The 121,896-nt window shown below is 42.1% G+C and overlaps 8 protein-coding genes and 1 long non-coding RNA gene across 11 annotated transcripts; 4 read left to right on the plus strand and 5 right to left on the minus strand.

The window, feature by feature from the left end:
• The first annotated feature begins 5,059 nt into the window (after positions 1-5,059).
• Positions 5,060-26,726, plus strand: ccnd2a (cyclin D2, a). The gene is made up of 5 exons (XM_068603158.1): positions 5,060-5,432; positions 6,809-7,024; positions 10,091-10,250; positions 16,951-17,099; positions 22,467-26,726. Exons 1-5 carry the CDS (start codon positions 5,241-5,243, stop codon positions 22,638-22,640), a joined length of 891 nt encoding a protein of 296 aa, XP_068459259.1. The 5' UTR covers positions 5,060-5,240; the 3' UTR covers positions 22,641-26,726.
• Positions 26,727-29,025: 2,299 nt separating this feature from the next.
• On the plus strand, positions 29,026-32,352 carry tigara (TP53 induced glycolysis regulatory phosphatase a). Its single transcript, XM_068603447.1, has 6 exons — positions 29,026-29,115; positions 29,829-29,866; positions 29,944-30,065; positions 30,354-30,431; positions 30,531-30,641; positions 31,410-32,352. The coding sequence occupies exons 1-6, from the start codon at positions 29,078-29,080 to the stop codon at positions 31,797-31,799; spliced, it is 777 nt and encodes a 258-aa protein (XP_068459548.1). The 5' UTR covers positions 29,026-29,077; the 3' UTR covers positions 31,800-32,352.
• Positions 32,353-33,716: 1,364 nt separating this feature from the next.
• LOC137803669 (fibroblast growth factor 23-like) lies at positions 33,717-35,081 on the minus strand. Its single transcript, XM_068602371.1, has 3 exons — positions 34,868-35,081; positions 34,248-34,348; positions 33,717-34,145 (listed from the first exon to the last, which is right to left on the minus strand). The coding sequence occupies exons 1-3, from the start codon at positions 35,079-35,081 to the stop codon at positions 33,717-33,719; spliced, it is 744 nt and encodes a 247-aa protein (XP_068458472.1).
• A 5,369-nt stretch (positions 35,082-40,450) lies between these two features.
• On the minus strand, positions 40,451-49,392 carry LOC137804545 (fibroblast growth factor 6-like). Its single transcript, XM_068603841.1, has 3 exons — positions 48,616-49,392; positions 47,842-47,945; positions 40,451-44,653 (listed from the first exon to the last, which is right to left on the minus strand). Exons 1-3 carry the CDS (start codon positions 48,959-48,961, stop codon positions 44,477-44,479), a joined length of 627 nt encoding a protein of 208 aa, XP_068459942.1. The 5' UTR covers positions 48,962-49,392; the 3' UTR covers positions 40,451-44,476.
• A 1,222-nt stretch (positions 49,393-50,614) lies between these two features.
• zgc:77158 (solute carrier family 45 member 3) lies at positions 50,615-79,269 on the minus strand. 2 transcript variants are annotated; one of them, XM_068603346.1, is made up of 6 exons: positions 79,165-79,269; positions 63,194-63,523; positions 58,255-58,445; positions 57,491-58,154; positions 54,185-54,450; positions 50,615-54,094 (listed from the first exon to the last, which is right to left on the minus strand). In XM_068603346.1, exons 2-6 carry the CDS (start codon positions 63,339-63,341, stop codon positions 53,675-53,677), a joined length of 1,689 nt encoding a protein of 562 aa, XP_068459447.1. In that variant the 5' UTR covers positions 63,342-63,523; positions 79,165-79,269; the 3' UTR covers positions 50,615-53,674. The 2 variants fall into 2 exon arrangements, with proteins under 2 accessions (XP_068459447.1, XP_068459448.1); XM_068603347.1 differs by lacking the exon at positions 79,165-79,269 and adding an exon at positions 69,017-69,042.
• A 2,856-nt stretch (positions 79,270-82,125) lies between these two features.
• ferry3 (FERRY endosomal RAB5 effector complex subunit 3) lies at positions 82,126-92,271 on the minus strand. Its single transcript, XM_068603348.1, has 14 exons — positions 92,195-92,271; positions 91,588-91,776; positions 90,801-90,946; positions 89,297-89,478; positions 88,855-88,954; positions 88,507-88,628; positions 87,044-87,150; positions 86,679-86,876; positions 86,332-86,460; positions 85,609-85,677; positions 85,269-85,471; positions 83,654-83,711; positions 83,435-83,502; positions 82,126-82,278 (listed from the first exon to the last, which is right to left on the minus strand). The coding sequence occupies exons 2-14, from the start codon at positions 91,766-91,768 to the stop codon at positions 82,186-82,188; spliced, it is 1,656 nt and encodes a 551-aa protein (XP_068459449.1). The 5' UTR covers positions 91,769-91,776; positions 92,195-92,271; the 3' UTR covers positions 82,126-82,185.
• A 1,684-nt stretch (positions 92,272-93,955) lies between these two features.
• e2f4 (E2F transcription factor 4) lies at positions 93,956-102,189 on the plus strand. 2 transcript variants are annotated; one of them, XR_011080135.1, is made up of 12 exons: positions 93,956-94,366; positions 95,829-95,938; positions 97,262-97,422; positions 98,090-98,134; positions 98,234-98,298; positions 98,389-98,580; positions 98,894-98,981; positions 99,145-99,291; positions 100,053-100,100; positions 100,217-100,261; positions 100,423-100,628; positions 101,844-102,189. XR_011080135.1 is itself a non-coding variant. In XM_068603772.1 (11 exons), the coding sequence occupies exons 1-11, from the start codon at positions 94,199-94,201 to the stop codon at positions 100,536-100,538; spliced, it is 1,185 nt and encodes a 394-aa protein (XP_068459873.1). In that variant the 5' UTR covers positions 93,956-94,198; the 3' UTR covers positions 100,539-102,189. The 2 variants fall into 2 exon arrangements, 1 of the variants encoding a protein (XP_068459873.1); XM_068603772.1 differs by having other exon boundaries at positions 100,423-102,189.
• Positions 102,190-103,542: 1,353 nt separating this feature from the next.
• On the plus strand, positions 103,543-121,595 carry elmo3 (engulfment and cell motility 3). Its single transcript, XM_068602860.1, has 21 exons — positions 103,543-103,752; positions 107,542-107,650; positions 109,865-109,905; positions 110,028-110,100; positions 111,160-111,210; positions 111,464-111,633; positions 111,947-112,046; positions 112,186-112,337; positions 112,900-112,978; positions 113,616-113,666; positions 113,824-113,946; positions 114,148-114,270; positions 114,394-114,498; positions 114,842-114,950; positions 115,075-115,211; positions 119,102-119,265; positions 119,572-119,684; positions 119,770-119,874; positions 119,990-120,069; positions 120,223-120,303; positions 120,414-121,595. Exons 2-21 carry the CDS (start codon positions 107,573-107,575, stop codon positions 120,624-120,626), a joined length of 2,148 nt encoding a protein of 715 aa, XP_068458961.1. The 5' UTR covers positions 103,543-103,752; positions 107,542-107,572; the 3' UTR covers positions 120,627-121,595.
• LOC137803964 (uncharacterized) lies at positions 111,403-113,122 on the minus strand. Its single transcript, XR_011080107.1, has 3 exons — positions 113,003-113,122; positions 112,138-112,284; positions 111,403-111,601 (listed from the first exon to the last, which is right to left on the minus strand). It is a non-coding gene; the product is annotated as an uncharacterized lncRNA (long non-coding RNA).
• Positions 121,596-121,896: the final 301 nt, after the last annotated feature.

Here is a 121,896-nt window from a genome sequence, read left to right on the forward strand (position 1 = left end):
CGATAAACAAATTGTGTGTACGGGATAGTGATGTTTTCTCGTGAGTCACATTGTGGCGTTAGCCGTCACGCAGTGCTGCTCGAGATCAGTTTGTGAGCACGAAGAGCATCCCAAAACTCTTTTCTCGTCATAAATTTGTATTCCATGTTATAGCGCTTGAGCTAAAGAAATAATGGCCCTTGTTACAGTTGTCGGTTGTCTCTGAGATGTCTCCATGCTCCTCTGTGACCTGCAGGAGGTGACCTGAGGGTTCAGTTGGCAGATGAATCCCCCAAAAAATGTCAGGCGAAGCAGAAAGAGAGGGGAGGCTGCTGGATGTTTATTTGAGGGCTGCAGTGCACATCTCACCTGCTGTTTGGTAGTTGAATGAAATGTTTTCTTGTTAAAATGCTGCATTTTGTTCCAGTCTGAACACCTCTGTTGTGTAAACATGAAGGCATATTTTAAAACAATTCCAAAAAATCAAACAAAAAAATCTGCTTTTAGCCTTTGTAAAGGTTACTCCCTGTGTTTAGTTCAAAAAGCAATATATGTTGTACGTTCATATAATCTAAACTAAATCGAAATCAAGCAGATTTGTTAGCCAGAAAATTAAGAAATGATCACGCTTGAATTTTAAGCATGAAATGTAAAATGTTATTTGTGTCGTTTTCTCACAAATAATTAAATCTCTGAATTATTTTCAGTAAATTAGTCAGTTCTCTAACCTTTCAAAAATAATCTAGTTAAATTGTTAATAGCTTTATCAAAAAATCTTACAAAAATAAACCTTAAGATTAATCATGACACAATTAGGGGTAATATATATAAACAGTTGAAACAAAGACATAAGAAGAATTATTACAGAATTCAAACTGAAAAGACTTCGGTGTAATTTCACATAAATCCACCAATGTTTCTTTATTACATGACATTTATTGCATATTTTTGTTTCTTTGAAGGCTTAAAAGAAACGTGGTGAATAGTTGATCATATAAGTTTACAATAAAACAGCATGAATCTTTTGATTTAATTCCATGAAGAGTTGTATTTCCTGCATGGCAGTTGCTGACCTGCTGCTGCAGGTGTGTTGCTTTTTTATTGTGTTCGAGGTATTTCATTTACACATAACTGAAGAGATCTTATCTATTTGCTGCAGTTTGTGAAGACGTTGGTAAAATAATCCTAGTCTAGTATTGTTTATTGTAGTTTCACTTTGACATTGATGAACATAGCCTAAAAAAACAGGGATTCTGTCCTACATGATGATGGCTCTCTTGATTATTTAGAGTTGAGCATATGATGTGTGAATATGTTACATGAAATGCACTATGTGTGCATTATTTTTTGCAAGAAAAATAATGTGAAATTAATGCCCCCTCTGTTTCAAATTGCCCTGAGAGCAAAACCTGTAAGGTGCCTTACGAATTCATTCACTCGCTCTCTCTCTCTCTCTCTCTCTCTCTCTCTCTCTCTCTCTCTCTCTCTCTCTCTCTCTCTCTCTCTCTCTGCTGCTGTCATCTCACAACTGTCTCTGCCTCAAGAGGAGGCTGCCAAATTCCCCTCCGACACTGTTTTTTTTTTGTTTTTTTTTGTCTCATGGGACATTTTTTCTGAGCGTCATTGTTCCTATTTTGATGTTGGTAAAATAATAAAACAAGAAAAAGACAAATAACACCGAGCGACGCTCATCATGCAGGCACCCCGGGGTGCTGTCTGCTTCTCTCTGCGAGCTGTAACGGATTTAAACTGGGAAAGGTGGTGATGAGTCACTGGTCGGACATCGCTGCAAAAAGTGTCACTCTCACTCTGCTATTCACTTGTTTAAGGCTTATTTGTAATCAAACCCTCGCGGGGTGGAACATCCGCACGCAGGGGTTAATAATCCTTCATGTTTCTAATTTGGTTTTATTAATCTGGAGTTTTTCTGGAATTATCTGCCAATGAAACAAAGCATGAAGGCAGATGCTTTCATGGTTTCCAGGAAATAGCAGCATTTGATAAAACCGCTCTGAAGTGGGCTTGACTCCGCTCCACTCTACTTGGTTTGATTGAACCTTTATTAGATACATTTATTAGAGAAATTAATGTTTTAAAACCCGAAACTGCGGAAAATAATTGGACTCTTTGAGGATATTTCTTGCAGTGTGCAGCAACTTTTCAAACTTCAGTTTGTGTTGACTGCTCCCCTCCCGGCGTACAAATGCATTTTGTGTGTCGCAACTTGTAGTGTTTCGTGTGTTCCGATTTTATTCTGATATGGTAATTGAAAGCTTCCGGACACACAATGCGCTGCTGAGAGCCGCTGACGTCACTGCTGTGCAGCAGGAGCCGGCGGAAGAAAAGAAAACGTTTTAACGTGTGTTCATGGCTTCATTATTATGTTTTCAAATCTTTGATAAAAGTGAATGCACCTCTTTTTAATATTGTTATTTTTTTACTATTATTATTAGCCTTATTTGAAGATTTTACGTGATGAAAAAAACACATTCAAACTGTGAATTTACTGTTTGAACAAGTCGGCATTTAACTCATCTCTACTCAGTGATTTTTCCTTTTTAGGAGGAAGTCATATTTTAGGATTGATTAGGTCCAGATGGGCTATTTGCAGTGCATGCTGGTGATGTTGAAGGGACATGCTGTATATTATCAGGGGTTTTCTTCTTCTTCTTTACATTATATTATTGTATTGTTTGTGACAAACCAAACGTGAGCATTACTGACATCAGCCTGTGGTGAAATGCTGGAAAGGTTGACTCTGAGATGCGTAATTGCGCAGTTTGGGGAGCTGGAGCCAGGCAGCTGCTGGTGCTGGATGTGAGGATTTGGAGCACCTGCCTCTCCACCTCAGAACCCTGTCCAGACACATTGGATTTGATTTGGCTTCTTTAAACTCTGAAGCAGTCAATTCAGCCAGAAATAGCACATCTTTCGATTAATTCCGAATATTTTCTTCTTCTTTTTTCTCATCTTCTGCATTTAAGTAGAAACACGACAATTTCAAGTGTGTTCTGGCCAAGGGAGGATTTCAGGTTGTGGTGCTGAAATTGAACTGGAAAACGTTCAATTTTGAAGATGAATTTAATCAGTTGCACAGTGTAGAAGTTATTTTATTTTCAACGGAAAGTCCCTGCCATCAAGGATGCAATCATTTCGATTTTTCTTTTCATACTCAATTCGAATTGTCATACATGTTTCTTGAACTGGGGAGTCATTTTGTGAAGTGATTGCATTCTTCCTCGTTTCAACATACAGACTCTTGTTTCTGGAAATGTCATCAACTACCCAGGATGCACTGCAGAGGAGATGTGTCACTCAGGTCGCAAAGTTTCTCTCCTCTTCTGATGTTTAGACAAACTAAATTATTAAATCATTTCTGACTAAATGTGAAATTATTTAACCTCAATCAGGACACAATGGTGCGCGTGCTTAAGCAGCAGCGACATCCTTTATTGGGTGAGAGAGAGAGAGAGAGAGAGAGAGAGAGAGAGAGAGAGAGAGAGAGAGAGAGAGAGAGAGAGAGAGAGAGAGAGAGAGAGAGAGAGAGAGAGAAAGAGAGAGAGAGAGAGAGAGAGAGAGAGAGAGAGAGAGAGAGAGAGAGAGAGGGGAAGAAGTCTGCCCAGTAACAATCACACAGCCTCGGTCGAGCGCTGAGGAACCATTGGCTATGCAAATAGACACACAGGGAGGAGGAAACAACTTAGAGTGGAAAAAAACTTTAAAGAGACATTTCCCCCACTTTTCTCACAAGCATTGCTATATAGCAAACAAGCGTTGGATGGAAATTAACAACTCTAAAGCTCTGAGGACTTACAGTCCCCAGTCTTGTCCTGATGCACTGAAGTCTCGTTTCATTCAAGGCTCAGTCTTTGAAGTTGACTAAGAATAGGAGGGGGATTACCATATTTACCCATGCAGATTCCCTTTGTGACTGTACGTGAGGCTAAATCATTTGGCAGTCATTTTTTTAATTATCACGCTCAATGACTTACACTCTCAGCTTCGAATCCACCTGCTTGCTTTTCCATAAATTAGCAAAGAAGTCTGAATTTTAAAAAAAAAAAGTGATTTATAGCAGGAATTGATGAGTATGAATGATCTTATTTGGGTTGAGCAAAGTCAAGGGTCTTTGGTTTAGGGACAAAGGTCTTTGTGTTATCTTTAACAGGACATATAAAAAAAAACTGCATCACGTTTCCTAGAAAGCCATCTCAGAAACCACAAGCAGTTGGTGGCTGCAATGAATTAAATAGTTCAAGACTGCGTGTGTGTGCGCACGCGCGTGTCAGAGTGCGTGGGTGGGTGGCTCTATGCCGTGCGTGTGTCCGTGCTGTAAGTGAATATGTTTAAGGACACATGCATACAGTGTGGACATGCGTCATGCTCCGCGAGGTTCACTGAGTCCGTTTGAAAAAGCTGACATGTGAAGGAGATAGCGGTATTAACAAGACACTTGTCGGAGTTGTTATTCTTTTTAATCTAAACTGGTATTCTAATAAGGAGTCACTTAAAGAAAAGCCTATAAAGTTGCTTTCCTGGAAGTGTATGCGCTGAAAATAAACGTGAGAATAATAATAATCCAACAATTGGAAAAATTGACTCGTGCATCATGTCACGAGGAGATCAAGCACCAACATAAAGAAATACGTCCGTTAAAGCATTAAGAAAGTGTATTGTGCTATAACTGAACGCTGAACCTTGTGATGAAACATCCACCAGTCACAAACTTTAATGTAGCCACAGAAATGATAGAATTGGTTCATCTCAAGCTAAAATTGTCTGAAGAAATCTCTTTAAAGTCGAGTTTAGATTCATCCTGCAGCTTTCACTGCAGAGTGCGGATCTACTTTTGGTGAAAATGTCCAACATATACACATACATATATGTTTGAATGAAACACTTTGGCTGAAAGATGTCGTGCCTGCCAGAGAAGAAGAAAGAGGGACAGAGAGCAGCATGCTGCTTCTGCTCTGTGCAGAGGTAATGAAGTGAATTGCGTCAGTGGCGCATGCAGGGCAGGCTTGAAATGCGCCTGATCTGGCCAGGCGGATGAAAGTAGAAGCGCGCTGTGGGGAGAGAGGAAAAAGTTCTCAACAAGGAGAGGCAGGACTACTCTTACGGAGCCCTGCAGTCTCGCTTTGTATGCCTCTAAAAGACTTTCCCTGCCATCCTTTTGCATTTTTTGCTCTGCAACGCCGCGCTTATACGCTTCCGTGAGAGAAATACTACTTTTTTTCTACTTTAGTGAAAGCACCAGCACCATGGAGCTGCTCTGCCTCGAAATGGACACCATCCGAGCTCGTCCCGATCCAAACCTCCTGTGCGATGAAAGAGTCCTGCAGAGCTTGTTGACCATAGAGGAGAGGTTTCTACCCCAATATTCATATTTCAAAGGCGTCCAGAAAGATATTCAGCCGTTTATGAGGAGGATGGTCGCCACTTGGATGTTGGAGGTATACCGAAACACCGACAAGTCTCATTATTTCCGTGCTCGACTTTAAAGCCTCTTGATTTGTTTTCTGGCTGCTTTTCTGGCCGCTGTTTGCAACTGTCGCGCAGTAGATCCGAGTTCTAGCTCTCGATTCCGACTGCTTTATTCCTCATATTCATCCAATGTGTCGCTTTCTGTCATTTCTTGCCTTTTTTTTTTTTTAAGCCGCGAAGACGTTGTTCGTGAAACTTTCGAGCTGCGATCTGAGACACCAAAGGATCTCTTTGCTGTTCCTCACGTGTTGCCTTTACGAGCTTTCCCCGTTGATTCTTTATTGTTATTTTTTACATAGCCTGATTATTTCCATGCACACGTATGCACTCCCCAGCGCAGTGCTGCCCTGTGTTCTATCGCCATGTTGTTTTTTTTACAGGAGCGCTCGTGCTTTTAACAGGACTTTACAGTGTCATAAACGCAATAACAGCGACTCCAAGCCGTCGGCAATGACAGATGACGGTCTTTGGTGTCCACTCAATATAGAAACCATCTCAGAAAGCGTTGCAAACATGTTATGTATCTATTCTAAATGTCGGAAGGGGCGCGGGCCTTATCTGTCCTCTGGGTCTTCCCCCCGACGCGTTGCCTCACTCTGGAATTATGTTCCATTTTTGACACTTCGTCCAATATTTGTGGTCAACATCCATCTATAAACAATCTCGAGGCTTTGCGCTTTATTTTCATTTAAATATTGTCACGGTCCGACGCACTGGAGATTTTAAATTAATTTTTGAAATAAATATATCGGGTCGCCGGTGACGCACATCAGACCAACCTCTCGCTACTTGTCTTCTATCTTGACGTTTTATTCACATTTACCGCCCGCGGATTTGGAAATGTATTGTCGGGTATGATACAGAAGACCCGGCTGAACATTATGATGCGAAGGAAATCGGTCCAGACAATTTTTCTATATTTTTAATTATTTTATGAAAATATGACGAATGAAAAAAAAAAGTGTGTTTCCGTGTGCTGCGCTGTCGGGGTGTTTTTTGGCTCGACTGATTGTGACTTTGAATTCATTTCTTGGCGAACTACATGAATGCGACTCTATTGACAGTATGTGTCTGAGACCTATTTCCTTCTTTGTCAAATATTCTAATAATTAATTTATGATGTCGCAACCGATTAGGGCTGGGCGCAAATTCTTGGCCGGGCCCCAACTATGTGTGTCATTGGATTTATATATGTGCTCTTTATGTGATTTAGACGTTTGTTTCGTTTTCTCCTAAAAGTGTAACTTACATTTAAAGTGCTGGACAATACGTCTGGTCTCTGCAGGGTGGGTTGCTGATTCCAAACGCTGAACATTGCTGCATTGTCTGCTGTCTCGTTCTTTAGGTTTGTGAGGAGGAGAAGTGCGAGGAAGAAGTTTTTCCCTTGGCCATGAACTACTTAGACAGATTTTTAGCAGTGGTACCCACCAAAAAGTGCAACCTGCAGCTGCTGGGAGCAGTGTGCATGTTTCTTGCATCCAAATTGAAAGAGACTCGTCCATTAACTGCAGAGAAGCTTTGCATCTACACAGATAACTCCATCAGACCACAAGAGCTGCTGGTAAGCAACAGTTGGTTCAACACATTTCACTCAATTCACTGTCACACCTCTGAGGGTCATGCTGTCATCACCAGCTGAGCCAGACTTTATGATATATGTGTTCATAATATATGTGTGCTGTGTTTGTTTTCAGAAAAGGGGGGTGGGGGGGTATTTAGTTTGCTTTAAGGTATTAATTCACTCAAAATGTGTTTTTTGTTTTAATAATTTAGCTCAAAACATGACATACCAAAATCCAGGGTTGTTCTCATTCCCATGATTCTGTTGTCTGTCGCCATCATCAAAAGGTGCTTGAAAAGCGAAAGCCTGGCTGAGAATTGTTCCACAATGACTCTCTTCACTGTACAAGACCCTCTGGGCTTTTACAGTATCCAACGTGTCTGTGCAGTGGTCTCCATCGCCATCTAGTGGCAAATATTTGCACAGAGCAACGAGGTCAGCTTGAACTGCAGCCAAAGTACTGACTCTGTTCCTGTCAGCCAGAGTGGGAGAGACACACACAGAGAAACACAAGTTTGCCTTTTACAGTGTAGCTTTCATCTCAAAATAACCATTGATGCAAACAGTTCTGATATTATGTCATGCTGCGCTATTTTTTGATCCCGACACATCTTTCACCAATGAAATGTAGCTCATAGGCACGGTGAAGCCTCCAAGTGATGGTGCAGGTGGAGACTAAAAGGTTGTGCGCGACGAGGCGTCTTTGGCCCGATGGCACCGGATGCCTTCGCCAATTAATTGACTTAGTTTCACACCAGATGAGTGTTTTTACCCACTGCGCTGTGGTGCTACATCAACATTCCTCAGTGAAAAACATCTTATCCCACCCATGTTGTGAGAGAGGCCACATATTATGATTCAGATGAGGCTGATGGTGGAAAGGCCTCGCTGATTGCTGCGGTAGGTTCAAGTTCCTGACGAGCTGCTGTTGGTTTTGTTGAGTTTTGGTCATTTTCTGGATTGTATTTCTGCCTGAGAATATGGTGTGCGATTTAAATTGTCCCTCTCTTTCGGGGAAGGGTGCAATGGTCAGCATATTTTCTAGTTGTAGAGGTTATAGGAAAACCAACATTAAAATGAAAATGAAATTGAGAAAGGGCTGTGGCGTCAGACGGGGTGGACTTCTAAAAAACACTATGTCGTGCTGCACTTCACAATAAAGCGTCCTACCTTCATGTTCAGCCTGAAGACCAAGCCTTCAGTCCCTGAACTGGTTTGCTGGGGCCTCTTCTCAGTGTTTCTGTATAAGGCAGTATTTTGGCTGACATGCAGATACAGGAAACAGAGATCAGCTGCTCGGGGCATGTGATCGTTTTTTGTTTTTTTTTGTCCTCGTCTTTGGTAACAATTTCTTGTAAAGAGAACCGCAATGTTACAAAGATGGTGTGACCAGAGGAAGGTAGTAGAAGAAGGAAGTGGGTGCCTGCTTGCCTGCCACCCTTGTCAGTGGCAGGGTTCGTTGCCTGTGTTGCAAGGTTCCTCGTAGCCCTCGCCGGAGGCCTGAATCTTGCTTTACTGGCACTGATGGGAAGAGGCTTTTGAGAGCAGGAGGCAGCCATGTTGCAAACATTAGGGCTGACGCAATCAACAGACCACTGTTGGGCTATGATTTGCATATGATCAAATAATGTAATCTTTGATATGACGTTACACACCTCCAAGCAAGCAGAGGAAGATGCCTTTAAGGTTGAGGTGCCTTTAAATGATCACTTCCTCCCACATGAGTATCTGTGGGCATAAACAAAATCTCAGTTTTTAAAACCCTTTCCTCTCCTCTATCCATGCCCGTGGCATCACAGAGTTCAGGAAACATTACATGGCTGAAAAATGTCACTTTGATTAGAGAAATGCAGCTAGTAGCATGCGGGGTCAGCGGCAGCCATGTTGAGGTGTCTCATGACTGAGTCCATGTGGTCTCTCGCTCGCTGAAAGGGAAAATGAGCATCCGAGGTCACAAGGCTGCAGTCCTGAACCAAACCACGAAATGTTTTCCCAAATTAGTCACCACCTTCCGTTAATCACCTCCTGCCCTAGGAAGTGAAAGTAACGATCCACACTTAGAGACGAGAACACCACGCCTATTGTCCCTACACATTTTGCCAAGAGACAGAGACAGAGAAGTTAAATCTCTAGAGTCTGATGATACAGAAAAGGTGTTGAGTAATGTGTGACTCAGAGCTGTTCACTTCAAATGCTGCCAGAGGTTTCTGTTTCCTGGGAAGTCTTTTAACTATACGTGGCACTTAACATTGTTGATATGAAGATAATGTGTGCTGAAAGAGTGAATTTATGAATAAGCACCAAAGAGCTCCAACAGAATTGGCAGAAAAATGCATGAAAAAAAAAAAATCGCATTTCCTGTAGATACAATGTACGCTTTTTTTTTTAACACAGTTTAAATAAGGAATGGAAGGAGATAAGATGAAATAATGACACACTGGTGGACTTTATAACATAACACATATTTATTGCTGGTGCTGCTTAACAAGTACAGTCGTCCTATCCATTTTTACTCTGCATTCACACACACACACACGCACACACACACACACACACACACACACACACACACACACACACACACACACACACACACACACACACACACACACACACACACACACACACACAGTAGAACCTCTGGTGGGCCTCTTTAGGAAAGTCCCCAGATGCCAGACAGACAGACGGGGAGGGAGACAGTGTTGTGAGGTCACCTGGGTTGGTGGCTCTGCTGGTGGCTCTGCTGGTGTTTCTCTGTCGCAGGCCGGCCAGGCAGAGACTAACGTAATAACAATAATGCTTAACCTCCACACATACTAATGTAACTGATGTGGCTGCAGTATAGTGCAGTATAAACTGTTTCAGTATGTAAATATGTGGTTGCACATTGTGTCACCTAACCTTTCTCATTTTTGGTTATCTCTCCTTGCTCTCTCTTCTCTCCATATCTCTCTCTCTCTCTCTCTCTCTCTCTCTCTCTCTCTCTCTCTCTCTCTCTCTCTCTCTCTCTCTCTCTCTCTCTTTCTCTCTGTGTGTATGTCACCCTCTTGCTCGCCCTCTCTCCAGGAATGGGAACTGGTGGTGTTGGGGAAATTGAAGTGGAACTTGGCAGCAGTGACACCGAACGACTTCATTGAGCACATTGTGAGGAGGCTGCCGCTGCCCGAGGATAAGCTGGCACTTATACGCAAACATGTCCAAACCTTCATCGCCCTCTGTGCCACAGGTAGGACACAATGGGAGCTCACGCGTTCAATGTGGTTCACAGGTGTTTGTCCAAACCAATTGTGCTATTTAATAGCAACAAAAACGACCTTAAAGATAGCCATGCAGAGTGTGACATCATCTCAATAGCACATCTTTCTCTCATTTCTTCTCTTTTTCTTTGTGGTGTTGCAAGTGACACTGATCATAGACACACTGCCAAGATGAACCAAGCAGTAATGGCTTGCATCAACATACTTTCTTGTGTTGTAAAATATCTTTATCTGCACATTCTTCTTCCAGTACTGTATCAAAGCCCTCTTCTCTCGATAACATGCGGCAACAGCTCTGTTCAGAGGTGTGCCGTGGGCCAGTCCCGGCCCGCCGTGACTTAAGTGAGATGCATTACCTCCAACGGGAAAATATTCTTCCGAAGAAAAGCATGTGTCATGGAAGACATTAAGAATTGAACTCTTAGGTCTGACGTCCATCTTTGTCTTCTCCCGGGCTGGTATGTGGTCATGTTTTAGAAGCGTATCAGTGGCTTCCGGAGCATCCAGTAACACTTCAAAGCAGATTACGCTCGGTTGAGGGGCATTCCCATGTCGCACAGGGTCGAGAAGAGGAATGGACAGGGGTGGAGGCAGGCAGGCCATTGTCTTTCTGCTCTTGAGCTGAATTGTTCTCTCCAGATCAAACATCCAGCGAGTCGTGGGAGGGAAAGCCTTTAACATGATCTGAAGAGACGGAGAAGATGCGAGAGGGAACAGGGGAGTTAGGGAAAGCCAGAGGAGTGTATTGTTTTTGCATAGCCAATTCTAAGGCATGTCGTGTTTTCATATCTCTTTCCCCTGCCACCTTCCTTCCCTGTTTCTCTCCTCCCCCACCCCACCTAACTTCTCACGGCTCCCCGCCTACAGCTGGAGGACATGATAGCTTTCCCATGTTGAGATTCACTTTAGGGCTGGTTTCTCCTATTTGCGTCCCCCCTAACTTCACATGCAAAGCTTGCAAGGCACGAGGTGGGAAACTACCATGCTCACTTGTCTTAAACAAGGATTTATGTCTTACATTAATGTGGAAAATTGCAAAATACTCTCACAATAAGGCTGTTTGGCACTCCTTTGTTACTCACTTTCTGGGTGACCCCCACCAGCAGCAGCAGCTTCCTTTTCTGCAGGCCTCATACAGGAATGCTAACTACACCCCCTCATGGGAAACGGCTCCTTGTGCTGATATCATTCAGAGGAGTGTGTGCATAGCTCCATGAATATACAAGGGAGGTGACAGGTATTTGCAACATAAAGGGATGGAATCACCTGCACGGATGTGTATTGGATCATGATAGAGTAGGAAAAGTTTTAAAGAAGAAACGCCTGTTTCCTCGCTTTCTCTGCGTCTCCCTGTCCTTCACTCTTTCCTACGACCTCTTCATCTCCCGGTCTCACCCCACATCGCTCACCCCTTATTCTGTGCCAGCGGATTAATGAGTGGAATGACAGCGCGTCAGTGATCGGACCGATTCACAAAGCAACATTGTGAAAGACTCAGCATGCACTTTGTCCTTAATTGTTTCAATGAGGCAGTGGAAATAAATTTACGAGCCTCGTGGAGTCGTCCTCCCAACATTGTGTTTTAGGAGAGAGACTTTCTGGAGATAGCTCCAGATTTAGCAACAGGCCATTTATCTGCGTATGCTCTCCTAAGACTTGTACCCAGGCCAACACAGAGTCAGGGCAAGACAGAGAAAGAGAGGGCGCAAGTGAGTCAACAATTTGGTGGATCTGAAGATCTCCGGGAATTTAAAACCCCATTTGTGGATCGTTTTCCGGCCGTAAATCTTTTGGTTTTCGGCTGAGAATCCTCCATCTTCTGAGCATAGCTGAGTAGATGACAACACGGCAGAAGGAGAAGATCTCTCAGGAGGATTTATGTTTGCAAGACAGTTGACAACGGGTCACCTGTGGCCTTCCAATTTCATACAGTCTCAATCAACCCACCGCCACCCCCACCACTGCTGCCCCTTTACTGAAAAAGAAAACATGCATAAAACCGCAGCTCTCTGTTTGCAAGGGAACAAGAGAGAGAAGAGGAGAAGTGGAGAATAAGGCCTCTCATGCCTAATGGCTCCTCTCTTTTGATGAAACAGTTCCGTTCGGGCCACTCGGTGGGATTTTGTCAGGTGGCGCAGGCTGGCTCTGTATTAATTAATAACATTGGCTGGTCCATTCAGGACTATGCAAATGGCTCAGGAGCTCAGCTAGAGGCTGGGAGAAAGGAGACAAAAGGCCTGGTCCTTACATTTCATATGTAGAGCCATGCGAGGGTCAGCACTGCGGGGCCACTTGATAGGAAACACCAGCGTTTCCCTCAGGCAGGCGGCCGGATAATAGCCCAGAAACAAGCTCATTAAGGGAGATTATGAACCTCCATTCCTACACACAGACACCAAGCACTCCTAGCTTCCTCTTCTATTCTTATTCAATTGCGGTAAAGTGGGAGAATGGACGGGGTGCATGGGGCAGACAGATGCACCCCAACCTGTCTGCTGCGGTTATTGAGCTCCGTCTTCTCGCCATATTGGCAGGGATTATGGTCTATTTTTTTCTAGCCCGACTCCAATAGCCCTCTCTGTAATGCAATGCATGGAATGGTGACAATAGTTATAGAAGTTGATCAAAAGAAAATTCTGGATTAGGGCCAACTCTGCTGTCTAAGAGAGAGTCAATTGTCCTGAAGGACACAATGAAGATTTTGCTACAAGTTGGGATAAAAAATAACAAGCGATTAAAGTAAGTGAGTACTTGCTCTTTTATCTAGAATAGTATTGGATTACTTCTTGGTTTTCTTTTGGTGGACGTCTCTTCGGACTGTGTAAAGTAACATGATGGTTATTAACTGGTTCGTAAATGTTTCGTAATGGAGCGTGAACTTAACATATACTTTAGTACTAGATTTGTGCCTAAATCCATAGCCTACAGTGTGTTTGCAGAACAGCGTTGAACCCTTCAGACAGTCCCTTGTACAGAGGCCGCATGTTTCCTGTAGTTGCCTCTCCAAGTGGCTGCTGCTTGGAGAATCCCCTCCAGACTCGGCTGCTCATTCTGGAGAGGAATGATTCATCTCAGATGTGGTCAATGAAATGGTCTTTGCTGGTGTTTGTTTACATACAACCCTCCTTCATGTTTGATGACTCAGAACCCTAACAAATTAGCTACGTCCTCCAACAAATTATCATCTCTCTGCACGCTCCACTGATGTGAGGAGTTGTGTCCGGTCCAGTTGCATCGTCATCACATGGAGCAGGAAGAAGCTTCCGGACAGTTTGCTCCCAAAAATGTGACCCACAGAGTGAATCATCGAGTGGCATGTCTTGATCCCCTCCCCTCACCATGTTGGTGTAATCAGTATCACACTGTAAATACTGTGGCCAGCTGAGTCACACCAGAAACACAAAGAAAGCTATTTGTTTCGTTTCGGAGGCTGCAATCGTCGCTTCAATAAAGTTTAAGAAAACAAAATGTTTTTAAACTTACATGTTTTCCTTGGAGGTCACGTTAACCAAAAAGACTAATATTTGTAAATGTCAGTGGCATGACATCAGAGTCTTTCTCTGCTTTCTTTTTTGATAGGAGAGTTTTTATCCGAATCACATCAGCTACAGACATAGACGGGGAGAGTTTTGGATTATTTCACCTTTTTGATGGGATCTGAATCTGTATGCTCCTCATCGCTGACTAACAAATCCTCAAGGCTCAGCTGTTACAGAGGAGGTGATGGTGGAAGGCTGAAGAAAGCTGTCACGGGGCGCAACAATTTAGGAGGAATTCTGTTTTCTGGCAAATGAGTGGAAATCAGTTTGAGCAGCGTGCTAGACTTTGATTCTCCCAAGTTTAGTTTTTCATTTGACTCCAGAGTGACAGTCTGGAACTAAAAGCTAATGGAATAGGACAGAAAGTTGAATATAGGTATTGTTTCTTGATCAGAGATTTCTCCCCCGTCGCCTAGTTGTGAAGTTGTTGCCATTTGTGTCTTTCCAGGAACTACACTATACCGTCCGAGAAGCCCTTTACAGACCTTGTTTTGACTACCATTCTGTGTTGCATTAGCAGTGAAGCACACTGTCATGCCAATCCCAAAATGATGTTTGTTTTTGGCCTTAATCAGTCAACAGGCCCAGGGTCCTCGTAATGCTCCTTCTTTAATAAACAAGGTCAATAAGTGCTTACATGTATAGAATACAAGACCCTGATTTATTGCCATGGAAAGAGAGGAGAGGGTGAGAAGGAGAGTGTTTGTTTCTTTCTTCTTTTGGCGTTTTTTCAACTTTCCAACTTTAATTAATTTACAAGTTTAATGTGCATACTGTGCATTGCAGCCACCCAAGAGGAGTGGGCCATGTAGGGCAGCAGTTTGTGTGACCAGAAGCCCGAGGATGAAGTTTCAGGGGGGTAGGAACATGGAGGAATGGAGATGAGGGGGCACACGGAGGAGAAAGGGCCATTGAAGGGGGTGAGAGGCGTGCAGGCCAAGGCCAGCCAGCCGCTGCTCACAGGGAGCTTTCCATCGCAGGCGTCCCCACTCAGCTACATACACTGTTTATCCTCAACATGAATATCAATGAGGGCCTCCTAAAATACGGCCATTCTTCCCCCCACATGCAGCAGCCACCAGGCCGGAGTGTCAGCCTGCATCGGCTGCACGCGCGCGTCCTTGTTCTGCTACAGACCTGTCTTGTCTTGAGTGCGAAAAATCAGCTTGCTGCCCACTGTCCGCCACTCAGCTCTCCCACAAACCAGCGTCTGTGTGTGTGTGTGTGTGTGTGTGTGTGTGTGTGTGTGTGTGTGTGTCTGTCTGTCTGTGTGTGTGTGTGTGTGTGTGTGTGTGTGTGTGTGTCTCTGCATCTTAAAGCATGCAGGCATCAGTGCATTGTTTCTTGTCCGTGTCTCTTAGGTGTCCGCCTCCCTGCCTGTCAGTCCGCGCTCACTACACACGTACAGTAAATCCGTGTATGCCTTTGTCTCCTTACCCCGCTATAGAAAGTTGTGCTCTTACAGCAGTGATGTAATGCTGAGGGGCTTTGTGTGCTCTTTCCTCTTGGCTCGAGGTAGCCTTTAATAAATCGCCCCTTGGCAGAGGCCCAGCGGCTAACACAGGGGTGTATAATAAGTTCATTTATTTGTCAACACTGAGCCCACAAGATGAGAAAGCGCCTGGCTGTGCATGTTAAAAAGGCAGTGAGGGGCTGCCTTTACAGCTATCAAAGGGCCTACCTCTTTGATTCCAGATTAAAAAAAAAAAAAAAGAAGGAAGAAGAAAAATCTCCTTCATGGCCATCGCACACAGTTTGCTTTGCAATTGAATATGGCAATATGTTAATGTGCAGGCTGCTGCTATGCCCCCACTGCCCACTCCTCTAGCCCATAGGTGGCCAAGGAACAGAGGAATACTTGTGGGGGGGTAGATGGGAGGCAGGAGGTGAGGGTCGCTGGAGGGCAACTCTTTTCTTCTTCCAAAACCTCACAAGAGTCTGGACAGAGACTTAAGAGTGATGTGCATTGGAGTCGTCTACCCCCTCCCCTCCCAGCAAGCCCACCACCGTCCCTTCTTTTCTCCTTGTTGCCTTGTCGCCATTCGGTCCATCCCTCCTTCTTCATCCCCCCCACCCCCAACCCCCGCCAACCCCCTGTCCCCCGTGTCTCTCAATTGGGTGAAATGAGGTGATGACTCTAGACAATGGAGTCACACTCTTCTGCCTTCCCTCTCGCAGGCCAGCCACTCTATTAATATGCTAAAAGATAGGAGGGCCGCCAATGCAAACCGCTGCCTGTTGTAGCAACAAAGACTGAGGCATGTGTGCCATTCACTGGCCCCGTCTAAGCAGGCCATGTGTTGTCCCGAAAGAAAGGTAGAAGTTGAGCAAGACATAAAGAGAGAATAGAGAGAGGTGTGTGTGTGTGTGTGTGTGTGTGTGTGTGTGTGTGCGTGTGCGTGTGTGTGTGTGAAGAAAAAAACTTTCTCTCTCACTGTCTGTCTGTCTCCCTCTCCCTGTAGGCCAGTTGCCTTGCCTTTTCGGGCTTCTGGCCCGTTCACAAGCTGTCTCATTTGCATTATGAATGACAGTGAGGGGAGCTAACAAGGTTATTGGTCTTTGAGACGCACGCCTGTGACCACACGTGGAAAAAGGACCTACAGCAGTGAGCATTGGCAGAGGCACTGAGCCTCTTTATTCCTCCCTTTCCAAGCGCTATGGGGCTTTTTTCAGCGAGCACACGATTTACTCAGGAGATGGAAGAAAAGGGGCCGGGCTGGGGAAAGGGGGACCGGGGTGGGGAGCGAGTGAGGGTGGTTGCTTTTCAGCTCCTTTACAAGCCAAGTGAACCCTCATTATCCAGGCCCCCTGGTCATTAGTGAGCGCTGCGTTCAGACCCGCTGCAATAGAGGGATTATTTATTAGCTGACTGCTGGATTACCAAATCATATTGTCTCTTGGAGGGATGTATGTGTACCTTTTTTTGTGGAGCAAATTAATTGAAATGTGTAATTTTCAAAACCGCACCAGATGAATAATGAATCCAGTGCAAATGTACGCTTTTTGTCATTTCCTGATCTAAAGATTTTTAGCGCCTTGCCTAATGTAACAGTAAAAACCCCTTTGTATCGTTTCCAAACTCACAGCACGGGAGATTCATTGAACTCAATTGTTATTCTTCTGCTAACAGATTTTGGATTCGCCATGTATCCTCCCTCCATGATTGCCACAGGAAGTGTGGGAGCAGCGATCTGCGGCCTACAGCTGGATTCAGCTGACCAGTCACAGTGGGGGGACAGTCTGACAGACCTGCTGGCCAAAATCACAAACACAGAAGTGGTGAGTTTGTTTTGTACTTTTCTGTCACATCCACAACACTCATTGCAGCTTGACCAGCGTCGTAAACTGAGTTTACGACAATGGATTCTGATCAGGGTTTAGCTACGTTTCTACCGACACCAGTTTGGTGTTCGCTGTTATTTATCCAAGTACATGGCTGACTCCAACTCTTAGAAAACTGAATTCCCATTAAAACATGTTATTTCCATGTCTCCATGCCGCATGTCTGTTGAAGTTGTGTGTTTGCAACAGACAGAAGTAGAATTGGCTTCTTAACTGGATTTTAGCTTTCCATAAACCCCTTTGTTTTGGATTTTTGTGCCAATATTTGTCATGACAAGCAAAAAATGTGCTGAGCATCAAATTAAGTTCAACAATGTCTTCATTAACAGAAGTCCTGAACTGCATCAGTTTATATCATGCCGTCTTTTCTGACCGACACATACTGGACTTTGAGGACGCATGTGGCAGGTTTCTTTTCCTCTCCATCAGTCGGTCAGGCTGCTCAGGGCCCCCTCATATAAAGAATCCTCTAAAGCCAGGTTGAGAGCATATACAGTATGCTCTGTCGCTGACAGGAATGCTGGCCAGGCCGTTGTGTGGCTGTCTGGGTACAGTGAATGTTGCGGTGGTGGGTGAGTTGAGTCCAAACACAGGCAGGGCCTCCACTGACTCTGAGATGCCTGGCTTTTATCACACAGATGGGAAAGGACTTCAGCTTGCTATAGCTTACTGTAAGGGTGAGTAGGTGGGCAAATCTACAGAGGGAAAGATGAGTGAGACAGGGAGGTGATGTGTTCAGTTATTCTTTATTAGTCTGTTTGGGGAAATAAGTCTTCTCTCTATTCAAGAGCCGGGGGAAGCCTCAGCACGGTGCCTGGAGACCGGCACCAGGTCTGAGGCCTCCTATTACCAAACATGACGAAAAGGGCCTTTACTTAGTTATTATTTAAACATGAACATTTTAAAACCACGTGTGCCCACTGCACAGGCAGCAGATCAAAGAGTGTGACACTGAATCCCTGGTATGTTTAATTCTGTCCCAAAAGGAGGAAAGGTTGGAGGAGGAGGTGGAAGAAAGCTGTTGAAGTGTGAAAAGGACACTGGGGGTGGAAAAGGGGGAGGAGAGGTAAGGGGAGGGAGTTGTGGGGGGCTCCCTCACGCCTCCCTCGCGACAATCAGCCCTCTCTCGCCTCTTCCTATGGTCCATAATGCAGCACTGCTGGATAGCATGGCTCCCTCTGGTGCGAGTTGTGTGAAGTCTCGCTCAGCAGCTGAGGAAAAACAAATAGCTGACCTCAGCAGCACAGGGCCTCAGTGTGTTTAGGCTGCAAGGTCTCAGACTTGAGGGAATTAAGTCGCTCTGTGTCTCTGTGATCAACTCCTCACATTCCTGGATTCAGACAAGCCATGGCTCGCAGTAAACACAGCAGGCAAAGCAGAGGGCACCCTTCCTAATTCAACATATATGAGAGGCTTCAGTATAAACTGCTAAGAAGCCAGCCAACAAAAAACACGTAGAGTGTATATTGGTTTGTAGTCGTGTGCACCGCTTAACGTAAAAAAAAAAAAAAGCTCAACCGAATAAAGGATGCCCAGAAGTAGTTGGCAGCATTAATAAGATCACTAATTTGGCTTTCATGCTTTCAAACACAAAAAGAGAGGAGATGGTGAAGAGGAGATGGTGAACATTGACTGTGTCATTTGAACACGTACCCTACCTTCTTTTCTCAAAGCGAAACCGCTATATTCGTCAATTCAATAGCCAAGGCTCACCTCAGCTTCAGTTTGAACTGCAGTCATCGGGGAGGTGGTTTGAACCTGAGTCTAAATGTGGACACTTAACATACTGTATTTAGTTTTGGCAGGCAGTGCAGAGGGCAGAGCAGAGTATCGTAACCAGCCGGTCGAAGGGCCAGGCAAAATATGAAGGCAAAGCAAGTTTCGCCAACCTCTGCAGCTGCTGCTGCCAACAGCATCATAGCCATCGCCACCCCCCTGGTTCCCCGCTGGCATGTTTGGTATCCAGAAGCTGTGGTTTTCCAATGGAAATGTGATAGGGCCAAGTCACCATCTAAGGCCGCTGGAAGAATGTGCGTAGCCTCACAAACACCTGGTGTGGCCAAGAGGGGCTCCCGGTTAGGGACAGCAGACGGGTCTGTGGGCCTGAGAGCCAAGTCATTAATGTACTGAGAAAAAAAAATGAAATTTGTGAGAATGTGGTGAGTTTCCAGTGGGAAACAGATCAGTTGTGACTCCATTAAACTGCTCAGGTCATCTGTAGTGTCAGTAAGAAATACACGCTACAACACAAGATTTTGACAAATGGTTAGTACATAAAGGTCAAGCGTGTAGAGTTTCCTTTTCGTTATGGAATGATAAAGAAGGAAATAGAGGTTAGATAAGTGCAAGAGTTTAAGACCACTTCCTAGATTTTGTTGTTTGTGTCAACTTCTCTCAGTCCCTCATTCTTTTTTTTCAGTGATGGTCACACACACACCAAGACACCAGAAACACATTTTCCCATTCTGCCTTTATTTTATTTTTTTAATTACTCTGATTTACATTGTGGTCAAAATCTCGCACGAGTTGGGTGATGAATAGATGTTAAATTGAAATGTGATTTTTCTCTGGGGGAGGAATTCAACAGCAGTGTGTCAGAGCCAGAAAGCTTGCAACAAAGATGCATTTATTAAGAAGGATTATCTCTATTAACGCAGCCTGTGGCGTCACCGCTTGTGGTGTTTCGGCATGCAGGCCGAAGAAAGGGAACGGTCACATTTCCTTTTGTAACTTGTGGAAACTCAAGTCATGCGGTGACTCCTTACTTCCAGTGTCAGCCTTCGGATATTTTGTTTTAGGATTCCCTGAGATGTGTAGTGTGTGTGTGTGTCTGCCTGTGTGTTTGGTACAGCTGTCTGACCACCAAGTCCTCCCAGAGCAGCTAACACGGTCTTGTGTGGTACAGTCAGCAGTTAAAACACATTCCATGGCTTCACACATTTCTTCCTTTTGGTTTTGTCTGTCTGCACAACTTCCCCTCTAACCCCCCACCGCCAGTGTCACAAAGGCCGCCCAGGGATAATGCGCATGCTTTGATTTGTCAGGAGGACAGAGTGTCGCAGTATAACGTATGATTGAGGTTGGGCAGATGGAGGCCGTAAACGACGAGGGAGGATCTAAGCTCGGTTGTGTTTTTTCCGGGTTGAGGCTACAAAATAAGATGCATTGGTATAGCGCTACCACCCATGGCCAACCTATTCTGTGCCATTGTCCCTCACAGTATCCAAATACCCAGCGTTTCACTGAAAACATAATTTGTGTTTTCAGTAGTCGCACATTGAAGTCATTAAAGTTTTTCAAATGAAGCCTATGGGGCTTGGCATGGGATCCGACTGAAACTGTGGAGAATGTCTTTTAAGAAGCGAACCCGTGCATTCTTGTGGTAAGACACAGCCAGTTCCTTTACATGTTCGTTCGCTTTACTTAAGTCTCTCATAGGAATTGGGATTTTATGAGCAGTGGGGCACATGTTGGTGGGAATATTCTGTGTGTGCGAGTGTGCACGCGCCCATGTTAGCAGCAGACCTCTGGAGGAGATTAAGGGACAGGCGCTGGTCGGGTTTCCTCCACGTTAGACCTATTCCTACCCCAGCCCAGATCAGTCCAACCTGATCAACATCAAATCATTCCTCATGGTTTGTGACCCCAACAAACTCTCTCAAGCTAATCATATGTAGTGTCTGGAGAACTCAAAATGGAAGGGGCGTCAAGACAGGGATTACCTCATGCAAACTTCAGCTGAACCCCTCTCGGCCCAGGTCCATTTCATCAAAGATTGTGCAATTTTATTGTTTTCTTATTATAAGTCTTCTTTTAGAGAGATTCCACTCGTATCGACCTTTTCCAGAAGATTGTCCCCATGGATTGCAACAAATCACCAGTCTTGCTAGTTGGGTTAGACATCAAAAACACATGTAGCTTCCCTTCGACAACACGGTGCATGCCTCACACCGTTATGCATCATGCTGTTTGACCTTTGACACTGTGACCTTTTGCCACTCACCCGTGTGCAGCTCCCGAAGAGCAATTCAGATGTGAGTGAGGCCTCTGTTCTCATTTCATCAAGGCCCAGCGGCACCAGAGGCTGTAACACAGGCTCAAACTGTGGCCCATCAGGTTTTAATTAGCTCTAAATTTCTCAAGAATGTTTCCTCGCTCCACAAGCAGCAGACGTTCACCCATCCCTCCGGCCGTGGGGCGCTCTTAGTCATGTATAGCACAGGCACACGGCGCTTTAAGGCCGGGGGTTATTTATGAGCGTGCGTGTGTAGAGCGGAAAAGCAGGCAACTCGGCTGCAGTTGTGTTCTGGTACTTTGCCACCAGGGAGCAGTGTCAGGACAGAAACTTTCATACCAGTTTCCTCTGTTGCAGCCGCCTTCTCATACGGAATATTTTTTTTTATCATCGCAGTTCATCACTCAAAAACCTTTTTGACCTTTTCGCTGACGCTCCAGCTAACAACTCATTTATCACCGCTCTCCCCTTTACCCTCCCCTAGTCTACCCTTCCCCAGTGAGTTGCTCTCTCTTCATGCGCTGCGCTGTCCCCTCTGTCAACCCTCCATCAGGGAAGGATATGAGGGCTCAGTGCTGTTGAGAGGCTCCTCTCCCAGGTGGATTCTCAGATTGCCGCCGCAGCCTTTGATGGTGAAAGGCGAGCCGACCAGGTCTCAGAAGGATCCCCTGCAGGCAGGCAGGCACACAGACTGGCTCTCGTTAAAAAAGCACCACCTTTGTGTTCCCACAGGAGGTGGATGTAATTAACATAGCTTTAGTACTACCTGTGTTTCCAGCTGCTGTTGTCAAGGCTACTTCTGTTTGGGGTTTTGTGTTTGGGAATGGGAATGGCGGAGGTGGTGGGATAGGTGGGTGGGTGGTTGGATGGGAGAGGCACTGGTGTGCGCGTGCTAATGCATATGTGCGTCCGAGCACATAAGCACTGTAGGGGTGTTCAATGCACAACCCTGGTGGGCTGATTTAATGCTTCAGTCTGGCCCATGGCTGTGCTCAACCTTGGCAGTAGCTGGAGCAGCTGTAAAGTCGATGGGCATGTAAAATCCCTGGGCCCTCTGCCGCCACATCAGGGGTCCCGGTTTTCCCATTTCTTCTGTTACTAGTGAGAATATAAGAAGCAATGTTGATACTATATCTTTTGATTCAGGCAAACTGAACAACCTCCTGGTTGTGTATGTGTTTGTGAGTGTGTGTGTGTGTATGTATGTATGTATGTATGTATGTATGTATGTATGTATGTATGTATTTGTGTATATTTACAGCTTGTCCTCCCTCTCTTGTGCATTGCAGGACGTTCTCAAAGAGTGCCAGGAGCAGATTGAGCGTGTGTTGGTGAGCAGCCTGCGTGAGGGCCGGCAGCAGCAGCAGCAGACGCAGCAGACACAGAGAGGCCCCAGCGGGAAAGGCCTGGATGAGCTGGATCAATCCTCCACCCCAACAGACGTTCGTGATGTCAACTTGTGAACCACCAGAGGGCGATATTGCACGGGATCTACAAAAAAAAAAAGCATCATGAAAAAAACCTCAATTTTCTTAAATGCAGAAAAAAAGAACAAAAATGTTAAAAACACAAGCCCTTTAAAAGAAAAAGAACAATGCTTGCTAGTTTTTTTTTTGTTGTGTGTGTGTGTAGATTTTCTGTTCTTCAAGTCAAAAACACCTGCCCACGAAATAGATTTTCTATGATCTTCTAGTCCAAAAGCAACAAATTTGATACAAGATGAAGCTCTGTGGTGCCTTGGATATAGAGAAGGGAAGCCAATCATATTTGCATTCTGCCTTTGATTGTATAGTATGATTTTTAAGTTATATTTTAACCATGGTAGAAGTTGTGGAAACTATTCAGAAATTACATGGGATCACGGTGGGGATTAAGTTTTTTTTCTCTGTTTTGTTTTACATGAGTATTATCACTATAACATTCATGGCTGATGTAAGAGAGGACACAAGCTCCTCGATCATCAGAAGGTCCACAAGAGAGAGAGACAGAAGAGGCCGTGAGAACGTTATGCTAAAAGTCGATGGAAGAGACGGATTTATAATAATTATTCGTAGTATTAGTAATTATTATCATTGATATTATTGGATATATTGTGGAAGTGAGTAGTAGAGATCAATAAGCTCCTCTTGTCAGGCTGCTTGTGTGTCAGTTTGGAGGTGCAGTGTGCAAGCGTTCAAATGCAAGTATGCCAGATTGTATGCGTGCGTGGGTGTGTGTGTGTGTGTGTGGTGTGAATGCTTCATGTGAACCTGTATCTATATTTGCAGTGTGCATTCTACGGCGTGAGGCACTCGAGCAAAGTCCAGTCGCAGACTTACAGTAAAAAGACTTTGGAGCAAGAGGAGGCTACACATACTTTGTCCATCAGTATAACAGGGCATCTATGCTATATCACTGCCGTCATGCATTAACAGTGTATCATGGTTCATTGTTGGCCAACAATAAACCCATGCACTATGAGTGAGACAGATTTAAGATTTAGCGAAGGAGGATATGGGCGAAGGGACTTTCTCTTAGAGCCTCTTATCTTTCTACAAGCATTTTTCCTGAGGTGTTGCACCTCTGACTCAGAGGTCATGTGAGGTGTTTGTTGATTACTGCCATTCTGTTAATAATACAGATACTTTCTTTTCACATTGTTACAATATGGTGTTTCCTTAGTTGTGAAAGGCTGCTTTGAGTCTGGACACGGTTGTAATGACCTCCCACGAGTGCAGTGTGTATGGCACATGTGAACGCAGGAGAGGACGATGTCTTGGGGAAAAAAGTAATGCGATGCTTTTTAAGTCTGGAGAACATTGGACTCCTCTGTAATAATTAGCAGGGAGGGAACCGGGTGTGGCTTGGAAAGAATTGGGAAGAGAGGGACAGTTTGCAACTAAGAAGTCCCTGTTGAACTGTGGGAAGCGCATGATCACACAGCACAGGACGGGAGGACAGAGAGGATGTTGGTGGTGCAAGAGCATGCTGCTGTGTGGAGGATTTACATCGAGTGGCCGGAAGATGACAATGAACAAAAGATGCCCAAAGGCCTCACGATAAAACTTAGATTTCTGCATATTTGGCTGGAACCAACATTCATTTCTCAAGATGAATGTCTACAGTGACTCAGCTGAGTGAACAAAAACGTTCTTGGTTTGGAAATGAATAAATGAGGAACTGAGACGCTGCCAGATCATGTGTGGATGAACTTTCATGGAGGGGGAGGGTGGGGTGGGAGGGATTAGAGGAGTACAGGATGATGATTTACTGTCAATGCATCTGGAGTCCCACGTAGGGTTGTTTAAGCTCCCCTATATGATTTCAATGGCAAAGCACTTTGAGAACATGCTCCCCAGGAGATAAGTAAATGAAATGTGTCGGGTCGAGTCGGAGGTGAATGGATGTTTCTCTTTTTTCCTTGTTAGCCTTTTCTTTGGTTTACTTTGTAGGGCTGGTTTCCCAACCGTCAGACATGCCCTTGTCAAGCAAGAGTCAAATTAGAAACTCTTTCCACAACTTGCGACGAGAGGACATTCCAATCGAAAACAAACAAAAAAACATTCCTATTGACGCAAAGTGCAAGTTGGTGGGGAGTCTGATTGTTCAGAGAATTTGAACAACTAGAAAACGCAAATATGATTTGGAAAAATGCCTACACGCAGAGTTCACTGATCCACGGGTTCTGTTTGATTTTATTTTACTTTGTCAAGAAATTAAATATTTGTTTCTACTTGAATTTTTCTTCATATTTATCTGCATCACAGCCACAGATAGTCACACAGAGCAGCAACGAGCTACGAGAGAAGGTGGTCGTAACATCTAATATTTGCACATGTTCTTCAGAAGGCCATGAGGTTTGCATTTTTAAGACGGCAGAACCTTTGTTCAGAGCCACCTTCGCTGATGTGTGTTTCAGTGGTTGGTCAGTTTTCTATGGTGCTGGCTTGTGTATTTCAGGCCGATTGTCTGTCAGTGAACACATCTGTCCCCTGTGAGCTTTGCTGCTTCAAATCATTGGCAAGGGGGTTCATCAGCCAAACGGACACCAGCGCAAGACAAGAGACAGATTTTCTTTGTTTTTGTTTTTGTTTTTAATGGGACACGAGGCTTTGCCACAGAAAGGTGTCGTTGACTTAATGCTTGAGTTTGTTCCTTGACGGTATGTGACTTTGCGAGTGTATGTCCGTCAAACTGAAGATATATGTGGGGATCACGTGTTTAAGTGATGTTTTTCAGTAAAACTGGGCAATTGAATGACATATTTGCTAAAACATCCCCATTTGAATATTTGATATAACCTCTTCATTTTGCCTCTGTTTGCCAGATGTTAGCTCTCTCCCGAACGTAATAGTTGTGATTTTCTTTCCTGCAAATTATTGTTGCATGTGTTATATATTGAGACCATCTTTTCAATTTGTGTTTGATATATTTTATGGGGTGACCAGACCCACAAAAGGGGTTTTCTAAGATTTAGAGATACTGTATTCCAAAGTGAAGAGAGGACAGAGGAGGAGGTGTGAAGACATCAAGAAAAAAGTGTCAATATTTTTATTGAGTTATTGTTGTCTTTTTGCGCTGCTAAAAGCTATGAATTTGTGTCATTTATACAAAAAAATAACATTACTTAGTTGTGATGTGTCACTTGAGTGTGCTGCTATTTTATAAACATGTGTATTATAATATAATTATTTTACTGCTTAAGAGATACATTCAGAAAAAAAAGAAGTAGATGGTGATAGAAGAACATGAAATGACTATTCGACTGGAAATGTTCTTTGTACAGTTTGACAGTTTGCTTAGATAGCATGTCTCCTTTCCCCTTTCTTTTATCTATTTCGCTCTCCTTCAGTCACATTCTACATCAGTGGTATTTCCTATACCTCAGGATTACTGGACAAAATAAAACACAAACAAAACCTTCACCTATACCTCTGCAGTTAGGTCGCCTGGAATGGAGGAGAAAGAGTACAATGGGGGTGGGGAGGAGGCGAGCAACGACAAATTAGCATTTTTGTTTGAGGATTCACACTGTTTTAGTGGGGAAACTACTTGCTCAGTGAGATGGATGTAACGTTTTGGAGGGTGGGGCGGGCGCAACAACATGTCTTTAGGGGGGGAGGGGTCATTTCGTAGTTAGTTCAAGCATGTTCATTTCTGTTCATCTTGGTGCTACATCTGACTTGTTGTGTGCGAGCCTGGGAAAACAGCATTCCTATGATGGCCAAAGTACAGTTCTTGCTTTATACAACCACAATCACTCTGAATGTCAGTAAATATGGATTCTGTATGTAAGAAGGATACATTTTGGTCTGAAATATTAAATGTGTACGCACCATTGTAACGGCCACATATTAATGGGTTGAGCTGGACCTGTTATGTCCAACCATAAATGGGTTCAGCCTCTAGACTTCAGTCCGGGAATGTAACAATCTGATATCTGGAAGTTTCAATGGTGCACATTTCCCTTCTAGTTGCCCCGCCTCCACTATAACTCATATCATGTACCTCAAATGTCTGTTGCACAACCTCTGTTCAATAAACTTCTGCTTTAAAGGGTGTGACACCACATCAGCTCACTATTTCCCATGCCTGTGCTCCTTTTAAGTGGTGTGTCAATTGTTTCAGGATCAATAGACTAGTTAGTGTGTAAGTCAGCAACGATGCCGCGGAGCAAGGTTTAGCTGCACATAATCATTCTACGAGCTACACAAAGCAGTGATGACAAACGTGGGACAATATGAGTTCAGGAACACCAGTTATAAACACTCCCTGAAAAATGTCTACACACAAGAAAAATGGGATGTATTCATATTCAGGCTGAGTCCAATAAATCTGTCTGCCATCCAAAGTTTAGGAAATGTACTGGTAAGAAAAAGGGCTAGGGAACTGAAATGTGAAGGACGTTTATGGACAAGTTAATTTTTAGACAACTACATAGTGCAAAATCAGTGCCATAAAAACACGGCAGGCTGTTGGCCTCCTGCTGCACCCCTCATTCATTGGGGCACATCATGTTGAATGCATGCTTTTGGTAGTCCAGTGAGCATCCATTAGTGTATGTAGCAGTGAAATTGAAGTATGGTTAGGACTCAGGTCCCCAAGTAGGCCTGGCTTGACCAGATAAAGACGTGGTGAAATGTCACAAATAAGGCTGGAAGGCTTGTGTGACAAGAGCACGTTTGTTGTTTGTTATTAATGCCCTCTAGTGGTGGCATTTATTTATGTATTTAGTTCTCACGCATTATTATAAGCATTACTTTATGCGCTTAATGTACTGGAATTGATGTCGACCATAGTTCTGACAGCCAAGGCATTCAGATATAATTTGGTTGTATTTTATTTGAGTTGGTCTTCTGTAAGCAGGTTACCGGCAGTGTGTTGTATTATATCTGTTAATTATTCATCCGTTTGCATAATTAACAGATATAATACATTGGACCAAAATCCAATAAAATTGGATTTTGGTCCGCTTCACATAAAATGATGTATTTGTCTATGGTTAATACACAGTAGTCATGGGTGGACAATTAACATTGATACATTTTTTTTTAAAGAAAGTTACCTTTACTTAATAGTGTTTGCAAAACTATTTACATTACAGAAGCCACAGCACCGAGAGATGGGACTGTGGTGAAAGCAGAAAGTGTCTTTTGGTGGGATTGAGTTTTCTAGTGCCTCTTTGCTGGAGTGCCCAACACATTTTGTCAACAAAGATAATGTTGCATACAAAACATGTAAATAAATACAGGGAATGATTTTTGTATCAGTATAAACGTTTATTTCGCCATTGGAAATTATTACTTTTTATGACCAGAAAATGTATTAACTTCATGCAAAACCTTTCCTGAATTAATAGTATTTCTAAGTCTCTGTTGACTGCAATCATGCACTTTACTTTCGTCACATTTCTCACATTTCGTAATATTGACCAGTAACCATAGCTACAGTTACAGTTCATGTATTGATGGATACCGCACAGCCAACACGACACACTTCAGAGCTCCAGCACAGAGAAAATGTTCTCTCAGTTTCGCTGTATAATGTTCCTTTTCTTCCCAGATAACATCCATTGATGCTGCATTTACAGATGTGTGACAAATAAAAGAACATGCAACACAACTGACAGTGAAAGTCAATATCCGACCTCCGTTAATATTATTATATGTTATATTTATAGTTAGTATTGTTTGTATTACCGACTCATGTAAACTAGATCCTCTTACGGTATATGGCACCAAAAGGTTTGCAGTGCAATCAACCAGAAAATGCAAAGAAGAAATGAACCTGCACGTGCATAATGTTCAGGAAGTGATGAATGGACACAGCTGAAGACTCTGAAGTTCCCAAAGAGAGAGGAAAGACAAATCCGCCTGCAACTGTCTGTACATTGAAAAAAGTTGCATTTATGTCAAGATAAACCATGTTGCACACATTATGCAAAAGTGCATATTCACACAGATAGAACTTTCATTTTATTTGAATTGATTTAGTTGTTTATCAAATTATGTTATGTTAAGTTATTATTACAATCAAGCAAATATAAATGTGTGTTTTTAGTAAACACTAAATTACCCATTTCTGTGACAACGAGGTCTCAAATCTGCCTACAAATAAAGGAATACTAGTCAGAGTTTATGGCAAATTGTATCACCTTAAAAAAAAAAGAGTTGTTAACATTTGTAAATAGTTATAATAGTTGTCGAGAAGACTCGACACTTGTTTCCAACGATGTTCTTGTTATTAGTATCTAGAGGAGAGTCATGGGTGGGACTTTGTTCTCATAGTGTTTAGTTTTTGTTTTACGTAAATGACGCTGTTGTCGCGGTGGTCCACTGATACCGCGCGAGACCCCCACGCTGAGGGTCGTCTTCAACTGCCACACAGTCGATGTGATATCATACTCTTCAGTCTGTGAAGCATGAAAGCGCTGAGGTTTGGGCTCAGCCTCATTCGACAGTAAGTGCAGTTTACATTCATATTCAGTGTTTATGATAAATGTCAAATGTTTGACTCAGGGCTGCTTGTTACTCCTATTAATAGATCGCTTCAGTCTATAATCTCTTCTTCTTCGACCTTTACGACGCCAACTTAGTTTGGAGACATGTGATCGTATGTCTGTGTATATAAAGCTTCCCAACAAGGACAATATCGGAAATATAAATAGCGTGAGCTATGAGTTGCGCCTGTACTTATGAAGATAATAAGTAAAGAACATATCTTCTGGACTCTCACTGTATATCACCTGTAACGGCAGCACATTACAGCTTCATTTCCGTAATTACTTTTCACAATAAAAGCTCCATAGGTATGCCGCATGCATCACCATAAGGGACATAAATAAATTCAGAGCATGTCTCTAAGACTCAAAGATAATTAAAAAAACACAACATTGATGGATTAATTGACGTCTGGCTGCCACTGCAACTGTCAGGAAAATAAGCGCCCAAACCAGAAGGCTTGAGCCTGGATTACAAGGAGCCATGTTTGATCATCTGTCCCTCCTAAAGGTGCTTGAGCAAAACATTATGCAGGGAAAACATATTGATGTTTATATATGGTAAAAAAAAAAATAATTAAAAAACAACAACATTACATTCACGACAGTTAAACAGTAGCTTTATGAGCTTCTTTGACTAATCTGTTCATGATGAATCATTTATTTTCTGCAGTGGGGAAACACGGTACAACAAAGAAGGCCTGCTACAAGGTATAGTATGATTGAAGATATACTATCCTGTGTTTTCTCTGTGTCTTATTCTCATCTTTTCATCTTCCTTCATACAGGCCAGGCTATAAACTCACCCTTGTCTGAGATCGGCCTTCAGCAGGCCGAGGCAGCAGGATGTTACCTGAAAGATGTTGAGTTCAGCAACGTGTTTGTCAGCGATATGCTGCGGGCCCAGCAAGTACGACGCTTTGGCTTTACATTAGTAGCTAGCTTTGGATCCTAATTTGAAAAATAAATCGATGCACTGCAGGATGTATCTATTTCACTATTTCACTGTTTGATCACCTGTGTCTACACAGGTGATCAAACAGCATCAGACCACACTTTTATGGTTTTATTTCAATGTCATGTCTTCAAGTCAAGGGGTTCACATCTGGGAAAGATAGTAGAGAGATCATGACAGTAGGTCACAGTACGTTAGTATGTGATGAGATGATGAGATGATGATGTCTATTATGTCTTCCAGACTGCTGAAACAATAATAAAGCACAACCGTAGTTGTTCTGGTCTACAAATGGTGTGTGACCCTTTACTTAAAGAGAAAGTGAGTGGTGTTTTTAGTGCCGAAAGAATTTCCCTAAGATGTATTTACTAATTAATGAATGAATCTAATTCATCCAGTCAATGCTGTGTTATTTTGCAGAGCTTTGGGATAGCAGAGGGTCGGCCGGTGCAGGAAGTGAGAGAGATGGCTAAGGCCGCCGGTCAGACGTTTCCAGGCTTCACGCCTCCAGAGGGAGAGACTCAGGAGCAGGTGAGGCTGTGGCTGTTGAAGAAGGGTACAGTATCTGGTTCTCTGTTAGTTCAGTATATATATATATGCTATGGATCCGACCTGAATGCAATGTACACATACAACCACTAGGTGGCAGGAAACACTCATCTCCTCCGCCAGATCACTTCCTCTGCATGGGTGTAACCTGCGATCTTGGGGCCTCTCTGCATCCACATGATTGTATGTCTTTTGTATCTGCCAGGGCACCTGTGTGTGAGAGTCAGGAGGATCAAAGTGCATGCCCTTCTTCCACTGTCAAACAACTGCAGAGTGTTCGTCACTGCTCCTGATTAAAAAGTCACCACCTAGCTTTGTGTTGTAGAGGCTGTGTGGGAGGACAGTGTGCGTGTGTGAGGGGGCGTCGGAAAGACGGATGTTCTATTTAAAAAAAATACCACATGCAGGCTTCATTCATTAGATCTTGGCTTGGACGTTAACTGTGGTCCATCCCAGTACGAAACCAGCACGTCATGCTGATGATGTGGATTTGCAAAGATGGTTTTAACGTACACAGCAGGCGCCCCCAACAGTCTCGGCTACATGCCTCCCAGCAGGATGAAACTGAAAAGCTGGCTTGTGTGTTGTCGACAGGAAAGGTTGCACTTATGTTGTGTTGAATATAACAACCTTCAACTTTCCCCCCTGACAGTTGCAGGACGTCACATTTCCATAAGACGTGATGTTTGTGAGGACAGAACATGCAAGAGAAGCACGGCACAGCTCATGACTGATTTTTGCTCCGTTCAGGTGAAAGAGCGGGTCAAAGAATTTTTGGAAAAGATTCTCCAGCAAATTGGGGCTGAACACTGGCATGACAGAGCGGTGGATGAGGTTTCCCTTTCTGCTGCGTCAGAAGCGTCTCCCGTGGAGGGAAAGGCAGACGATGGGGTCAGAGGCGTCCCGGTTCACGCTTTGGTCGTCACCCACGGGGCCTACATGTGCGTGGCTGTGCGCTTCTTTGTGGAAGAGTTGCATTGCTCCTTGCCTCCGGGTTCAGACAAAGCACACATGTTCGCTTTGAGCCCCAACACAGGGCTCTGTCGGTTTTTACTTACCGTGAGCAAAGAGGACGACAGGTTCAAATTGTCAGGGATCCGTTGTGTGTTCGTCCACAGGGGCGACCATGTTAAAAAGTAAGAGCAAAATGAACAGAGGCTTTTGAGAAAGGTAAAAGACAACTGAGCAACTGATACATACAGTATATACATTTTCATGAGGACCTTTATTTCAACTCATATACGGCTTGTGTTGCAGGGACATGTCATCACACGCCTGGCTGTTCATTACTGTAAACGTGGGCAGCTTTGTACTCTAATGAGTCCATGTTTCTAAATTTACTCTCCGGAAGTCCAAAGACACAGAGCAGAACTGTAACAGTGTGGACTTTTGGGAAATCAGTGACTTTTTCATTGTTGGGAATTAACACTTGGGTCAACAAGGGCAAATGCATGCAAGAAGTGCATGCATGCTGTGTGTTGTAGCGTGTGGTTTCTCTACTTTTCAATACACTCCCAGCTGTTGTCCGTGTGATCCTGTCATTGAAAACATTAGGACTGCTGTCAGACTTAATGAAGTTAATATATTTCTCAAATAAGAAAATTGAGCCGCTTCATGTTTCTGTATTGTTTTACGGTATCTGTTGAAACATGCCAACAGTGATTTAAGAGCTTTTCCCAATAAAACTGCCTGAAAAAAAACACACACATTCAGTCTATGCTGGTTCTCATTTTTTTTTGCATAATATAAATCTTTGATTTTACATTTTGATTCATAAACATATCCTAGCCTATAACATTTCCATTTCAGTAAGCATGTTTCATTTGCATCATCGTCAACATTTATTTGATATGCATTACTTCTTTTGGACATTATTTGTCCAAGTCTAATGGTTATGTAACTAGCAAATGCCAGTTACATAACCATTTGGCTGTCTGCATAACCATGTGATTTGTTAGGCTTTGCCCTGGGAAATGATTGGTTGGTGGGCAAAAGTGGTTCTACTAGGTTTTGTGCATGTGTAAACACTTAAAATGTTCAAGTGGCTACTGGTGGTTAGTGCCATCGCCCTAACCAACAACCGACAACTTTGGTCAGGAACTTACTGATATTTTGTTGTTATGGACCCCAATGGAGAGTAAATAACACAATAGCCTCTTTCATTGTTCCTGTTTTTCGTTAATATTCAGGGATTTGCTCGGAAGTAAATTACTTTTGTTAGAATATCTATTGATCTTGGACGCTACAACTGAAAACAGTCTCGTGTAAACAAATCAGAGAGACAATCCGCGTCAGAGTTACCATTTATTTTTTTCACATAAGAAATGACACAACATTACATGTATAAATAATAAAACAGTATAGGCTAAGTAGGAAGTAATTTAACACATTTCAATAAATAAATACCTTTTCATTGCTGTGACTATTGGTGTCCGGCACCTGACATTTAATTTAATTTAATGTATTATCATAGGAAATGGCAGATTTCTTCTTACAGTATGTTCTGGTCTATTTTTGTTTAGTTTGTAAACTCCTTGTATGAAACTTTAATGTCTCAACAAATGTGTGTATAAATATTCATAATTACTTATAGATTACACATTTTGACATGCAAAACAAACATTGCCACATATGACCTAAGGTTTAAAATTTAACTGACGGAGGAGGTCAGCGGGACGCTGGACCAAACTTGCTGTACGTTGCCAAACTTATCCTTCATCTGCTATTCAAACACAAGATCTGTAGAAGCTGCTGTGATGTAACATGGTACATTACCACGCATAATACTACTTTTACAACAAATTCTGGAGATTCAACTATTTTTTTTAATGCTATCTCTTTTTCAGAATTTGTCAAATATATGATGTTTTCCTGTTTTAAGAGACCACCCAAGGTGTCCAGTTTGACTCTCGCAGTCCTTCGCTAGTCATTCTGATACCGCGGTCCAGCAGAGCATCGACTCCCACTATCCATGCAGTCAAACATAAAGTGACTATTCAGAACAAACAAAAAGACTTGCGGCTCGACTTCTCACTTATTAAACTGAGGTTCAGTATCTTAGTCTTGTTCTGCTCGGTCAGCAATATTAGTCTTGACGGGACTGACCGGCCCGTTGGGCTGTAAGACCCGCAGGGGGTCATCGCAAGACGTGATGGTCTCTTTGGACACAGCACCGGCCTGGTCCTGATCGGGCTGCCGGTGATCTGCATCCTTGTGATCCTTGGCCGAAGGAGAGGGATGTGACTGTGACCTTAATGGATCAGAGGGGTTCACCTCCTCGCTCCTCCTCTGTCTCTTTACCAAGGGACCCAGAAACCTCCCCACCAGGGTGGAGGAGGGCTCAGGGGGATTCTGGTGAGCAACTCGCAGCTCAGCTCCCCTCAGTTTGAGCTGCCGGGCCCCTCTTATAAAGTGGAACACGTCACTGGGGTTCGCCACATGTAACCCGATTCGCAGGAAGAGACAATCGTCTGTGTCCTTTTGCCTCTGTTGGGTAGAGAAAAAGCAGACAAATACAAAATGTTACTGTTTTCCTTGCAGTCATTTCCTGACTGCACTCAAATGACATGCATCCAAAAAAATACTCACAGAGTGGTAACGCTGTCCCTTGGAGTCCAGACAGAGGAACCGTTTTCTTCTCAAATCAAATAACGCAAAGTTGCTTGTAGCGGTCTTTACTGGCAAAATAACTGTCAGAAAACCGGTTTAAACATCCCATTATTAGTTATAAATGACACAAAGAAATCCTCATATACTGCATTGTTAAGAATGTGTGGAACATTTCTGGCTGCCAGAAGTATTGTTTAGTTTTTGACGTTGTACATCTACATTACATAATATGTAAGGATGGACAACGCATATATTTGATACTGGATTAACATATAAATATATTATGTTTGTACATTAATCCAGTATCTATTTATTTCCAAACTTTTATCGTGCATAAATGTTTGTATTTTTTGCCCATTACCTTTTACACTTTTGGACATATATATATATATATATATATATATATATATATATATATATATATATATATATATATATATATATATATATATATATAAGCATGCTATTGCACAGAAATGAAATGAAGTAAGATGAACTTGTTGCATCAAAAGGCATTTACTTTTTTAAATTAACAAAACCATCTCTCATTAAACTAATTGTGTGTTGTTGTTTTTTAACACACCCAAAAGGTGACTTACCCAAAAGGTTTCTGTGAATGTTTATTCTCATTGAGCCACTCCGCTCCAAGTAGAAACGACTGGTACCAACTGATGTATCTGCACGTGCTGCTGCCGTAAAGCTGTCCTGCTGCCGCTGTAAGAGGTGCTCTGGGTCTCGGGTCCTCGGTGTGCAGTCCACCGGCACAGACGCATGTATGGCAATCAGGATGAGTGAGAAGAAAGCCGGTGGCATGATCGATGGGGATGCCGTGCTCTCTTCACTCTTAACAGTACAAATGTTCAGGTGGATGTGTGAGCGGCTACTGGAGGAGGAGAAAGTCCAACAGGTCTATTTAAGCAAAGGGTCAATGAACTGGCTAACTTATTGACCAAAATGACCCAAAGCCTACATTTTCCGCAGTTAAGAGTTGTCACAAATTCCTGTAGGCTCAAGCTTTTGGAATACTATTGTATCTGTGTCAGAGAACATTAGTCTAGCACTTTGGATGGAAACATCTCTGTGGGAATATTCAGTCATAGGTGGAACCATATCATCTATTCTTTATTCAAACCTTCAAAACAAATCCAACCGAAGGATTTAGCGTGTAACTGCAGAGGCAGAGCAGAGAATGAAGATGTGAAAGGATGATGGACGGCGATTCAGCTTAAAGTGTGTCTCTGATCAAGAAAAAGAAGGTAAGAATTACACACTTCCCAAACTACTCATATCTACTTATTGTTTGACTTTGTGAAATTCAGACTTTGAATATTATCACCAATACCTAGAAGTTACCTCTCCCTCTATCATTGAGGCAAATTGGGAATTTATAAAGTATTGTTCAATTTCATTCATGAACTAGTGAATTATAACATCAACCTAATCTTAAAATGTTATGACATTTTCCAGTAATATTGTAAAAAAAAAAAAGTGCTCCTCAAAATATAGACTTTTAAGATTTTATGACATTTTCCCATATGATTTCAAGCGTATCTTAAACTATCCTTTTGTTTTCATATTATTGCTATTTTATCTCCAAATGTATAAACTTTACAAAGAATTGCATTTTTGCTCAGAGATGAAGTTCAAATAAACTCAGGGATTTCAGATTTTCAGTCTAACTCATAATTATGCATTTTGGTTAAAAGAGAGCTGTTCGTTCAATGACATAAATCTCTGATAAGCTTCTTGCCTGTGACATCCATTACGTGGGGTAGACAAGTGACAAATCTCAAACACTGCTCAGTAATTCAGGTCCCTGGTATAAAACGTCTCAGGTTTCCTGCGGCTGCCCGGCTGTGGAGCAGCTGTCAGGGAAAGCCGGTCCCTGGACGCACTGCTCCCCTCAGCCAGGTACGGACCCTCCTCCTCTCAGCTGGGCGGGGAGGCCGTCCTCCTCGGTGGGAGGCAGGATGAGGTCCTGGTCGGCCTTCAGACCTCTGGTTGTCTGGCAAAGCCAGGAAGAAAAGTGCCTCAGGGTTGCACAATCAGAGGCCAGTGAATGCAATTATCCTCTTTTTAATGTAATGTTATTTCCCTGAGTGAACTGCAATATGACAAATATGACTTTTACTTAATAATACATGTGTAAACAGTGAAACTTGCCTTTACCTTCATAACACATGCTCACGCTTCATGTAGGAATGTTTGGTTCTAAAAGCACAAATAACAAATATGACAAGTAAACACAGGCTGTATACAAGGTTGCAAAATTAAATATGACCATTAAATATCAGAGAAAATAAACAGCATTAAATACTTTTAAAAAAGAAGTATTAAGTTCATTCATATTTTTTATTACTGAGCTGAAGCCGCAAAATAATGTTGTCAAATCTAGCAGAGTAAAAAAGTACAATATTTCCCTTGGAAATGTAGTGGAGTAGACTAAAGTAGCATAAAATGAAAAGCAACTTAAAATAGTACTAAATATGGTTCTCCAGTAAACATATTGTATGTTATATTACATCACTCAAAACCTGAAATCTATACTTTATTAAAGGCCGTTGTAATCCAGAATGTACAGCATACAACTCCCTCCAACCTTAGTTTTCTGAACATATTAACAAGTATACCTGGCACCTTCCAGAATGATGAGTATGTTCAATATGTGTAAAGGCTTGTTAAGCAATAAGGTACGAGAGACAGCACTGTATTGTATCATCAATAACGTACTGTGTACAAGGGTGATGTCAGGCCAGACGCGTTCCTGACGGAAGAAAAAACACATCATTGTTGTTCTTACAGCATAAAACATACCTATGAGATGACGGGAAGATGGTTCACGATCAGTGCAAGACGTCATGAGAGCTTCTGTGATTGTGTGTTTTATGTATTTAAGAGGTAACGCTCCGCTCACTTGGATATGCAATTAGTAAAGTAACACGCTGCATCACTTGCTCTGCTCCTTCTTTGCAAAGAATAAATGGCCTGATTAATGATTTTATGACTAGTGTTGAGCACATTTTTCCAACACTATGTTTGACCAGGACTCCGTCTGACCATCTGGCAAAAAGACAGCAGAATGTAATTAGGATTTAAATCAAACTCGTCAAAATGCACCTAGAGCCCAGTGAAACACCAGCAGTGGTGCATGTGCTACAGAACGTTTAGATACAGCGGTGTGTTTCATATGCTTTAACCCATTATATGGAGACTATTGCCGCTCCATCATCAATTGAACCTGAGATTGTCTACAATGTTAGACTGTGCATGTAAAGTGACCATTGCTGCAGAAATGTACTACTCTTACAACAACAACAGAAAACTAGAGGACAGCTCATTTAAGGAAAGGGCGTATATCATTCATTTATTTATTTATTGCTAAATTCTATGTTCACAAGTAGAAGTTTACAAGTCAAACACCTTTTTTTTGTTTCTTTTTTACAAAGAGTTTGAAATGTATACAAACACTCTGAAAAGCTGTTCTAAATAAAAGACCATGAGAACAGTATGCGTTGCTTATGATATATGTTTGATTCAATCACAGTTTCTGACAGTGTCCTTATTTTTTATTTATATTTCTTCTCAGCTGCTGCACCCCCCCTCTGGAACATCCTCCCCATCCACATCCGTCAGGCTCCCAGAGTACCATCATACAAACAAGCCCTCAAAACATACCTCATACCTGCTGTCACCTGATAAACCTCTGCACCTGCCCTCCGCTCTGCCCCGCGCAGCCTCTTCTGTTTACTTCTCATTATTTCTTTATTACCTTAAATATTTTGTTGTTTGTTTTTGTTCGCTCTTGTCTGCACGTTCGTGTTCTGTTGCGTCTGTTATTGTCTATTGCGTAAAGCGTTTCGTGTGCTATAAAAAGCGCTATATAAGTTGAAACTATTATATTTTATGCTGTTTCTGTTGTCTTTTCTTTCTCCTCTCCGCGGTTGTTCCCCTTGACGTGTTGGTTTGACTGTATTTCAATGTATTTTGCCGTTATCCAACATTTCTGAATTTGTGCATGTCACTTGTGTAATTGTAAAAAAATAAACTTAGCAACCGGATATCCGGCTTGGGGAAAAATTATTTATTTATAAATACTAATTATAATTAGAATAATATAGGTTTTTTGGGGGGATACTGTGTTCTATAGCATATGTGTGACAATTTAGATTTATTCAGATGAACTGATCTATATTGCACTGCTCTTGACCAGAGTCAGACTAGCTTCTATCCTTGTAGTATACACTGGACGCTGCTGCTTATTCAGGGATATTAGCTGACAAGCTAATATACACAGGGTCACCAAAATGACCATCAATGCTTTCAACACATCTGGGACAGTATATCTGTCCTTCACAACTCTGAACTATACAATAAAAGCTCTGTAAATTCCCATTTGAGTGGACCCCACCCCCTGCTGACACTCAAAGTTTTTCAGTGTAAGGTTAACATTTAAAAGGTGTCAACTGTGATTAAATTGTGTGCAAAGAGAAAGGATTATATATTTCAGAATAAATTCGGATGCTGAATGGTCTGACCTGCAGTTCAAAGCATGTAAAAGGCCCCCGGCCTTCTTCAGGTGATAAAGCACCAACTAAATCTGTATAGTCCTGTATGTTCTGTGAGACACGCAAACATGAAATGAAGAGTACCTCTATCGATATTAAAGGGATTTTTAAAGTGAGAACAATGTTCAACAAAACAATCAATAGGTCCTGTTGATGGTAGTACACTTGAGGTCCTTGGGGGTTGTTCGGCACAGTCAAAGTGAATTCAGTTTTAAACATCTTGATAAGGATGATAAATGATATAAATTGCCAGTTTAGAATGCATATTTACAATATCCATATCCATATTTTCTTGATCCTCCTGTAAAGGACTCGCCCACAGACACACTTTACCTGCATTCTTGCTTTCTTTTCTTTTCAGCTTCTTTCTACTTTCAGCATCTTCTTCTCTTTTCTGCTTCTTTCAACTATTTCCTGCTTCTCTCTTTTCTTTTCTCCTTCTTGTTTCTCTTCTGCCGCTCTTCTCTTCCATCTCTCTGTTCGCTGTCTTTTCAGACAGGAACATAAACCACACAAATGAGAATTTGACTTTAAAAATATATTACATTCTGGTGAAGCTGATATACAATCTAGCACTGTATTACATTGTAGGATTAAACAATATATTTCATCATAAAATGTCAACAAATGTCATTCTCTCTCACTGTTAAACACACACCAACAATATTTGTATAATTGTTTCGTCAGATCATTGTGCATGAATATAGAGAGTTAGGGTTAGGATTAGTTAAAGGCCCAAATCAGAAAATTATAAATTACTGATGCATGTGTATATTTCCAAATTATGGTGTTTGTTTTCTAAATTTTTACCTCATTCGAGAATAGTTTGAAAATGTTTAACTCTTGACCTCACGATCGCTTCCTTCAGTAAGTTTTGATCAACTACTTTCTGCTTTTTGGAAAAACTTTACACCTCTTAGAAAGGTTTGAGGTGGTCCTCAGGAGGGCACTGACAATATTGTTTATTGATGAGGAGAATAAATAGTAACGACAGCATCGAGTGTCACTTTTTCTATCCCGGTTTGTTATCATCCAAACTTTCCTGGAAGGAACTATGTAACTGAGTACTAATAATAGGTGAAATAGAGACGAAGGTCTGAGTTATTTTTAGTTTGCTGTATTGAGTTGCAAAAACAGTTGTTAACTTTAAGAGAAACTTCCTTGAAAAACGGCTTCGTTTAAACCCAAGTAAACATTAATCAACCATTGACTTATATTGGAAACTTTATTCATCTTGTTGTTGACTTTAATGCCTCCTCGAAGACAAGTTGGACATTTGTGTTAATTTAGCATTTCATTCAAATCAATATATTAGAAGTTTACCAATTAAACACATAATTGTGTCCTGGAAACATGTATGAACTCCAGGAAATGATACCGGTAAATAAAGTGCACTAACTCCTTTTTTAGTTTCATATGTTTGCTTTCACATCCCTCTAAATGTGTCCCTTCACCGCAAGAGGGCGCCACATACTGACTCATGGTAATTCATTGACCAGGCCTTTGGCTTGAGGTCACGGGCATTAGCAGCTTCTTCCCCAGTTCAAGTCTGGAGGAGCACAAAGCAAACACGCAACTTTAACACACTGAATCACAACAGCTTTTAAAAAACGTCTTTTATTATCATCTCAGGAATACAGTTGACTGCTGTGCACAGCACATACGTACAAAAATAAAAGGAAAACCATTTGTAATATAGTATTTTACTTACTCATCATCATATTTTTTTCAGAAACAAATGATTGGAGAAGTCTGTTGTCTCAAACTAATTTACAATCATTTCAATAATCGGAACTAAGGCAGAAGGTGAGGTATATGTTAAAAAAGAGGAGGGGACTCAGAGGAAGCACTCTCCCCTCAGTGCAGGAATAGAAAACTGAGAGAGAAACACAAAGGCTGCCGGCACACAGGGACACACTCACACACACACTCAGACACACACATTTACACACTCACACACACACACACACACACACACACACAAGTCTGATCTCAGATCCTAACACAGACCTCCAGTTCCCTGTGAACCAACACATTTTAAAACCAGCTGAACAGGTATGAGAAGCACAATGGATCTTTAATCAAAAGGTGGAACACATACCTAGTTTATTCTCTTTATGCATAATATAGACTTAAGGAATTAAGTGTTCATGTTGAAAGATGGTATACCAGTAACAGGCTTTCTCTCAGCGTTTTCTATATCGTACAACCTCTTGAAACAACGTCATGCAAAGGTTGCGGGACTTGCGGGTCATTTTTCTCAAGCTTTGGGAATCTGACACCCAGCGAAGTTGCTTTTGGTGTACACAACGTATCAGCTGTCCTTTACTACTTTGGGAGCCATTGTAACTTTACAATTCCCATTCAACTCATCACTTGTTGTGCTGACAGTGTCCTCTGAAACATACCATAATAAATTAGAAATGACATCCAGTAATAATCACAAGGTTATCATCAAAAACAAGTGTTTGCAATCTTGCATGTGAGCTTGTTTTGATGAAAGCTCAGCAAGGGGAACTACGCATCTACCCCTGCTCAGTAAATATTACTAAAATGAAAATGCACCTTTAAAAAAAATATTTTGACAAATTAGCCGAAATACTTCTCCAGCCAAATCCTCATTTCCACAAAATCAGTCCAGAAAGAAAAGACAAAAACATCTAATCATTGTGATGTAATAAATAAAGGCTTATCAGTCACAATTTGTATGTAATAAGATGCTGAAGGAAAAATCCCCCAAACACAATTATCAAAGGTGTCAATCCTCAAAAACATTAAACGTGAGATCCTGGGACTCGACAGTTGTTCTCTCGGATCACAGTATTCACCAGACAACTTGTTTCACTCAAGTGTCCCTTTCCTGGAAGCGTTTGATTCTTTTTAAGTGGCCTTTTGCTACATAACCAGCTCAACCCACAGTCGCTGCTTTCTTTTGGCAGACATCCCTCTTGCCTTGTTCCTCTCCTGTGAGGAGAGTTCAGTGCATCAGCTTGCACAGACAGACAATGTCCTGTTATTCCTGACTCAAGGTAAATCGATCTGATGCCATCTCTACTGTCGCTTTGGCAGAAACAGAACATGACAGGACACACACACACACACACACACACACACACACACACACACACACACACACACACTTACAAACACACCAGATACTGCACATGTGTCTCTGCTGGACATAAGCTGGAGCGTAAAGGGCACGTAAACCATAGCTCACAGACATTTTGTCAATGCGTAACAGTAATGTTAGAAAGGGCATGAGGTAAAATATGATAACTATATATCTATAATAGCCTTGATACTTTCCTTTAAGTATATGTCACCAAGCTGGCCTGACTGGTGCTTTGCTACTTGCAGAATATTGCAGGTCAAGTACCAAAATAGAATAACATAATCCAAAATGATTGAACATCTAGCTCAATCGCACCACATTTGAACATTAAATAGATTCCGCTCAGGAGTACGAGAAAGGTGCAGAGTCATTCACATCTTCATTGCACATCACAAGACAACCATTCATGTCTCGAACAGGAAACAACAGGTGCAGAGCTCTGTAAAACGACAGAAGTCGTTGAGATGGACTGGACAACACGCCTGCATCCGTAACACAAAGGGCAGAAAGCCCATGTCTTCGACCTTGGTACAAAAATGGCTCAGATGAATGGGACAAGAATCCCAGGGCCCTGTGCTGACCGTCCAGTCTGACACCAACCGACAAGGGGCCCGCTAGTCTGATGCTCAGGTATTTTACCCCACATTACTCACATCCTCGCCAAGTTAAACAAACAACCAGTGCCACATGCTGAGGGCCATCGAAGTCATATGTACATCATTGCTATCTTCAACTCTGCGTGCTCTTTGTCCTCCTCACCCCCTTTCTTCTCCACAATGGAAAACGACGGTATCTGAAAGAGGAGCGCGAGCAGTTGTTGGATTCAAGTATGGCATGCTGCATAAACAAAGTCAGGGTGGACATCGCGACTATGACCCTTTGGTTCACGGCTTTTTGCAACGTCGCTCGTTCTTTTTTTTTGTTTTCATTCACAAGAACTCATCCTGTGAGTCAGTGGCCAATCTGAATAATGCATATTTAGCTTAGAAATCTGGGACCAATGAGTGCAATCCACATCATCTAAATGTCAGACGGACTGAGTTACCTGAAGTATAGTTCACATATCCCAGGATCATTAACTCTGAAGCAGTTCCAGTTCCCTCCAACCAAACTAGAGTAGCTACACGATTTCAAATGAATGCAGCAGACCGTCACAATTAAAGTGGATTGACCACTCATTGATATCCACAGTCAGAGCACTTGTTTCTTCAAAAACGTCATACTTTAAGTGCTAAATATCATTAAACCTGTGTGAACGTCAAACAGCTTCCATCTCCACTTTTGCTATAAAGTTGACACTTTCAAAACTAATTTTCAAAACTGAAATCAAATAAACTCACAAGGTTGCAGACCAGATGCAACAGATTCTGACGATGAAAACTCAATTTGAACTGAAGGGAAATATACAGCCGACAGAAACGGAGAGGACATTTCATCGTGTCAGGTCTATGATATTCTGTTACACAGACGCCCTCTTGACCTCCAAAGATGAGCCTTTCAAATTGAGAAGCTCTCAAACTGAGCAAGTCCACATATACACTTGAAAGAAAAACATGCCCACATATTTACTACACAGTCGCTCACTCAGTCTGGCCTGATGATCCGGCTACAAAATGTGTGAAAGTAAAACCTGGGATTGTCAAAGCTCCCTTGGACATGATAGGGTGCGGATGAGTGCTGACTCTAAATCTAGCTTTCCGTATTAACAAGAGGCTCCAGTGGGTGCCTGTGCAGCATAGAGTCTCAATTACTTAATTGATCTAATTATGGAAAGAAAATAAAGTGGAGAAACCTCTGGCCCTCTCGGAATTGGGTTAAAGCCTCCCGGTGGTGTCTGAGCGAGTGAAGACTTGCGTCTCATTCCTATTTTTGACTTGAGCACCATGTTTCTCGCATGCAAGGGCAAGGGGGCCGCAAGTAGGAATCCAAGGCACCGCCACCACCTCATGACGAAGCAACAAAAAAACACCGCCATGTTTGCAAGTGTCCTGGTCGCCCTGGCAGTGACAGAGACAATTGAACATATCGAATGGGAAGCGTTCACATCCTCGATGGATGACAACACAAAAAACAGTTTCAGTAAACAGGCATTCTCTGTAGAAATTTCATGCACACATTTCTCTTTATCTTCTTCCCCTTCCCGGGGAAATGGTGCTTTGAGGTATTAACGTATCCATTTCATTTTCACAAGGATGAACTGTCATCCACTGACAGGGCAAGGACTCAGCCAATTCCCTCAAGCACCCATATAAACTGAGGGGATACATGACACCTCGCCATCCCCGTCATATCACAAAATGATGAAAATCATAAAAGCAGCAAAGAATGGCATTTCCATCATTTCTAATACAAAGGAAGCTACCCAAATATACATATAAAGTTTGAATAAATACTATCAGATATAGTGGTATTTCTTTCTTTTACAGTCCATGTTGTCTTTTGTGTTTGTACGTACGTATACGGTATTTATGTTACCTGGGAAATAATCCACATGTGCAAATAAGTTTGTTATTGCCAGTTTTTGCTCATCATATTCGGGGTAGGAAGTGCGTGACAGTCATGGCAGTGGTGGCCTTGTGGCCCCTCTTCACGCGGCCATGCTTGCTGAGTGCTATGTAGGAGCCTCTGTAAACCAGAGACTCGTAGGCATTGTAGTTGTTCGCGAGCAAGCTCTCCTTGAACTTGCACTCGTCATGGAAGACTCTCTGGAGAGGACAAAGAGACAGACAGAGTGCACTTTAATGAACTGCTCAAGAAAGGGTCAGTTACAAAATGGAGGGATGGGGGAACATAAAAAATCGCTTGAAAAAGATTCTGTGAAATGCACAAATTAATAAAGCTAAAGATTAGATTACACACAGCAATGTTAGAGTTATCTTTGAGCAATCTCCTTGCAGTGCTCACAGCTGTTAAAATGTGTATTATTTTAACTTAACACAGGGAACCACATCTATTACTAAATGTGCTGAAATGATGGCGCACTCACAGAAAAGAAAAACTGGGATTAAATTTGACTGAAGTGCAGGATTTAAAAAAAATAGATTAACATTTTGAGAGATTTGCAGAGAGTTAGATGTTGAAATGTAATTGATCACTCTGTTTGGTAAATATGAAGCTGCAACCAGGAGACGCTTAGCTTAGCTTCGGTGAAAGGCTTGAAGCAGGGGGAGGCAGGTAGCCTGGCTGTATCCAAAGATAACTGAAAAGATCACTATTTTTTTTATCAATTGTCCCTGCGTATGAATCCATTTTTTGTCTTAAACAAACAAGATATCAGATGCAGGGAGAAAGAGACAAGCTGTTTTGTCTCATCGTTTCCAGTCTTTATGCTATGCTAAGCGTCTCCTGGATGTATTCAACAGACATAAATCTTAGCAGGAAAGTAAATAAACAGATTTTCCAAAATGTCAAACTATTCCTTTAAAATGAAAACACTAAAATCTTAAAGAAATATCTAAACAATCAAATTAAGCACCATAATCCCGGTCAACTTTGATATAAATTGTAAAATAAACAATATCAGGGCAATAAAGAACAAGAGTAACGATCACGACGTAACTCGTAAAGCCCTGCTGTATGAGATCATCTCTAAATACACATTTATGTCACTGAAGAACAATATGCCGGCTACAGCGCTGACAGTGCTGACAGTGCTGTACAGCTTGTACAGCAGCCGCAGCAGAGCAAACGCTCTCCATCAGAAGTCATGTGGACTAATTCAATCTCTTATCAGATCATCAGCTGCCTCACAAGCTAACGCTTCATCACTCATGACCAGATAACCGACCCACGTTGTGTCAGTCAGATATGTCGGCCACGGCGCGCAAACCAGTGGCCATGTGTCAGCAGGGCTCGGCTGAACACATTGTTTCCTCCCACAGCACCAGCAGCATGTATGTATTAATAGCTGGCAATGCTCCAGAAGCAAACAAACTAGGAAATGGAAATTCACAAACTAATCTTATTTGGGTGGTGAGGATTAAAATGTTCAAGTTGAATTACATTTGAATTTCTAATATGAAAAAGTGGTGTTTGGGGGAAAAAAAAGTTAAAATATAACAATATATAGATACAAAAACATCAGAAAAACTTGCTTATAATAAAAAATAATCTGAGGTTGAATTTAATAAAGTGCATATGTGCTTACATAATGTAAACTGCCAGCAGCATTTCATATTTCAAAACATTCGCCACAATCAGCAGCATAAGAAATATGTTAATCCCTCACTGCTCTAAAAACAATAAAATGCATTATTGTATAGCCACAATATTGTTATTAAGCTGAACTGTAACCAGGATCAGACCAGGGTTTCCTAGTTTCAAATCCATTTGTTTTTTGAGGATGAATAAAAGATACATGAAAAATGTTAACGCTGCTGTGCATACATGCCAAATGTACACACAGCGATATGTTTTGTATTGAGTGTTTTTCAATAACAAGCACAGCAGCATTTTGGTGAGAATAGCTCATGATCATAAAGATATAATGCTGTCCATGAAAGACCTCGTAGGAGACAGACGCTATGTGGAAATTATACATATGTTTCTAGAAACATTTAAACATTTCTTTCCAATATGCGTCTGCGTTTTCTTGCATGAGGGGCCCCATGGGTCAAGGCCCAGCAAGTTGTACAGAAGAAGTTATTTCAGAAACAATAACGACTGTCAATAATACAATTTAGCAATTTTCCCTTCCATTCTGAATGAAATCTCTTATCTAGAAACAGATTGCTTTCTGTGTGTGAATTTGTCTCAAAGATAATTTAACCACAAGTGATTCAAAAGGTCAACTTGGTTAGCATGAAAAACCCTGTTTTGCTTTCCATTTCTTCTTTTCGTAGCGGAAACTGTCTGCACATCAAGTGAATTGAAAGACCACATAAACATCTTTCAGAAAGGTTAATACACAACAGTTGGGCATCGCTTGTGAATAATGCCTTCAAGTTCGGCTTACTGGGACCAACGAGCATTGGCGCTCAGCTTCAGCATGCGTACAGGCGTTGAACATTACAAATGTCACAATGAAGAAAACAGAACTCTAACCTGACTTCCTGCCTGGCTCGTCAAACCCTGGCCGTTGAAGATGCATATTTGGGACTATGTGTGAGGGAGACTGCAGACTAAGGAAGGAACCATTATCATGCTCAACCCTATTTTAAGGACACTTCAGTCATTATTCAAAACACACTTTTGGATTGCTTGTACGATGTGTCCAAGGCTGAGGTTGCTCAACAGATGACACATGACTTTTGTTGCTGATGATGTAGTATTTGACATTGAGAGAGCTTTAACATTGTCCTTTGGCAGTTGTTTGGATTGCATCATCAAATGTTCTTGTGTTGTGTGGCTCCACTGCTAATATGAACCAGAAATTAAAATGCAAGTTTCTGGAGTGTTTTTAGAGGTGTGGGAAGCTGCTGTTGGGTGAGTTGGGATGTGTGTGATGTACACTGGACTGCAAATAAACACTTTGCTGTTAAAATCGATTCTGAGCTCTGCTGACAAGTTTCATTGCATCAGGGGGTTTCCCCTCCTCCTCTTCCTCCTCCTCCTTGTCCTCCTCCTTTTCCTCCTCCTCCTCCTCCTCACACACACACAGGACCACATTACAGGCGTGTGGACTGAACCCTGCATCTGTTAACCTCATCATTATTCACCCATAGGGCACGAGGCCTAGCACTCTTGCTTTAAATAGAGCTTCATAAATTCCTGCTGAAATTAAAATATAGGGATTTCACAACATGTCATGGGCAGCCTCCCTGCTGACAGATTGGGCGGCATATGACTGGCAAACAAAAAGAAGAAAAAAAAAGGGTGGATCTGGCAAGTGCGTATACTAATTCCAGGATCCCATGAACTGCTGGACAATAAATGAAATAGTGTGCATACCTACCGTTCCGTATAACCTTCCACGGCTGTTCATTGCGACAAACAAGTCACTCCTCACCCCATATAGGCTCACCACTCCTCTGTCCACCGTAGAGATCTCTATTAGACCTGATGTAAGACAAAGAATGATTACATTAGTGGGAAAATAAAATGAAATCCTGGCTGATTCACTGTTTAATTTAGCATTGTTCTCTCTCTCTCTCTCTCTCTCTCTCTCTCTCTCTCTCTCTCTCTCTCTCTCTCTCTCTGCGTCTATGGGTGTAACCTTGCAGATTGCTGCGCAGCATGCTGAGCCTTTGTTCTGCATCCTTCATCCTTCACCCCATCAGACATTTCCACACAGGCGCGTGCCAATTAAGCGCATTCGTGTTATTGCAGTAATTGCAGTAATTGCATTGACGTGCACGGCTATTGGCCTGTAGACCGCCCTCACAGGGCTGCGTAAAAATAAGTTGTGTCTAAAAGCGTCCATACATTCATGTCATGGTTGCGCTTGGGGGAGAGGAGGAGGGGGGGGGGGGGGGGGGGGGGGAGAGAGAGAGAGAGAGAGAGAGAGAGGAGGGTGAGGGTGAAGGGGGGGTGCTCAGCACTGATGGATACTAATTTTTAATAGATTTGTATTGTCAAAGCCCCCCCCCCCCCCCTCCCCCCACCGGATGACATATGATCATGCAAATGAATAGAGGGGATAGACTAGCCCGCTCATCGCAGATCCATGCTTATTGACTCTGCCTCTCGTTTATGTCTATTGCATTACATTGGTGGAGGTATAACTCACTGTACTGGTTTTCATTATGTACACCGTTTATCCTGCCGTCGGGGAGGACCTGAAGGTGAAACCCGATGCCCACGTTGCAGTAGAGCCTCCGCACTCTCTTGATGCCCAGCAGATAGTCATTCTCCCAGTTCAGCTCCGGTTTCTCCCCGGAGATCCCCAACACAGAGCGGGAGAAGAGGGTCTCCCATCGTTTCTCCAGTAAAGTTGCATTCGTCCTGCTGCTCGGTAAAGGGTACGCTGACACGATCCCCAGCAGAAAGCCCAGGAGAACCACCGCGGTCAGCGTCCAGTGCGGCGTGCCGGCCTCGCAGGACATACTGACGAGGAGCCTCTGCGCAACAGCCATCCGGTTTACCTTCGGGCCACGTGGTCAAAATTAATGACCCTAAAAATACCGCTCTTCTTGTTTTGCTTCCTTCGGCATGCTGGCTGAGGGTTATTTTTGGAGCGCAGATCAGGGCTTTGGGCATGAAACGCAAGCCCCGGTGCAGAGGAGGAGAGGAGACGGGAGAGTGCGCGGCAGAGCTGGAGGTGATGGTGATGGTGATGGCGAGGTTGGTGGTGGTGATTACCATGTTTTGCAGCTCCTCCGCGCCTCTCTCTCTCTCACACACACTCCTCTCATTCTCTCTCTCTTCCCTCCTCTGTCTCCCTCTCGGCAATAGTTCCGAATAAATCCTCTCACCAAAAACCCAGTTTCAACCTGGTCAGTGCTCTCGTCGCATCCCTGGATGACATCATGCTGACTTCGCCGCTGGGACAATGCAATGGTGGAGAAGGTGCTGACAGCAGGAGAAAATACCAAAGTCTGTGGGGAGTTGAGGGGGAAAAGCCCACTGTCCCTGCTGGACTGGAAAGGGGAGAACGCTCATTGGTGGCGTTCAGCGGCCGTGGGACGCGATGGGGCACACGGGCTGCTCCCAAATTGGGTCGATGGTCATATGTCTGTCAGGCCGCTTCCTTATTTAGAAGGAAGGTGTAAAAACAGGCCCACTTGTCACCGGAGAGCAATGACAGGACTCTTGTGATCCCACTTCTGCTGTGCCGTTCAAGATCCCCCCCCCCCCTGTAAATATGTGTTTTTGCGCACACAATGCTGGACCCGAGAGCCAGCAGGGTGCCCACCAACCCTCGGCCGCTAAGATCGGGGTTCGAGACCCCCGTGTCGGCCAGCAACAACCCTGCTGACGTGTTCTTGAGCAAGACACCCACTTCCCCTGCAGCGGTTGGGTAACAGAGGCCCAGACAGGCATTTCTTTTTTATAAAGTATCATATATACTGTGTGTGCGTGTGTGATATATATATATATATATATATATATATATATATATATATATATATATATATATATATATATATATATATATATACATATATATATATATATATATTACATGTTTTACAGTACAACATAACCCATGCATTACCCATGGTGCACTCGTGAGAACTATGAGGAGCAAACTGGAGAGGCCCGTCATGAAATGGCACACATCGTCAGCATGCCATTCCCTGCAACATGAAAGCCTATCGTCTTTTCCATGTAATAGATAATGCCACCAGCAGCAGCCCATGCGTCAGGGAGGCCGGCGCAGATGCGCAGCAGCGGGCTCTCGTGCACACACCAGTTCCAAAGATTTCCAAAGGATGGCACCATTTCCAAGGTCATGTTCACCACTCAGCTCTTATGATCCGGAAACCAAACCCTGAAGAGATCTTTGTGCTTTTACACTGCACAACATTGATTATATGTTTATGTGATCAAAATACACTTCAGATTACATTACGGTTGTTAAAGAAAGTTAACAGATCCTTTAATATTTTAGGTATATATATATATATATATATATATATATATATATATATATATATATATATATATATATATATATATATATATATATATATATATATATATATATATATATAATGTATAAATATATATATATAATGTATAAAGGAGGGGAATGTGTTATATACAAGTATACTCAGACATCTCTGTAACAATGCAGTTCTTTTATTTTGTATAAAATGTACTTGTTAACTGCATATTTATACACAATCTGATGGATGTATGATGAAAATGAAATACACATTTTTAATATGGTTGACAGCATTTATGATGAAAACACAGGTGAATGAAATCTTGAGACAAAAAAAATTGAAAAAAAAAAAGATTGATTAATCACATCAAAACACAAAGACTTCTGGCCTCAACATAGTCGGACCATTGGCACTTCTTTTGTCTGAAATTAAACGACATTTGGTTGAGAGCTAGAGGGACTGAAAACAACTTCACTCGTCCAGTTCAATATATCTGTAGTGTTTATATGTTAAGTTTCACACAAACACGGCTCCCAGATGAAAATAAAAGTGGTTAAATATGACCCAGCTAAGGCAGTCTTGACAAAATTATGACGCTTCTGATTTGCACTAGGACAGGAATAAAGGTTTCAGCTACTGCAAACTCTGGGACCGCAGGGGGAATTTCTGATCATTTTCAATATTCTGATCTGCAATATGCTTTGAGATGTTAAAACACAGTTACAGGAGAAAGCAGGTAATGATAAAATAAACTACAGTTTGATGCTTCTTTACCACATCTATACAAATAATTTATCTTTTTCACAGAAACAGCCTTTGTCCTTGCACCAATAAAAGAGACGAGGCCAATAGTTTAATATGCACTATTTTGTAATAAAAGCATAATAAATAAATACATATGTACAAAAAAAGCTTGAAAAATGTACAGGCACTTGTAAAACAACCATTTTCTGACACTTCAGCTACTGCTAGACAACACTTTTGTGGATTTCAGGGTGAAAAGGACAATGCAGTCGCTCGAGTGTACTGCAGTGGTGACGACAAGACAACAATCCTCTGCCGTTTTTACTTCCCCGCACACTGAGATCCTTCAGGACTATTTGTATCTGTGGAGACTAACCATCAGCCCTTGAGTGCGATCAGACAACCTGGATATAAAATGATCAAATTAACTCACTTAGCGGTTGCGAAACAAGCACGGTGTTGAGACCAACTGGCTCATTTTAAAAGCTCATCTGAAGGCAATAATATAATGTAACATACAGCATCTCAGTAACCAAAGATTTAGCATTTACTGCATTACTTTGTTGTTGTTGGAGGTCTTTTAGGAATGGTTGCTATGATGCAAGATTCCCCCTGACATCCCCCTACATGTTTCCATACAGCATTATGCAACAAGCTTATCTGCATATCCTAGATTGTCAGTTGAGAATACAGTAAAACATGAAGGTTTAGGCAGCAGGGAACGTTTGTTTTATTTATTTTATCAGTGGCTTAAAGGACAGGATGGGACACTAAATCAATGTACTAACCTGAGATGACTGTCCGGACCACAAGCATAGTTGGACTCAACTAGACTAAATTATTCTCAGTTAGACACAATACCTTTAATGCAATATTTCCAGTTCTAGTTAACAGCTTTATTCTTAAACCACCATAGTCGATTACCTCCCCTCAACAGGTTGCATAACAAAATTCCCATAGGGACATACTCTTAATTTGTATAAAAAATATTTACAGTTAAACTTTTCATTAATTAATAGATGGCACTACATGGGCGAAACGCAGAAGAAGTTTCCTACATAAAAAGTCAGTTGACTTGTCATGCAGAGAACTCCTCAGCATGTGAAGACGGTTGTATAATGTCCTCTGTGGCTCCGGAGGAGCTTTGTAAAGTCTGGGAAAACAACCCTAATGTGTGACGTCATCAGGATGATCTTGAGTTCTGCTCATACTTTTCAAACTGAGAGTTTAAAAAGGTGATCACGCTTAAAGGGTTGTGTGTAAAATTTGGCAGAATCTAGCGGTGTGGTTGCAGATTGCATCAAACTGAAACCCCCCCCTTCGCTCACTCCTCCCTTTCCAGCACTGCGGTAATGCGAGCCACTCTAATCGTTACCACAATAACTAAGTTAGGAGCAACGGAAGTCAAACGGCAGTGCAATCTTCTCAACAGAAGCATGTTGGAGAACTACGGGGGCCTTCAGGTGAACGCAAAAGGCCACCGATTTGCTTGAAATTGTTCATCTGAGAAGCGGCCATTGGAGGAAGTCTGGAAAAAGGGCATTCAGTTTAAAAAACTATTTGGCAGGTGACTGGATGAATCAATCTTCAATCAATCTCTTAGAGAATACCAGTCGGTAGATGGAGGAGAAAACATTGATTTCATCTTTAGGCGCCACCATTCTTTAACGAACAGTTGTGACTCCCACACACTTCACCCCATGAAGACATTAATGTCAGCTCCCATGCAAGGTAACCGAATTGCTACACACTGGCCCTTTAACAAAAAGGTCTGATTAAAGAAATTATAGAGTTGCATTATGAAAGGGGGCGGCAATACTAAATTACAGCATTTCCCCTTTAAGTGTGTTTTTCATCTTGTATGGACAAGTCCAATGGTCCCTCTTGTAATATTTTCTGAACAGGTGAAAACCATGCATAAGTTAAGCCTATTCTTTCGTATTGAGACAGGCCTGTCACAATACAATGATGATGGCCACTGCCGATGAGTTTGTATAAACCAATACTGTCTTTAATATGTTGCTTTGAGTAATAAATAAAAGACTGTACAATTGCAGATAGCTCAGGATATAATCATTAAAAAACCTATTAAAAGTCAAGAAGGTGTGTGTCAATGAGGTTGATGAGTTCTACAGAAAATCTGTTTGTGGTACCTGAGGAAAGAGACAATGGACAGAAAATTAAAAAAAAAAAAGGTTTTAGACAGATTTTAAAGAATTCAATTGCATTCCGGAGAGTTCCACACCTGACCTGAGCACACAGTTGGTGTTGACTCTTTGGGAAAGAGCACCTGCCCCATCACTGAAACGGCTTTCCCTCATGACCTGACACGCACTTCCCAAACGCAGAGCTTTCATAAGTGCAAACACACGGTACTAGAGCAAGGCATTTTGGAAACAGTAGTGCATCGTTGAGTTCCGCCCGTGGAACCTTGATGATTGATTAATTGATTATTTGTGATTCCATTGCTTCCACATCGTTTGCATCCAAGTCTCAGTTTTTGAGGTCCTTTTGGTCAAAGATGATTTGACGGCCCAAGTAGGTGGCGACGGCACCGAAGATGACGGAGCAGGCGATATAGGCAGTGACTGACTGTGCGAACTGAACGATCATGCCCATGAAGAGGGTGGGAAAAACCTGAGAGAGGAGGAAAGTGCTGTCTAAGATGGCAAAGTCCAAACCCACGCCGCGTTTCTCATAGCCAGACTCTAGCTCCTCCTGTTCGGTGCCACCGGAGCTGTGAGATGAGCCATTCTGGCCGAGTGGCGGTCCGAAGAAGACTTGCCCATAAGGAGTCCCTGTTGTGTGGTTCAGTCTGCCCTCCTCTTCCACAGGAGTCAAATACACAGAGTCCCGCTTAGTTGGAATACCGTTTTTATGCACGCTTTGGGTTTTCCTTTTTGGCATATAGACCTGAAATGAGACAAGAGTCAATCATCATCAAATCATACAGATTTTGTCAAAACACTATCAATGTATAAGAGGCATTAACTCGTTACTTACCTCTTTCTCCTTGTGGTACATACAGGTGAGTGTGTAGGGCAGAGTCTGCAGTGTGGCGTATGCATAGCCAGTGAGGGAAGCCATTATAGTGACCAAGACCACACTTTTGGACAGGCAGATGACCAAAGCAGAGACTGTGAAGCTCACCATACTACTCGTGTAGACCCACCGTGAGCCAAAATGGCGAACCAAACGACTCATGACCAGGGAGAAGAAGGTTGAGGTAGCACATTGCAAGAATAGGCCCATACTGCCCATACGAACACCTAAAAGAGAGAAGAGGGAAAAAAAAAGCATTTGAGCCCATAGCACTCATATCTTCTCTCAGACATCCTTCTGCAAGCGACGTAGCTTTAACGATGACAGCCTTGTTATAAACCATTGTCCCATCTTGTTGTCACTACTAACATCTGCATTATCTCTGATCATTTTTATGGCCCATCTAGTGATAGACTTGCAGCATGCTTTGCCAACCTTATGTCAACTTCAAACTGTGATGCATGTACAGCTATTCGGATGAGCTAAAACTTTACAGTTTAGCCCATAAACACAAAGACAATCTGTCTTGGGAGACATTTATGTCACACTGTTTGGGATGACTAGACACGACACACACACACAGGCCGGTCCTTGTTTACTGAGGCAATGTGCACCTTGGCCCCGAGTCCGGCCTCATTTGCCAGCCAAGCAACAAGCATTTGGATGACCCAGGAAAAATTGATCAGTGACATGTTTTACTATTGTAATCTATCATATCCTGCATCGGAAGAATACAATCCCAACCCATAAAAGTATTGAGAGACATAAAATGGGCTAAATTCAATATTCTGAGTGGCTCACAGCTAACAGTGCCAATAACTTTAGCCACCACAACCGGAAGGTGGACATTGAGGCAGCATTGTCAGCTGTAAGCACCGTATAAGCGCAGTGCAGAGCCATTAGCTCGCCAGCGGGGCACACTCTCATGCACCAAGAGACACGAGCAGCCATGTGAACCGTTTACGACAGACACAGAGGGACTTGACACTGCTCAGGTAGATATTACTCCACTCGCATCGCGACATTACATATAGTTGTTCGCTGCAATATTAATATATTAATGCTCTGAATTTTAAATTAACCTTAAAGAAAAGCTTAATGTAAAACAGCCATGACCACTAGAGGTAAAGATGAAATAACAGATTAAAGATGTTCTTCAAATGAATAAAATGAATAAGCTTAATTTTTGTGTTTTTCTCCAATACAGCACAATCATACAAGCATTTGAATTCTCTCTTTGAACTACTCTTGTTTCCAGTAATGACAACATTTTTAAAAACATTCTAGTTGACTATGTGATTTTGTTAGCTGTGGGAAAATCTTTTCATTTTTTAATGATGTTCCCAGAAACCACATTTATTTAACCCCTTAATTAAAGTGTTTTTCATCCTTGGAAGCTGGAGTGACGACATGTCTGGACTGTTATTTATTTCTGCCTGCTATCAACCTGATCTCCCAGCTTGCTCTCTGAGCAGTGTGGGTCAGAAGTTGAGCAGCAGAGCATCGAATCACTTATGTGAAAAGAGAATGCGGCTCATATTACTCTTGGAAAGCAACGCTGCCGAGCCCACTTTACAAACACTACAGAAGCTAACGAGGACCGAAGTTCAAACCCTGCGAGATGTGGGTCCGAGCCAAAATGGTACCAAATCTGTGCACAGAAGTACTGTTGCACTATGGGAAAATGGATGTTTCTGTAGTAGAAGCGTCACAAATAACCGTTTTGCATTGCAACCATTCCCAACTCCAGACAAAGCTGATCACCTTGATGCAGAGGAACATCTGCAGTAGTCTGAGTGATGTGGTCAAATAGCATCTGCTAAGTTTCAGATTAAACAAACGCAAGTCAGACAGACCTCAAAATTGTGTGCTTTGCCTGTCTACAGGACTTGAATAAACATGCTCTTTGTGGGTCGATTCCTTGACAGTAATTCTTTGCGAGTGTGACATTCCTCGTGGTCCAGCAGGCACAGGGGAGGAGAGACAGAGGGAAAGTAAAAATGTAAACAAAGTGGGGAGGGAGATGGAGTTGGAAAAGGAAGGTGGAGAAAATAATGTGGATGTGGGGATAAAATTATCCAGCAACAAAGACAGACAGACAGACAGACAGACAGACAGACAGACAGACAGACAGACAGACAGACAGACAGACAGACAGGTATGAGAGTGAATAGTATGAGAATTAGGGGATGAGAAAACAGGTGGACAGTCTTACAGAAAATATTAATAAAATGAAAAGGGAAGTAGAAAAGTACCTAGTTAAGTATGTGAGATAATGGAAAATGCAAAAGAAGAAAGAGACATATGATGTAAGAGGGTCAGTCTGGCTAGACAATAAACAAAAAAAGACTTAAAACACTTAAGTATGACACAAACCACTGTATTAATACATCTGCAAGTTCTCAACATGGACGAGATGGTCTGTCTCACATCTGTTTACTTCAGTGACATTCTTCCCCTTCACTGTTCTTGCTCAAGGATTGTCTGGCAAAATATACCAAAGACAGAAGTCCCCCTCTTACACTACACACTTGGTTCTGTCTATCTAAGGGGTTATATTTGAGGTAGAACCACACAGCAAAGCATCGGCATAGCAATAAAATATAGCTATACAACTGTCAAAAGGATAAGTGTCAACTCTGTGATTATCTTCTTCTTGTTTATCTTCTCTAAAGTGCAGCGGTGGGAAGAAATACTTGAGATATTTTGGATTGGCTGGACATTGGCCTGAGCACACTTACCCAAATGATTTGTTACTGGTTCAGTGTCATAACGTCATAAAATGTTAACCACCTGGTGTTTAGTTTGGCGTCACAGTGTATGTGTCCTATCCCTTGACAGACGCCAAAGTGAGGGAGAGCGGGAAAGCAGTAGGCCATGCAGGAACACAGGCTCCGTCTCTGTCCTCTACCTGTGCCCGAGGAATGCGAGTGCATCCTGGCCAGCTGTGACTGAGCAGACAGCGCAGCCAGGAAGGACCCTAAGCCTGTTTGCCTTAATGACAAAGGTAGGCGAGGCGGTATGTCTCGAGTCTCCCAAACAAAATGGAAGTTTGTTTCATGCTATAGTATCGCTATTTAGTGATGATATCTTTTTAAAAAAAAATAAAAACAAACAAAAAATAAACTGACAAAATAATGGAAGCCCAATCTCAGAATAGCTAGTGTGTATACCTCAATAGGATAAGAAGAAAACATTTTTTTTTAGACATTTTTGAAATTTCTCACATAACACATGACATTATATTGAATAAAGAGGAAATCTAACCTTCAGTGTATCTTTGCTTGGACACACTTCCTGGTAATGCACGGGGAACGCCCTCGTACAGGCCTTCCCCCACAAAGTCGGTGTAGAAAAGCATAAAAGACATGACAGCTATCCAGCTGCAGAGCTGAGCTAAACACAGCTGCCTCATCACCCGCGGGACGTGGCAGTAACTCCTGTAGATGGCGGGGGTCATGGTCCAGCATGTTCTCAGCAGGCACAGCAAAGGTCCAGACTTCAGCAGCCTCAGTTTGCACTTCAACAGGTAGCAGCATGAGCGTGGCACGCCGCACCGGCCGGCCTCTATCGTACCGGCTCCCGACTCCAGTAAAGATCCAGACCCCGCCAAGCCACTGTTGGCACACAAGGGTTCCTCAGACACCTTCATAGTGATGAGCACACTGGAGATGAAGATGAGGCTGAGTAGGGAGAAGAGGCACTCGGCCTGGCCTCCTAGGTAAGCAGAGAGCAGCCCACGACTCCAGTCCAGTGCTGGGAGCAGATAGCCCACACAGCCCCCCAAGCTGACCATGCAGGAGAACATGGCGAAGGCTTGGTTGTAGTCCTCCTCGTCCCGATACAGGTCCGACAAAAGAGCCTCCAGTGGTGTGAAGCACACTTGTCCGCAAAAGTCAAGTAGTCCCACCCCGAAGATAAGGAAGCCCACCTGAAGCAAACGGCAAAACACATTTTTGTTTGTCTTCTTTGCGCTGTAGGTGGAATTCACCAAAATGACGACGATCACAAACAATGAACAGGTATCTTACCTGGAAGGTGCGGCCTCCCCAGGCAAGGCGTGCAGCCAGTATGTCGGCGTGGGGAATGATGAAAAGTGCCAGAAGAACCCCTAAAGACAGCAGCCAGATGAAAGGCCGTCGTCTGCCATAGCTGCTGTGGCATTGGTCACTAGCAGAGCCAATCAGAGGGATGAATAGGAGACCGAGGACAGGACCAATACCTGTTGAAAGAGCAGGGACACAATGAAGCAGTCAGAGACAACACTAACAGAGAATAGAATATATAGAGGACAAACAGCAACAACAAAGTAGAAAGAAAATCACACATTGCATATCCACTTTTTTACAATATCCCAAGTCAATAACTCAGCTGTCAAGTCTCTCTTCAGCTTTAGTGTCTTACAACAGCTTCTATGACTGGTTGATGCTTCTTTTTTTTTTTTGAAGCCTGGCTTCCTGTCAAGTTCTGCTTGCTGAGCGAACTGCATGTGCTTCTCCTCCATCATTGGAGGAGACTGCTAGCGGGGTTCCTACAGATGGTCTGCTGCCTGAGGGTTTAACCCACCCTCAGCTCATGCTCCACACGTGGTCGGGTCCGGCTAATTAGAACACACCATGGTAAATGTGGCGTTCACATACAAACACACATGGAATATCGAAAACGACCAGGGTCTGACATTTTAAAAAAACCTACCCTGTGGAGTTTTCATTATAGACTGGCACAATGTCGTTTGCATTCACTGGTTCTAGGGCCCTTTGTGCACAGACATTTTCTGAATTCATGTCTGTAACACACGTTGTTACAATAGGAGGACCCCTTTATGAAAACATAGCTCGACAGTACCACTCCTGGTCAAACATGAAGCAACTGAAATGCAACAACATTTGGGTTTCTGATGTCTTGGAGGAACTCCATAACCCCTGGAGTAGCAGAGGGACCCTGAGACTTTGTGTGCAAGCAGAGAAACAGACGCGCACAGACAAAGAGAACGGCAAGCAATGACAGCAAGACAGACAAGTCGACTGCACCTCCACCACATTTCTTCTTACTTCAGCTGTGGAGGCCCATCATCGCAATCCTCCCCATCTACAGCTGTAAGACTTAGAGTTTAGCACACACTTGTTGCCACTCAGTAGCTTATATCTGACACACACACACACACACGCACACACACACACACGCACACACACACACACACAGCTGAATGCAGCGAGCAGCCAGATTGCGCTCATTAGATACGGAGTTACAGCATGGTTTGGCAACTTAACAGTGCACCTGACAAACGGGCCTGCCAGCACAACAGCCTTATTGGTAATATGGAAGAATGACAATGAACACATACAGAGCCTGGACGAGCAGCAAGAAACACGCAACACGCAGAAGCCCCGCCTTGCGGTCGTTTGCCTCTTTCAACCAGGGATGCAACATCACTCAAAACTTTTTCTGCGCTACAGCGACCTCTAACCACCCAAATTCTATCAAATTATCCTTGAGCCCCGGTGGAGGTTGTTCAGATTTGAAGAAACTCTGTGTAGGCGTTCCTGAAATATCGGACAACCAGAAAACCTAATTCCTCCGGCCGGGGCTGTCGTTGCCACACGGGCAAACAATGATTGTGGACTCTTGACATCGCCTCTTCTCTGAATCGGACCACTGCCATTAGGAAAAAGACTTGACTCTATTCGTTTTGAGCTGCTCAACTTTAGTTGCCCATTGCAATAACTACACAAACATTTCAGCGCTTGGCATTTTAATTCTGTAGGTTCCTTTTTTTTTGCCGCCATGTTATCAATGTTTCTTATTTTTAAAGATGTTTGTATATTGAGATGTGATTTAAGTAAAGCACTGTTGTACTAATTTCCCATTAGGGACAATAGAGTTTACTCTACGCGCTCTGCTTCTCTATATACGCACACACAATTAAGCTCATAATAGCAAAAGTAGCACACAACATATTTAAAAGCATGGGGTTCCACTAACAGAGGAAACTAGAGAAAGGAAGTAACAACTGGAAGATGAAGCCGCCAACAAATGGCTATTAGATAAAGTAGAAAGCAGCCATCTGTGAACCTGACACTCGTGCTCGGGAAATTAGCTTTAACCCTCCCAAGACACAACATCGATCTTCATTCAGACAACACTCAGGCACTCCTGTAAAACACAGGGAGATGAGAACTGGGTTGAGTGCCATTGAGTTCCAGACTGGCGTACAGTGCAGGCTGTTTGGGAGGAACTCTACAATGAACTCATTTTTCTTCATATCACCAGCAGCTGTTACAGAAATGGAGGAGTAGAAGTGTATATTGTTCTCCATACTTGAATAGTCACTTCTGTCATCCACGCGGAGAGTTTTGGTTTGGTGGAATTGTATTTATCATCTGCATAGTCACAAGGCAATATCTCAAAGAGGCGCCTTTAGAGAAGACCATGTGTAGGAATTTGGGCTGAAATAATGCAACTATTCACATTGCATGCAAGTAAACCTAGTGACAGTGTGCACATATATACCATATGGGTGATACTAACAGGGTCTTTAGACACACATGCTACTAATTTAGGAGCCCCGAGATGACTACGTTTTTTTTTAGAGTTTTGAAAAAGTATAGAAAAGGTTTAATGCCACAAGTACACAACCAGGAAACTGAATTACATGATAGCCAGACATAATGGATCAGTCATCAGCTGTTCACTGTTAACTACGGGGCTGTTGTTGGAGTGTTGTCAATATTTTCACAGCTTGCGGTGCAGTGTAAAATGACACAACCTTGACACAAACTCAATGTCTCTCTGACTCAGACTTGACAAAACTGCTACCTTATGGATTAAATTGTACATATATTCATGGGTCACTGTTGCTTAACATTGTGTCACTATTCCAACAAGTGCCTTTAAACTTTGAGAATAAATGTGTAAAATGTGTCTTTGGTTCAGCAGCTGTTCAACACAATAGCAGTGTAAAACTTTGAAATTTAGCAACTGTGAGATGACGCTGCAAAAAAAATCTGTGACCTCGCTATTTAAAACGTGTCCTTTTAAGGACAAAATAAGAAAAAGAGCATTCGGGATTTAGACAACTGCCGCCTTCTTGCAAAATACATAGCGGAACGGGTGGATAATGCCGTGTGACTTATACCCACGGTCTACATCCGGTGAGTCAGACTAGTCCTGAGAGACTGACATTGAACTCTTGACAGATCCTATACAAAATAAAAAGATCAGACACTGCAAAAAAATTGTGTAGAAAAGAAAGCTGCGATACAGGGTCGAGCTGAGCAGCTGTCAGGCATATTAGATTGCTCTTACTAACATTCATCAACTTGCAGTGTGCACTATGCAACTGTTGCACACATATCAATAAGTATATATATAAAAGTAAAAGCACAAAGGAACAAGCATTGAAAGAAAAAAGAAAAAAAGAAAGAAAGAAAGCAACATTTATTAATTGTTCTCTGCATTTAACCCATCCTAAGTGATTGAGGAGCAGTGCACTGCTCTGAGGTACCCGGGGAGCAACTGGGAGTTCAGTGTCTTGCTCAAGGACACTTCGACATGCGAACTATGGGGAGACCAATTATCAAACCGGCTACCTTGTGGTTTCAGAACGACCACTCTCCCTATGAGCTACTGCCGCCCCCATTATTGCAAATTACCATAGGATGATAATTAGCGAAGCCAACGTGAACTCGCATTATCTCGACTGGCCAGCAGGGGGCAACCCCTCCAGTTGCAAAAATAAGTTTAATTGTATGGAAGTCTATGAGAAAATGATCCTACTTTTCACTTGATTTATTCCCTCACGGTCTCAATTGCGAGTTTCAAGTCATCTTTAATACAGAATGATGTTCATTAGGTAAATTATGGACCCATTTATTGTCAAATAGACCATAAAGCAGAGTATGCTTTAGGGCGGGCCACTGAGGTCACTGACAGGTCACTAACAAAGCAGAATAGGCCGCCTCCAAGTCACTCCTCCGCATTCCAAATGCGGTAACTTCAGTTGACCGGTGGACGAATTCCAAGATGGCAGAACAGTCAAATTGCCAAACTTAAGGCTTCATCACAACAGTCCATAAACTAGTGGAGGACGTCACGATGTATACGTCCACTTCTTATCTACAGTCTATGATTTATGCATCTGTCCTTTAAAAAAACAAAGAAATCAACATTCTTTTGTGATCCAACAAATAGAAAAGCAGATAAGATGCATTTCGTGAATTCGGAGGAGCTTCTTGTTTTACAATCTTCACTGACGTGTTGCTAATTGCAATTCATGGAATTCACTTCAAAGTCTGTTTGGAAACCAGGGCCCTCCTCCGGCACTTTGCGCTCCTGCTGCCTTTCAATTAGCGCCGGTTACCACCTCAACAAAACAACAGATATATCCACTGAATTCTGCAACGTCCCCAATTATGTCTTTAAGACCTGAATGGGAAAATAGATAGCAGCCCTAAGGCACAGCCACGCCCCCACCGTCCTCCACACAAACGTGTCTATCGCTGGACGAGTTTACGTCTTGTTTGTCTGTTGGCATTAATAGAAACTCATCAAAAAATGTTCCATCTGTGCTATAATGGTTTTAATGTTACCACAACCCCGCAAAGCATTCAGACTGATTAAAATACAATTTAATTTCTTTTCAACTTTATGACAATACACAAAGTATTGCAAAGTGAATCAATGGCACTTAAGGGCTATAAAAATCTATCAATTGGAGTAGAAAACACTCACGCAAGTGGTCAATAAACAAGTAGAAGGCCAAACCCTGGCAGTTCAGCAATATCGACAAGTGTGTATGTATGTGAACAACTTTGGTTTTCATGTTTAATAATAACAACAATGAATACACTGTCAGAATATTACATATGTGTGAGGAAGAATGGGGCAGAAGCGCAGGCAGAAGCACACACGCACATGTGCACGCGCAGACACACACAAAAGAGGCCTGGTAACCAGATCCCCGGCGCTTACCTAGCACCATGGTCATGTAGCGCTCCTCCACTCCAGCCTCCAGCAGCAGTGGGGGCACGTATGTGATCCCAGCTGCCACGCAGATCTCCAGGCCACAGGCCAGGGAGTTCAGCAGGACGAGACGCCACTGAGACCTCCATCCGGGCATATTTACAGGGGCTGGCTCGCCTTTCCACCCCTCTGGGATGGCCACTACTGGGGGCAGGGGAGGGTGAAGGCAGATGGTCTGTCCCCGGTGGGACAAGAGGGCTGTCGGGGAGGGACAGCAGCAAGGACACGTGGATGTCTCAGATGACCTGGGGGACTCATCCTCTTCTCAGCATTCTGGATCTGAAGAGCAAGGGAAGAGGAAAGGAGAGCAGTGAGAAATGGAAGGAAACTTCCAATAACTTTTGAACAGCCGTGAACAAACGGGAGGGTGAAGTCTTGCCACGTTATACAGGTCTCTCCCAGGTTACTACACCTGGAGGTCAGTGGCCTCAGGTTGCATGGGGGATGTCAGCGGGTCAGGCTCTCTCACACTCCAGCATCTAAGCATTTTTTTGCATTGGAATGGAAGCTACAGTCCTAAGTATGAGAGAGAGAGAGAGAGAGAGAGAGAGAGAGAGAGAGAGAGAGAGAGAGAGAGAGAGAGAGAGAGAGAGAGAGAGAGAGAGAGAGAGAGAGAGAGAGAGAGAGAGAGAGAGAGAGAGAGAGAGAGAGAGATAGATAGAGAGATATCTGCATTCTCAGAGCCTTTACAAACAGCTTCGGGACAGAAAGAACAACAACAGGCAGACAGAGGAGATGATTCAACTTGAGCGATGTGGCGAACCATTTGCCAAGAAAAGGATTTTTAGCTCTGCTGCATTGCTTGCAATTATTTAATTTTATATTGAAAGTTAAAGTATGAAAAAAAAAAGAAGTCTAAGTCCTAATTTGCCATCTCCCTCTTTTATACCCAATTCCTTTCCCTATAATAACTCTAGTATTAGTGGGAGCCCTTCCTTGGCTGACCCTGCCATTATCTGTATTATTAAGCTCTGCAGTCGTCCCTCCAGATCTTTTTTTGCAGATTACTCCCATTGTTCAGCTGAAAGTGCATGATGAAGTCTTTAGCACCTGAAAAGACATGCCACTAGAGAAGAAACAGGAGGTAGAAGACGAAGGAAATTTCACAGCATGTTTTCACCAGAAAACTATGTTTTGATTCTAGAAAAGGGGACTTTGTTGTAAAGATTCATGTGTATCAGTCAAAGGTTGAGCTGCGTTCATGCAGACTTGACTCTAAGCTTTGTGCATGAAGAAGAACAAAAACAGCAACGTGAACCACAACAATCTGTGTCCATGTTATGTTTTGCACCCTGTCCCACGTTGACAGACAAGTCACATTTAACTTTTATTACAAAGTGAGAATAGCTGACGTTCCCTCAAAAGCCTCATTGTTAAGATACCATATGTTTAACCCATCCCTGTTTCTGACTAGTGCTGCATTTCTGGAGAGACATTTTTACTGATATTCATCTGAAGGAATGAGGTGTTACTTTCACTCCAAAGACAAAGAAAACATATCAGGCTGCATGCAATCTAGGTGCATGTCGATATCTGTACATGGAAAAGAAAAGACCAAAATTACCACTATCGTCATCATCCACCAATGAGGCGAGCGGTGTTTTGAAGCAGAGGGAAAGAGCAAGAACAGTCAGAACAGCCGCAAACACAGAAACAACAAGGTGCTATATTTGCATTTGGTGTGACATTTTTCTGCCAATGCTGCCCATCTGTTCTGTCCCAGCAAACACAGAAAATGGATGTTATCATCACTAACAAGATGCAGTTGATCACAGAAACATGCTCTGATCAGTAAGTGATTTAATCAGAATTATACAGATAAGCATCTTGTGTGGTTTCTTTCCCGTAGCTATCTACTCAGAGTCCTACGTCTGCATTTTAGCACCACATGCACACGTCGCTGGCATGAGGCATTCCAGCAATGCCCCTCTAATTCCTCCAGTGCCTTTCACAACGTTATATCCAAAGATGTTAACTGAATCAATGATGCCTTCAGAGTTCCTACAGCTATCGTACAATCCCAGCTCAGTCATTATTGAGTCCTTTGATATACATTCTCTTTGAGAATCTGAAGGACAAAGCGACAGTGTTAGCCGGCTGGACCTAGCAGGGGCCTGGGTCACTGAGAGAGAGGACCATTTCACACCCGTCAGATCCCATTCCCACCCAGCCTGGGCACGCTGAAAGACACCCATCAGGGGACCAGCCTTTGCCCCAGCGGCCTGTCTGGCCACAACAACCCCCTACCAACATATTCTGTGTGTGTGTGTGTGTGTGTGTGTGTGTGTGTGTGTGTGTGTGTGTGTGTGTGTGTGTGTGTGTGTGTGTGTGTGTGTGTGTGTGTGTGTGTGTGTGTGTGTGTGTGTGTGTGCGCGCGTGCGTGTGTGTGTGTGCGTGTGTGCGTGTGTGCGTGCACATTCCCCCTCCCTCTCCTCTGCATTTCGTCCTTATCCTTCATCAACCCCTGAGGTCAGCTTTGTCTCTGATCTGCATTCTAACAACACCCTTTTGACATATCTGCCCACGACTGGTTATGCCTCATGGTTCTGAATCTGTGTGAATACTTTCAATTGCAGCCCCAGCTGACTTTCTGGGAGATGTTCTCACTGAAAACACAATGGCCCCTGGTGGCAAGAATGGAGGAATCTGATTTGTCTCCCAAAGCGTCTGCACTTTGTCTGGATGCCTGCCCAAAATGAAAGTCCGTTTTTTTTTTTAATTGAATGGTTGTGGAAGAGTCAGAGTTAGGACAGGGGTGAGGGAGGAGGGACTTAAAGACGGTGGCGAGGGTAGAAGCTGCTGCTGCTGCTGCTGCTGCTGCTGCTGCTGCTGCTGCTGCTGCTGGTGGTGGGGGATAGCTTTTGTCAGGTCTGACTCTGCTCCATTACTACGCCCTATTCAGCCACAGGGCTCCCAAACACCGGTCCTAATGACTCTGTACGGTATTCTTACAATACAAAACAGCCTTTGTATACATTGTGCCAGGCAGAGTAATTTGATATAGTGAGCTATCAAGTCCACTTCCAAGTCTTTTATTAACGTAGTGTTCATATACATGGTAGGATATAGGAAGGGTGTGTGTGTGTGTGTGTGTGTGTGTGTGTGTGTGTGTGTGTGTGTGTGTGTGTGTGTTTGAGGAGTTGGGTGGGCAACGATGGGGGGGTCTCAGCAGGGTTTTGAAGAGAAGAGGGGAAGGAATTGCTCCGAGATGACATCAGAGCCACAAGCACATGGAGGCTGTGGCAGCAGAAACCTCAGTAGGAGGCTCTGGTTGGGAGTTTGGCTCGAGCTGAATGGCTGCAGCACCGAGGCCCCCTCCCTTTGAGTTCCTGCACACTAACATGCACCGTGTTCAGTCCCTCTCAGCACCTCAAATGTTGCGTCCTGTGTGTACAACATCTGCTCATTTCAATGCTTGAATTGTATTTAACATTTTACTTCTTTAATTTCTTTAACCTTTAATTATTCAAGGTAGTTTCACCCACGTGTGTCCCGCCGGTCGGGGGGAATGTTCTGACGTTCTGCCAACATTTTTCCCCAAACATTGTCTACTTCAGTTACAACTTGTTAATAACGTGGAGCTTGTTTAACTTACTTCAATAAAACAAGTTTAGTGTTTGATTTTTGTTCGGCCCCTGCTCACTTGAAAGGCAGCCTCACCCGTGCTGACCCTACCCCCTAGCCTGTAATCTTAAGCCCACATCCGTCACTGTGACCCCTGACCCTGCCTTTCACCGCAAATCATGTGACCAACGTAACATTTCAAAGACAGCGCCAGCAGGAGGACGACCGTCTGCTGCTAATATTCTCCGCCTGCGCTGTGCTGCCTTGTAGTTAAATGAAAAGTCAACCTGCCGCCAGTTATTGTTTAAGGACTGCTTCTGGGAGACAATATGATGAAAGGACATACATCTTATGATGGAGCAGGAAACACAACCACGTCTTACTTCTGAAGGGTCTCGTGACACTCTTTGCAGAGCCAAAATGTGAAGGGCTCTTTCTATATCGGCACCTAATTAGGCCAATGACTCAAAATAAGTCCCCGTTAGTTTAAAAGAGGAAAAAGATGACAAGAAGCTAATAAGCGGCTCCTGAGAGAGCAATGCCATCAGTAGCTTCACAAAAAATATTTTAGTAAGAGGAAGTCATTTATAGTTTAGGGAAAAATCTATCATCAAAGCAATCATTGAAATTCAGTAATTCATTCACAACACAGGAATTTCCGAAAACAGTTTTCAATAGCATCTCGACACCAATGGACTCCAACAGTGGCAAACGTCAGTGCTCATCTGAAGGACACTGCAGCGGATCCACACAGAAGGACTTAACACACACGCAAATGGCACTTATCAGGTGAACATGTGAGGAATGCGGTCTAGAATGGGCTGCTCTGGTGTGGGATAATCAGTGTGTGTTGGAGTGTGTGTGTGTGTGTGTGTGTGTGTGTGTGTGTGTGTCAGAGGGTGAACTGAGGGAAGCTCTGTCCACAAGAGAGAATGAAGCCAGCCACGGCTCAGGGAGGTGCCCGTTATCATACTGGCCCATGCAAATAGCACAACAATGGAGTGCAGCAGAGTTCAGCCGTGTAGCCTCTTGTGAGTCAATGTGGCTGATAACGCGGGCCGAGTCTCTCCAGTCACTGAGCAAACCCATTGTGCCAAGGTGAAAGGACTAATAAGGGGGACTGCAAACTGCTAATGAGTTTTCATTCAACCACGCTCAGGTGTTTACATTTAGTTAATGGAGCAGTCGCCACACTAATTAGGTTTAATCCACAACCGGTTAATTGCTGGTATGTGTGATCAACACTATGTTGCAACACACAAGGATAAAGTGTATTGAAGATGCAGGAAAAAAGAGTATGGCATTTTTTGAGCAAACTAACTTGGGTTACTGCCAACAGCTGTTTAGTAATTGCTTAACCTTGTTTGAAACCTAAAAGTTATTAATATAACGTTATAACACTTCATGTAACATCTGTAACAACATGTAACAACACCTGGTTGTTAAATTCCAAAATCTGTTGGAAATTAGCTTTCAATCAATAATAACAGGACATTCTTGTAAAAATGCAAAGAAGGTCAGTTCTTTGTAGGTAAAAACATGGTTTACATTCTCCATAAGAAAAGAGGATCAAACTGGTCTTCACAATACAGGAGGCACAGCTTCATCACGTGCTCATCACATTCAGAGGACAGCAGCCAAAAATCCCAAAAGCGTGACTAAAAATGTGCATCTTTGCCATCACAAAAGCATCTAGATAGATAGATATATACTTTATTAATCCCCATGCGGGAAATGTGTTGTTAAAGTAGGAGCGCCACACACTTTACATACAACAAATGTAATAAACTAAACACAGAAAATAAGATGATAAAATAAATAAATTATATATATCTATATATATCTATATATATCTATATATATATATATATATATATATATATATATATCTATATCTATATATATCTATATCTATATATATATAGGCACAATGAATACAAATAACTGCAGTAAAATACAATAACTGCAGGAAATTAAGGAACTGAAATTAAATGTAAACAGTGTGCAAAAAATTTGCAAAATATGTAAAATATATATACTCAAAAGTATATAATCTATTAATTCTGTTTATTCTCACTTGCACATTTACTATTCGCACATCTGGTCTTTCGCACATTGAGGGAAGGCAACGTGAGAGAAAGTATGATGAAAGCAAAACGACACGATGAGCCCCGAAGGAGTAGAGTTATTTGGCAAAATGATACTTACCAGCCAAAGAAGTAAAGCTCAAAAAGGTCCATCCACAGACGCGCATTGCTAAAAATTGAGCATTCAATCTATTTAAAAGGCTGCTCACACTTTTTATCCAATCAACACGCTCCACTCGCAGAGCATATCTGCACTGACTCTTCTGACCACCTGCTTCAACTCTATGCTCCAAGAGTCGGACTCTTTTTTTACCCTGCTTCTTTTTGTGTCCCCTGTTCCCTCCTCTCCCATTTAGCCCACCTCTTTTGCATCCCTCCCATTATTCTCGATCCCTCCCTCCCTCCCTCCTTTCTGTGCCTCAGCCTGTAAGGTGGGAACCGGGAAAATCCCAAAGCACTTGAGGAATCCTTTCTCTTTCTGTCCGTCAGTCAGTATTGGTCTCAAAGAAGATGTTACAAAATGACAAAAATCCTAAACTTGACCTGGGATATTGTACAGAGACACACACACTTACCTGTGTTGTGTGGTAGGAGCACAACAGGCGGTTAGGAAATAAAGAATGAATTGATATCTTCTAACAACCCCACAATGGCACCACTCCCCCATTCCTTTCTTCTCACTATCTATAACAACTCCCTAAAGGTTCTGTATTGTACCCCCTGACCCAGTATCATGTTCCGGCCAGGGGCAGCTCTCCCACCCTCTCTCATTACCTCCCCTCCTGCAGTCCAGTCTTAGTTAAGCTCACACTACTGCATGACCGCTTGTCCATGGACCGCTTTGACCCTTTTCCTGGTTCACCAGCTCAGCCAGCAATAAGCCTATTTGAGTAGACACGTACATACACACATACACGATTTCTCGCATGCACACACACACGCGCACACACACCATCACTCAACCCCCGGCTCGCTGCCATGTCTGTACCCCACGCCTGGAGGCCAAGACCAACCCTCTATAGAAAAGCTTTTAATTAGATAACAGTGAGAGGTAGAAAAAAGAAAAGTGGAGCGAAGGGAGCTCTAAAATGGGAAGGGTGGTTAGTGGTGGGGGTGTGTTGAGTAATGTCATTAGACTACGGCTGGCTTAAAGGAATCCCCATTTCTGGAGCCCAGAGGCCGATCAATATGAAGACAGAGTGCAGAGAATGGCTGCTGGCAGCGCTTACCCTCTGCAACAGGAGCGCCTTGACAAGCATTAAGAGATATCTGAAAATCCCATTTTGGAGAAAGCCAGGACCTCACTGACTTAGCTTGGACTTCCTTGTCCTCACTTACCGGATATGCTAACCACCTGACAAACCCTCTGTTCAGATAAATCTAGACAAGCTCACACAATACTTATGTTGCTCTGCCTTTAAAACAGATGGCAAAAATATTATCATCCCGATGGTGTGCAATCACACACCTGAAAAACAAATATGCATATCTCCAACAAACGCCCTTCTTTTAGCCTAATAATGAACTAAAAATGGGAAATGTCGAGAAAAAAAAGGTTTTTGTAGCATAGTTCCAGGAGAATTGTGTGGAAGTCAGAATAATTAAGTATACAGTGAACAAAAACTAAAACTGCTCCTTCCATACCAGACACTTACTTTCCCCAACCACCTGACGGCTCTTTCTACAAATGGCTCTGTTTATAGAAACATGAAATGAAACTGCAAAATCTTACACAACCTCAACCTTGCGTGCTATAAAGTTTCTATTGTCAACATGGCGGATGGGCTTGAAAACAGCTTTTGCTGAAGATGCATGAGCACTCTGGGCAGGCAGAGAAGGTTTTAATTCCATGGTAGCCTTTTTCCACTTCTCCAGTGGTGGCCAAACCCAACGTGGCCATAATAAGCGACAACAAGCTGCTCTCTGCTTTGATAAACCAGGGAAACCAAAACAGGGTGTCAGAAATAGAATCCAAAGGCCACTGCTCTTGACATGGCAACACGGTCCATGAATGTCAACCACATTATACACAGCACGAAGGATAGGATGGGGAAAGATCAATCACTCATTGTCTGCTTCCAAAGAAAATTAACCTTTAAGTAAATACGTGAAGCTGATGCTTAAACACATTAAACACAGAGCCTCCATACATATCCAATAGCTTCTAACATGTAGCGCCTTCAGGATTAGCACTCCTCCATGAGCACCAGACGGTTAACATTCTCCAGGAGTTATCTGTACTAGCACATAAGATGGTCCAAGACTCTTCTACACAGTCCCTTAAGGCTGAAGAGTGTTTCTTACACAGGGCCATCTGTTGCACACTGCCACAGAGGGCCTTGTAACATAAATAATGAAAATTAAATTATGAAATGTTGAATCCATCCATAAAGCTACGCCAGGAGGCCCACATGATGTTAGATCCCTTTAGGATCAGTCAGAGCTTGCCTCACAAGAGAAGAAGAACCCAAATCAACACAGTTAACTCAAGTTTGTATTTTCCACTGTACCGAATTTCTGGACCAAGTCCTGAATGAAAATTTGACGCGAGTCTGTGAGAAATGCAGGGTTTCCCCCATAAAATACAGTTTCAATTGTGATATGGCTGCACCAATATCTAGTGTCATAGTGCGTGGTTAATATTGGATTAAAGAAAAGAAGAAACAAAAGTCCACAACAATGGTGCCAAAAACATCTGCTCTGTCAAATAATTACTGAAACAATTCCTCCTCTAATTGGCTAAATTCACCAAATGTTTCAACAGCAATGCAGGCAACATTATATTGATCATGCAAATGATCTTTTCCCAGAACAAATGTAATATTCCTCTTTTCCTATGCTTGTGATCTCATGTTTTACACAGAACTAAGATGAAGATTTTAATATATAAATTACATTTTTCTCTTTTCTTAGTGGGTTTTAGATTAGAATTTTATATTAATAAGAAATTCCTGCTCAAAGAGTCCCTAAAGTAAATCATTGGGTGAGCGAGAATGGGGCGTCATAATGTAACATCTGGAGCAGAAACAGAAAGAGCTCCTCTTCCAAGTTCCCTGAAAACAAATGAGAGCATCACTTGCTGGTGAGGCCTTTTACTGAAAAGGAGCCTCACTGCAGGACATGTTCTTCTCCTGAGAGAAGAAGTGACCCGACAGGAACCAGCATGGGCTGTGAACAAACAGAAAAACACACGAGGAGTTCAGACGGAGGCGCCGGGAAACGTCCACTGAGGAACAAAATCGTACTCGCGATGCTGTCACACATTTATTGTCTTTAGGAGAAACGCTCACGCTGTCGTTCTTCCCAGCTGCTGACAGGAGGAAGACACGGGTCGATGGAGGTAACGTCACAGTTATGATTATGATGATTGGGACCATGAGGTCTCAAAAACTCATCAGTGAAATATCGTCTTTATTATCTCTAAATCACCGTGGCAACAACAGGGAATGATAATGAATGAATATGCTGAAAGGATCAGTGATATTATATTATCAAACTAGATATTATATTTTTGTGCTTTTTGTTCAATATTGAGACAATGTATCAATTAGATTTTTATCGAAATTGGGGCAATTTCCTATTAACTCATTAATTACTCGTGCACTTAATCCATCTACTCTTTCAGGGTCGATGCACATTCATCAACATTAAGGTATATGTGTTAAGCAAATGGCTAATTTGTCATAATGTTCCAATATGCAATGGCAACCTGATAAAAACAGGTTATCAGAGGGGTAATCTTCAATAATAAACCCTATGTGCAAGTAAAAAATAAGCAATACCATGTTCTCAAAAAGACATTTGTCCTATTAGCTGAAATGTTGTCGTGGCTTACATTGACTAGAGGTATTAAGATGAAGTGTCACAGTTGGAAATGTCCCACAATGATTGTTGGTGGTCAATGTCGTCACTTGAGGAAATGAATTCTTCAGTGCGTGCTATATTGACCCAGAATGCTGAGTAGTTGCAAAATCTTTAGATCTTCCAGAATTTGAGAGAATAACAAATAAACCTCATCCTTGAATATGACTCATTACATTTCCCGTCTAAAAGGAAATTAGACATTGCACTTAAAAATACTGCAAATGCTAGCTGCTTACAAGTGTAGCGATACAAGGTTACTCAACAACTGCAAGGCTGCCTGCTGCACATTAACACAAGGACGACAACTCTGGAACACAAACACTTTTGACAGTTTTAAAAAGACACACCCTTTCCACCCATAATTACCCTGGCACAGCGCAGGTCTTTATTTTGAGGAACTGCATCCCTTTGGATCCACAAAGTTAGCAACTTTTAAATAAAGATAGGAAGTTGAGGGCTGAGAGACATTTCAGATAGAGGAAATGGAGCCTGGGAGGCCCTTCCAGCTGTTTTTAAAAAACTAGAAATCACCAAGGTCATGAACTCTCCAGCTGCATGAATACAGTTAAAACAGCCGTGCATCAAGGACTGACAGAGATAAGGACAGATGGACATCAACAGGTCCATCTCCTTTTTTTTTTCCAGCTGTTGTCAAAGCAGTAGTGGCCCGAAGGTACAATGATTAACGCCTCAGTCAAATGCTACACAAACCAGATGGTAGAGAAGGGCAAAGTCCCCTCTCTTACCACACACACACACACACACACACACACACTCACACTAACTTAATGTAGCCTTTCCTTAAAAAACATGAAGAAAAACAGCCTTATTAAACAAAACAAATACACAAAAGGAAACCTTTTACAACATTACCATCTTTGTGTGCTCCACCCATAAATGCTGACTAACAGGCGGAAGGCTACCCTGGGCGTTTTAGGGAAAATAAGAAATGTCAATCATCCACTCTACAGGATGATAAGCCTGAGAACAAAAGAAACATGTAATCCTAGACAAATATTTCCTTCCTTCATCTCAATCTTGAACAGGACACTCGATATGAAACGGGACAGCGTTTACTGTCAACTAGGGTGGAAAAGCAATTCTATTAGATGTGGCTGCCTGCAGCTGTGTTACTGTACACATGTGTGCATGAGCAGCAGGCACCTTTTTTTACACACACACACACACACACACACACACACACACACACCAGAGCTGTGGGGCCCGTCATGGCCGATCCCCTAAGCCAGCTGTACGAAACATTTCTGACAAAACATTGCACTGGCAGAAGCAGGCATCAAAGTGCTCACACACACACGGACTCAAATCATAAGCGTGATCCCTTCACAAGGCACAGAGCATCTCAAATATCAAAGGTCTCCCTCAAACACTCAATAGCATCCCTTTCAGCCTGCTACATGAAAGAGAACACTGGTGTCTTATAATATGCCGTTTCCCCATTCACAGCGAACAAACTTCAAAGAGTGCAGATTCAAGTTGGAAACCTTTCTCTGTTCCCGTTCTTGGTGTTTTCTGGACGTTTTTTCCGTAGGATTTTACCCAGAGGTAGCAGCGTCATTCATAATTTGGTGCACTGAACGCCTTACCAGATTTGCTCTCTCGAGATCCGCCACATTACACACTCTCTAGGCCTTCTCCGACTTCAGTTGAGGAGAGGGAGTGTGAATATGTATTGCAAACATCTGGCCAAGTCCTTATCACCATGGGAAAATGTCCCCCCCCCCCCCCCCCTCACCCCGCCCCCACGAGGGCTCGTCTCATCTGGACTTCAACTATGGTTTAGCAGCCATGTCAAACTCCCATGGAGTGCTTCTTATTGATGGGGATTCGGGAAATACGGCCAAGAAATAGGCTGGTTTTGCTCAATGTCCCCCACATTTTGTGAGAGCCGGACCGGAGGCCGCTACGCAGGCCCCTCCACACAAAGTCAGTAAATTGAATTAGGCGAGCAGAGGGGCTGTGAGTGGAACAACGCAAGGAGAGACACTGTTGCCTCTGTGGTTTTCCAGAAAGGAACTCAGCCACTAACAGTTTGGTCAATTTAGGTGTGTTATGTTGGTCGGTGCTAAGCAAAGATATGCACCTATCCTGAGGCTTTTTGATGATTTATGAATGTATGGAATGGAGGAAGGGAGTCTGGGCCAACGAGACAGAAAGAGCTGCAGTTCCTGGTGACTTCTCAGATCATTCAGAGGCTCTTTGGAGCAAAGAAAACAGACTACGAAAACACGCCAGCGGTCAAATTCACGTAAATAAAGCGAGACAAAAATTTGTTCCAGAGTCCGGCTGGAAATACCTCCAGACTTCTAAACCATAATGACAGAGCTTTGGTTACCGATGGCTACAGGACAGTTGCAGTGATCGGTGCATTGCCTCACTCTGCTTATATCGGAGCGCACAAAAGAACACGGTGTCCTTTCCGTTATTTATTCTCCTGTTGCACAGACGGGAGAAAGATGAACATCGTTGGAAAAGTACTTTTGTCGGTGATGCTCAAGTGATTCTCTTTTTAGAAACGGCTGTGCAGTTGGCATATTTAACCCATTGTGTTGCAGCGCATTCATGTTTTAATGACAGAAATACACAACAACAAATTAGGGCTAAAGAGAAAAGCAGTTGGCCAAGCAAGCCAGTAGAGAACTGAACTGGCGCCAGCGCACCCACACACTTTGGCATGGAGCGATTCCATGCAAAACTGAAGCTATCTTCTGTTTAAAATCAGACCAGATATTAAAATGACAGATAACCTAGATGCCTGAATTTGAATATGGCTTCCTTAACCTTCTCGCACCAATTAAAGTTAGCCATGTTCCCGAGAGTTGTCCCAATAGGACTCCGACCCCGACGAAGGTTCGGCCACGAACACTCCATACTGGCGGAGGACCTTTATGATGAAACAGCAAGAGGGACGTTAACACCTTATATTTAACTTTTATTCAAAAACAAAATGCTGATGAACTTGAGGTGGAACAAATTACTTCACTGAAGTTCCAGAATTATATTCAGTATCAAAACAAAAAGAAAAATAGGCGGGTAAAATTCCCAGCAGCAACTTTATGTCGAAAAACAATATGAACCTGAAATTATATCAATGTCACAGAGGTGACATTCCTGGGTGGTTGTCATCTCTTCCTCTAGCCTCGGCCCATTAGGGGAGCCTATAAGCAGTCTCTCCCTAACCAAGCTGACTGCAAAGCAGCCCTATTACAGGGAAACTTGTTTGGACTTTGACCCTGCAGTCGGCAGAGAGCTAGGAACAACTTTTGCGCTCCTCTGCTTCCTGTCAAGGAGAGATCCAGAAACCAGACAGGCTGCTTAATATTCAGCTCTTTCCCCTGCTGTTACCGAGTTATGGCGGCCTAGAAATGTGCATACCAGCACTCGCAAGATCTCCTTTCCTCTGTCTGTGAGCAGGTGTTGTGTTGCTTTTGATTGGTAGATGTCATTTTTTTAGGGGTAGACTAATTTACCCCCCTCCCCTTTCAAATCTCTGTTACATTTCTCCTCCTGATGAGCTCACTGTTTTTACAATGATTAGTGCTCGAGGGACACATTCAGGGCCCAAGTGGTTTAAGTGTTTTCATTATGATAACAACCAAATACTGTACAACACACAGATCTGAAAAATGCACAATATGGGCGTTCACACAGAGACAAAGAAAACAGACTCAGCCAGCATGGCTTCTATCAATATGAAGCCAACAGCTGAGTTCATCGCAAAACACCAAATCAATTGGTCCGAATGCAGTGCAGACATGGTTTCGTTTAGGTGAATTTCCTGCAGACAGAAAATCAAAAAGGTAATATAACTAGGAACACGGCAACAACTAGGATAAATATCATATGTGACACATAATAAAAGACACAATTTTAGGGTTTTTTTTGGTCATTGAAGCACTGCAACTTCACTAATCTGAACAAACTAAAACCTGAAAGCAATGTTAAGAAACATGCTCGTCAAGGGAGCTCCGAAGCAACACTTTCCCACTGGAGTGAGTGTCTCCTGCACTTCTCTGACGTGAGAGAACACCATTGTACAGATATTGCATACCTGCGATTGTTCATGGCTACACATGACACCAGTGCAACGGCAGCGCACAAAGCTTTGAAGAGGACACAGAGCTTAAGAGAGAGGGGAAAAAAGAAGGAAAAAAAACGCTTCCAGCAAAAGCTCTTCAGGCTCTCCACATTAGGAAGAGGTAGCAGCAAAAAAATTTAAATAAATCACACCCACCACAATAATCCACCACCTGTCTTCAAATAAAAACATATGCAGGAGTTGAGTGTAATTCATCGAGAACTCAGGTACGCATTGGAAAGCAGAGAGATAAACAGCCTACGACTGATTAAAACTGCAAAGTCCGCTTAAGTAGCTTGGTGTCCTCGACGACGGGTGATTATCCTACGCTCGGCTTGGGGGTATATGAGACTGTCAGAAAGCAGTCAGAGAACGGCCATCTGGTCTAGCCACAGCGTCCTGGGTTAAGGATCCTGTCTGTCACTGAGGCGCAGATGAGCTCGGCAGAGAGCGGCGCAAACTCCTCCTGAGGCGACGCATGGAAAGTAGTGAGCGCTAAGAATGTGGCTGCTCTGAGATCATCCTCTCAGATCACAGTGACTTCTAGTCACTGAACATTAGAAGTCATATTTTTGGGATTGTTTGAATGCAGAATACCCGAGGGATCTCACGTGGAGACTAGTTCTAGAAATAAAAAGGCGGAGGAGACACAATTAGACTTTGTTGCAGTTTAAAAAGGGGTAAAGAAGGCTGAAGAAAGGTGGTTTTGAGGAAACTAAATAGACTCAAGAGAAGAAGAAAAAAGAGGAGAAGAGCTGCCGGGCCAACGGGGAAGAGAAGAGTCTATTTTCCAGGGTAGAATGAATAACACACTTCAGTGGTCCATGGAGAGGGAAAGAGGTCTTTGTGTAACGGCCAAGTCATGGTCATGGTGACAATAAAAGTCCCCATGTCATGGGTTAGAGCTGTTTAACCTTTTGATCCTCTTCCCCCTAAATGTGCTCTTTCAAACTTAAAGGGTGCAGTACAAGCCAATGAAGCACATTCACATACACAAAAACACATGGAAACTTTTAGCTCTTAAACTGCAGCTTGCTGGAAAAGTAGTTTAGGCTACTTGAAAATGCAATTTACATTCCTGACATTGTATTCTCTAAATGAAGACATTTAAAATTAGAAATAGGCTGTAAAAACTGAGACAAAAGTAAACAAATATGATCGTTGGTGCAAAACATGTCAACATTTGTCTACAACAGTAGACAACAGACTTTCCTGTCATATATTTTAACTGTGAGAAAGTCAAATTTGTCTTTTTCCTTTTACAATAATAAGATATGAGGCATCAATAATAAACGGACAAACAGGCAAAATAAGTAAACACCACCAAAACAGCCGGTAAGGAAGACATTTCTGGTTTCCAGTGAGGATTGCAACGAGGAAAGACGAGCGAGTGAGTAATCGCTGTTCTGAGGAAGTTAAAGTTCTTGAAAAGAGTCTATACCTCTTGGAAACTGTGCAGGTTCAGTCACAGATTCATTCATCATCTTCAACTGTATGTATGTTCTAGTGGGAGTTGAACTTTCAAACCAAGAGATTAGAAAATGTGAAGGTTAAAAAAAAAAGAAAAGAAAATCTTAAATTCAGTACAATAATATAATGCCATGGATGTTGTGTTCACATGCTGCATCAGCATATCTGAGCTCATCTGGCTCTCAGGCAACCTCAGGAAACCTACAAATTACTTCACCAGTGTATGAAAACAACACGATTTTAAACAGCTCAAGCCAGAAGAGTTTGGGAGCAACTTTCCAAACAGTGGTCCCTGAACCCCCCACCCATGAGTCACACAGCGGGGTTAGCGTCAGTGCAGCGCCAAACAGCACGTTAAACGTGCAGGCTTTCGCGTGGACGGAGACGGTCGGTGAGCCCGTAAAGTTAATGCCACCATGGCACTTGGCACCACGTCGGTGAGTGTGTATGTGCAGTCAGCTACGCACAGTGGAAAAAACTTCCAGAAAGCCCCGTGCTGCTGCCGCTCGGACCCTGGCTCCCCGCGGTCTGCACCTCTTCAGCCTGAATCAACACAACCACGCGCGTCCATTTTTTTGGCTCGGTTAAATCACGGTTTCTGGCGTCGCATGAATTAGGCACGCTGACGTTTGGCTGGAGATTCAAGACCTCGTTGTCCGCGGGGTTTAAGACGCGGTCATCGGCAGCCACATACAATGAATAAGTTTCAACCCACGCAGCGATGTTCAGCCCCAAAAGCGCCGCGTCAGATGCGTGTTTGGTAAAAACCGCTAAACAGGCGCAGAATTAGTCAACACTATCATTTCATTAAAGGACCATCTTGAATGCAACTTCACCTCAAGTTAAGTGCAGCTCCGGGAGATCCGTGCAGCAACTTGCTCTCTCTCTCTCGACGTATCGCTGTTGCTCAACTTGCAGAGAGAGCAAGATACCCAGCTGTGACCAGCAGCTGTCAAGCTAGTGGCAACTACAACTTCCGGTCAGCATTTTCCAAAATAAATGTCCCCAAAGCGCTCCTCACTGGCCCTTTTTTTATATACATGACAAAATAAAACCTCATTATGATACAAAAACAAGCACGACGATGAAATACTTTTAAGATGCGTACACACTCAACCAAACTAAGGCACGCACTTTAATGTTTATAATGTCATTTTCAGTGCCTCATACGGTCAAACGAGATTTTATTTTGTTGAAGCAAAACATTTCAAGTTCCGGTCGCATTACCTGTGACGTGGATACGCGAGAGGAAAATAGCAAAACAGTAAACAAACAGTTGAGTGAAGAAAAGAGATTTTTTTTTCAGTTGGACTTTAAAACGCTTCTGCTATTATGTATCATTGAATGAACTATTATTCTTTTGTTCAACCTTGTCCTTCCTATTGTTCAGCAGCACATGTCTACACATAGCCTACATCCTGCCTACGCACTTATTTTCTTTACAGAAAAGAAGAAAAAAAAAAGCAGGCGCACTTTCTAACGTGAGTTCAGTTTGCTCATTTAAATACCATGGCATTGGTTCATTCATGAAGCAGAAATTACCGGGCATCCAGTGACCATATCATGTCCAACAATGTAGGCTACCGATCAGCAAGTATGCAAGTTGCAATGTGGGCTGTTGTAACTTAAACATGTGGATGGAAAAAAGGCGTAAATTATGGATCAATGTTGTTTTAAGCACACCATGACTGTAATCAAGTTTTTTTTTAATCACACATAAAAATCACACATAAATCATGTTTTTTTTCTGTTTTTCAAATGTTCCTTTAATATTTGTATCACCAAATTGTTTTTCAGGCAAGTTCAATTAAGTGAGGAAATCCATTATTACTGAATAATTCTGCTCTGGGAGGGTAAAACCTGCACTGATGCAGAAACCGTTACTGCTTCCCAGGGAAGGACAAAGTGTTGAATCAACCAGACAAATGTGAACGGATGTTTCCAACGAGGCACTAATAATGATGACTGTTCCCCGGTCATGTTTCTGTGCCTGTGAGTGACTAGACATTCTCGACCAACGAGTACTTCAGCCTGAGGAGAGCCTGTAGGTTTCATATCCAGTTTGTGAATGTTGCTCGGATCCTTTTCTATCATTTGTCCAGAACCGAGAGAGGAGAAAGAGTTGGATCTGCATTTTCCTCCCAAGGAAACCAAACACCCCAGGCCACTGAGACCAGTCCCAAGAATGCCAAATACTCAGCAATACATATTCTTATATTCATATTCTTTTGGTGGGTTCTCAGCATGGCAGCGTGGTATTAAGTTGCAGGTTTTAACATAACGCTATTCAATCTCATCACTTCCGAGGGGCCACTGGCCTTCTTGTTTATCTGGAAGGAAGAGAAGGCAACTCGCTTTGATTGCTTCACTCTCGACTCTTCTCATATCACTGCTTTGCTGTGGGAAACTTCCTGTCAAGCCAAACAGATTTCAGTCGGTCTGAAATGGTTCATATTAGATGTACGAGGAATGTAATTTCAATGAATGACGTGGATTATTAACTTCAGAGAGATTATGAGCCTGTGGATAACCCAAAGCACAGAACTAAACACCACTAAAGTGTATCACTGTTGGCAGAGGGGAAGAAAATAATCATCAGCAGACAAAATGTGAAAGTCTGTCATGAGCTTATGATGGCTTTCATGAAGAATTTCCATCAAGTCTGTGTGGTGAGCGCTTCTTTTTATTCAAACATAAAAATGTAAAAAATATACAGAATACACATTTGATTAGGTTTGAGGGTTCAACACAATTCACACAGAGCCCCGCAGGGCTCATCGGGATTAACATGAAATTCACATTTAAACTTAGTCTTTTTTCTTTTTTTGTGGTCACCTCTGTCCTCAGGAATAGTGCCATCTGCTGTTACAGAGGTAGAAGGGAGGGACCACACACACACACACACACACACAAAATAACACACAAAGAGTGATCCTCACTACAACTTACTGCAATGCTGCAATAAAAACACCTGCACGTTGCGGATCTCAGCAGCAACAGCATTCTTCTTTTGGGACGAGCAGTCAGACTTTATGTCACTTCTCTGGACAAATTAGCTTCCAAACTGTGGAATCTCATTTGATGGCTAAACTGTGTTTTCATACATCAGGAATCTTCATGAACATTCAACAGATGAAATGTGACCGTGACTTCATACATACTTAAAAAAAAAAAGATTTAAAGAGGAGATCTGTGTTTAAAAATTCTCTTTTTTTCTAATCTATATACTGTCATTACATCCGTATAGTAACATGTGGTTAAAACACTACAAAAGTCACATGTAGCGCGGTAGCTAATACAGTTAGGTCAAGTCTGTCCAATTGCCGCCATTATCCAGCTTCATGGCTTTAGTAAACACTTTATTCTCTTTCTGCTCCGTTGATGGCAGTACCAGCGAGTTAAAACAACTCCACCAACACAGCTCTCTCCATTGTGCTGCAGCTGGAACATGCGGGAAGCTACAACCGCGGCTTTAAAGGAAAAACTGGTACACTTGCATCACCGGCTGATGTCATGATGTCATAAAACTCTGTCACCAGAACCGCACCCCGGAGGCTTGAAATGATAACTGCAGCAGCTGCGTTGGAGCCACTGAATCCAGTAAGAAGTATTTACAGCGGGTGTAGCTATGGAAGGCACAGAAATAACAAGGCTCACCAAATGCATACAAATGTCTCTCGTCTCGTTTAAAATTGTTTTCGCACATCTTCTGCAAATGCAACCAGATTATGTTGACCCCCATTTTAATGAATGCCGCCCCCCCCCACCCCCCCCCACCCTCCCACACATGTCTGTATAACTGCTCATATAAACCAGTGTCCATTAGTCAGAATGCCGTGAGGTGAGGATGTGGTGCATCAGTGCTTTGAGGTGAGAGTTAGGGTGGAGGAGACACGGAAGATCTGAGGCAGCATGTTGCTCAACTGGTAGAACATCTCCTCTGAGATACTCTGTCAACACAAGAAAAGACACACAAAGACCCAGCCAGGATTAGTGATTTGTTAAGCAGCAACGGAGGAACCATTGCACCTCTTACTCACATTTTAAGTCCACGCACTATGACAATGGAAGGAAAAGCAATGTCAACTTATTTTTTCTTCTGGAAATTGTGCCCATGACAACAAAAAAACACATCTGGACTGTTTGTGTACACAGCCAGGCGTTACCAGCCCACTGTGGTGCCGTTCAGTTCAACATCACAGGGTATTTTTCTTCCCCAGGAAACTGTAGTCAAGATGCTGAAATGATGTGAGCTCCTGCAGCTGTGACAGCTTTAACAGGGGGACATGGCGCGTTAGCGTCGCCACCCGTCAAATAAGAATGTTAAGTATTAATCTTTAAGCATTCGCGCAGCATTCACCCACAAGCAAACACAGTGTGTGTGTGTATATATATATATATATATATATATATATATATAGCCGCGTCTCTTTGAGGCACAGAAAACAATGTTGTTTCAGAGCTGCTATTTTGAATGGTGTCTGAGCATGTAGCTGACGGGAAGCCAATACAGTCGAGAATCCTTTGATGGCGCTGGTTTTATCATCCTAACCTGTCAACACGAGATCGCCCTATAAGCTCCGCTGCCTTCCTGACAAACCACAAAAGCTATAGATATACAACATCCAGATAAACTGGAGTCAAAACTACCTGAACCTCCTTGTGCGCAGTTGATCCTGGATGTTTCTTTCCCTTTTACTTTGACATAAGGTTAGACCTGGATATCCAAGTGAGTATCCAGGGAGTAATGCCTCAGTGGTGGAAAGCCAAACGTTAATCCCGTTGCTTATCCCACAATTACATAGAGGATCTCTCAGTCAGCTTTCTTTTATCACAGCAGTGTAAACATTGGTCAAGAGAACCTAAAGCGCTCTAATCTGTGATTCATGGCACGCTCTTCAAAGCATCTTCCGTCTGAGCTTTGTTCAGCTGGGCCAGATGTGCCTTTTGTGTGGTGTTGCGTACATGCGAGTCCCACGAGTAAACATTTCTGCTGCATTAACAGAGGTTTGCTGGCAAATTACTACTTAAAAGGATGGTTGCGCGTCGCCTCAGCTCAGAGTTGTGAGACCAAAAACACGGTATGATGGTATGTTCTGCTCTTACCTTTGGCACCAGAAACTGGACTGTGCGCGATATTCCTCCATCCCACGAGGCCATCTCCATCATGAAGCCTGCGAAGGAAAAACAGATTGAAATTAAAAATATCAAAAATATATCATAAATGTTCAGTGTATTACAGGCACTATTTTCTTAACTAGTTTTGTAATTACATTATTTTGTGTATCTACCATCTGTCATCCTGCATTGAGCATAAAAGCTTACCTTTTACACATTTGAAGACCAGCTCTGCTCTCTTTAGACACCACGGTATGGTCATCTCCTGCAGAGACATCAGAATGAAAATAGTTTAAAAAGAAATAAAGAAAATAAATACTGCCTTAGTCAAACACAAACTCTTGTGAGGGGACTGTATCTACACATACAATGTTTAATTGAAGGCACTTTGTGTTCCTGCCTCCATGAACTAGAGGCAGGAAAGTCGTCGAGGCCCATGTTTAGACCCGTGTGAACGGCGTAACCCACTAAACGGTTTGCCCTCCAGATAAACTGCACAGGCTTGAGCAATGGGTGCCTGACATGTGAACAATAGGATATTATGCTCGAAGAGTTTGTCCGTATGGCTAACGCTGGTGTCCGTGATGAGCTGGCTGTTGCCGTTCATAAAAAGGCAGGTGTGGTCTTTGCTAAAGCAATTAAAGCAAGTAAATGTATTTCTTACAACCATAAAATTGGTTGACAGAGTTTTTAATTTCCTCTCTGAAAGCCTTTAGACATGTATTATAGGGCAAGTAAGTAATAGCTTCAAGAGTCCTTTTTCCACAAAGTCATAAATGCTTGGAGAAAGAAAATAGAAATGGGTACAAGAGGCACAGCCCTGTTTTATTTTTAGTCTCCAGTTCTTCTGGACCAGGGGTCGGCGACCCACGGCTCCGGAGCCGCATGTGGCTCTTTCACACCTCTGTTGCGGCTCCTTGAAAAATAATAAATATAATAATAACTTTTGCCATGTGGACAATCTTTCAAAGGGAACTCCTCTTATCTTTGAGTTTAAGGTGATACTGGGTCACAAATACATATTTTTTGTTTTACTAAAATGTGCATCATACTCTATTTTGTCGCTGTGAAGCCTCCTCCCCTGCAGGTACTGGTGATTTGCAGAGCCCCTCCCTTGCTAAACTATGAACGGATACATTTCACTGCCTTCTGACCTGTATGCTGATATATGACGAGAAATTAGCAAACAACAAATTATCTAATGTTGAAAGACTCTTCCAGAGCAAACACACAGCTTTTGTGGCTCTAGACACATTTTTTTAAGTGGAAAAATGGCAAAATGGCTCTTTAGGAAGGGTTGCTGACCCTTGTTCTAGACAAACAATGGTGTTTTCAATGCTTAAACTCAAATAGGCTTGTACAAACAGGCAAAACATCTCCACTAAATAGCAAACAGGACTGAAAAGAAGATGACTGGTCGAACGTTTTGCTGTTGAACCACAAACTATTAATTAAAGTTCCTCTGGTTCCTGGGGCATCAAAAGTCAGAAGCCCTCGGTTACGTAAACAAAGACTCTTTTTGCACAGTTATTCAGTCGCTGAAAGCGTTCCCTCTTCTGTAAACGTACTCACCTTTGACAAATATTGCATCTCCTGTGATTTGAAAATCACGGCCATATTGAAAATTTGATTAATTGTGCAGCCTGAACCAAGACGCATCCCACTTAAGGTCAAAGCATAGGACCATCCCATACAAGACCTGCCTGGCAGTATGGTTACACTCCATGTTACTGTTCAAGTCAAGTGTTTGTTTAGCCTGCAAACTCGTACATTATTATCACCCTTATGAACAAGCGTTCGGCGTGCTCTCTGCTGCTCTTACCTCCGACATGTCGTGGACCAGCAGCAGCGGGACCGTGATGGTGGTGACGTCGTGTGTGCAGCAGACCTTCAGGATGTTTCTCAAGCCCATAATGGCCGGGTCCCGGGCCGTGATGTTACCCGAGCGCACATTGTCGTCCACACACAGGTGGAAGACCACATGGACCTCTGACAGGTTGGAGTGCCGCGAGATGTAGAACTCACCTTAAGGGAGACGCAGCAGTGTGTGATATTGAGAAAACAGGATACAGAATTAGTGTGGTGGAAAAGATTATGTGTAATAAATCAATGTAGCAGTTATGCTCTGCTCTCTCAATCTGAATAAAAATGATATTCAGTACCTGGTAAGATGTTAGATGGATTTCTTTCAACATTTTTGCTCTTATCATCACCTCCGTTCCTTGGAATTTCTGTAATACATAAAATCCTTTCTGTCAAATAATCTCATGAGGACACTTGATGGCAATGAAAGGCTTGTAACCAAGAAATAATGCTTCTATGTACAGCTCTGCTGGCCGAACACTCAATGTATGCTGTGATAAGGATCTGGACACTGTTTCTGTCAGTGCAGTGGCAGCGCTGTAAAGTGTTTTCTACTTTGTGACTATTTAATCCCCCACTCACACTGCTGGCATGTCACTGACACGCTCTAACTCTGGGAAGATGTTTGCAGGGTAAAGTTCTGTAGCACACACTGTTACAGCCATTCATACAGATATACTTTCTTTCCGTTGACTCGTTTTGAAGGCAGCTTCAATTCTAGAGATGAAGGCGCTCCTCCGTGTCTCGCTAAACATCAAACCAGGTTATTTAGAGATTAACTTAAATTTCTGTCTGTTGAGAGGAACTCAGCCAAACCAAACGACTCTTAAGATAAGATCGTATCTTGCAGCTTTGTGTGTCAGTGGTCCAAGGCCATGATCAAAAATATAAGTTCAGCCTTGTGTAATGCATGGCTTGGTAAAAAAAAATATAATTATCAATTGTCTTCACAAGTCTTGTATTATTTTTCTTAATCCTTTTTTTCTGTATTGTAGATGTTGTGGAGCAACCAAAAGTCTGACCAGGCTGTTCTTTGTGTTTGCTGCTCCGCTGAGCTCTGGCATAGAGCAACACCTGCTGCACCTCGTCCAGCTGCGCCTCCAGAAAGGGAAAGTGGAAGTCTGTGCACTCCTTCGCGACGGTTGCAAAGTCTGGGGGGGGGGGGTCAAAACAACAGAACAGACCCGGGATGAAATGATGCATGAAGTTAAAGTTAATATATCTGTTATTATGCCTCGAGACAGTACTCCCAACTCTAAAAACAAAGCAAACCTTTAAACAAATCATTTAACGATGACTTTCACTTCTCCTTTAAACACTAAACGGTTGTATTCTCATGGTGAAAGTGAGAAAACAGCATCCCCCTGACCTCTCTTGATGCCACTGTAGGAGTTGACCCTGTTGTCGACCAACAACACCAGACCACACAGCGAGGAGGAATAGAGCGAGAGGGCCGTCTGCAGCCGCCTCAGTTTCGCCCCACCACTGCCGTGCCGCCGGTGCTTACAGAAGTCCAGCACATCTGACCGGACCAGTCGCAGGTTGTGCATCGTCTTCAGTTGTGCTCCTGATCAGAAAAGGATTAGGCACTGTGCTGCAGGTCACATTAATACTGCTTTTCATACATCTTTAGTGACGAACATTACCAAAAACTAAACACAATACAAGTGTTTTATGAACAGTGCTGAGAAAAATGTGTACAAAGAGTTGCAGAGCATGTGACAAGTCAAGCACCTAAATGTATAGTGAAGCTCTCCTCCAGCTGAGGCTGCTCCTCAAACATCCTGGCACCAGAATCTGCCAGCTCCGACAGCTGGCTGGGCTGCACCTTAATCTCCTCACTGGAAATCAATAGTACATCAAAATCAATCAATTAAGATATTTATTTAAAAAAAGGTTTGTTTTTTTTTAAATCTGCAGATAGTACATTTAAATATGTTCTACATGTATTTGTATACATATAAGGCACTTTTCACATTTATTTTTAGGGGGAAAACCCACTGATTCAGCAGTTTTTTTGGTTGCTAATTAAAAACATGAAAAAATGCAGGCAATTTGCTTATGGATGTCTCAGTTAGAAGGACTCAACATTTAGTTTCAGCACTTCATTTAAAAACATTAAGAAACAATATAAAAGAACTCAAAGTTGCAAACTGAATATCTTTACGGGCTCTTGCTATAAAAATGAATATTTACAAAGGGTTCGAAGTGCTGATGTAGAAGTTTGAAGTTCCACCAACAGATAATAAGATAATGATATTCATCATTAGGAATAAACTGATGCAGGGTCAGCACATTGTCTGAGCAGCTCTTCGCACACAGTTCCTGGTGGTATCTTTGTTTTGATGGAATATCCAATATATGTAGAGTAGTGTAGGACCTGAATTTAAACCACCACTCACTCTGCGGGACTACATTGCTGTTAACCACTTTTAGAGTTTTGTTTCCTTGTGATGACAGTCAGAACTGATTTTGTAAAGCTGAGCATCAGTCAAACTTAGATGAGTTTTTGACCTCTTGTAATCACTTCAATTTCTATGTAAATGGAGTCTGCACTTCAAAAAGGGCCAGCAGGCATGTCATGTTTTGGATTATATCGTGCAGCGGTTAAGATCCTGTTAGTTGAGTGGCAGTTTGACCTCTAGTCAAGATTAGATGAGACTTTTAAAGTAGCACAATTCACATAGGGGGGTGTATACATTATTTTATTGTGTCAGTTTCATGAAGTTGTACCAATATCCTATGCTTTTTAGAACCTTCTTTTTGTCACCCTATTTCATCAATGTAAGTTTTTTAAGTTTATAAATGTAAGTATACATATGAACTTAAACTGAACATAAACCCACCGATGCCACACTGTCAGTGAACAAAGAGCAAGACGCGCCGTTCTGTTGCTGCCTTTTGACAATGCTACTTCCAAGATGTCACATCTGCACATTGTAGACATCTATCTGCACTGCAGATTTTTTATTTAATTTAAACCAGAGTCAGGAACTCCAGCGTTCATCATCTTAAATTAACTATTGCTGTACCCCAAAATTTGAAGGAGCTGAAAGTGCCCGTCAAACTGCACAGGAGTGTAAAGTAGGCCGACCAATATCAGCTGTCCACACACAAACACAGATCATGCTTCAGTTTTCACACAAATCCAGCATGTTAACAGAGTCTGTTGTCCGAGTGCACAAACACAAACTCACGTAATTTGGCTGCTGTTGGATTTCTGCAGGTCCTGGTGCAGACTGATGACCCACTGCTGATACTCATGCTTTTGAATGCCAGTAACTTGCTTCAGCTCACTGGCCCACTTGTTCTCCAACACCTGATCAAATGACACAAAGTCAAACACTAAGGAAATTCGATACAACAACCACAACAACAACATATATTTGGACTGAGCGGACTGGGGCAAATCTGAATTTGAAAAAAAGGAAAATTCACAAGCTCCTCCTAAATGTTTAATATGTGGTAAAATGATGACTTTGTACTGCGATAAAGGTGCACCTGGTATCAACACTGCTTGCAGAGCACCTCAACTCATTTTTTACCTGCTGTGCATCAAAGTGTTGAGAGGCAACTGCATTTACATCCTGGTCACTCAAAGTATTCCCAAGCTCATGCATCACTTTGTCCATTTCAGCGGCTTGCCTGTCAGACAGAGAAACATATTCCTTGGTTTTTTAAGAAAAAAATACATCATCATCGACAGAGCCTTGCAAAGATATTCACCCGCTTGGTGTTATCCCTATTTTTGCTGCATTACAACCTTGAATTGAAAAGTTTATATCTGGATTTGATCTTATGGGCCTACACAAATTTTAAAAATAGAAAAGTGGGGCGTGAATTTGTATTCACCCCCTTTGCTGTGAAGCTTTTGCATTTGCCGTATGAAAACAAAACAGATGTGAACTCAAAAGATAAATCTAAGAACACAGAAGGAGAGTCGAGTTTTCACCATACACAGGTGAATTTACAAAGAAAAACACCAACCTCTCTTGTAGCTTCTTAATCTCCATGTCTCTCTCACTGATGAGCTCGGAGATGCTCACAAAGTAGTTGTGCTCCAGGTTGAGAAGCGTATCTGAGGCAGGGGAGTGGATCAGCTCATGGTAAACGTCGGCAAAGTCCTCATCCCAGCTGGGCTCTTCGGGCCGAGCGTGCTCCAGTGTTGTCTGAAGCAGTGAGAGGAAAAATGAAATGACCATTTTGAAATGGTTACTGCAGGTGGTTATACAAAAGGCAAAGAAAGACAACCCAACCCCTCGATGCATTGCATGTTGCACAGTCGCTTTCCTTATATGAAGCTAAATCTTCAGTCATTGTGAGTGATGATCTGCTGGACAAGAGTTCAGTAGAAAGTGTTAAAAAAACTACATTTTCTGTGGGCAGAGGAAGACAAATGAGGAAGGCCAGATGAAATGTCAACACATTTGTGAATGAGTGTTTTGATCAGCTCAACAAACTAGGCAGCTCCATGCCACATCCATAATTAGTAAAGCAACCGAACAGAAATAGAATCTGAAACTCCTCCATTTATACAAGCTGAGACCACAAACATGACGGACACTGAAAAACATCCACATGTATTTCTGTGTGACTGCAGAAAAATGTAAATGGGGAGCCAGTCCTAAATGTATGAGCGCAGTAGGTCAGAGCGGCTTCACAAGACGCGCCGAGGCAGCCCTTGTCTTTTTTTCTAAAGACCTGAGACTTAATAAATAAGAGACGTTCATGATCTCAGAAGAGAACACCATTCCTTATTTATTTATAACAGCACAAAGTCCACTTCTGTGTGTCGCCGGACTGTTTGGTATCGATCAATAATATACAGCGATGACCCTTCTCTCAAATATGTGCAACCAGCCGCCACGCAATCGATAACTGGGAAGACGCATATCAAAGTTGAACCAAGTGCAATGAGGAGACTTTAAATGCAGCACGCAGGCTTATATAATGAGATTTCTTTTTTTCCCCCTCAGGAACTCATGAATAATCAATTTGCAGATACACTGCACTTCTGTTTAAATTACTTTAATAATCCCTGACTGACCCGAAGTTAGGGTTAGGGAGCATTCAAGGACACTTCGGAAAACACTGCTGTGGTACTACAGAAACATGATGTAGTGGATATACGATCAGGGTGTGCCGAGCAGCCAGTGCCTGAAATAAACACCTGCCCAGAATAAAACACACCGTTTACATTATTAATAGACATTCTTTCACAGAAATATCTTCCTAGAGTTTCTTAGCAATTTGTGTATTGAATCAAATATAAATCGTGACGTAAAGAGCATTCATGAGGCGTCCCACTAACACAAAGTGTAGATAAAGCTGAAATGATGTGAGTAAAATCCAAAGGAATGCAAAAACGCAACCTGACAGTGAGTCTGTCAACAGACTGCAGTACAGTAGATAATCATATGAAAGCTTGTGGTATAATATACTAATGTCTTTTAGTCTTCGGGTACAAAAACATACTGAAATGTGTCATCACCTCCACATAAGACCTGGTCCATGCGTTGGTGAGCTGGTTCACATCTACATCGCCCACTGTGAGTCGGTGCAGGGCCAGCTCTGCCTCTCTGTCATAATCCAGGATAGTCTCACTCTCAATGAAGTTGGAAAGGGAGGTTTTAAGCTCTGCAGAAAGAGGTGAAAAACACAGCAAAAAATGTCATATAATTTCTTTACAAGCTGACTATTACATTACAGAAACACAACGGGCTTGCTCCATTCCATCCATTTAGGTTTCAATCTCACAGCACGCATTCTGATATGACAATACCACTTTATTCCCATCAATAGGGAGATGTTATTTTAATAGATTCATCTCTAATAAACAGAATATGATGTTTCTTGTTCAACTATGTAGATTTGCTTGACAGAGTTTAAATTACCATGTTTGAAATACCATTTTTGCAGTTACTCATTCTCAAATATGTGTCAGTTCTGTCCAGCGCTAGTGTGCTTTGTAGGAGTATATTGGAACAAATATTGTCACCTGAAAATAAGAATATGGAGAGGTTTTAATTACTTTTTGATTTCCTTTAAAAGACAATGTGAAAGAGGCTTGTCATCATCATCAGTGCTTTGTTGGAGAGCTTCTTGCAAGATAACAAACAGCCCCTGACAAGTTTTCAGATTAAAATGCTTTGCTTGCTTCAAAAACGTGGAAGGTAAAGAAACAGTGGAATTTCCCTTAACAAAGTCGTCTCCACCTGGGTGTAGGATAATACCGCAAATAAAAAATGTTGTGTAACTCGTAAGCGCGGCGGCCTCACCATCCTCTATGTAGCAGGGTATTTTATGGAGCAGCATCAGGCGTCCGTGAAGGTCACAGATGTTCTCTTGAGCAGGAAACTGTAGAGGCACTTTGAGGACACACTTGTGTGTCCCTGCCCTGAACTCAAACACAAACTCTTTCTCTGCAGTGCTGTTCACTTTGCTTTTGTTCTTCTTCATGGTTGCGTCTGAAGAATGAAAAATGAAGAAGAAGAAAAAGAATAAGAGTGACCAAATTAATGAAGGTTATATATTTTAAGTCTGAGGGTCACATGGGGTACAAGTTAAACCACCTGACACAGCAAAGAAAACAGCTTTCCCATACAGCACAAGCAACACATTGGGTTTAGGATTTCTTAATCGACAGATTGTCAAACTATAACTAACAAAGGAGGTGTGTTTCGCAGTTTCTCATTAAGTGTAATAGCCAATCACTGTAAAAAGTCGGCTGACGTGACCATGTTATTGTTGCTCCATGTTAGCTAGCCGTGTAGCTAAAGCTAAAGAAAATAATAAAATTGGCAGCCTGTCCAAGACATGTCTAGCTGAACATCGCTGTTTGCTTTACTGTGGTGAACATGTAAATACTAAAAGCGTTGGATTTACCTGAGAATGAATGAATATGGTGTTTCCTGCTGCAGAGGCTGCAGGGTGCTGCTGTCAGGTTCAGTCAGCTGACCGCTTCGGACTGAGTTGTTCGCGGCGTGACAGCAGAAGCACTTTCGCGAGATGATGTTTAGGTGTTTATATAATTATTTTATTCAGTTATTCATCAGAAGTACTATGATACGTGTCTGAGAGCTAATCCATTTGGCGAATTGTAGACATTTTATGTGCGTAGTTATCTTTCCCGTACAAAGCAGCTTTACAGAGACACGAATCTAATGACCCCGGAACTTTATTTACGGGAGCGTTTTTCCTTATGCACTATCGCCCACTGCCGGCCAGAAATTATACAACTAGTGCATGGTCTTGATCAAAGAGGAATCAAATAGGAAAATGCCGGAAAATATACTGTTAGTTAAACAATGCATTTTTGTAAGCACTTACTGTGTAACTCACATGGTGGAGGTGGGACCAGTGGCCCTCATGTAAGGAATAACTAATAATACCCAGCAATTAACAATTATGATGGAATCAAAAACATGCTGTGCCCTTGTAAATATTAGGTTGCACAGCTTTAGTCCCAAATCTCTGTTGTTTCCTGGTCAGCTCATTAAGACCCACCACTTCTATTATGCAGCCCACTTTAGACAGAATAAACAAATAACTTTAGTTTTGAGACATACATAAAGGGTTACATTTACAAACTTTTGCCAGGGCTTTCAACCACATTTCAAAGTCTTCATACATAGAAAGGTTAGTTGTCATAAAAAGGCATCATGTACAACTTTTTCTTGAGGAAACTTCATTCAATGTGTGCAGCAAAATGTTGGAGATGTTTTACCAATCTGTTGTGTACTTCTCTATAGTCTGCTGGGGGAGCAGCATTGGAACAGCAGACACCAATAGACTCAATAAACTAGTGAAGAAGGCCGGCTCCTTCATTGGCTGCAAACAGGACTCTCCGGAACAGGTGGTGAAGAGGAGGACACTGATAAAATTATTGTCCATATTGTATGACCCGGAACACCCTCTAATTCACTGTATATACACTTTATATACAATGTATATGCTTGTATTTTCTTTATTTAATTGTCTTAAATTAATATGTTCTGCTCTGCAATTCTATTGTATTGTATATATTGAGTATTTCCCATACTTAATATTTTTATGTTTACTATGTAACTTGCTTGCTGCTGCCACAAACTAATTTCCCTATCTATCTATCTATCTATCTATCTATCTATCTATCTATCTATCTATCTATCTATCTATGAATTCAGTTTTAAAAGTGGCATATGAATTCAGTCAAAATTAAGTGCAAATATTAATAGTCTAGTCTAGTGCAAAAACTTCAAACTCATAGTTTTTCAATATTTTTTATTGGATATGTCCGTAGTGTGTTATTGCCCGTATGTGTGTACGTGCAGTGTGTTAAAAGCGCGTGTGCATATGCGTGCTCGCTAACTCACGCGTGCGTGTGTTTTCTTCAAGTTTGAGTAAGTAAGGGAACGTGTAAAAGTATACTGAGCACATACAATCCGAATAACCCTTCTCTTTACAATGTTAATAAAATACAGCATAATCTTTGAAGTCTACCAGCCTCTAACCACGACACAACACATCGGTGATTATAAAATATGAATTGACTTCACACATTTGTATGATCATGCTGTTGTTTTGTCACAAACGTTTGAATCGACGCGAGAACTTTGCAGACTGTCCCTGAACGCACCGTCCCGTCATACCTCGCGTGGCCAACGGCTCTCTCCACCAAATGCTCGCTCGTTGACTCAACGTACTCAGCCAGTTCAGCACAATTTAGTGAGGTTATTTGGAGCGAACCGGCTCGGCCGAGCTCATTGAACACCTGTTACCCGACACACACTTACACCGGACTTCTGTGTGTCTGACTGCGGCGGTAGGGCGTGCTTTCCCGGGCTCGCTGGCTGGGTTTGCTCGGCGAGGCAGTGGGAAGTAACGTTGCGGCGGAGCTGGTCCCGAGTGATGATGATGGAGCTCGAGTCGGCCAGTAACAGAGGCGAACTGGGAGCTGTGGGCGACTCGCTGCAACCACAGACTCCCAGCAGGCACGAAAAGAGCCTGGGACTGCTCACCACCAAGTTTGTGACTTTACTACAGGAGGCGAAGGACGGAGTGCTGGATCTGAAAGCGGTGAGCGTGTCGCCGAGTCTTTGTTGTTAGCTAGCACATGTCATGTTGAGCTGTCGTTGGGTTGCATGCACTTTCGTTAGCCTGCCTGTTAGCATAGCCTAGCCGTGTTGCAGGCTAATTTGAATGAGTGATACTTCTTTGCTTATTGGCATTGCAGTTTTTGTTGTTGCTGTATACATCCCGAATACGTGTCTTGGCATGAGGCCTTTTCACAAAGTGGGGCTACAAACTGAACTTTGAGATCACGGGTCAACTTTCCAGCTTGTGCCCCCTGCAGATTCAAAGTTTAAAAAGTGGGTCAGCTTTTGTCGTCCCCTTCAAAGCTAACCCCACTGCATCTTAACACATGAGCAATCCCTTTCTGATTGATGCAGCGTCTTTGTCAATTGTCGATATGCATTCACTCAATTAGTTTCCAATAATAAAAAATGGATGTCGTTTTTTTAGCGACAATACGCTTGTAAACTACCTTTTTTTTTAAATGACAAACTAACGTTAGCTGTGCTCTCCACCAGTCAAACGCCAGCGTAGATGGATGTTACATTAAATATTTTCATTAAACCGCCTGCTTGCTGAGCAGCCACAGTGCCAGAGACCCTGGAGTTTCTTAAATAGCGAGTTGGGTTTTGGTGTAAACTCTTAATAGGATAAAGATGTTAACAACAAATTGATTTTGTGGCACTACCGCTAAAAAGAATAAGCCTGGAACTTAAATACTGTAAAAATGTGGAGTTTTACCCTAAAGACCAGACTGAACAAAACATGTTCACAATAGTCGACTCCACATTTGGAATATATACAATTGGAATATATATAGAAATAAAAAACACTGCCAGGCATGTTTTTTTTTTCTCAACCAAAATCAGTGAACCATATGGCAGCTTGACCAGTCAAGCATAACTTTGTATTGTCACATAACCTTAAATGATCTGCCAGGCAGAGTGGGTTCTGGCACTAATGCATGCTTTCTCTTTCACTCTTTCTATTTCCTTCTCATTTGTCAAAAAAAAAGAAGTGCATATATTCTCTATAACTGACACTCTCCTTAGTAAAGTCCATCTATAAGTTGATGCTGTGGAAAAAGTAACAAACGTGTGACATTCATTGTATCACATTGACCTGGAAGTCCTTACATTTATTATGCATAAGTGAAAAGGGAAATTATTTTCTGTGAACTGTCAAGCCTTACGGTTTGTTAGCTGTCATTCAGCAGTTCTGTGACCGCAATGCCTTCACACAACTTTAACTTATCAGCACCAACCATATGGGTATCTGAGTATGTTAAGCACCAAGAGGTTGTACTGGGAAGGAAGTCCCTATGATGTATGGTGGGCATTGAACCTGTTGACACAGATAGAGTGGCTCTTTGACCGTGTTTTAGTTATGAACCCACTAAAAGTGCTGCTGCCATTAATCTTGACTGTTTTTTTATTTTTTTTATTGCGTTTGTCCCGACATTTAGGCTGCAGACACCTTGGCAGTGCGACAGAAACGACGAATTTACGATATCACCAATGTGTTGGAGGGAATCGGACTGATCGAGAAGAAGTCCAAGAACAGCATCCAATGGAAGTAAGCAAACAGTTATTTATATTTTTATTTTGGAAAGTTGGTAAGACTCCCTTCATTTTGACGGGAGGAGAGGAATGAATAAATACCAAATGTCCCTGCATATGGCCTTCATAAAAAGTTCAAATATTAATTTTCATTGTACTTTTTTAGACGGCATCAAATTGTGTGTCATAACCTAATTAGACCAATATATCAGAGTTTTCTCATGACTAGACCTCCATCACAGAAAAGTAATTGAAACTAAACCACTGACTTGTTTCTTGCAAGCACTATTCATCTGATGATTACAGCACTAGGTGTTGATCAGTCACGTTGCAGCGTTTCCCCTTCAGTTTTATATAAAAAAAAATGTTCCTTTCCTTATTAGATTTGTGTGTTTATGTGAAGACAACACACACAAAATTACATTAATAAATTATTAGAGGGAGAGCAAGACACGCAGCCTTGTAACTAAGTCTGGAAAACACAACTTCTACAACTTTCTGCGTAATTTGTCTGTTTGAGTTCATAGAAGAACATTTTTAGTATCAAGCAGTACAGTTTGTATTTTCTGTAACTACGCAACTAATCTACTTCCTGTTTACACTAGCACCCGTATGTCTAGTGAACCTAAATAGTCATGTGATATTTGTTTTTTCGGCTTGCTAGTATGACCGGAAATGATTTTGCAAACGATGCTGTAACGCCCATCCACGAAGGTCTTCATGTTTTAAACAAAAGCGTGATGGTGTGGCTATAGCCTCAGTAACTGTACATCCCGGTTGTAATGCTGGTTGTGCAGGAGAGTGTTAAGCCACATGACACTTATTAGGATCTCAGTTTTGCGTGAAATGTTGTTATGTCTGTTATTGAACTGACCATATACAATGTATGTTTAATTTGACCCGTCCCAATACTAATTTAACACTTTTGCCACAGTTTAATCATTTTATAACAATGACAACTGACATCTCAACTATATGAAAATGTATGACTTTGAACAGGTAATGTTGTGGGACTTGTTTAACCACTTTATTAATTAATGGGGGAAAAAAGAAAAAACATGACAGATGTTGTAATTACTAAACAATTTGAAATAAACAGATGTTGTAATTGCTAAACAACTTGAAATAAACAATGTTCCCTGTCAATGCAGCTGTAGTCCTGATTTATTGATTTGTCCGTGCTCTTATACATCAGTAGCCAGAAGAAAAGTGAATCCGTAGAGCTGTATCAATAATAACGCATAGTGTTAATGAACAACTGCATGCTTATGAGTGTGTGCAGCTGTCTTTGCATGCTGACTGTACATGACCATGTACTGTATTTGTCTTTGTGTTTTAGGGGTGTGGGTCCAGGATGCAACACCAGAGAGATAGCCGATAAGCTAATTGATCTGAAGGCCGAGCTGGATGACCTGGCTCTCAGGGAAAACGAGCTGGACCAGCAGAGAGTCTGGGTCCAACAGAGTATCAAGAATGTCACAGACGACTCCAACAACAGCCCATATCCTTCACTGCACAATGTGTTTGTGTATGTTATAGATGGAACTAGTTTTTCAGAGATGCGCCCCATAGTCAGTGCTGATTAAATGCGATGGTTTCATTCGGCTGCATTCCAAATCACTATGGAATATTTGTTTATCGTTGGAGCTTCTCCACGTCCAGCTAATGAAACATATGTTGGCATCAAGATGGTAGTAGAATGCTTCTCCATAGCCCTATATGACATTAGTGAGCAGTTTTACCAAGTTGAGTAGTACTCCTTATGGCTAGTAAACTAACTTTGATGTGGAAAATTGTCGTCAGTCTTTAGATGTGTGCATACACTCGGTGGCACAGAGCAGAAAGTGGAACATATTTAATCCCCACAGCATTTAGTTTCATACTTAGAATTCTGGAAACTTCACTCATACAAGAGACTAAAAGTCAAGATATCTCGGCCTCTCCTGCTTGACCATCTATTTATTTTATAACTGTGGAAGTGCAAATTTATATTTTGTGGAGTTCCCTACTAACAGTATTCAGTAAACCATCATGTCCTTGGTTAACTCATTCTCCTGAAGATGAAATGCCTTTTAAAGACTCCACGGTCAATCGGTCATGTCTAATGCCAGTGTGCATAGGTGCACTGTTAAGATAATTTTGGAATTTTACCCTTAACAGAGCCATACTATGGCATATATAAAACACGAAGACCTCTGTGGAGCTTTCAAAGGTAATTGTTTCGGATGCTTTATGGTTCTAGAAATCTTTTCTGTGACACTGACATTGTCTCAAACACAGTTTCCATCACTTTCCTGTCCTTCATCCTCAGGTGACACTCTCCTAGCAATCCGTGCTCCCATTGGCACACAACTAGAGGTCCCCATACCGGAATCTGTAAGTCATGCAGTCTTTTGCGCCAGTTCTAAGCTCCTAGGGTCTGTTTGCGTGTCATATCTCGGACTGAGTTTATGGGTTCTTATCCAGGTCCTCAACGGTCAGAGGAAATACCAGATCCGTCTGAAGAGTTCATCTGGTCCCATCGAGGTTTTGCTGGTCAATAAAGACCCTTCCAGTGCCTCTCCGGTGGTTTTGCCCGTCCCTCCTCCAGATGACATCCTTCAAAACCTCCCAGCACCGACACCTACCTCTCAGCTGTCGCCCACTGCTGTCACACAGGTCCACACAGATTTTGGCTCAAATTGGTCTCTTTATGTATTGATCAGTTTACTTTAGGACTGTATGTTCAGATGTCTTTCTTTACTGGAACGGTAATGAGGATTAAAAAAGACATCTGTCCCAGGACTAATATTTTTCAGTTTTCCTTATTGTTTTGTTAGGAATATTGTTCATAAATGCTGAATCCCCAGGGAAAAATGACTGAAATGCTGTAACTTCTGCTTTTTAAAAAAAAAAAAATTTTAAACATACAAATTCAATATTCATCATACTGCAAAATCTTTAACGGTATCTGTATCTTTCCACTCTCCAGGTCTCCAAAGCAGCTTCAGTAATGACTACAAAACCTGGTCCTGCCACAACAACTGCTGTAGCAGCCAACCCGACAGCCTCAGTGACAGGTATCCATTTGTTGCCTGTGAATATGGCCAGGACTTCAAAACACTTTAAAAACACTTTACATTATGCCTTTTTTATTGTATTTTACACTGATTCTTGGCATTATATTACAACATCACAAATAGTTCAATGTTTTCTTCATCACACTCTTTTTTTTTTTTTCAGAAATGCAGACCACCACGCAGCTCACCCCAACAACGAACACACCTGCTGCAGTTACTCAGCAACTGCAGTCTTCTGCCTCGTTAGATGGATCTGTGTCCTCTTCTGCTTCTGCATTATTTGAGCCAATTAAGTCGGATCCGTCTGAACGTGAGTTTTTGCATGTTGCTGAACTTTGTAGAAACTCTCTCTCACTAAAATGAGTTTGGAATGGTGAAGGGATAACACAAATATTACATTTTACATTGATAGTTTTTTGTTACATATTGTTCATAGACCTTTTTTAATGAGCTTCTTTGTATACACTTAACCCTCACGAAGAAAATTTCTGGCCTTTTCATATGATATTTTTCAAAAACTGCTGCTGTGTTATTGCATATGACATACATAGTCAAAGAAATTAATTGTAATCTATTCAAACCACATTTTTATCCCAACGCCATCACAGTCTAAAATCATACATTCTATTATATCAGGCTTTCAATTTAGCAGCTTGGCTTCAATATTGTAGTTTTCCCTTATATTTTTTCTTCTTCGGATTGAACCATTTTCTCAACTTTGCCTTATGGGGCAAATGCATTTTTTTCCACAGCTGCTATATTATGTGTAAAGCATGCATTAACGTCAATGTTATTGCTAATCATAGACATATCCCCGTAGCATTTAGTATAAAGAAAATATGCCATTTTTTTGGAAGTGGAATTATGTTAACACATTGACATTAAGTGGATGTTTAGTTACTGATGTTGGATAAAGCAATATACTCTGTAAAAGTTGGAAATAATAATATATGTTTTTTTTAATCTGACATTTGTGACAACAGAGCAACTTTTTGAAAGTTAATCACAAAGGTTTTGTGTAATGCAGTGACTGACTGTACAGCTGAAATGCTTGCTGTGGTTTTCTTCTAGTGCTGGACTTTCCCAAAGAGCTCTCTGAAATGTTTGATCCAACAAAAGGTAAGCTCCATCTGGGTATTACATAAATTTCCTTTTTCCTCCCTTTGATTATGTCGTACGTGTACCGCTTTTTCAGTGTGCTGCTGACTGATGGTTCTTTTCTCCATCTCTGACAGAGATCATTAGTGGTGACCTTTTGGAGGACTTGATGTCCTCAGAAGGTAAGTTTGTATGCAGACAAGGAGATATAGAAGCAAATGACGGGGACAATACAAGTTGAAAACTTGTGAATTGATTATATATGATGTGTATAACAAAAGAGATAGTTTTATCCATGGCAGCACTCCTGGATGTCTCATTGCTTTGTCTGTTTCCTCTCTAGTGTTCTCGCCTCTCCTCCGTCTGTCGCCCCCACCTAGCGACCATGACTACATTTATAACCTGGATGAGACAGAGGGCCTTTGTGACCTGTTCGACGTGCCCATTCTCAATCTCTGACCCTTGTGATTGATGTCAGAGCGGGAAGCGGTTCCCCAAATATGCTAATTAGTTTTCTCCCAAGTGTTCCCCCCGTCACTGACGGTGAAGGTGAGTGGCGATGCAGGAAAGCCGATGTGTTTAAGGACACCATGGCACTGACAATGAGCTCAGTCAGATAGTTGCTCAATGTACAGCCTTGTGAAGAAATACTGGCGAGAAACAAAACATTTTACTTACTGCTTTTCCAAGGAAACCAAGTCAAAATGAATGACAAATAATTATATTTGTGTGTGTGTGTGTGTGCGTGCGCGCGTGCGTGCGTGCGTGCGTGTGTGTGTGCGTGTGTGTTGTATTGAACGCTCTCTTAACTTGAGTCAGATGTCTCCAGGGGGGGTTAAACAAATGTAGAAACCCTTTTCCTATCAGGTAACGTGTCATGTCACTAACAGAGCACAGCTTATGTCATCTAGCTGCTCCTGCATGGCTGGAATGAGTCCAAACACAGCTGGTTAAATATGCACTGTCCTCATGTACATAGAGAATATATATTTTGTATTACCAGCACACAAGGCTATTGTGTAAGAATAAACTACATTTGTAACAAAGCCAGATCAATAGTTGGCTGATAAACAAAGGTTCCAGACTCAAATAAGCATACTATCTGTATGATTAGTACTTTCTTTTGAATCATGGGCGTTTGTCTCAATCAAATCCTTCAGTGTTGTCAACCAGTTGGGGAAAGAGGATCCTAAAGTTGAGTTACTAAAGCCAATAAACTCTGACACAAAGAGCCATGGACCAAAATTAGGAAGGGGGGAGGGAAGATTTTTAGATTGCGATCTTTTTACATGAACACTTTTTAGGTCAACATGTTGCTCATTAAATACAATAAAGGGACTCTGGCATGTCTCCACTGAGAGTTTTGATTAAGAAAATATAAGCTTGCTTTCAGTTTCATTTTGGCTCTGGACTTTTGAACCTTGGATATTTGTGTTGACTGATTATATAACCTAACTGGAGCACATCAGAGGAGTGTCTCATACTCCTCTCCAAAATGACTTCTGTGGCTTTTGTCTTTTTATTATGTATGTATTTGACTACCATTGTATTTGCTTCATGTTCATGGAAAGGGATTTTAATGTATTTTTACTGAGTGAACATAGTCACGATGTCATGGACAACGAACCTGTTTTTGCTTGCGTTTGTATATTTGGTAAAGATCCCTATTCAGTAGTTTATTCCAATTTCTTTGTTTCGTAAATGAAATACTGCCTGTCACTCTGACTCTAAATTCAAGTTTTCAACTTCATGCTCCCTTTGCAGGGGACAGGTGAATAGCATCCGTGAGGAGTCATTACTCGTCAAACTGTTTTAAAGTACAATGTGAACATTATTCATATTTCTACTATGCTTGTTCATTTTGTGTGATAATGTCCTGTTTTGCCCTGGATTAAGTGTATGTATGTATGTAATGTTTATATCTGTCTCTACCGCTTGTATAGGATAGCATTTATTTTTTATACCTGATAGATATATTACAACTGCTACGTATTTGGGGCGACATTTAATAGTGTTTGGAATTCATCCACAAAAAACCTTCTGCTTTGTCAAAGCACCCTGTCTCATTGTTGCACTTTACATCACTGTGGACTGATTGGTTGTTACTCATCCTCTCCCAATTGGTAAAGAGTCAATGTGTTTGGACAGTGTGATGAGTTTCTTCAACAGAGTAGCCAGGCAGTACTAGTTTGAATGAATCCTGACTCTGTGCTATGACATGAGAGACTCAATCCTACAGACCGTTTTTAAATGATTCACTATTGCCAAGATATAGCTGCATCACATGAAACAAAATAAAAACTTTGGTGTTCTTAATGTATTGTTTGATTTAAACAATGGGACACATTGTTGGTGTGTGTCATCATAGTATGTACATACGTGTGCAAAGACAGTAAGTTCAGTTTGAGAACTATGAAATGCCACTTGTGTAATTTATATAAAAAGCAACTAGATGTCATCAGTAGATGAAGTTGTGCGGTGCTGAAATGCATTTTAATAAAAAGAGACAAGTGTAACAAGAGCAGATAAGCTGTTCCACTTGAGCCCTTTAATTTATGTATTTGTTATGGACAATATATTAGACTGCTGTAATAATGCAGAAAAAGGATTTTTCTTTGATTGAAGGCCTTCCATGCAACTATCAAGTCAACTTGCATAGCTAGCTTTGCGACCTCATAATAGAAACGTTATGAAGGAAATAGGGTTATAGTATTAGAGTGTATGACCCCAATAACTCGATTGGTCGACATCACTTTCATAGTGTGAAATAGGATGTCTTAATTACATGCACAATTTGATGCGAGACGAAAATGTCTCTGTGGGGTACATTGTTGGCTTCGGGGTTAAGACGCTCAGGTTGTATAACTACAAGTAAAGGTATAGAGGAGAACCGTGACGTGCAGCAATGTCTTGGATGCCATAGAGCACCCAGCTGCCCTTTTGGTGACATCATGGAACAATACTGATAAATACCTATAGTATTGACCTGGCAGCGATATGTACATACAATATACAACTCAGGGACAGCAGGGGGCAGCTGTAACCTGCCGCATCCAACCCGGAACTTTGATTTAGTTAATCTACTTCTTGGATATTTGAAAGAAAAAAATAGCCCAACATAAGCACTGGCAGCATTTAAAATGTTTGCATAATGTTCCTTTCAAAGTAAGAGTGCTCTATCGCTCGATGACAAAGTAACAATGACATGTTTGAAGATACAATCCGACACGGGCACGGTTGGGAGATTATATTAGACGATTAGACATAATGGAAATAATCAATAATAACCATTCAGCTCATGGATTGTTTCCGTAAAACATAGCATAACATTACATAATTTCTCACAATAACACGCTGGACAGGATGTGGTTTTTATTTTGAAAGTCACAACCGGAAGTGCTTTCTCTAAATCTGACTGGCTTGCGTCCTCAAACTCTCGACTGAGGAGAACTACCAACCCGGAACTTTTAGGTCAACTAATCATTCCTGAAAACGTATTGCAGGGAGTTTCCTCCTGTGTTAGAGAGCAGTGCAAATGCCACTCTGAGAGAAGACACTTCTGCGGACGAAATTAGTTCTTTCCGAGAGAGAAATAGACATTTGCAAATGTTTCTCGCTCCGACTGCGGCGGTTCCTGTGGGACAGTAGCCCTCGACTCGTCTTTTCAAACCAGGTAGGACCAGAGGGGAAAAAAAACTCTGCAGCTGACTCTCTCACTTCTCTCACAGCCTTGTCATGATGGGGCAATAGTCGTCTCAGTTTGAAGTCGTAACAGTTCAGGTGCTGTTAATTACATTCATATGCGTTCACGTGCTCATGTCTAACTAGTTAATTGGCTTCAAACATAGTTTGGTGGCTCACGTATGCAGCAGAGCACATGCCTTTATTGAACTCATTAGCTTACAGTGTTCAGCTGCACACAAGCTACTTGTATTTGTGCAAAGTAGTATATTATTGTAATGAATATGATACACAGCTGTCGTATATGTTATAATATGTTATATTAATATAGTGTTTATTTTGATAAATGTAAAGCAAGCAAGTCATTACGTGTGTGTGTGTGTGTGTGTGTGTGTGTGTGTCGTGGTGAGAGAGGACCCTGTCAGGTTAGGAATTTCAGGCAGCTGAGTCTCTCTCTCTCTCTCTCTCTCTCTCTCTCTCTCACCCCCCCCCCCCCCCCCACACACACACACACACACCCACTAGGAGGTCTGGGACACACTAGTGAGTCAGCAGGCTAAGAGAGGGTCTGGGTGTGCTGGTGGCTTTAATCTTAGTTATGCATCAAATTTCCCATCAAAGCATACAGGCACTGACAGCTGCTGACCATGGTGGAGATTCGAATCCTAAAACCTTGTAAAGTTTTGGTTTATTTCCCTGGTGTCGTAGCTGTCAGAACTTTCCATTACTGTATTAACATTTTAATACACTAACAATTGGTTATGAATGTGCCATCTGTAATAGTTTACTGTGTGTCCTGATTGTATTGTATTGTATGTGACATGTGAAGTAAAACAAAAAAACAAACAAAAAATGCTTCTGATAAAACCAAATAAGACCGTAACTGACAGTTTTATTTATTTATTATGTTTATCTGCCAACTATTTTATTAATGAATCAATTAACATTTTGGTAAAAAAAAAGAAAAACAGCAAATATCCGCATTCCGATTTTTTTTTTGCCATTGATATAAACCAAATTGATATAAATAAACCATCAATAAAAATGAAAGAATTTCCAGTGCATGTATTAGGGTGAGTAGCATCAAGAGGAGTGTACTGACACCTTAACTTCCCATCTGTTTAAAACGGACACAGAATGGGTTGTTTTGGCTTCTACTTACTTAATTCAGGGGACATCACAAACGTGCATTGCCAGGTACAGCTGGACATGCTTGAATGAACCCCCCCTATCACCCATCTCTTCTGCTTAGTTTAAAAAAGGGAAACTAGCTAAAGTATTTCCTTGGTCTTGTTGTAATGAAGGGGGAACGTCAGTACAGGCTGAGCATATTCAGTATCGTAGGAGGCCTGAAGCATGTACAGACAGGTCATGATGATGTAGACTAATAGTGCTGCCGTCAGCCAGGGAAAACCCAAACTAGAGCGTCTCACCCAAATGTTTCTGCTCTCTCCTCTGACTCGCCTGACCTTTTTTTATTGCCTTTCTGGACAAAAGTCTAATGACGTATTCTTTTCAACAACTGCAACTCGCTACATTGCTGACATTTTTCCATCAGCCCTTTTCCTTGATATACTGTGATTCTGTGTGACTAACAAATAGCAGAATATTAATAGAATATTACTTAATACCAATGTTAGTGTAAAATGAGACAATAAATCATCTTGAATTTTGATTGTAATATCATAAAATAGTTGCTGCCTTTTTTTCTGTTGTTCAAGAGAATATTCTTTAATAAGGAGAAGCAGAAGAATAATAAACTCATCTGTATTTGTTATGTTACATACTTTTTACATGTAGACATTAAATGGGTCTTCTGCATGAGCACTGAGCTGCTGAAGATTAATCAATAATTGTTGGACAACATTGAAACGTAATCTGAAAGCACAAGCAAAGATATTATTGCAAAATTGCTTCATTCAGTTAAAACGTGACAATACAGTATTATTAAACATCTATGACTAAATAAATAACAAATGTATAGTACAGGGCAACCGCAGCCAGAGTCTACAGCCACAACAGCATCTCTGTGAGGCTGTACTTGGAGCACAACGGTATTTACTAATGTCACAATTGTTTGCTGAAGTTGATGAAAAGGATGATCAGCAGGTGTTGATTTTTGATAACTATTAGTCATACAGATCAGCCATTTCTGATGAGTAGCCAAATACAACATCGTAAGATGCAGCTGTTGTAGAAGCCCTACTTTTAACCTTGTACATTTCACTGTGCTCTCCTGTGAGGAATTGTTTTAACAAAACAAAGGTATGTCTCCTTTCAGTCTTTGTAGTGCAGCCATAGCAATAATTTGGGTTTCAGCTAATAGACACATGGGTTCAGTTTCCCATTCATCATTTAGTTCAGACAGATACTCAGCTTAAACTCCACAGGCGGTCTTTGTTGTTGCAAAGACATCACATGCCATTACCCGATTTGTTTACCCTTGAATTTGCTGACTTATAAGCTGACCTAGAATTCTACATTCACACTCCAATCTCTTAAAAGATTATGGTTGCAAATTCTTGTTGGTATTTGTTAGACCACCAGCACCGGTGTAATAGTTTCAGCACCTCAGGGTTAAGTCCACATCTAAATGATCCAAAACCAAACTGGCCCAGGACTGCATTCTCAGTCGATGCTGCTTTGATCGTCCTTCACATTTTCCTTTTTGCTTCGAAGGCCTTATTTATCAGAAAGTTGTTGCCTCAGGGCGAGTGAGCTGAGAAGACCGTAAAGACACGTGGCTGTTTTGACAGAAGTATTGCTTTGAAACCTGCCATAAACTGCGAGAGCTTTTTTTAGACTGCAGCAATGGTATGTGAACTATCCAACAGATCGAGAAGAGCGTGGGGTTTATTAATCACACCGAACATAAGCAGGCACAAGCTCAACCTATTTGCTTTCATCGAGAGCTCATGAACGTACAGAAGAATTTAGATCCAACTGTATTGTTTCAATGTCTGAGAGCCGGGGAGAGACAAAGAAGAACAAGGAAGGGGGAAGGGTTGGAAGCACAACTGCTTCTTCTGTATCCTCTGGGAATGCTGTCTGGAGGCTGGGGAGGAAGTGTGTATGATGAGTGTGCGTGAATTGAAAAGGGAAGAAGAAAAAGTGAGCAATCCGTAGTGCGTGTTCAGACAGTATTTAGCCCTTTCAGCTGTACTCATTGTACCATTAATACACAGTGAAAGAGGAACACAGTGCCGTATAACCTCATAGTGAAAATGATAGTTGCTTTGACCGCCATGAGTTATTCATAAGACGACTGCTCTCGGGTTGGGTAGCTTTCACCTGAACTCGTTAATAATCTGTTTGACACGACAGCAATAGCCTACGAGAAGAGTCACTTTGTATCCATCTACTGTAGTCAAGACTATGCCCACACCTTTATTCATTAATGAAATGCTCAATATTCTGTTTATAACCAGTTTAGAGCTCAAATTTGACACCGCCACAAAATTTCTGTGTGAAATTTAATCTTGGGACAGCCGGATACAAACTCAATCTCATTTTGGTTGTAGTTTATTTAAGTTATCACAAAGTTATCGTTCTTGAAATGGGAAAGGAAGACTGTGTATTTAGTTTTGGTTTTGGTTTTATTCGTCTTTACTCTTTGTTCTCACATTCTGGAGCTTAAAGAGGTCACTGTGAAATGACCTCTTTAAGCTCCCATTTTTTCAGGTTGCCAGCAATAATAGTCACTACATTTTGATTAAAGAATATATTGTACGAAACGTAATGAGGCCTAATTTTGACAATTCATCTCTTTTATTATCAACAGCTAAAGAGTGGTGGAGTTAATAGGTGCCAACATGCCTCAACAGAAGGACATAGTGAAGATAGCTATCCAGATGCCTGGGGCCTATCCCCAGCTCATACAACTGGACCAGGTAAAACACACACACACACACACACACACACACACACACACACACACACTCGCACAATGCCAAATATGCTCCCGTTTAAACTCCACAGCTGTATGGTAAAGCTATCCAGTGTGTTGAAGAACGCCTGACATGCTGTCATGTCACTCACTTATTAAACTTGAATAGAGCTGGAAGTTCAGCAGCCTTTGACAGTCTTGGACATGCACGTTCCAGGAAAAGCCTCATTGAGGTTACAGACTGTGAATCACACGCTGTTGTTTCCAGCATTTTTCAGATGGATTCTTTTATATGTGAAGGTAGCAAATTAAGAATTGGCATGTCATTATTAAGTCTTATCATCAAGAGTTAAGGCCTTAAGAATGTAATAAACCTCAACTTGTGTCTATGTTTGTGTAGCATAAACTTTAATGTATATACACAAAACATAACTGCACATATATCCTGGCATAAAAGAAAATGTGATATTTCAGGTATCATTGCAAGAAAAAAACTTGACCAAATTTAAATAGTGTTTTGTAGAATAGTTTAATTTATCTGAACACATCTTTTGCTTCTTTCTAAAATAGTTCAGATATTTGGTCAACATTAATAACAAATTGTGTATGAAGAAGATCAACACAGTTTATACGCTGCTGTTGGAAACAGAAAAACAAAGAAGTTGATCATGGCGCTGTAACCTTTTTTGGGTGACAGTGATGTCAGTGCAGACGGAGGATGATTATCTCCACTTCTTTATCAGTGTGGTCTTAAAAATGACCTTCCTCACTGCCTAGACCGGTGAATGTAATAATAATTATCTGTGATGTCACAGTTAGTTAGGATAACGTTTTCTTTTCAGTCACTGTCTCTTCTGCTTTTTACTTACCAAACTATGGCGCTCCAACACGTTTAATATTAGATCAACAAGTTGTCATATAGAAATACATTGCACTGAACTGTGAAGAGTTTGACAGAATTTCCTTTTTTATTCCACATTTGAAATGCTGTTTTTTCACTCAACTCCATATATTTTATAATGTCACATTTCGTGACAGTGGTGTAGTCACGAGGTCCTCAATTTTCTGCTAATCACAGGCCACCTTCCTCTCAAGCAAGCTAGCTCAATAACTGCGACCCGATTTAGCTTGTTAAGCATAAGTAGCTTCGTTAAGCTCACAATTAAGTCATGATTTGATTTATTTTGTAGCAGCCTTATGCTAACACGCCAAATTATGATATGACCTGTGATTCATCACACAACCCCGTTATATTCATTTTGTTGTGCTATTTATATAATATTGAACCATGGTTTAGATTTTTCCACTTTCACTAAATGAGATTGTGGGGAGGTTCTCCATGTGTTTCTCAGAAACTATGGGGAAGTTGCACCCCTGTGCGCAAGACACAAAGCATGAGTAGTCGTTAGAACTGTATCCCAGACAGCAGGGGTGTGCGTCTCACGATCGCATACTGTACATCACTTGAGGAGGTTTGAACAGAGTGAGAATGGCTTTAACAGGTACCGAGAACCGTTGGAAAATGCAATATCAATGAAACTGAAAAGAACTCAGATCTCAGGTTTACACACTTTTTCAAGCCCCAGATACCTGAAAGTAGTTATTGTTATTCTTGTTTTAATAATCCTAACAGAAGCACAACTAATGAGCATTCAAGAGTGTTGCTTTGGACGCGTCTGTTCACAACCAATCCCATCAGCTCGGCAGAATGCCCCAACATTTTCTCATTGGTCCACTCGTCGTCACTAAACTCACTGTGATTGTTTGACCTTCTTGGCTGCCACAAATGACAGAGCAGCCCCTGGGTCTACCACAGAACCCAAAGACATTTTGATTTGTTGACCACGGTACTGACCACTAATAGCAGGATAGCTGAGAGCCAGACATGGAAGCAGTCTGGCTTTTATTTACGTTCAAAGAGAGATCTGGGCACTGAGCGTTACATAGTTCGGAAAGTGTTGGGGAGCTCTTGGATTTCCTCTTCTCAGCAATCAAGGTTTGCAGCCAATGAAAATATTTGTGGTACCGTGATGCCATAACGGCATGGCGCTACTGAAGTGTGCGTTGAGCTCCTTGACAGAGAAAAATACTTTGATAGTAATACTTTGTTGTTACAAACCACGTGTATGCAGCAGGTGTGAGTTTTTCTTTTTATGCCACTTGAATGTATTTGCGTTGATATGTGTCTGACTACATGTTGTGTTATGTTTTGGTCCAGAAAAAGCCTCTGTCTGCTGTAATAAAGGAAGTGTGTGATGGGTAAGTAGTTTGTTATGCTGCTTCTACGCTGTTTTTGTAGTATTGTTTGATGATATTGTCATTGAACTCTATGTATTACCATGATAGTTAATGTGTGTGTGTGTGTGTGTGTGTGCGTGTAGTTGGAATCTCCCTGGTCCTGACAACTACGCTCTGCAGTACGCTGATGGAGTACAGACATACATCACTGAATCTGTGAGTCACATCAACCAGGGAATCGGCCTGGTACATGTTTGAGCACACCTTGAAGACATTGAGCAATAGATCTGAGACAGCCCTTCAGATGTTTCCATGTTGAAGACAAAATGGTTGTAAATCTCTGTTTACTTTGTCAAAGCATGGCAATGAATCTGGGAATCACAATTTTGTGAGCACCTCTATCTGTTTTTGTGAGCATTTCTCTTGAGTTCAGAGATATATCAAATGATTTTGATTTAAAACAGATCTAAAATCGCCCAACATCATCAACGCTATTAAAATGAGTGTGGGACAGGCTGAAAAAGCAAAGGACAGGGAGAGAGACAGAGAAAAGCAGCTGGAAGCACACCGGGCATCCTGGTGTCAAGTGACCGTTTAAAAAGGTTGCCACTAAAGGGCCCCCTTTTGGGGCTGAAGGCAGGGCTGCAGAAGCTATTACAAAGCCATCAGATAGGTACAGAGAAAAAGACGCTTCCAATGTTTTCTTTCATGTTACAGCCTATATATATATATAGATATATATAAACTCTTTCAACCAGGGACAGGGTGGCTTCAGATAGGCGCCTTAAACGCATCACAGCTTGCCCTTTTCCTATTTAGCAATCTGTGTTGTCTGTGTTAGATAAGCTCTTGACATTGAGTAGCATGAATGCATCATCAGTCCCTCTACTAATGGCCTGGAACTCCTTTAGAAAACAAACAAGCTTGTTCTCTTTTGCAGCTCACACACACAAAACAGTTTTAAACTAAACATTTCTCTCTCTTTTACTAACGGTTCGTAAAGTGTCAGTACTAATTACTTGTGCCTTTTTCTGTAGTTTTTAGCCATCTATATTTATCCAAGTGTGTTTTTTTTTGTCTGGAGTACTGTGTGTGTAGGTCTTCGTACTGTTTATATGTTTGTGTGGCTAACTTATTTGTATCCATGCGCGTTTGACTTCCTCTACCTTGTGGTCTTTGTGTCACTTTACATGTCAGTGTTCTTTTTCAACAGCTTTTAATTACGGTTTCCTCTGCATGCATGTGTTTGTGTGTCTTTTTGTTTATGTTTTGCAGAATCGTCTGGACATCAAGAACGGCTGCATTCTGCGTCTGACCAAGGCACCGGTGAGTCTGCATCAACCAGGCTTTCAGCCACGCTACTCTCTCACCTCCCTTTTCTCACATTCCTCCAGCCCTGTCTCTCACTGTCATTTAGTTAAACTGCACGGAAAACATATACAGAATCAGTTCACTGGAATCACTTCTTCTTTGACGATTACAAGTAGCTAAGTTTAATGAAGTGTGACAATATTATATGAACAAAACATTTGAGTAAGATGTGCGTGAACATGTGTTTTGTTGTTGCTGGTGAACGCAGGGCCGCTGTGCAGAAGACTTGTACAAGGGCATCCAGAGCTCGGACTCAGGTGTGCGCTGCGATTCGCTGAAGGAACTGGCGAACGTTTCCACAGACGTGACCTTCGCTCAGGAGTTCATCAGTCGAGACGGACATCTCCTATTGGTCAAAATAGTAGAGGACGCTAATGAGTTAGTACATGTCTCTTGCATGAGTTGCAGAATTTCTTGCTGAGCTTAACATGTATAGACCTATTGGTTTACACTTTGTGCAGTTTATATGATTGTATAGTACACTGACAAACTCCACTGGCACAGTTAGAGGCAGCACCGTGAGCTGCATCCTCAGTGCTCTGTCACATGATGGAAATGTTTTAGATTGCATTGCAGTAAATACAAGAATCCTACACAAGCAGTCTGTCTGAAAGCTTTTTGTCAGTGTATGTGAGTGCACAATATAATATAATATACCATTTGTGTTTGTGATTCTGTGTGCGTCATTTAGGAGTAATGTGATAATGACCCACACACTGACAGGCTTCATGGAACTGATGGATCATGGGATAGTTTCATGGGAGAACCTGTCATCTGTCTTCATCAAGAAGGTGCTGTATCTTGTGCTCTCTATCTGTTTGTTGTTTTGTCAATGATTTATTTTTCATTGATTGGAGCTGCACTTTTTCTTACTATTCCTACCTTCTGTTTTCCTTCTCTCCTTCCCTTCCTTTTTCCCATTCCTTTTAGATTGCTAGCTTTGTCAACGCCAAGCTGACCGATGCATCAATACAGCAGGTGTCCTTGGACATCCTCGAGAGCATGGTGATGAGCAGCCACAGCCTGTTCCTGCAGGTCAAACAGGAAGTCACGATGGAGCGGCTCATTGCTCACCTCCAAGTGTAAGTCACAGCTAAATAAGGAATGATTGTTGGAATCATAAATTAATTACAACCTTGAGTGAATGCAGCCATACCGGCTGGATTTACAAATATTTTATCTTTTCCTACGGCAAATGTGTTCTGTGTTTCAGTTTTTGTTTTGTTCAAAACTATAACATTGGCTCTTAGACGTGGAATCTGAAGGCAACGGGACAATATCGAACAACGTTCAGGTTTCCATGAGTGGGGGAAATCACGTACAAAATATTCAGTTTCTATTGTTCAGCAAAGAGAAAACCAACTTTGCCAGAGTTCCAAATCCGTTAGGCGACAGGGTGGTGCAGTGATAAGCAGCAGTCTGGTCTCTGTAACAGGAAGTTTTTAAACATGTAAAAATACTGGTGCAGGCAATACCATTGTCTCTGCTGTTTCTCACACCAGAGTTTCACAGTTAGCCTGAAGGTATAGATCCTTTTATCTCAACCTGTTTTCCTTTTGTAAACGCACCTTCTCATGCAGCCGTGGAACGGCTAAATGATGCCGTTGTCTCATTTTTGCTTTTCTCCTTTCTGACCACGTTCAGGACAAACCAGCAGATACAGACCAAAGCCATGGCCCTACTTATGGCACTACTACAAACAGCCGGGGACTCAGACAGACAGGTGTGGCTGCAGTCTGCTTCTTACTTTCCAACGCACTTTCATCAACTTCCTCTTCTCATAGCTATTCAAACTCCCAAGCATGCAGACATGTAGGTATTTGGTCAGTTCACTTCCTGAATGTCTGTGATTTTCAGTCAGTTGTGCCTGCAGCTGTTAATCGGTAACTTAGCTGACATTTTTTTCAAATCATCACAGCTCATCATAACTCTCAGCTGGAAACGACCCATCTGTCTCTTTCTGTCTGGTCATCTCTGCTTTTCGACACAAAGTCAAGACTTTCTCCCCCACTGTTCAGTTCCTGGTCCTCTCTCGTTGTACGGAAACAGTTCCTTCATTCATCCCTCTGTCTCCCTTTTACTCAGACTCTCTTTGTTACTGTCACACAGACTCGCACTTCCTCACTTTATTGGAAAGTCAACAAATCCACCCTTCTTATCAGCAAATAAGCTCTGAACAAAACAAGGCTGGGCTAGAGATGCGTGTACCAGCAAGTGATGGTTTTGTCACAGAGGTCAAAGTCCCACACACTAATCAGTAACTGATACTATATTGCCCCCTGTTGTTAGAAACCTGTAATTGCACCCCAGTATCACATGTTAATCATGCTCACTGTGTTCCCTTGTCTTCTGTTTTCCAGGATATTTTCGCGTTCCTGAATAAGAGGAATCTCCGGCAGTACATTTATAAAGTAAACGATTTCTTTATTTATATTCATATTTCACATGGTTTTCTGTATCTTAGTGATAAAGTGATGAAATAAAACCTCATTGTTATGCAGAGGAATGTAAGTAAAGCAACCAACATCTCTGGCCTATTGAAGAAATATTTGTGTATATTTGTTGCAGAACATCATCCATAGTTCTGGTTCAGTCCAGGACGAGATGGCCCACTACCTCTATGTCCTACAGTCTGTGACCTTGAATCACCTAGAGGTCCGCATGAGGACTCCTATGGACTCTTACAGCCAGGTGAGCTACAGCAGGAGGTGTCGGACTGAAAACATCTGCTGCTACTGTTTGTTTTTCTGACTCGCTTCGCACTTTTTATTTTTATTTATGTAGGATTTATTAGCTGGTCTACCTTAAATTGTTAATGGCTAAAATGCAATAATTCCCCACTTTTTTTCTGATAAATCTCTACATTTTTATTTATCTGCCTCTCCCCTGCAGGAGCAAAGAGATGCCCTTCACAATTTGCGGCAGGCAGCATTTGAAAGCGAGAGTGAGAACAGTCTGAGCAACGAGAGACGACGCTCGCTCTGCGCCAAAGAGTTCAAGAAGTTAGGCTTCTCTGTGAGTGACTGCTGTCAGAAGTTATTCTGTAATGTTTCTTTTTACTTTCATCATTATCAAATAGTGAACAGACTCTTCATCTTCATGTCACTGTGATTAATATAGTTTTTTTTTTCATTTTAGAACAATAGCAACCCTGGTCAGGACTTGGTGCGAACGCCTCCTGGTCTTCTAGCTTTGGACACCATGTTTTATTTTGCTGCACGCTATCCTGATGCCTACAGCAGGGTAAGCATTATTTATTTACTTGTAATTTAACAAGCCATTTAGAACGATGTAATTCAGAAAAGCATTTTTCAAAACAATTTGTGAACAATTTCTTCGCCAGCATCATGTTCAGCAGTACGTCATTAACTTAAGCGGTCTTGTATTTGAAATGAAGACTAAATCCCTCAATGTTGACCTGATCTCATGTAGCTCATACATGTTTCAGTTGTGTAATGCATAAAAATAGAACAGATGTTGTGTAATTGTTGTCAAATACTTTTTTTGTCTGTGTGAGTGCTATGACATTATTGACATGACATTACTTATTTTTTAATGGTAATGTTAAATTACTTCTGTCTCCCAGTTTGTCCTGGAGAACAGCAGCAGGGAAGACAAACACGAGTGTCCATTTGCCAGGAGCAGCATCCAGCTCACACTCATCTTATGCGAAATCCTTCGTATCGGGGAGTCCCGTAAGTTGCCCTCCAATCTGCAATGAAATGTCTGTCAGCTCTTGTCAAACCGACCCATCAGCTGACAGTCTTGTATTGTTTTGCTTTCGTGCTCCATCTTATCTGTTCCTTACTCTGTTAACAGCCTCCGAGACGGGATTTGACTACCATCCCATCTTCTTCAGTCAGGATCGGCTGATGGATGAGCTTTTCTGTGTCTGCATTCAGCTGCTCAACAAGACCTGGAAGGAGATGAGAGCCACACAGGAGGACTTTGACAAGGTACAGTAGCACGGCATGCTTGTCTTCGGAGTCGAGAAAGAAAAATTGTGCCATGCAGTTCTAGCTTTAAACTTAACCAACTTTCTTTTCACTTTAATACAATGGTACAACCTTTCAGGAAATGCATTGAAAGTTTGATGAAAAGATCCATACTGTTCGCATGTCTGTACAGTAAGTATAAAGCTTGAGCTAGCAGCTGGTTAGCTTAGCTCAGCAGTACTAAGTCTGGGGCTGCGGTCGAATAGCCAAATAATCACCTCCTAACGTCTAACCCTAAGCACTTTTCCTTAACCTCAGTGGAAACGTCACAGGGTCAAATAAAAAGATGGGAAGGAGAATTCATGAGGAGTTAGGAAAAGACAACCGCGGTGTTTAGAGAATCCGACTCCACTTTCACTAAGCGACGTAGTTATGATGGATGGCAGGGGATGTTAGTGACATTGGTCTGTCTGCAGCGATGAAACTGCAACGTTGTAGTCAATCTAAACCACAATAAGCTAGCGGTTTTCCTGTTTCTATTCTTTGTGCTAAGCTAACCTGGCTGCTGTTTCATATTTTAACAAACAACCATTAGAGGGCAACTGATCTTCAGTAAAACAAATATATTACACTATTTCTTGAAGTATTGCATGTCATTGTAAGGTTTGAGAAACAAAGATGAAAAGATCCAGAGCTGTGCTTTTTTGATCATAACACTAGCTCATCCCCAATATATTTATGATAATACTGATTTACAGTTTTAATGCAGATTTGCAGATTTTAGATTTCAATGACATACTGTGTCATTTTGTACGTTTGTGACTTTGTAGAGGTGCATTCTCATGCTAACCATCCAAGAAGCCTGCAACACAGAAGAGTTGACCCTGCATTTAAGAGCATGCATTGACCATACAGCCACAATGTAGTACTTGTACAATGGCGATCTCTTGAGCTAAACCTTCAGTATCGGGATCTTGTCTGGGAGAAATTTTGAGAATTCAACCGTCCTAAAAATGCGAGTGGTAGAGCTTTTGTCCTGAATCGCATTTCAACATCACACAAACAGAAGGATTCAACAGTGCTCTCCTGATATCATAAGACCCTGTGACCTTTCGAGAGCAGGCCAGTGTGCAAAGCGCCAACCCAGCCGACCGGCCTTTTGTTTTTGACCACAACCCCCTACCCAGGGTGCTTTGGGGCAAGGACAAAAGGGCATTAGGTGGACAAAGAAAAGCATGGTGGGCGACAGACACAGAGGGAGAAGAAAACACAAAAACAAAGCGCTCAGGGCATGAGCAGTAATTACACAACAACAGAGGGAACGTAAAACTTCTGGAAACAACATAGAATGAGAGGGTTGGATTAGAGGGAGCAGAGTGGAATAGAAACCAAAGAACAAGTCATTTGTGATATATATAATATCACAAATTTAGGTTTTGTTACCTGGTGAGTTCATTTGAAGTATTGCTGATTGTGTGAGTAGGACTGTGCCACAGACACACACACAATCCTTCAATTCAATCACAAGAATGTATTTGCATTGTTCTAAACACACCCTGTGATAATGGTCAACCCACCCACACACGCACACACACACAGACACGGCATACATGTACATGCTGCAAGGTTTCAGGGAACAGAGAAAGCGGCCATCATTGCTCCTATTGGCCAGTTTAGCAAACGACAGAGTGGCTGGGCGGGGGATGTGTGTAGGAGGGGCGTTTGAGTATGTGTGTGAAAGTATCAGGGTGTCTGTTTACAAAACAACCACAGGCCTGCACCTCTCATGTCATGTGGGTGATCTCTTCCTCACTTTCATCGCTCGTGACCTCCGTCACTTAACTCTGATTGTTGGCAACGGGTGCAATTAGAAGTTGGGATTGAAATATAGTCCACATTAAAGGAAGAAAGATGGAGGTAAGGTTGTTTTTAGTATTGTTTGCTGGTTGGAATGTGTCAAGCAAGTTGATTTTATTAGAAAGTCAATATCAAATGTTCCTTGTCCCATTTTTCGTCCACACCCTAAGCCTAAACTCTTAAAGGTGAGACTTATTAAAAACAGAAGTGATTTATTGCATGAGATGACACGACACTGTGAAGCAGCTGTCTCAGGTTTGTCATGTGAAAGTTGCAGGACAGTAAGGTTATTTTGGCTCTGGGGGCTTGAGCAGGGAGACTCAGGGTGAAACTCTAGTCGCTTGTTTAGTGTTCCTAAATGTTCACACAATATAAAACGGATGGGTGGAAGTGGATTCCACCATCTGTACTTGCACTGCTGCCAGACGGATAGACTCAGACATTCTCTTTGGTCGTAAACGGTTAGGTCACATTTAATGTTTGTGAATTGCTTATAACCTACTGTTAACCTAATGTGGCAAAGCGTTGTTTGTACAGTAGGACATACCGTGTGGAGAGAAGTCTGGACAGCTGCACTGAAGGGATCAATCTACACTTTAGTCACTTATTGATCACAATCGGGCAAATTGGGTGTGAACAGGAATGATCTAGGTCAGCAGAGTTTGTCAGATAAAGCGAGATCAGGACAAATAGTTCTGGAGTCGACTTACTTTTTGTGGCACTATAGAGTTCTATCTAGATTTTCCACTATTTACAACTGAAGCATGTATAACGAAGGTAGATATAGATATATGCACTGTTTGACCGACTGCCCTGAGCTTTTGTTTCAGGGTACCTCGGGTCAACCCCTGTTCCTCTGTGTGCGCTTCAGTTTAACAAGTCATGCAGAATAAACACCCAAACACAATCACACGGGTACAGCAAATGCTGAGTCAGTGCTACAGCAGTTTAATCTGGGGGAATATACGAACGTGTTTCTTAAATTAAATGTGTCAAAATGTTCAAAACAAATATAAGGATTAACCCTTTTACTGTTGAGGAAAATAAACAACCCACTTTTTCCATCATTGATTTACTAATTGAGCATGGTTGGAATGAGGGTTTTGGGTGGATGTTGCAGATAATTGGGTTAATAAAGAGCGCACTGATCAATGGCTGACCCCCTGTGTGAGTCAGGGAGCTAGATATAGAGTCATGTGTGTAGCACCAGCAGGCTGCACTGGGTTTTAAAGGTACAAGGCAATAGTTGGGGATCCAAAATGTCTTATACATTTGAGTAATTTATATATTAGGCTGTATTGCTGTGATTTGGTTGGTAGGAGTTAAATTCTTAATTTCTTGGTCGTGTGTGTGTGTGTGTGTGTGTGTGTGTGTGTGTGTGTGTGTGTTTGTGTGTGTGTGCGCGTGCGTGCGCGCGCGCGCGTGCGTGCGTGCGTGCGTGCGTGTGTTGTGTGCGTGTGTTGTGTGTTTATGGCTTGACACAGAGCAGAAGTTCACTAGAACCTTAATTCTTTATGCAAACAGTGTCTGATGAAGATAATTCAGACTTCGTCAGCCACATCTTAATGAATGGTGATGAAGATTGTGACTTGTGGTTGAAAGCTCTGAAAAAGATAGTAAGTGAAACTTTGAGTTTGAGTAGTTTGTCACAAATTTTGCAAAGTAGTCTGTGTGGGGAAAAAGGCAATAGAATAGAGGAAGAAAAATAATGGTCCTCCACACCCTCATCGTCTGAACTTTTACATTGCTCTTTTCTGCAGCTGTCTTCTGATGTGTACAAGGTATGTCTATCTTACTACTTAACATCATACAGAAGCTCTCTTTTTGAAGGCCACTACAACCCAATAGAAACTCCGAAACAAGGGGAATTGTTTTTCGGAGGAGAGCTGCATAGGACAAAGCACATATAAATACAAATCCAATAAACTAAACTTAAAATTGCTTCCCAAAGCCTGCACTTATCACTCATTCCCCCCAGCTATCAAAGAAGGCGGTACACCGTTGTCCAGCTGACATGACTGCACAGTGTCTGACCTCCATGTCTCCATCTCCAGGTGATGCAGGTGGTGAGGGAGCAGATCACCAGGACGTTGTCCAGTAAGCCAACCTCCCTGGAGCTCTTCAAGAACAAAGTCAACGCCCTCAACTACGGCGAGATCCTCAAACTGCGGCAGACCGAACGGCTGCACCAAGAAGAGACTCTCGCGCCACCCGTTGTGTGAGTAGCAGGATGTCTAAAGCTGAGGTGCCATGGCAGTCTTTGCTGAAACAATTTACATGTGCACCTTTTTTTTGCTTACGATGTTTCAGCTGCATGGCAAAAAATGTCAGCCTTTGTATATTTTGGTTTCAATGGTCTTTTGATGCAAGGTTTGTGTCTTATGTGGATTTTTTTTCAGCTATTTTGTCTCCATGGTCCAAGAGAAAAATGACAATTAGCCGATTCAAATTGTTGTTATTTGAGAGGATGCTAATAGCGTGTGACAAAGCATTTTGTTGAGCATGTGTGTGATCTTCTTTCCAGTGAGCTCAAAGAGCGCCTGAAGCCAGAGCTGCTTGAGTTGATCCGCCAGCAGAGACTCAACAGGCTGTGTCAAGGAACAATGTTCAGGAAGATTAGCAGCCGACGCAGACAGGGTGAGAAAGAGCATGCGCACACACACACACACCCTTTAAATAGTCGACTGTGTCTTGTTCCTCTAATAGCTCTGATTTTTCTCAGATAAATTGTGGTACTGCCGCTTGTCCCCTAATCACAAAATGCTTCACTATGGGGATGCGGAGGAAGATGCTGACAATCCCACAATTGAAACACTGCAAAAGAAGAGTGAGTTGAAGCTTGCCTGTCTGTATTTAAATGATACATTATTATTATTTATTTGTTTTAATATAAATGTAATAAACATGACTTCTTGTTATCACTCTTTTTTCCCCCCAATTAGTTCCAGTAGCTGATATCAAAGGCTTGCTGACGGGAAAAGACTGTCCACACATGAAGGAGAATAAGGGCAAACAGAACAAGGTCAGCAGCACTCCTTGTCTTTATATAAGATCAGATGTACTGTATTGTCCTGCAGGGAAATTCGTCTTGGGATCCAAGTAAAATGCTCATGCTCATGATGCTCACATCTCATTATGTTTGTATGTGTGTCCCTTGACATGTCCCCCAATGCAGGAGGTGCTGGACCTGGCATTTAGCATCACATATGACGTTGAAGAGGACAGCCTGAACTTCATCGCCCCCTCCAGAACAGATGTGAGTCTCTGAACATTGTCATCTTCATCAAAGTTTCTACTTTCCTGTGTGCATTATAATGTCCAGTAAAAATATAAACGGTATACTGACTGGCTTCTCGTCTCTGACAGTTTTGCCTGTGGACAGATGGACTGAGTGTTCTACTGGGCCGGGAGATGAGTAGTGAATCTATGCGCAGCGAGCTGGAGATCCTGCTCTCTATGGAAATTAAGCTCCGCCTCCTGGACCTTGAGAACGTTACAATCCCCGACAGTGCACCGGTCATCCCCAAACCGCCGAGCAACTTCAACTTCTGCTACGACTTCAGCCAGACTGAGCAGTAGAGAGTGTGCATTTGCTGCAGTGCGACTCGGACGCGTGAATGTGTAAATATGTGTGCGTGTCTGAAATAAGTGGTGCGTGTGTGTTGAGATTTGACCTGTGCATCCATGCACTTATTCCTATAACATTTTTTTTATTATTTTTAAATCATTTTATAATTCTAAATCTATTTTAACCAAACTGTGTATGGTACATTGAATATGCCTGTGTGTGTGAGGTTTGTTTTTACTGCTTTGATCTTTGTCTCAAATGCGAGTTGTGCTCATTTGTTAAATTCTTGTATTTTCTTTTCGAAATGGGCATTACCTAGAACACAGTGCTTTCTCGAGATATTGGTACATGTCATTTTTTCCAACATATGAAAGACAAATACAGAATATTTTTCATGTTGGACAGTATTTTGCTTAAATAAAGCTAATATAGGTACTGGCCTTGGTACGGTCCCAGTGGCTCAGGATAATTACTATGGAGCCCTGTACAACTTTCTTTTCTATTCGAGTGTACTGATGGAGATCTACACTAGATAACAAGCCAACCTTCAGTTTTTAACTATAGGAAATTGTACTTTCAACATTTTTATAATGAAAAGTGTGACAAATGTTATCTTGAGCAAGAAATCATCCCTGTACATGTGTACGACACAGTATGCAATCAGTAGTCATATTCTGTCTTTGATCCGATCCTGAAATTGAAATTGATTTTATATAATGTTCAATCATATGATTATGGATGATAATGATGATAATAGGATGGAGGCAACATGTGTAAACACAGTTTGCTACACACTGACTCATAAAGCACTCAAAGCAGCTATTTGATAACTGACACAGGTCTAGAGTATGTCACATGGTGTGTTTTTTGGCACAAGGTTATTTCATTTAAGCAGTTTTCTGCAGTCTACTGCAGTTCATTCCTGACATGCAACTTTCTGTAATAATATCCACTTTGATTTGCACACTGATTTCACAATAATAAACGGTTTGATTTATACCGACAAAACAAACGTGTGTGTGTTTTGTTTCTGGCACAGCAGCCAAAGTTTGAGAACAATCTTCATCTTTGATTTGTGTCATATCATTTGAGCTAAGTGGGAGGTGATCAAATTGACACCACAGTCATTTTTTGTACACAAAATCAAAGTAATCTACCTAAGTGAAAAATAATGTAGAAAGATAGTGACTGAATGTAAACATGTTGAACGCTTGCTAAATTCTTCCAACACAATTTAATTTGGCTCTAGACTAGAGAGCCCTGTGCAGAAAGCACACTGCA

The sequence above is a fragment of the Clinocottus analis genome, unplaced genomic scaffold, assembly GCF_023055335.1.
Source record: "Clinocottus analis isolate CAN_PGR_092001 unplaced genomic scaffold, fCliAna1.0.p SCAF_6, whole genome shotgun sequence".
NCBI classification, from domain to species: domain Eukaryota; kingdom Metazoa; phylum Chordata; class Actinopteri; order Perciformes; family Cottidae; genus Clinocottus; species Clinocottus analis.

What these genes read in the sequence shown, in the direction of transcription:
- elmo3 (XM_068602860.1), top strand. Translation starts at nt 107,573, where the DNA reads ATGCCTCAACAGAAGGACATAGTGAAGATAGCTATCCAGATGCCTGGG. An exon ending in TCCGGCAGTACATTTATAAA is followed by an intron (nt 113,667 to 113,823) that starts GTAAACGATTTC and finishes TATTTGTTGCAG; the next exon opens with AACATCATCCATAGTTCTGG. An exon ending in TCAAGAAGTTAGGCTTCTCT is followed by an intron (nt 114,271 to 114,393) that starts GTGAGTGACTGC and finishes TTTTCATTTTAG; the next exon opens with AACAATAGCAACCCTGGTCA.
- ferry3 (XM_068603348.1), bottom strand. Translation starts at nt 91,768, where the DNA reads ATGAAGAAGAACAAAAGCAAAGTGAACAGCACTGCAGAGAAAGAGTTT. An exon ending in ACCCTGCTACATAGAGGATG is followed by an intron (nt 90,947 to 91,587) that starts GTGAGGCCGCCG and finishes CTCTTTCTGCAG; the next exon opens with AGCTTAAAACCTCCCTTTCC. An exon ending in TCCATCTAACATCTTACCAG is followed by an intron (nt 85,472 to 85,608) that starts GTACTGAATATC and finishes GTCTCCCTTAAG; the next exon opens with GTGAGTTCTACATCTCGCGG.
- LOC137803669 (XM_068602371.1), bottom strand. Translation starts at nt 35,081, where the DNA reads ATGCCACCGGCTTTCTTCTCACTCATCCTGATTGCCATACATGCGTCT. An exon ending in CATTCACAGAAACCTTTTGG is followed by an intron (nt 34,349 to 34,867) that starts GTAAGTCACCTT and finishes GTTTTCTGACAG; the next exon opens with TTATTTTGCCAGTAAAGACC. An exon ending in AGGGACAGCGTTACCACTCT is followed by an intron (nt 34,146 to 34,247) that starts GTGAGTATTTTT and finishes TCTACCCAACAG; the next exon opens with AGGCAAAAGGACACAGACGA.
- LOC137804545 (XM_068603841.1), bottom strand. Translation starts at nt 48,961, where the DNA reads ATGGCTGTTGCGCAGAGGCTCCTCGTCAGTATGTCCTGCGAGGCCGGC. An exon ending in ACATAATGAAAACCAGTACA is followed by an intron (nt 47,946 to 48,615) that starts GTGAGTTATACC and finishes GTCTTACATCAG; the next exon opens with GTCTAATAGAGATCTCTACG. An exon ending in GTGGAAGGTTATACGGAACG is followed by an intron (nt 44,654 to 47,841) that starts GTAGGTATGCAC and finishes TGTCCTCTCCAG; the next exon opens with AGAGTCTTCCATGACGAGTG.
- ccnd2a (XM_068603158.1), top strand. Translation starts at nt 5,241, where the DNA reads ATGGAGCTGCTCTGCCTCGAAATGGACACCATCCGAGCTCGTCCCGAT. An exon ending in TCGCCACTTGGATGTTGGAG is followed by an intron (nt 5,433 to 6,808) that starts GTATACCGAAAC and finishes CTCGTTCTTTAG; the next exon opens with GTTTGTGAGGAGGAGAAGTG. An exon ending in CATCGCCCTCTGTGCCACAG is followed by an intron (nt 10,251 to 16,950) that starts GTAGGACACAAT and finishes TTCTGCTAACAG; the next exon opens with ATTTTGGATTCGCCATGTAT.
- tigara (XM_068603447.1), top strand. Translation starts at nt 29,078, where the DNA reads ATGAAAGCGCTGAGGTTTGGGCTCAGCCTCATTCGACA. An exon ending in GGGCTCAGCCTCATTCGACA is followed by an intron (nt 29,116 to 29,828) that starts GTAAGTGCAGTT and finishes TATTTTCTGCAG; the next exon opens with TGGGGAAACACGGTACAACA. An exon ending in ATATGCTGCGGGCCCAGCAA is followed by an intron (nt 30,066 to 30,353) that starts GTACGACGCTTT and finishes TATGTCTTCCAG; the next exon opens with ACTGCTGAAACAATAATAAA.
- zgc:77158 (XM_068603346.1), bottom strand. Translation starts at nt 63,341, where the DNA reads ATGCCCGGATGGAGGTCTCAGTGGCGTCTCGTCCTGCTGAACTCCCTG. An exon ending in CTACATGACCATGGTGCTAG is followed by an intron (nt 58,446 to 63,193) that starts GTAAGCGCCGGG and finishes CTCTTTCAACAG; the next exon opens with GTATTGGTCCTGTCCTCGGT. An exon ending in TGTACCACAAGGAGAAAGAG is followed by an intron (nt 54,095 to 54,184) that starts GTAAGTAACGAG and finishes GTCTCATTTCAG; the next exon opens with GTCTATATGCCAAAAAGGAA.
- e2f4 (XM_068603772.1), top strand. Translation starts at nt 94,199, where the DNA reads ATGATGATGGAGCTCGAGTCGGCCAGTAACAGAGGCGAACTGGGAGCT. An exon ending in GAGTGCTGGATCTGAAAGCG is followed by an intron (nt 94,367 to 95,828) that starts GTGAGCGTGTCG and finishes CCCGACATTTAG; the next exon opens with GCTGCAGACACCTTGGCAGT. An exon ending in GGACTTGATGTCCTCAGAAG is followed by an intron (nt 100,262 to 100,422) that starts GTAAGTTTGTAT and finishes TTTCCTCTCTAG; the next exon opens with TGTTCTCGCCTCTCCTCCGT.